General features: G+C 31.4%; 16 protein-coding genes, 1 long non-coding RNA gene and 1 other non-coding gene across 32 annotated transcripts in view; 9 read left to right on the top strand and 9 right to left on the bottom strand.

Moving 5' to 3' along the window:
- Window positions 1-2,808, top strand: part of LOC107929551 (protein PLASTID TRANSCRIPTIONALLY ACTIVE 7) — a 3,263-nt gene extending 455 nt beyond the window's left edge. Inside the window, exons 2-5 of one of the 4 annotated variants that reach the window (XM_016861003.2) lie at window positions 618-754; window positions 850-909; window positions 1,007-1,066; window positions 2,269-2,808. In XM_016861003.2, the coding sequence (XP_016716492.1) occupies window positions 689-754; window positions 850-909; window positions 1,007-1,066; window positions 2,269-2,604 (522 nt within the window). In that variant the 5' untranslated portion in view covers window positions 618-688 and the 3' untranslated portion in view covers window positions 2,605-2,808. Of the gene's footprint in view, window positions 1-605; window positions 755-846; window positions 910-1,006; window positions 1,067-2,268 lie in introns of all 4 variants that reach the window. The other 3 variants (XM_016861002.2, XM_041083652.1, XM_041083651.1) reach the window with 3 other exon arrangements.
- Window positions 2,809-6,430: 3,622 nt separating this feature from the next.
- Window positions 6,431-10,037, top strand: LOC107929471 (protein phosphatase 2C 57). Its single transcript, XM_016860902.2, has 11 exons — window positions 6,431-6,934; window positions 7,047-7,175; window positions 7,315-7,420; window positions 7,868-7,978; window positions 8,192-8,271; window positions 8,387-8,440; window positions 8,642-8,758; window positions 8,883-8,937; window positions 9,068-9,100; window positions 9,207-9,253; window positions 9,760-10,037. The coding sequence occupies exons 1-11, from the start codon at window positions 6,606-6,608 to the stop codon at window positions 9,881-9,883; spliced, it is 1,185 nt and encodes a 394-aa protein (XP_016716391.1). The 5' UTR covers window positions 6,431-6,605; the 3' UTR covers window positions 9,884-10,037.
- Window positions 10,038-11,523: 1,486 nt separating this feature from the next.
- LOC107929530 (importin subunit beta-1) lies at window positions 11,524-18,659 on the bottom strand. Of its 3 annotated transcripts, none has more exons than XM_041083649.1 (5): window positions 18,412-18,659; window positions 15,404-17,824; window positions 12,257-15,321; window positions 12,098-12,159; window positions 11,524-11,937 (listed from the first exon to the last, which is right to left on the bottom strand). In XM_041083649.1, the coding sequence occupies exons 2-3, from the start codon at window positions 17,815-17,817 to the stop codon at window positions 15,123-15,125; spliced, it is 2,613 nt and encodes an 870-aa protein (XP_040939583.1). In that variant the 5' UTR covers window positions 17,818-17,824; window positions 18,412-18,659; the 3' UTR covers window positions 11,524-11,937; window positions 12,098-12,159; window positions 12,257-15,122. The 3 variants fall into 3 exon arrangements, with proteins under 3 accessions (XP_040939583.1, XP_040939582.1, XP_016716460.2); XM_041083648.1 differs by having other exon boundaries at window positions 12,010-12,159; window positions 18,412-18,570; XM_016860971.2 differs by having other exon boundaries at window positions 12,014-12,159; window positions 18,412-18,570.
- A 1,187-nt stretch (window positions 18,660-19,846) lies between these two features.
- LOC107929531 (importin subunit beta-1) lies at window positions 19,847-24,201 on the bottom strand. Of its 2 annotated transcripts, none has more exons than XM_016860973.2 (3): window positions 23,934-24,201; window positions 21,029-23,448; window positions 19,847-20,922 (listed from the first exon to the last, which is right to left on the bottom strand). In XM_016860973.2, the coding sequence occupies exons 2-3, from the start codon at window positions 23,434-23,436 to the stop codon at window positions 20,724-20,726; spliced, it is 2,607 nt and encodes an 868-aa protein (XP_016716462.2). In that variant the 5' UTR covers window positions 23,437-23,448; window positions 23,934-24,201; the 3' UTR covers window positions 19,847-20,723. The 2 variants fall into 2 exon arrangements, with proteins under 2 accessions (XP_016716462.2, XP_016716461.2); XM_016860972.2 differs by having other exon boundaries at window positions 21,029-23,455; window positions 23,934-24,148.
- A 3,522-nt stretch (window positions 24,202-27,723) lies between these two features.
- LOC107918438 (uncharacterized) lies at window positions 27,724-30,325 on the bottom strand. 2 transcript variants are annotated; one of them, XR_005906534.1, is made up of 3 exons: window positions 30,085-30,325; window positions 28,264-29,827; window positions 27,724-28,185 (listed from the first exon to the last, which is right to left on the bottom strand). It is a non-coding gene; the product is annotated as an uncharacterized lncRNA (long non-coding RNA). The 2 variants fall into 2 exon arrangements; XR_005906533.1 differs by having other exon boundaries at window positions 28,264-30,325.
- A 4,936-nt stretch (window positions 30,326-35,261) lies between these two features.
- Window positions 35,262-40,530, bottom strand: LOC107929490 (uncharacterized WD repeat-containing protein C18H10.05). Its single transcript, XM_016860925.2, has 7 exons — window positions 38,708-40,530; window positions 38,527-38,617; window positions 38,278-38,435; window positions 37,145-37,196; window positions 36,761-36,840; window positions 36,571-36,664; window positions 35,262-36,475 (listed from the first exon to the last, which is right to left on the bottom strand). Exons 1-7 carry the CDS (start codon window positions 39,857-39,859, stop codon window positions 35,943-35,945), a joined length of 2,160 nt encoding a protein of 719 aa, XP_016716414.2. The 5' UTR covers window positions 39,860-40,530; the 3' UTR covers window positions 35,262-35,942.
- Window positions 40,531-52,138: 11,608 nt separating this feature from the next.
- LOC107929534 (dof zinc finger protein DOF3.7) lies at window positions 52,139-53,412 on the top strand. Its single transcript, XM_016860975.2, has 2 exons — window positions 52,139-52,339; window positions 52,614-53,412. Exons 1-2 carry the CDS (start codon window positions 52,316-52,318, stop codon window positions 53,244-53,246), a joined length of 657 nt encoding a protein of 218 aa, XP_016716464.1. The 5' UTR covers window positions 52,139-52,315; the 3' UTR covers window positions 53,247-53,412.
- Window positions 53,413-55,356: 1,944 nt separating this feature from the next.
- On the top strand, window positions 55,357-58,075 carry LOC107929496 (pentatricopeptide repeat-containing protein At2g13600). Its single transcript, XM_016860931.2, has one exon. It carries the CDS (start codon window positions 55,516-55,518, stop codon window positions 57,997-57,999), a length of 2,484 nt encoding a protein of 827 aa, XP_016716420.2. The 5' UTR covers window positions 55,357-55,515; the 3' UTR covers window positions 58,000-58,075.
- Window positions 58,076-59,393: 1,318 nt separating this feature from the next.
- LOC107929497 (outer envelope pore protein 37, chloroplastic) lies at window positions 59,394-62,655 on the bottom strand. Its single transcript, XM_016860932.2, has 6 exons — window positions 61,947-62,655; window positions 61,032-61,121; window positions 60,192-60,362; window positions 59,980-60,074; window positions 59,748-59,868; window positions 59,394-59,657 (listed from the first exon to the last, which is right to left on the bottom strand). The coding sequence occupies exons 1-6, from the start codon at window positions 62,367-62,369 to the stop codon at window positions 59,523-59,525; spliced, it is 1,035 nt and encodes a 344-aa protein (XP_016716421.2). The 5' UTR covers window positions 62,370-62,655; the 3' UTR covers window positions 59,394-59,522.
- Window positions 62,656-71,058: 8,403 nt separating this feature from the next.
- On the top strand, window positions 71,059-80,975 carry LOC107929552 (MAG2-interacting protein 2). 3 transcript variants are annotated; one of them, XM_016861006.2, is made up of 13 exons: window positions 71,059-71,322; window positions 71,407-71,455; window positions 71,605-71,778; window positions 72,069-72,270; window positions 72,428-72,648; window positions 72,886-73,891; window positions 74,008-74,759; window positions 74,841-74,984; window positions 75,469-75,557; window positions 75,713-76,072; window positions 76,367-77,603; window positions 77,725-77,990; window positions 78,090-80,975. In XM_016861006.2, exons 1-13 carry the CDS (start codon window positions 71,230-71,232, stop codon window positions 80,709-80,711), a joined length of 7,215 nt encoding a protein of 2,404 aa, XP_016716495.2. In that variant the 5' UTR covers window positions 71,059-71,229; the 3' UTR covers window positions 80,712-80,975. The 3 variants fall into 3 exon arrangements, with proteins under 3 accessions (XP_016716495.2, XP_016716494.2, XP_016716493.2); XM_016861005.2 differs by having other exon boundaries at window positions 72,434-72,648; window positions 74,008-74,984; XM_016861004.2 differs by having other exon boundaries at window positions 74,008-74,984.
- A 1,210-nt stretch (window positions 80,976-82,185) lies between these two features.
- LOC107929582 (molybdate-anion transporter) lies at window positions 82,186-85,968 on the bottom strand. Its single transcript, XM_041083647.1, has 8 exons — window positions 85,543-85,968; window positions 84,576-84,720; window positions 84,307-84,475; window positions 83,641-83,911; window positions 83,207-83,472; window positions 82,903-83,118; window positions 82,689-82,791; window positions 82,186-82,567 (listed from the first exon to the last, which is right to left on the bottom strand). The coding sequence occupies exons 1-8, from the start codon at window positions 85,691-85,693 to the stop codon at window positions 82,506-82,508; spliced, it is 1,383 nt and encodes a 460-aa protein (XP_040939581.1). The 5' UTR covers window positions 85,694-85,968; the 3' UTR covers window positions 82,186-82,505.
- Window positions 85,969-87,088: 1,120 nt separating this feature from the next.
- Window positions 87,089-90,244, bottom strand: LOC107929612 (vacuolar protein sorting-associated protein 26A). The gene is made up of 11 exons (XM_016861099.2): window positions 89,973-90,244; window positions 89,777-89,851; window positions 89,619-89,693; window positions 89,436-89,508; window positions 89,254-89,298; window positions 88,884-88,995; window positions 88,498-88,564; window positions 88,161-88,205; window positions 87,970-88,025; window positions 87,611-87,786; window positions 87,089-87,508 (listed from the first exon to the last, which is right to left on the bottom strand). The coding sequence occupies exons 1-11, from the start codon at window positions 89,973-89,975 to the stop codon at window positions 87,333-87,335; spliced, it is 903 nt and encodes a 300-aa protein (XP_016716588.1). The 5' UTR covers window positions 89,976-90,244; the 3' UTR covers window positions 87,089-87,332.
- Window positions 90,245-93,517: 3,273 nt separating this feature from the next.
- LOC107929613 (cytochrome b5) lies at window positions 93,518-95,616 on the top strand. 3 transcript variants are annotated; one of them, XM_016861100.2, is made up of 4 exons: window positions 93,518-93,668; window positions 93,859-93,955; window positions 94,945-95,011; window positions 95,107-95,616. In XM_016861100.2, exons 2-4 carry the CDS (start codon window positions 93,869-93,871, stop codon window positions 95,355-95,357), a joined length of 405 nt encoding a protein of 134 aa, XP_016716589.1. In that variant the 5' UTR covers window positions 93,518-93,668; window positions 93,859-93,868; the 3' UTR covers window positions 95,358-95,616. The 3 variants fall into 3 exon arrangements, with proteins under 3 accessions (XP_016716589.1, XP_016716590.1, XP_040939580.1); XM_016861101.2 differs by having other exon boundaries at window positions 93,538-93,638; XM_041083646.1 differs by lacking the exon at window positions 93,518-93,668 and having other exon boundaries at window positions 93,743-93,955.
- A 2,039-nt stretch (window positions 95,617-97,655) lies between these two features.
- LOC107929572 (probable 6-phosphogluconolactonase 4, chloroplastic) lies at window positions 97,656-99,817 on the bottom strand. Its single transcript, XM_016861039.2, has 3 exons — window positions 99,195-99,817; window positions 98,970-99,105; window positions 97,656-98,317 (listed from the first exon to the last, which is right to left on the bottom strand). The coding sequence occupies exons 1-3, from the start codon at window positions 99,665-99,667 to the stop codon at window positions 97,853-97,855; spliced, it is 1,074 nt and encodes a 357-aa protein (XP_016716528.1). The 5' UTR covers window positions 99,668-99,817; the 3' UTR covers window positions 97,656-97,852.
- Window positions 99,818-103,715: 3,898 nt separating this feature from the next.
- On the top strand, window positions 103,716-105,705 carry LOC107929499 (ubiquitin-60S ribosomal protein L40). The gene is made up of 5 exons (XM_016860934.2): window positions 103,716-103,944; window positions 104,043-104,129; window positions 104,813-104,915; window positions 105,277-105,343; window positions 105,482-105,705. Exons 1-5 carry the CDS (start codon window positions 103,842-103,844, stop codon window positions 105,506-105,508), a joined length of 387 nt encoding a protein of 128 aa, XP_016716423.2. The 5' UTR covers window positions 103,716-103,841; the 3' UTR covers window positions 105,509-105,705.
- A 972-nt stretch (window positions 105,706-106,677) lies between these two features.
- On the bottom strand, window positions 106,678-106,757 carry TRNAL-UAG (transfer RNA leucine (anticodon UAG)). Its single transcript has one exon. It is a non-coding gene; the product is annotated as a tRNA-Leu (tRNA).
- Window positions 106,758-118,352: 11,595 nt separating this feature from the next.
- Window positions 118,353-119,224, top strand: LOC107929476 (auxin-responsive protein SAUR32). Its single transcript, XM_016860907.2, has one exon. The coding sequence runs from the start codon at window positions 118,746-118,748 to the stop codon at window positions 119,115-119,117; it is 372 nt and encodes a 123-aa protein (XP_016716396.1). The 5' UTR covers window positions 118,353-118,745; the 3' UTR covers window positions 119,118-119,224.
- Window positions 119,225-126,075: 6,851 nt separating this feature from the next.
- The window catches only part of LOC107929567 (uncharacterized), a 6,772-nt gene continuing 5,399 nt past the window's right edge, over window positions 126,076-127,448 (top strand). For all 4 annotated transcript variants that reach the window (XM_041083645.1, XM_016861033.2, XM_016861034.2 and 1 more), the window contains exons 1-3: window positions 126,076-126,602; window positions 127,260-127,310; window positions 127,386-127,448. The exon at window positions 127,386-127,448 is cut by the window's right edge and continues 174 nt beyond it. In XM_041083645.1, the coding sequence (XP_040939579.1) occupies window positions 126,480-126,602; window positions 127,260-127,310; window positions 127,386-127,448 (237 nt within the window). In that variant the 5' untranslated portion in view covers window positions 126,076-126,479. The remainder of the gene's footprint in view (window positions 126,603-127,259; window positions 127,311-127,385) is intronic.

Here is a 127,448-nt window from a genome sequence, read left to right as displayed (position 1 = left end):
CAAATTGTATAATTTAACAGAAAACAATTTTTTTAAAGTCATTATGGCTAATTGCTTTTGCCCTATTCTTCAATTTTCAACCTCTTAAAAGAATGTGAGCGAGTAGAATGAGAGAAAGGTTAAATTAATAAAGAGGGTACAGTTAAAATCCTCAAGAATAAGGGTTAATCATCTATATTTATATTTACCTATACTATTATAAAATCTCTAATTGGATAGATAATATGTTTCAGTTAGAAAAAAAATTTAAAAATGATGAATATTACTACAATATTTTTTCTTTTATACAAGATTGAGAAGAGATGATAAGGACAAAAAACGAATTCTAATATTTTAAAATTTAAAATTTGTTGACATTAATTTAAATTTGTTTAATTATATACTATATTTTTTGAAGTTATAAATTTTAATTTATTAGAAATATCGAATTAAATAATTGATCCAAAGGAGAACTCATACAAAATGCTAGAGCTAAACTCAAATCTGGAATCTGCGTTTTTTATTTTTTAATTTTTTTTTGAGATATCATTGAAGTACAAAATGAAACGGCATGTATATTTGCCGTTTAGAACACTGGGTTCTCACCTATTTATCCACAACTGGAGTCATAAACACAGAATTGAGCTGTCCTACTCCTAAACCATCATAGCTCGAGCTTCAAGCGTTCCAGAGAGTGCAGTGTAAGGCCATGGCCTTTGCTATTTCCAATCCAACTTCCATTGCTTCTTCAGTGTCACCATCGCTACTTAAATCGGTAACAGGTTCACCCATTTTTTCTTTTCCGAATTTGGTCTCACCATTTTCTTTGTAAATTTAAATTAATTTTTTTTGGGGGGATTTTTTTAGCAGACCCAAGCGAGAGCAAGGACTAATTCATGGCGTCTTAACACCCACCATTTAAACTCACAGGTTTTGTATTTCCAAACCCGTATTTTACTTGTACTGTTAAATTACCCGAAAAATAATTTTATTTTATTATATGATAAATAAATATATATATTTTCAGGTTGTTTCCCGGTTAAAAAGTGAGGGCGGTGGTCGCCGTGTTTGGCGCCGGAGAAAATTGGTATATGTTTTTTATTTCCAACTTTCTTTCTTTTCTTGTATATGTGATAAATTTGATAATTTCTAGTACCAATTTGTCGGTAAATTGATATCTTTTTCAAAATAAATAAATAAATGAACAGTTGAAGATTTTTTAAAGAAATGATTAATTGGCTTAAAATTTGGATTAGCTGAGTGAGGATACTGTTTTTTTTTATGTGAATTTATAAGATAAAATTCAATCTTATCAATTTTTTATGCTGGAGACTGATACTGTTTGAGCATTCGTCCTTTTTTTTCAGTAGCAAATATATGAATTAAATTTTTTTTGGTCAAAGTACCTGCTAAGTCCCTCTATTATAGGGACAGGATCAAACTAGTCCCTCAACTATTAAATTTATCCATTTAATCCCTGTAGTTAACATTTACTGTTAAAAAAATGACATGAAAGAATTAAATAAAGTCAAATTGTAACATAGGGCTTGGGAGGGAAAAAGGAAGAAGAATGAAATATGACCCAAAAAAAAAAGAATAAAAGAAAATTTTGATTGGTGGAAAAGTTTGACTTAGTATTTTATAATTGGATTTGATCAACAAATGATGTGCCAAATCAGTGGTTATAGGGTAAAAGTTTACTGTTAAAAAAATGACATGAAAGAATTAAAATGACATGAAAATCATTTTTTTCATTTGCAGTTCAACTCCAAACAAAAAGATTTCATTTGCAAAACAATAAAAAGCTTTCAAAATATTAATTCTGTCAACAATAAATGGAGATTTTTAAATAGTAAATGTTAACTTAGTTGAAATTTGGACTTATTTGATTTTTTTAAATAGTATAGGGACTAAATTGATCCATTTAATAATAAAGGGACCTGCTAGGTATATTTAACGTCTTTTTTCTTATTGTTTTCCTTTCGGTTCCTGATTTCCAGGAAATTTTCGGTATTGTATCGGTGGGATGAAGGGTTCATCTATTAAATCCATAATGATTGCATTTCAGTAAAATCGGGATGAATGCTGTTATGTAATAAGTGTTAGTTCAAGTTTCACATTCTCATATACGGTAGAAATCTTCCTGCATTTAGGATCTTGATCGCATCGAAATGAATTTCGAGCTTTGTCTGTGGTCTTTTTGCCATTGTGATGAAAAATATTATGCTTGAGGGCATTTTTGTTGCAATGTTTTTGATGTTTTTGATCTTCCTTTGTGTTTTTATGCAGGCGAAGAAGGATGAAATGTTGCAGTACAAGTTGGAGAGGATGCCGTTCTTAGAGGAGCAAGTTCGGAAGATAAGGGAAGGAGGGAAACTGTTGACGATGGACATTGAGAGACTGTTGCTATCTGAGGACAATCGTTTTGATTTTGTGAATGATGTAGCGGCTGAGGCCAAAGAATATGTTGAGAATAACCGGGATGAATATGGAGGTTCGAAGAAAGCTATACTTCATGTGCTTAGTAACCGTGTCAATGATTCGGGGTTTTACCGGCCGGATGCTTATGCCGAATCTGACCCTTTCAAGCCTGGACCTACTTTTTTGAAGGAAGAATTTACATAAAAGGTTTTAAAGGTAACATATGTGTTTTAAGACTGTAATAGGTTGAATGCTAGTGTACATGATGATCAAGATTTTCTTCCTTTGAAACATTTCATGTCTAAATGGTTTAATTGGCTAAGTATCAAATTTTAAACTTGAAATCATCACGTGGACAGTTCAGATTTAACATATTTTTTGAAAGAATTAACTCCCAAGTTTTAACGATATTGTCTCTTTTCTAATATGTCAAATTCAAGCTGTTCATACAGTGCACCTGTTGAGTCATGTATTTTCAGAATGTTCCACTCTAGTTAGGTTGATAGGAGGATTTGATTGATATGATGTTGATGTTTTGGGGAATTAGTTAGAATATTTTGAAGGTTGGATCAATATAAAATTTGAATTATTCAGTGCACATGTGATGAAATTTGAATATATTCTACATCAGCTAGGTTTGATAGGAGTTGATTGATATATTATTGATATTATGAGGAATGAGTTAAAATGTTTTGAAGTTTGGTATCAATTTAAAATTCGTGTTTAAAATTTGATGCAAGTATTTTTAATATATTTCAGGTTAATTAGATTGATAGAAGGACTTTATTGATATATTATTGATATTTTGAGGAACGAATTAGAATGTTTTGAAGTTTGAGATCAATTTAAAATTCGAATTATTCAGTGCACGTGTGTTTAAAATTTGATACAAATGTTTTTAATATATTCCATATTAGCTAAGTTGATAGAAAGACTTGATTGATATGATATCTAATATTTTGATGAATTGGTTAGAACGTGCAGTTGTGTTTAAAATTTAATACAAGTGTTTTTAATATATTCTACATCGATTAGATTGACAGAATGACTTGATTGATATTATATTGATATCTTGAAAAATTAATTAGAACATTTCGAAGGTTGGGGACTAATTTAAAATTCGAATTATTCTCTGTATGTGTTTAAAATTTGATGTAAATATTATAAATATATTCCACACCGAATGAATGAATGATTTGATTGATATAATATTGATACTAGACAAAGTATTGTACATGGTGTGAAAGTTTTAAGATAATTTGTAATTTAAGGTAATTTAAGATAAACAAATTAGAAGAATATTAGATTTTGTGACTAAAGTTATGGTCTGATTAATTAAATAATCCGATCTGGACTAGATAATTTTATTATTTTCATATTTATATAACTTATTTTAAATATATCTTTGGTTGACATTTCACTTTTGTGCAGTCAAAAATATTGGTTGACATTTCACTTTTGTGCAGTCAAAAATAAAAGGTTTTAAGCTTTAATTAAATAATAAGCGTTTAAACTATACCTTTTTAATTTATTTAAATATCTAAATTTTTTTGTCGCGTATTAAATTATAATTTCGTAATTATTATGGGTTAAACTATTATCCTCCATTAAAGAAAATCAAAGTCAATTGAAATTAAATTTTGTATCATGTCAATTTCTGATTGGTTGAAGGGAATTTTTCTAATATGGAGATAAGAGTCGAGGTCATAATAATTATAAAATTATAATTTAGGTACTTTAAAAAAAATTAGTTATCAACAAGTGTCCAATGTAATTGTAAGATACATTATATTTTTAAAGAAGAACGCAAATTTTAACTGTGGCGATGGCATTATTAGTAGAGATAACTATGAACCTGAACATGGACGATAAAATAAATATGAATAATACAAAAAAATAATATAGTTTAAAAGCTTATTATTCAATTAAGTCAAAATTTAAATATAATATACACGTCAATTTTTGAGAGGGTTAAACTTTTAATTGTTAATTATAAAAATAGAAGTGCTATATATTAGCGAGCCCACTTTATGTGCTTATGATTTCATGTATCTAAGCTTATGATCAATTTGTGAGTTGAGACACTAGTGAGTTCAAGATCTTGTTAGCTCAAATCATTAAAATAACATAATTAACATAAACAAAATGTTTGCCATCCACATGTCATGTATATTCATTCTCCAAATCCAAATCAACCTACGACGTCAAAGCATTAATAGGTTGACTAACTTACAAAGAGTTTGAAACTAATATGTGAGCAATATGTAATATGTTATGAATTATAAAAGAAAATCTCCACAAAAACTTTGGGTGTGCCGAAAAGGGGTCAAAATACCTTCTTGCCTAACTAGATTTCCAACTCTCGCCTCTTCTCTCTAATATTGTTCCAACATCCTCATTCTAGTCAATTTATCCACAATTTTGGTCAATTTTAAGATGTTCAAAGGTCTTTAGAGTTGTTAAGATAAAGCATTGTAATATTGAGCTTGAAATTACATTTTACGAAAAAAGTGACATTTACTATAAGTCTATCTGACATGAATAACAATAATTGTGAAAGGGATATTTTTCACTCTTTTGCTTTCTTATGATGGTTTAATCGTGATTTGTAACTTGTGCCACTCTTTTGGATTATCTGTCATTTATTATTATTTTATTAAAAATACTATTAAATAAAAATAAAAATTATTAATTCAATTATATAAACTAAAAAAATATAAATTTTATGGAGAAAATATAGAAAATTTTTAGCGTTTTTAGATAAAATTAAAATCACTCTTACATGTAATTAATAATTCAAGAGTCAGACACTTTTTTTAAAATAAAATAGAGCATATATTAAAAATCAAAATAAGGATCGATACAAAGAACAACAATAGGCATCAAATTTCAATAATGCCTTAATACAAATAAGGGAAACCCTACAAATACACAAAAGGTGTTTGAATAATCCTATCGAAAGCCGCTCCCTAATCGAGCCAACTTATCCGCACATTGATTCCTCTCTACTCGTTTTTAAAATAAAATAGAGCATATATTAAAAATCAAAATAAGGATCGATACAAAGAACAACAATAGGCATCAAATTTCAATAATGCCTTAATACAAATAAGGGAAACCCTACAAATACACAAAAGGTGTTTGAATAATCCTATCGAAAGCCGCTCCCTAATCGAGCCAACTTATCCGCACATTGATTCCTCTCTACTCGAGTGAAACTTTGGTAAACTTAAGCAAGAAAGACCTGCAATCATTAACAAGAATGGAAAGCGCAATAATATTAGCATTATCAATCTCAATCAGTTTAATAGAAATTTCAGAATCACTCTCAACATTAATATTTTTAATGCTGAGTGCAATCCATCCTTAATTGCCCATAGCTCCGCTTCAATGCTTGTGATTCAAGGGATATGTTTACATGACCCACTGATCCATTCTCCCTTATGATTCCTTAAAATAACCCTTTCCCCTCCTTTGCCCAAATTTCTGATTGAGGAGCTACCAGTGTTGATTTTGATGGTTCTCACTGCAGGCGGTTTCCAGGAGACTTGAAGGAATATAGGAACAGGTAGAGTTATTCCGGGCGGGGCCGGGTTCATGATGACTGTTACTAGCCAAAGCTTTCCAGAGCCTATTACTCACAAGACGGTGACGGAACAAATGTTCCACTGATTCCAGGTGGCTTTTACCATAATAGGGATAGTCCTCATTTTTCTATGACCCTCGTTAAGGGAAATGTGGGTTAGTTTGCCAGTATCCCTATGCGGTTGATACTTGGAGTTGGGCCTGCCACCATGTGATGGGATTGGATCCTCCAAATCCGGGTCAATATGTCTACAGACTGGAAATGGGTTTGGAAAGCAAGGAGTGAGGCATTGTTCTCTATGCATTAAAGGAAGTAATCCAGCCAATGAAAAGGCCAAAGAAAAATGAAAAAATCATTTTATTATCTGACGTGGCTTAGTATTAACCACAGAATATAGAATACTATCTTAAAGTGCAGTGAGAAAATCCGTAGAAGATTGCAGCCCACGTGGAATACAATCCGTTAATCAGTTAGAGGCTTAATTTCACTCTCTTATCTTCGGCAAACAGTTAACAGAGGAGAGAGTTTCTCTCATCATCCTCTCAAAACCGAAACTCGGGAATTTCAACTCATCTTCCACTTTGACTAGCGGTTCACTTCACTGAGTCAACTAAAAGTTATGGCGTTACCTACTCATCAGTTACAGAGATTCCTTGCAATCGAGTTCAATTTCATCTCCAATCCCAAAATCGCTTACAGGAACCAACTAACCGCAACAACGGCAGTAAGATCTAGTCCAAGAAGCCCCTGCCGTTGCTCCGCGATTGCAATAAACGCTCCTTCTTCGCTAACGGATGTTTCCGGGATCCGTTGGGGGTCGACGAGTGTGCAGGGCAGGCGCGAAGAGATGGAGGATGATTTAGTTATACGATCGGACGGTCTTGATGGATTCTCGTTCGCTGCCGTCTTTGATGGCCACGGCGGCGTAGCTTCCGTCAAGTATCTCAGGTATGGTAATTACATATGCGAATTACTAGTATTATTGGTTTCTTTTTTGCATTTTCTATTGTGATTTTATTAGGAAATACTGATTGATTTGAGATGGTTTTGATTAAAACAGGGATGAGCTGTACAAAGAGTGTGTTACAGCTTTACAAGGTGGAATTTTGTTGAACGAAGGAGATTTCAACGTTATTAAGAAGGGGTTAGCGGAAGCTTTTCAAAATGCTGATAAAAAGTTGCTCAACTGGTGAGTCAAAGATTGAAATATGCTTTGGAACTTACAGATATTGAAAATGGATTTTAGTTTAATTTTGTAGTCTTAATATGATTTTAGATTTTTGTATATTATTGGTTGAAGGATTAGCTGGTGTTTCATTTTGTTGAAGGCTTGAAAAGATTGGAGACGGCGACGATGAATCCGGTTCAACCGCCACAGTCATGTTAATTGGAAATGAAGTGCTCTTCATTTCTCATGTTGGTGATTCTTGTGTGGTATGGATGCCTATTCCTATTTCAGTTTTTGAATTAAAGCTGTTTTTTCACATTAGAATCCTTAACGCTAATAATAGTTCTAAGTTTCCAAAAACATAGTAGCACTTTGGGAATTAGACAGAAAAATCCTTTTTTTTAAAATTTATTTTTGGATAAGTATGAAATAGGAATTATTTCTTGTTTCGCCTTTCGCTCGACATCACTTTGCGCATCAGCACTACTCTGTCCATGCTCCTGTACAACTTAACTCAAGATTTTGAAACCATTTTGAGAACCAGCTAAGGCTTTTGCCTTGTTTTCAGAAATTTTTTGTTTTTCCCTTACTTTTGCTACTGTGCTGAGGATAACCTTCAATAAACTGCTCCGACTCTTGTTCAATAAACCCTTTACTCTTTAAGGGGATTATATCACTTTTTCATTCTTTTTTCAGCTGATACATTGATGCAGGTTTTGTCTTGTGCTGGAAAAGTACAAGTCTTGACTGATTCTCATCGACCCTATGGCAGCAACAAGGCCTCTTTGCAAGAAATTAGAAGAATCAGAGAAGCAGGTGGATGGGTGTGTTTTTTTAAATTATGTTTTTTTTTCTTTTTCTGTTCTTGATGATTTTCTTTTCAGAAGTAGTTATATCATTGATCTTTCTAGCTCAAATGAGAATTATTACTTAAGTTATATTAAAACTTTATCAGAAACTCTAGGGCCTCAAACAAGTTTGTCTTACTCACACTGCTCTGATCATAAACTATTTTCTTCTGTAATGTCCATATATAGATTAGCAATGGTAGGATTTGTGGTGACATAGCTGTATCCCGTGCTTTTGGCGACACTCGATTTAAAACGAAGAAGAACGAGTTCGGTTCTTTCCTTTCTCTCAATTTAAAGTCTTCTTTCATAGTAGTTTCTGTATATTTTCCGTACATTTCAAGCATACGTAATAATGCCAATGGTTTGGGATCATTTGCTCAGAATGCTGAAGAAGGGAGTTGAAGAAAAGAGATGGTCTGAAAAATTTATTTCTCGGTATGTCTTCGATGGATCGTTTGTTTCCTCTTCCCTCTTTTGATATAGGTTCGTCTAGCCTTTGTTTTTGCTTTACAAGTCAGATTTATTAGAGTAACATCTAGCTGAAGTGGTTTTTCTTAATTAGCATAAGTGAGATGACCATTTGATTTATTTCAAACTTACAAGATTGTTTGTTTATCAATGTTTATTTTATTTCAGTGTAGTGTTCAATGATGACTTGGTCATAGCATCTCCAGACACTTTTAAAGTAGCTCTTGGATCAGATGCAGAATTTGTCCTGTTGGCATCTGATGGTTTATGGGATTACATAAACAGGTTTTCTTAGCTATATTTGCTTTTTAACTCTTGCTGTTGCGTATGAAGTCTGCCTTATTAGTATGCTGTAAATTCAGTTTGGAAAGGATGCGACTCTGAGAAACCTATTATTTTCTTCTTTCAGTTCAGACGCAGTTGCTTTTGTTCGAAATCAATTACGAGAACATGGAGATGTTCAGGTGACCTTTACATTAAACCGAACATTACCACAACTAACTATATCATATCCTCTAGTTCTTATCAGATGTTTATAAGCTTGCAGATTCTTACCTCGGTTTAGTTATAATTTTCTCCTTATTCCTGATTCAGGTAGCATGTGATGCACTTGCACAAGCCGCTCTGGTAATCAATTGCAAGAGTTATCTGTATCTTTGAATTCATTTTACTTATACATACGTTTGTGCTGCACCAGTTCCAGTAACCATAGAAATCGTATCATACCATGCAGGATAAAGGCTCAGAAGACAATGTCAGCATTATCATAGCTGATTTCGGGTATGCAGCTTTCCCTACCAGTAATAATTGCTGCTATGCTTTTGTAGAGTTTAAGCTGAGCTGACAGGATAATATTTGGATCAACCTCTACTAGAAAACCAACGATTAGTTTTCTTTTTTCCCTCCTTATTGAATAATTAATGCATAGTTATGATATTAGTCTTTAAACTAACCATTACCAATACTTTCCCTTCTTAAAGTCTTTATTGCAGCCAGTCAGCCACCAGCTAAATTATATGAGCAGTTACTATGAATCAAAATCCTATATAATCTTCAAAACTAGAAAGAACAGTCTGGTCCTTGTCCTTGGTCCTTCATTGCAACATTAGATGGTAGCTTGACGGAAAACAAAATAGGAACTACAAAGAAATTACTATTAAGTGAAAAATGCTGTTGGTCTTGCTGGTTTGGGATTTACATAATATTCTCGTGTATATATGTATATGTATATGAGATCATACTGCCCCTGTTAAGTTTTGTGTTCCCTTGATTTGACCTTTGCACAGGCATACTGAATGGCAGAAATTGCCAGTTGAGCAACAAAATTTTCTGTTTGAATTTGGCCAAGCTATAGCTACAGTAGGGGTCGTGTCACTTGGAATATGGTTGTCATCTCAGGTTTCTTTTTGAATTTTACTTAATCAGTTGTGTATATATATATATATATGAACACGTAGATTTCACAGTAGTCTGCATAATGGAAACTGTATATGATTAGCTAGCACTTTTGGAGAACTTGATGTAGGCAACTTTTAATGATTCAGAGTGTTATTGTTTTCTTTTCTTTTCTCTGCATTTCTTTTTGAAATTTACTATTGAAAATAGCACATAGCGTTACGTATTCGTATGAGAAAATATGATCCTTCATGAATTTTTTTTTTAAAATTAGTATACATATCTACCAGTACCACTCACTTCAAACCCGAGTAATGAAACCACATACTACATTAGATAAAGCTATCGACATCTTTTGCATTTATTACCAATAGATTTTTCCAGCAATCATGTAACAAGATCCAAATTTCAAAAGTGTTTTTTTTAAAAAGAAAATTCGAACTTGATTATTTGATGGTCGACTTGTAAGATCCTAAATCCAATTCTTGATATAAATTACTTAAAATAAAGTTCAAATATACTGGAAAGAAACTGTAGATATGGTGCTGTTGTAAGGATATTGATGATTTAGCATTTTTTTTCCCCATATAATAATCATAATTGGTCATTGTTCTTGCGTGATCAATTCCTTGATTTGTTTGTACTTTGTATAATAATATTTTCAGGATTGGATTAGTTGATAAAATGTTTTGGTTAAAAATAAATTTATGAGAAATTAACATTAATTTTAAAATTAATAATCATATTATCTTTTAAAATTTTTATTTATTTTTATTTATATTTTTCATGTGCAAAAGAATTAATGGCAAATGAATCTTAAGAATATAATAAAGTTCAGTGATCACTTACGTTTTGGATAATCATATTTATTAACAATGAACACAAGTATTCATTATGTATTACTTGAATAATTATAACTTCTTGTTAATAATCAACTAACCTAAATTTTAATAACAATAGATAACTTATCACTTTTAAATAATAAAAACCCTTGATCAGTAACTAAATATTATAACTTTTAATTATTTACCAATGAAATACTATATATTTTAAAAATAATCCAACACAAAATTATATCATAATAATAGCAATGGATGAACAATAAAATTTGATGTTCCAATTTATATCTTTGAGTACTATAACTTATAATAGCTACAAACCCTTTTGGATTTTAACTTAAGGTAAGCTTGTAGCTATAGCAATTTTGAGATCATAAGTTAGAGATATTTTATGTAGATTATAAGTGATTTTTTTTAAAAAAAATTATTTTTAATTTTGTATAGTTAAAATTTATTTTGATTTAATTTCAGATATATTTTAATTATTAATTTAATTATATTTTGTAATTATTATTACTAACTAAATTATTCAAATGTATTATTTATAATTATATATAATTTTACCTATAACCTGTAAAAATACCTTATGGCATATCTATAGATTATTATATTCATGCTGCCATTGTCCTTAATCCATCTTTCTTGGAGAAAATAAAATGTCGTAAAAACAACAATATAGTATATATAGCTATACATTTATATATACATTAGTATATATAGCTATACATTTATATTTACATTCTCAACACCAAGGAAGTAAAAGGAAATAGGCAACAAAAAAGTAATTACACAAACATAAATTTCAACACTAATAGAGAGTTTAACAACATATTTAATTATTACTGAACTATATTACATGCCCAATTACTCATTACCCACAAATGAGTAGTTTTTATTTACTCCCTAAAAAAAACTATTTAATATCACCATAAATAATTTATATATCATGCCTTTCTAATTATTACTCAGATAAGATAGTCCCAACCTCTTAAAAAGGAGTAATACAATTATTTCTACTTATTTCGTAAGTATATAGAGTAGTAATTAGTTGATTTGATTATTTCATATAATAATACAAATATGTTATAAATATCAAGGCTTGCCAGGTTTCTTCCTAGGGTCGTGCTCGTGCTTTTGGTTAGCGCCAGTATCATTATAATCTTGCATTCCACCCAGCATCATCAGCTTCCTCACTGTCCTCATTTGGATCATCATCATCTCCTTCCCACCCTTTATTATAATTAAAATCCTCAACACCATTTCCCCAAATATATATATGTATATATATAATTGAATTTATACCTACATTATCTGCGTTAATTTGCAATGCATATATACCAGCAAAGCAAAGCAAAGCTCAAAGATTAATTGTGGAAGGAATGAGGAATACCCGTTCAACTGAGTATTCTGCAGCTTGCTTCATGCCACCATGAAGCCCTTCTTCAACCATGCCTGACCACAACAACGAAAACAAGTAGTACTCTCTCGTCACTGATTTGGTTAATACATATATATATATGTAAGCTTAGAGTATTAAATAAATAAATACCATGAGAGAAAGGCATGAGGAGGAGCAAAGACACCAGAAGAAAAGTCTTGAACCAAGGAGCTGCTGCCATGGCTGATATTTTAATTAAATGAATATGTGGAATAATGGGCAAGGGAAGCTGTGCTTTTATATTGGTAGTTGAGGTTCAATATGCATATATCTATGTCCATGGTGAGAATATTAGACAGGACAGCAAGCTAAGCTTAAGGTTATTGTATGCAGTTGTGAAGGTGGTGGACTGGGTGCACTGCATATCCACAGTCCTCTCAGACCCCACCCAATAGCAACAGAAAGAATGATGGTGTGCATTCATTCCCCCCACACAATTCCTTCAAAGTCAACTACACTGTTTTTGTCTGCATCATAAAATGGCAAAAGCATTTTGTATCATTTTATACAACACAACACCACAAACACACTGGTTACCCCCCTTTTCCTTTGCATGCCTCAATATATCCCTACCCTTTCCAATTTTAGGGTTAAATGAATCTTCTTGGGATATGTATTTATATAACCCCTTGAAAAGAAAATAAAAAATTATAATTTCTTAGAAAAAAACAGTTAAATCTCTTGTAAAGATATCATTATATTGTATAATTTTTTTATAAAAATTGTTCATCGTTTTTCAGAGGCATAAAAATAACCTTCAATGTATATAGCATTTTCTATTTAAGTATTTAAAACTTCTTTTTATTAAAAATGATAATTAAACTATCGTGTGACGCATTTTAATTAAAGATGTGTAATCAACTTTTTTTAAAAAAATAAGATGAAATTAATAATTTAAATATTAATTTTAATTAAAAAATTGCGGTACGGGTTAATTTTGCATTTAATTTTATTTTGGAAAGTGGAAACCTGCAAATTCCAATTTCATTCCACCTGTGTATCATTAATAAGCAGTGGAGAATAGTGGTTCTAAAAATGAAAATTCCCTTCTTTATATCCGTGGTACCAAACATCACTTTTATTGAGCATAGTGGCTTTAGATCCTCATGTTTGAAATAAAAAACAATTAAAAAAAAAAAGGTTTTCAATATCGCTTTCAATGCAAAGAGGATTAAATTCAAAGGGGAAATTAGTGGCCTAAAGATCAGATGAAATCAAATGAAAAAAAAAATGGGACAGAGAGAGAGAGTTGAAATTTGGCCACTTCATTTTTCTCCATTAACGGGAGCACCACCTTCGGGGTGCATTTTTTCTTCTATATGCATTATATGCTGCATAATGCTATGCAGGTTGAGTGAAGGGTGCCCCCCCCCCCGGTCTCTAAAACCCTTTTTCCAAACAATACCGGTTTTTATGCATAATCTTTTTTCAATTCTTAAATCGGAACAAAAACAAATTCAAACTTATGTTTTCTTGATTATTACAATAACAACCGTATCATGAATATGCTGTGTATGTTTATGATTTACATGTTAAACCCGGATATGCTCGACATTATTTATTAAAGAAAAAAATAAGACACCCCCAAAGACATCACTCTAATTTAAACATTGAAGACAATGTTGAAAAGAACAGTCCTTGCGAATTGTAAAACAGAAATAGAAGAAATCACTAGCCGAACTATTATGCTAAATAAATGCCGACTAAATCTGAGTTCATGCACCAAACTCAGTTGAAAAATCAACAAATTGATCGATGCACGAAATCTTAAATCCATATATCTATAAATGGTAGGGAGTTTTACGGTATGAATGGTTTAAGTACAAGAATAACACTCAAAGTGGCATGTACTATTCATTTTGGATGCTTACCATATATAAAGTTTCCATATATTTGGGTTCCCTCTCTGATTTTTTATCCATCATGCAATAACTAGTTTTTTCATTGCTATTTAGGCCATGAAAGTAACTCATCCGCTGAAAATATAACGAATTGACAAATAAAAAAGCTGAATTCATCTGATTCAATGAATGAAGCAAAAAGGCCAAAGCCTCAATTTCATTAAAACCAATAATAATAATAATATAATAATAAGGCAACACAGAAATAAGTTGCCTCATTAAACTTTGTTTAATGTCATATGCCCAAATTGTGATTATAATAGTATCACTTTTCTCTAAGCAGTGATAACCAAAAATAAATTTATAAAAAAAAAAAAAGAAGAACAAAATGAAAAACAGTTGTATACCCCAAAGAAACGCAAAGACAGAAAAATTCTATGAATGCATGAGATGGAACAATTTTGACTCCCAAACTAAGTAAAACTAACGAATGAAATGAATTCTAATGAATGCAATGCTGAATGTGGTTAATCCTCGACCCGACCCCGAACCAAAATGTATAAATGAAGCAGAGGAGATTTAAATACAAGCCAGCCGGAAGTACTTACTTCATAAATATGCAGATTTGAGCTTCAAAAATAAGGATTGATAGGTGATGGAATAAGGACTGACAATGGTTGATTTACAGCAGTTGAGATTTCTTTAAAGTGCTGCAGCGTTGTTTGAACCAGATGATCGATCATCCATTCCATCAAACTAGATTTACTGGGAGAAAACCACGTTAAAGGAAAAACTGATGCTCGTGTTGACATGTAAGTGTGATACCTGACTCCACTCCTTATGCATGTCCAAATTCATGATCCCCTCCCCCTACTCCGCTCATTCGAGACCAAAAGATATTCTCTTTATGCAGGCGTTCGTTGACTTCTCTGAAATTGTCTGTATCCAGTTCCTTCATGATTAAAAAAAATGGAATCTGACCCCATGATGCTGATGCAAATGTTAGTGACAACATAAAGACTGGTAACTTCTGTTGTCTGACAATGGTGATGACACGACACATGCAACCCAAGACCCTAGACATTCCCAAATGCATGGACTTCGAAAAGAAATAAACATGCTGAATGGCAACACCCTCAAACAGAAATGGCACGACTAATGGCCAACTTGGCCCATTCAGCAGATTCTTTAATCATAAGGTCTTCTGAAGACAAGCATTCATTCAAAAAGTCTTTGCTCGAGACAGATTGCTGTATCATAGAACCAGCATGACTTCCTAATGTATCAGCTAGATCACCAAGGACTCCAATGGCAGTCTTCATCACCACATCATCCCTATAGGAAATACGATACATTAAAATAAGTTGATAACCACAGGTTAGAAAGGCACAGTACTGTAAATTTGAATAGAACTCACATGTCTTTCTCCATGTATATGCCATCCAAAAACTGGAGGATGTGAGGTGCATAAGGAATCAACAGCTGGGTTTTGGGAGAGTTCTTAAACCCTTGAAAAATCCCAGAATATGCCTCCAGGATTCCGTTTCTAAGGGAGTTTGTGTACTCTACCAATTCATCATCACCTGCTATATGGGTAGACAACTCTGCAGCGCTCTGAAGTGCAGACATGGCCCACATTAGATACTTTTCAAAATACTCTCCCACTGCTAATGCAATGTCACCAAAGCATGAAAATATGGGAGGCTTCACAGAGCGATGCAACTGGTTGCTCGACAAATTCTTGAGAAGTTGTGTCATAATACCATCACAGTAAGGCACAATTTTTTCCTCCAGTGCCCTGGAAATATCACCCACAACACCAACCGTCACAGCACAGACCTGGTACTCTTCAAAATTCTGAAGACCCATTTCCAAGTACCTATAAAACTCCGGCATGTATTTTGCAAAATCTGCTCCTGTTGCATAAGCAAGAGCTCCAATAGCAAGCATGGCCTCCTCATGTACGGTAGCACTCCTACAAGCAAAAACCCGAAGGAAAAGTCCCATAATCTGATCTGCATACTGCATGAACACATATTTCGTTGGTTCTGATGCACCAAGCTTTTGAATAATGACTTGTAAACACCCACAAAGAAGGCCTTGCAATTCACTCTGCTTTTCCCTTTCATCGGATGAGAGTTTCTGGCCCTCAAGGGTGTTGTGAAGCTCCATCATGATGACAGGAACCAATTGCAACACCAATGGAGCAGTCTCATCAGTTGAACACCTCACCACTTCATTCAGTGTCTCATAAGCAGCAGTCCTCAGCCGAGATTCACCGGCATCTTCTCTGTGAGTGACAGTCAGAAGGGACTGGACAATTTCCTGGAAAAAGGGAGTTAAAGGAGATGATGGACCCATCTCCTCATAACCTTGAGCAAGAAAATAGAGAGCACCACAGGCCTTCTCAGCAACATTTGGAGTGTCCTTCATGCTCTGTAGCAGAACTGTAATAATCTGTTGGCAATTTGCTTGACTGATGATGGGAGAATCAACAACTGAACCACGAAGAAATTCAAAGATACGTCCCAGGGTCCAGGCTGTTGTGTCTTTGACATGGCTATTGGGGTCCTTTGTCAAAGCACTGAGCATAAAAGTAAGGGCAACATTCACAAGGGGTATTAACTTTTCTGGAGAAGGGCCCTCCAAGATTGAACCAAAGGCATAAGTTGCCGCCTCCCGCTGCCTCCAATCCTGTTTTGAAATATTTTCCTCAATAAATGGCACAACAAGAGGTACTATATCATCTCCAACAGTCCTTGCAACCAGACCAAGACATGTTCCACCAGCCATTGCAATATTCCAAGCGCCTTCATCCTGATCCTGATCCTCCTCCTGCTTCAATAGTGTCTCCAACAGCATAGGAACGAGGGCAGGGAGCGCCTGCTTGATAAAATAAAAGCAAGGAATATCTGAGTCACCAGTGAAATCACCTCCATATTCTTCCAAAATATCTATCTCCTCATCACATATTGAGCTCCAAAACTCAATGGCTTGAAGAGCAACAGGTTCCTCATCTTCCCTCACAGCCTTTGCTGTAATGTTGAAAATATCTTGAATATATGGAGCTAATTTTTCATAATAAGTTGATGAAATGGATACCAAACATTCGAAAGCAGCTTGTCTTATCCTCACTTCTGGGAACAGCGTTGCCTCACAGACAACTCTCATGATATAATCACGCTCCATGTCATTGCTGAAATTTGCTTGCGCAAACCCCAACGCATTGTAAAGTGCTCTGGTTGCAGCAAGCCTCACATCAGTGTTTCCCTCCGATGAACTCATGCCTTGAACTACAGCTGTAAGAATTTTATTTACTTGATCTTGATCGATAACATCAGGGGACACCTCCTCACACAAATATCCAAGCGTCTCCAAAGTGGCTTGCTTAGCTTGAGCTGGTAGCTGATGAACATTTGATAAAAGTGAACCTATTAACTCAGGCCACTGTTTATGTGGCAACTCAATGCCAGCAACCTTTGCAATGACTTGAGATGCAGTTGAACGAGCATCCGATACCGGAGATGTCAAAGTCTTCAGCAAGCATGCCTTAATCTGGCTTTTTGCATTGCCATCCAATGACAACCATCTTTGAACAAGCTCAAACTTCCTGTGTTGTTCCTTGGCATCCAATGCATTCTTAAGTACCAAACCCGCTAATTTACGTGTTTCAACAGGCTTCTCCTCATTTGCCAACTCTCCAGAAAGCGAGACCAAAAAAACAGGAAGGTTTTGCTCCTGAAACTGTTTCAAGCTATCTTCTGCATTTTTTCGCACAGCTCCATCTATTGATTGTGCATTCAGAAGCACCTGTGTAACCTCCATAGCCATAATATTTCTGAAAGCATCAATGATTCAATAAATTAGATAAACAGTAAGTCAGAGGTAAATAAGGTAGATATTCTAAAACCCCATTCCAGAAAAACATAAAAGGTACCAAAAATAAAATAAGGAAACGCATACTGTTACCTTACAATTCATCGAAAAGAGTAAATGACAATAACGAGAATAAAACCAATATGCAGTTAAAAAATAAATGAAATAATCAAATCGATCCAAGAAAACCCTATTGTCATTTCTACTTACCTAGCAGCTGAAATGAACACTTGAATATTAAAGATCAATTGTGCCAATTGGATATTAAAAACTTAAAATCTGAAATGTAACAGATAAAACCAAAGATAAACCTAGATCGAAGTAGATTTAAATTAAATAAAGTCAAACACTTAAAAATTCGATCAGTCAAATCTTGGGAAGGAAATGAAGATAACACTTGAATTAGTATTACAAATAAACAGATAGCGAATCAATGCATTCAATATCAAATATCCAAAATCACTATTAGAAACCCTAATTTCAAATTAACATGAAATTTGTAGAGTGGAGTTTAACAAAATAATCTTAAAATTCAGATGCAAGCTTTACCTTTCACCGATCGGAGAAGAGCGGCTGAATAAGACGCTAATAATTGGAGAGAGAAAACGCAAAAAAGGAAGAACGAGAAGGAGACGCGGATTTGGAGCTGGAATCAATAATTTATACAAACAATATAATTTTTAAATTACTTTTTGAAAAGGAATTAGTTTTTGAATTTATTTTATTTCAAATGTATTACGATAATGTATTTTACTTCCCTAACTATTTTATTAAAATGATAATTTGAGTTTAGGATTATCTTAACATCCCAACCTCTAACTTATATTTAATAATCTACTTCATATCATTTAATAAAATTAGCGGATTGAATTGTAACTCCAATATTTTCTTACAAAAACTGTAAGAGATTTTTTAATAAAAAATTTATATTTTTTTTTTACATTTTTCATATTTATTTTATTGTTCGTATTTAAAGTTTAAGTGTTTATAAATACACTCTTTTATCTTATTTAAAAGTTGGAAAGATTTATAGATAAAATTATACCTTGTATATTACAAATGATATCATTACTATTATGATAAATTGAAAAATATATATTTCAACACGCATAACATCCTCCACTTGAGAGCTAAAGGAATTAGGCATCTTCTAATTATGGTATAGAAAAACAAAAATAAAACTATAGGTGAATAAACATGGATATATATATAAATTTTACCATGGACCCACTTGATAAAAACAAAGAAAAGATTTGCAAAAATAAAAAAATATAATATATTTAAATAGATGGTTAATAACCCTTTCTGGTTCAGCTCTTATCTTTTTTTCATTTATATTTTGTGGTTGGCTTAAACTTTGGTTAATAATTCGTTGTAATACCATTATTAAGACAGATTTTAATAACTATAAAAGGAAAAGTTCTTCCTAAATCTCTACGATTATTTTATTCAAAGTTATCCTATCTTATCCTCTTAGAACATATTTTCATAAACTTCAAATTGATCCTATCCCATTTAAATAGTTATTTTATAGAACTTCTTATTTGGCCTTAATTTTATATATAAATTATTATTATAAAAATGTTAATCGAATCAAAGATATAGGTAATGCAATTGGTAATTTTATCTATAATATTCGGGAATAAAATTTAAAATTACATATAAACTATCACTTTAATTTTGTATAATTTACATTAAATATTGATATGATTCAATATTCACAAATCACTAACATAATTATCATGTAATATTCTATGTTAAGATATTGTATATACAAATAACTATATTTAATCAATATAAAAATAATTTAATGTATTTAGATTTTTAAAAGTATACATTTAAATCACAATCAAAATTTTGTATGTAAAATTGCACTAAATTAAAGACCATGCATCAAATTACATTTTGGATTAAAACTCATGTATAATTTTGATATTTATCCCTTAATCTATAAAATATAATATAATATAATTTATATTGCATATAAAGGGAAAATAAAGGAAATTTATGAATGACTGCATGATATTTGAACAAACTGACTCCAGAATTTAGTAAAATTCAAATCAAAGAACCCAAAAAGAAACGCAAACCAAAAGAACAATGATGGGATGCAGGATGGAATGCTCCCCCCCTCCCCCACAAAAAAAAAATGCAGCATGTGGATAACCACCAAACTCCATTTATATGTACCAAAAAGACCAAACCCCATCAATAAAAAAAAAGAAGCGGTGATGGTTAAATGAAACCCAACTGATGTGTACTTGACAAAATATGTGGCAGAACACTAGGGAACCAAAACTGGGTGAGACAATGGTGAAAAACAGTACATGAGATATGTCTTTGAAGTATTGCCGCACTTGAACCACATCCTCAGCCATTCATCCCAATGGACCTTAAATTGACAAATCACAAGGAGAGTGGTAATACAGCAAGTGACCGAGGTACCTGACTAGCTATTGAATCTGACATGTTACGGTTCCTAATTCCTCCCCCTTTGAACCGTTCGAGTTTGAAAGATTCCCGCTATTTCATGAATGAAATTGGAACCCGACTCCATGATGATGCAAGAGTTAATGACAACGTGAAGAGTAGTGACTTTAGTTGTCTTGACAATCGGGATGACTTGACAAAGGAGATAAAAAGTTTGATTCTCTGAAACCATCCCAATCCACTTCATGAATGACATAAGAATCCGACGCCATGATGATGATGCAAGAGTTAGTGACAACGTGAAGACTAGAAACTTTCAGTTGTCTTGACAATGGCGATGACTTGACACATGCAATCTCAGACCTCGACTTAAACACACCAGGATGCATGGATTTCCGAAAGAAAATAAAAAATGCCAAATGGCAACACCCTCAAACAGAAATGGCACGACTAATAGCCAACTTGGCCCATTGAGCAGATTCTTTAACCAGAAGGTCTTCTGAAGACAAGCATTCATTCAAAAAGTCTTTGCTTGATACAGATTGCTGTATCATAGAACTAGCATGATTTCCTAATGTATCAGCTAGATCACCAAGGACTCCAATGGCAGTCTTCATGACCATATCATCCCTATAGGGAAAAAAAAACATTTAAGTTAATAACCACTCGTTAGAAGACATAGTCATTAGTTAGAGAAAAAGCTTAAAACTGGAGACTTTTATTTAATAGAACTCACATGTCTTTCTCCATGTATATGCCATCCAAAAACTGGAGGATGTGAGGTGCATAGGGAATCAACAGCTGGGTTTTGGGAGAGTTCTTAAACCCTTGGAAAATCCCAGAATATGCCTCCAGGATTCCGTTTCTCAGGGAATTTGTGTACTCTACCAGTTCATCATCACCTGCTATATGGGTGGACAAATCTGCTGCGCTCTGAAGTGCAGACATGGCCCACATTAGGTATTTTTCAAAATACTCTTCCACTGCCAATGCAATGTCACCAAAGCATGAAAATATGGGAGGCTTCACGGAGCGATGCAACTGGTTGCTAGACAAATTCTTGAGAAGTTGTGTCATAATCCCATCACAGTAAGGCACAATTTTTTCCTCCAATGCCCTGGAAATATCACCCACAACACCAACTGTCACAGCACAGACCTGGTACTCCTCAAAATTCTGAAGACCCATCTCCAAGTACCTATAAAACTCCGGCATGTATTTTGCAAAATCTGCTCCTATTGCATAAGCAAGAGCTCCAATAGCAAGCATGGCCTCCTCATGTACGGTAGCACTCCTACAAGCAAAAACCCTAAGGAAAAGTCCCATGATCTGATCTGCATACTGCATGAATGCGTACTTGGTTGTCTCTGATGAACCAAGCTTCTGAATAATGACTTGTAAACAACCACAAAGAAGGCCTTGCAATTCACTCTGTTTTTCTCTTTCATCAGATGAGAGTTTCTGGCTCTCAAGTGTGTTATGAAGTTCCATCATGATGACAGCCACCAATTGCAATACCAATGGAGCTGTCTCAATGGTTGAACACCTCACCACCTCATTCAAAGTTTCATAGGCAGCAGTCCTCAGCCGGGAGTCCCCAACATCTTCTCGGTGAGTGACAGTGAGGAGGGACTGGACAATCTCCTGGAAAAAAGGAGTTAGAGGAGATGATTCACCCTCACCGTCGTAACCTTGAGCAAGAAAATAGAGAGCACCACAGGCTTTCTCAGCAACATTTGGAGTGTCCTTCATACTCTGTAGCAGAACTGTGACTATCTGTTGGCAATTTGCCTGAGTGATGATGGGCAAATCTACAGCCGAACCAAGAAGGAATTCAAAAATACGTCCAAGGGCCCAGGCAGTAGTGTCTTTGACTTGGCTATTGGGGTCCTTTGTCAAAGCACTGAGCATGAAGGTAAGAGCTACATTCACAAGAGGTATTAACTTTTCAGGAGAAGGGCCATCCAAGATTGAACCGAAAGCATAAGTTGCTGCCTCCCGCTGCTTCCACTCTGGTTTCGTTATATTCTCCTCAACAAATAGCACAACAAGAGGGACGATATCATCTCCCACAGTCCGCGCAACCAAACCAAGACATGTTCCCCCAGCCATTGCAATATTCCAAGCCCCTTCATCCTGATCTTGATCTTCTTCCTGCTTTAACAGTGTCTCCAACAGCATAGGAACAAGAGCGGGGAGTGCCTTCTTGATAAAGTAAAAGCAAGGTACATCAGAGTCCCCAGTGAATTCACCTCCATATTCTTCCAAAATATCTATCTCCTCGTCACATATTGAACTCCAGAATTCAATGGCTTGAAGAGCAACAGGTTCTTCATCTTCCCTAACAGCCTTTGATGTGATGTTAAAAATATCTTGGATGTAAGGTGTTAATTTCTCATAGTAAGTTGAAGAAATGGAGACCAAACACTCAAAAGCAGCCTGCCTTATCCTCACTTCAGGGGACAAAGTTGCTTCACAGACAACTCTCATGATATAATCACGCTCCATGTCATTGCTGAAATTCGCTTGAGCAAATCCGAGTGCATTGTAAAGTGCTCTGGTAGCTGCAAGCCTCACATCAATATTTCCTTCAGATGCACTCATACCTTGAACTACAGCCGTAAGTATTTTATTTACTTGATCTTCATCAATAACATCAGGGGAGACCTCCTCACACAAATAGCCAAGCGTCTCCAAAGTGGCTTGCTTAGCATGAGCTGGGATCTGATGAACATTTGATAAAAGGGAACCTATCAATTCTGGCCACTGTTTTTGGGGCAGCTCAATGCCAGCAACCTTTGCAATGACTTGAGATGTAGTTGAACGAGCATCGAATACTGGAGAAGACAAAGTCTGTAATAAGCATGCCTTAATCTGGCTCTTTGCAGTAGCATCCAACAACAACCATCTTTGAACAAGCTCAAATTTTCTGTGCTGCTCCTTAGCATCCAATGCATTTTTAAGTATCAAACCAGCTAATTTACGTGTTTCAATAGGTTTTTCCTCATTTGCCAACTCTCCAGAAAGTGAAAGCAAGAAACCAGGAAGGTTCTGCTCCTGGAACTGTTTCAGGCTTTCTTCAGCATTCTTCCGAACAGTTCCATCTATAGATTGCGCATTGAAAAGCACCTGTGTAACTTCCATCCCCTAATATTTCTGAAAGCTTTAACAATTTACACAAAATTAAATAGCTAAATTCACTATAGTTCCAAAAAAATAAAAAACACATCCAAACAAAAGGGAAACTAACATAAAAGAATAATACCAATATGCAGCTAATAATTCAAAACCCTTTTATCATGTCTACTTACAAACCTAGCAACAGTCGGGAACACTTAATCAATTGTGCTAATTCAACAGTAAAAACTTATTTCGAAATTAGACAAGTAAAATCAAAGCAAGATCACAAACCAAGTCATATTTAAATTAAATAAAATACCGCAGAGAAGTTCGATCATTCAAATCTTTCCAAAGAAAAGCTAATACTGAAGTAGGTAATCAAACAGTACCGTATGACATAAAAAAAGAAACCGGTCAAGTCCTTCAACATCCAATACGCAAAATCAGCATCTAAAACCCTAATTATAAAATAAAGAAAAAGGCACATACACACACTTCACAGCGGAGTTCAATGAAATCACCTTAAAATCACCAAAGTTGATGCTGAATTTAGCTTTCACCGATCAAGCAGGTCAAAAGCAGCTGTGCTTAATAAAAACCCTAGAAATTTGGAGAGGGAAAACAAAGGAAATGAAGAACAAAAAGGGGAATAGAGGCAGAAGCGGATTTGAATCCTGATTCAAGTCCGTAAAAAAATTTATCCAATCCGATTTAACATTTTGTGTTAATTTCAATTGGTTGTACATCCGGGCCCAGTTATAAAGTTGAACGACTGTTTTCTATAGGGACCGGACAATTTGATTATTAAGATTTGCTTTATTAAAATAGTCAACCTACTTAACCCTTAAGATTGCTTTCTAAAAAAACAAAGATAATGATTTGAAAAATTTTAATTCCAGAGAAATTATTTTATTTTATGAATGCTTCTCACCTCATAATAATGATTTCTTTCTAATTATTTAATAATATTTAGTAATTTTTTTATAACATTGATACATAATTTTAAAAGTATTTACCTTGAATTTCAGAATCCAAAACATTGAATCCTAAACATTAACCTTGAATTCTAAACTCAAACCTTGAATCTTGACGTTTAGGATTCAAGGTTTGGAGTTCAGGATAAAAAATTTATCAAAATTATATATCAATAACATAAAAAAATTTATTAAAATATCATTAAATAATTGAAAAAAGGCCATGAATAATATGATAAGAATGATCTATAAAATAATTTCTCTCATGAATAGAACTAATATGTTGCATGTTCTTAATTAATAAAAAATAAAGAAAAATAAATAAAATGTATGACAAATTTTCCTTTGGTTTTACTATATGAAATGACTTGTTTGAATAGAATGTTTTGTTGAAATAAAATCTTTTCAATAATGATTTATATAAAATTCAAATTTAGTCCAAATATTTAAGAATAATATTTTAATTTTATTTCTTTCAACCATTTGTAGATACACATGATCATCTTTTAATCCCACTTCTAAAATTAAAAAATTTCATTAGTATCAAATAATAATCTTATTAGATAATGAAAAATATTTTTTAGGAGCTAAAGGGTATTGATAATGAAACTTTGAAGATATTTCATTGAACCATTGCGAAGGTTTTAAATGCTACTAACCAATAGAATCAATTTATGCTGGTAAATAGTTATAATTTTTAAATGATAATAATGGAAATTTGAATTGATGTTATATATAAGTAAATTGGATCAATGATGAAAATTTAAAATGATATCAAATTATAAATGGTTGTGATTGAATTTCTAAAATATCAATTTTATATTAATTATATTTTTTAAGGCTATTATTAATATGAGCATTAAAAATCAGTTTAAATATGGAGCGAAGAATATTTAAAATGTATAGATTAAATTATAAATATGTGTATCTATCACACGAACGATTTAAATTTAATATGTTAAAAAAAATCTTTTTAACTTAATATTTTTTTAATGTCATTTTCGAACCATTTGTATGATAGATAAAATTTCATTCACGTGTTTAAAAATAAAAACTCAACTCATATCTAGACAAGTCTAAATTTACAAGGTAACTTGTAAAAAAAATACTTTATTGATCTTTGAGAATCCAATTAAAATTTTAGAAAATTTAGACCTCAGTTGTAATAAACAGTAAATTTTATTGCATTGAATTATTGCAATGGCTGATTTAATGGACAATACTGAAATTAATTGCGATAAATACATGTTGAAGTTCATGAACAACTTGGAGAACAATGTTTACAACAAAGATAAGAAAGTTGACAAGTATTATTCCGTCTATCAAAAACTCAGTGAAGCCCTTGAAATTGGAATCCGATACCGTCGACTCATCGACAACCTCTAAAAAACTTTGTGTGGTACTGATGCATTCACATCATATATAGTAACAGAGTGGTGTACACTTCACCTGAGAACCAATTATTAGCACTTCCCAGACCTTTTTCAATAGGTTCCATACCATAGCATTGGCAATCGAATTCCATTTTAACGGCCAAACCCAAAGCTACCTTCGGATTCTCATCGATCTAATTATCGAGGCAAAGGGAAGATGAACTAAAGAAATGGGGCAATCACCAACATCAAGCAATTGAATTACCAAAGTCACTCCATTAACTCAAAACACACACACCCACAAATGGTTAGCAGAACTTCAATGTGAAAGTTAATAAACCAGATATGAACAAAGCTCATAATAAACACAGTTAAAGATTGTAAGAATTTCACCTGATCATATAAAGGTAGAGAAAGTTCCACTTTTTTAACATTGCTTGCTTAAATGAGCATCTCAGAAAAACAGAAGCAAATGCATCATAAAACCAATACATATGGTAAAACATGGGACATTAATACAGACCCATTTTTTTTTTGGGTTTTATGAGTGTGAATATATATATGTATATGCAAATGCAACTGTGATTGGAATACTCATTTGAGCAAGAAACATTACAAAGAGGAATAAAGTGCTTTGCCTAGCTTAAGATACCCCCATGAAACCTAGTTCCCATCGTTATAAATAGAAAATTCCACTATGAAGGGAAAACAATGTTTGTTGGATTCCCAAAATGCCTTTGCTGTCCTAATTGCTAAGCTGCATGTTCAAAGGACAGTTGGGGAAATATGGTTGGGGGTTTGACAGTCAGTTTGAAAGGGTCTAAAATAGAAAGGAACCGTAGTTGCTGAAAGAATGGCAGCTCAAGATTATTATTTATTATACAAGCCCAACAACCAAAAACAAGCCCCCCATCATTGAAGAGGGGAAAGAAAAACAAAACACTCAGAGCACGTTTGGTTCGCTGTATTGGATTAGAGGTGTAATGGAATAGAGGTGTAATAGCAAATCAACTGTCTGGTTGAATGTAATGGAATAGAGGCGTAATAGTAAAACTGTGTTTGGTTGAATGTAATAGAGGTGTAATAGCATAATGGAGAAAACTAAAATGACCAGAATACCCTTAGCATAAATTTGTTTTGGTAAATGATTATTGTTATTGTTATTTAAATTTTAATAAGATTATTTATTATCAAAAATAAATAATTTAATCATATTTAAACATAATTATTATTTAATATATTTTAATTAAAATATATAATTTAATAAAATTCTTAATAATTAGCAGAAATTTGTTTTGGTAAATTATTTTATTTAAATTTTAATAAGATTATTAATATCAATAATAAATAATTTAATCATATTTAAACATAATTATTATTAAATATATTTTAATTAAAATATATAATTTAATAAAATTCTTAATAATTAATATTCTTATATGAATTTACTCAAACCATAATATATGATACTGTAAAATATAAAATAACATAATTATTATTAAATATAATATAATTAAAATATATAATTTAATAAAATTCTTAATAATTAATATTCTTATATGAATTTACTCAAATCATAATATATGATACTATAAAATAAAATTTTAAATAATTAATATTAAATATATTTTAATTTAAATATATGATTTAATAAAATTTAAAATAATTATAACTAATAAATTATATTTTATGAATTTGTATAATTTAAAATAATAATTATTACATATAATTTAATAATAATATAAATTTTCATAAAATTCTTGATAATAAATTTTCTTATTTGAATTTATACAATTTAAAATAATGCCAATGCCAACACTACCACATTTGGGTTCAAATTATATTCATAGTAAGCTCAAACTTTTATTGATGCTAATGCCAACACTACCAAAACCTTTTGGACAATTATTTCGAAGATTTAAACCAACAAAAAGAAAATCAATAAGTAATAAAACCATAGAAAATAAAAGAAAAAATTTGCCTTTGAAGCACATTCAATTGTGCACTTGGTTCTCTTTGATATCTCCATGATTTCTTCATCTTTATTCATAATATCAAACATAGGCAAACAAAACGATAATTGTAACCCCCTACCCCTACCAACATTTTATTGTAAGTATAACTAACACAGGATAACTAGTTGGCCTCTTAAAACAGTCAAAGACCAGACCCCAAACCAAACCAAACTGCTAAACAACAAAGCAGACATCATTAAAAAGACCCCATCCCCAGATTGCATCATTTTCAATTCTTAGAAATGAGGAGCATAGAGCTGGAGAACCTTCTGCTAGGACGGTCTGCTGCTAATATCATCCCACCAAGCACTCACATGCTTCCTGCTGGTTGTCATGTATTAGGGATCACTTCCAGAACCCTGTTTTCCCCTAGCAACATTTGCAAACTCACAAGCTCCAGACAACAAGGGACTGGAGATGTTACCGTTAGCATACTACACGCGTGATTGCAAATTTATGAACATTCAACTACAAAAGTCCAGAACCTACCAAAATTTCTAAGCCAATACCTCAGAATCGATTTGCTGAATATTGGGGAAAATTTGTTTCAGGGTAGCATTGTAGTTAGGAGATTGCGCTTGCAATAAAACAGTACAGTTGATCACATATGAGAAAGGTTAGGAGAGAAGAATGACTACTAGGCCAGTATAGAAGATTGAGAAATGTCAAACGATAATCACCAATTGTGCAAATAACTCTATAGCTAAAATGAATGCAATATGCCAAGGGGAGGATGATGATATAGACTTAACTGAACTTAGCCCAGGAAGGTAGAAAACTACTTTAAATGGATGCCGCTACTTTGGTGATCATATATTTAATCATCTATAGCTAAATTCAGATCATTCATAATTTCAACTATCAAACCATCACATTATGCGCAGATGAAAATGACACAGCTTAATACTAGCTTGAGAAGCTGGTTCATTCATTATTTGCAAATTACTCAGAAGTGGTTCAATAGTTTAGTTTATATATAGATACAAGTCTCCACAGCATAAACAAGAATAATACCTAAAGTTGAAATGCAAATCTTAGCACAAACTCTTGGCCAACAGATCAAGAAAACATTTAACAAAAAAGTACCTGCTTTATTAGGCAAACAAAGACAAGAAAAACACATTGCAATGTTGGAATTGAAAGGAGAAATGAAACAAACATTGAGATTTCGAAAAAGTACTTTACTCCAGAGGTGTCAAGCAAATATACCAAAAAAATATAAGCCAGAAAGTTTAGAAGATAATACTCAAGAGGTTTATATAAAAGTTAACAAGTGGAAAAAAACAGAAGGATTAAAATCATACCTGATGCCCCTACTACTACCTCCCCAATCACAATAGCTTACAATTAGCTTTTTAAGTTGCTAAACTCCTCGCAACTTAGCATTTCAACTACACAAATTCACAATGTAACCTACTAATTACAATGTAACCTACTAATTACAACTTCGACCTACTACAAATACTCAACACCTCCTACAACTTAGCATTTCAACTACACAAATACTCAACACCTCCTACAACTTAGCATTTCAACTACACAAATTCACAATGTAACCTACTAATTACAACTTCGACCTACAAATTTATATTCTACAACAAACAAAAATCCCGCTTCTAATCAACTATCCTTAATGTAACATATAATGAGGAAAAAGAAAACAATATTTCAAAGATTCTATCACAGGAAAAAAAATCAAATCAAAACAGAAAATTTGAACAGCATACATATAAATGGTCTTCTAAAATTGACCAAGAAAAAAGAAAACAACAACATTTTCAAACCCAATAACTTGAACCCAAAATCACCCCCCAAACAATAGTTTGCATGCAAAGAGATTATAAATAACAGCAGAAAAAACATAGATCTAGTAAAAAGAGACTCGAATTAGAAAAAAATTATAAAGAAAGAAAAATAGAACAGAGAAATCAACAGGCAAGAATGCAAATAAAGGGGAAAAAATAATAGGCAAAATATGGGAATTTTACTTGACAAATGAAATCGATTCTCAGAGAAGACGATGAGTGTCTAGACACGAATGAAAAGCATCCAACTTATATGATATTCCCGATTAGAAGTGTTTCGAAATTCGACAAAGATAAATAAAATCAAAATCGATTCTACAGAAAAGAAAAGAAAAGAAAAACAGGGAAAATTTTGAAAGAAGAAGTAGAAATATGGAGAAAAGAAAATGGAGAAAAGAAAAGAAATGTGAGAAGAAAAGAAGCGTACCGTACCAGAAGAAGAAGTAGAAATCTGGAAAGGAAAAAATTGAGAAACGTCGGAAGAGGATGAGGGAAAAGAAATTACCTGTGCAAGGAAGCGTGGGAGAATCGGAGCGTTGAGGACGAGGGCAGAAAACGGAAGAGAAAAAAGGGAAAGACGCGGAATGGGTAATCGGCGCTGAGGGAGCGTAATGCCTATTACCCGCAGTCAATGTAATGGGGGAGTAACTGATTCGGCGCGGAATGAGAAAACAGCGAACCAAACGCTGGAATAGGTCGGTAATGTAATAGGCGCGTAATCGGGGAGTAATGGTATACCTATTACAGCGAACCAAACACGTTGTCAGGTTCACATATCTTGTTCTTTAATAGGTTAAGAACAGTGTTGTGCATGATTTGCTGTAACAAATAGTGTATTCACTTGTGAATGTCAGCATCCTAACCTACTAACTTTTTCCGGATTTTATATTTATAATTTCGTAAATTTAAAATTTAAAATTTAATTTTTAGTTTTTTTTCATATTTCAAAATTTAGTTTTATATGTTGTCATTATTAAAATTATTATTTTAAATTTAAGTTCATTATAACGTCATTTTTTTTAATTACATAATTACCAATTGAGTTTTTTTTTCAAATATAACGGAGACAAATTTAACAAAAAAAAATAATATGACCTGAATTTTAAAATTTGAAAAGTACAATCACTAAATATCTAGCAATAAAAATACTAGGATTAATTTTTAAGTTTGTGAAGAGTATAAGAACTTATGCCACATTTTAACCTTATAATGATGTGAAATTTTGAGGTTGTATTCGTATAACTGTTCAAATATTTACTTTAATATATTTTGATAACTAACTTTTTACCCGTGTGCATGAATTTGGTTGTATGCATTAATTAAAATATATTATATATATTTAAAAATTTTGATATAAAATTTGTATGATTGAGAAAATGAAAATAAAATAAATTTTTAATTATTTCATGTTCTTTTAAATTTTATAACATTCCATTAATAAAATGATTACAAAATTATAATATAATAATATTAAACATAATATTTGATATTAGAATAAATTTTATAAAATTAAAATAAAATATTATAAAAAATATTTTTTATTTAACTTTTCATTTGTATTTTTAAGTCATTTTAAAATAAATATTTTTAAATAATTATTAATTAATATTCATCATAAAAGTTTGCCACAATCTTTTAAGTCTGTTTTTTTTATACACTTTTTAAAGATGAGTTTCGATATATGGTCATTAAAAGTAATTTTAAAATAATTACAAATTTTAAATATTTCATTTTAAAATTAAACATGGAAGAATAAATCAAATAACGTTTATTAAAAGTTTACTTAAATTAAAATATTTTAAAAAATATTTAAAACTGTTTTATGCTTATCTGTAATAATACAAACTAAGTTACTATTAAAAAAACTAATAAACAAATTAAAATTTCATGTAATATGTTTTCAAAAGGAGGTTTTTCAATTGATCCAAATAAAAGTCCTTTTAAAACCAACCAATATTTTTCTATTTTTATTTAAAATAATTTGAAATTGTTGAAATAATTAAATAATAATTAATTAACCATGGGAGCTATAATTTAGAATTTAAAGGAAAGGACTAAATAAAAAAATCAAAATGAGAGACTAAATTAAATTAATTATTAAATATATGTGTAGGAAATAAAAATAATTAAAATTTGGAAAATATTTAATATAAGCAGTTATAAACCTCGTATAAAGGCCATCTTTTATATAATTTATAAATAAATCTACATGTATTACGTATTTACTTTATAATTTTATTGAATAAATAATATTATAAATAAATTTACATATAATAACATTAAAAATTAATACTATGTAGGATAAACATTTAAAATTAAATCTACATAATACGTTTTAAATTTTAAAAAGTTATTAATAATTTTTATTATTTATTTATTTTTCCTCTATTTGCTTTTAAATCACGTTAAAATTGTTTTAACTTAATTAATGAATAACTAAAAATTAAAAATAAATAAATAAAATATTATTGCACTACTTGTCACAATTATAGTGTATTTAGGTTATTGCGTATATATATATGATATGATGAGATGTATTTTAGTGGGTTCGGTTCATGGATCCAATTTACAGTCGAATTCATAAGTTTAATTTAGAGATCTAATTAATAGGTCCCCTTCATAGATTAGGTTCATGGACCCAATTCATAAATTCTATTTATGATTATCAACGTCGGACTTTTTAAGTTATTGAAATTAATATAAAATTAATAATTCTTTAATTTAATCAAACTATATCATCAACTTTTTTATTATTATTGATAATCCAGACTTTAATTATCAACAAAATAGAGCATTTATGCTAGTTTTAGTAATTAATTATAAAGTGAATGTTATCTTAACGAATTATTTTTAAAATAAATTAATTTTGAGATATTAATATCAACAAATGTGTTAATATTATGTTTGAGTAGTGAAGAAGTTGATTGATTCACTTCATTTTGGATAGGGTAGAGGGCCAACAGAATTGATTGTCGAAGTATGGAAAAAAGTGAGTTCTCAATTAGAGAAAGATGAAGAGGAGTCTCTCTCCTTATTCCTTGTGTTTTTATATGGGATAGTGGAATACTTATGGGGCTGTAAGGTCTGGAGGATGTGATCGGTAGACTGTTGATGTGATTTGATGATGTTTGTTTAAGTAGTTATAATAAAAATTATAAAAAAAAATTATTTTATATTTATATATTTGTATACTTACATTTTAAAACATTATTATTTATAAACAATAAAATGAGTCATTGCTTAAGCTTAGTCTTGAAACATTTTTGGAAACAAGCCTCGATCCAATTTATGAACGTTTTTATACGAGTTTCAATTTTATTTTTATTTTTTTATCTTTGTTCTTAATATAGAGATAAAAGATAGATACTTTATCTTCAGAAAGTGACTTAAGTTGCTAATAATAAAAAATTGCCTACTTTATCTTTAAAAAGTGGCTTAATTTGTTAACAATAGAAGTTTAATAAAGTAAATGAAAATTATTTAGTATATTGTTAGTGAAATTTTTAAACTTCATAAATAGAGTTAAAGAGTTAAATAGTGTCTATAAAAGATATATTTTAATGTTTTCAAACTGTTTGTAAAATAAAAAAAATATTATTAATATATCAAATACTCATCTTAAAATAAATTGATAAAACTAAAAGTTATCAATAAATTAAATGATCTTGTAGGAAAAAAATAAATTATCTAAAATATAAATAATCTATGGACCAAACAACCCCGACAAAGCCCACAAGCCTTGACCCATTAGTTAACGTAATTACTAATTAACCCACTTAAAAAAAAAAGAACACTACAATTTAAGGGAAAAATTATAATTAAAAACAGGAAAAGAAGAGAAGGTAACTTGCAGGTGACAAAGTCCGTTGCTTTTACCTTTATAGAGTCAATTGACCGATCGCTTCATCTTCAAGTTTAGGGTTTTGAAATTCAAAAAATACCCCCAGATTTTGATTTTGGGGATTATTATCAACAAAGTTCAATTCAAAATCAAAACAGCTTCTTTCAGATCCTCACTTCACTCCCCCCCCCCCACAAATCAATCAGATAATCCTTAGAATGCAGAACAGTGAAGGCAGCTGTTTATCTTACATGGCGGCGTGGTTGGGAAGCAGCGTAGCCCAAGCTTTCTTCGCGTCTCTCGAGCGTTGCTCTTGCATTAACCTTTCCACCTCCGATGATGCCGATGATTCTGAGGCTCATGATCTCCCTCTCATGTTCACTAATCGTTCCTCCATCTCTCCATCATCAGTCACCTCTATCCCTAACAACAACAACACTCCTTCAAACGACGTCGTTAATCTCCCTGTTTAGGTCATGGATCGCGTATTGTTTCTAGGGTTTCGAATTTTTTGTCTTTAGTTCTTTTTAATACTGTGAATTTTGATGTAAGCTTTTTTCTGGGTTGTTTGACTCTTCTTTTTTTCTTAGTTTGGATGTCCATGAAATTCTCACCGCTAAATAATTTGATCGGAGGAATGTGAATCTCCGATATGTTGTTCGCTAAGATTAGTAAACTCTTACTGAAATTCATTCAAAAGCTTTGCAATTCTGGGTTTTAATTTTTTGTTCATATGGTGGATTAATTGACGCAATCAAAATTCGTACTCTGAAAGAAAGCTCTGGGTTTTTTTTGTTTTGGGCTTTGTTCTTATGAGCTATTAGGGAGATGATTGGCTGACCCAATGCAATGCATTCATTTGGGCTGGGGTTTTTTAAAAATGGATATAAAATAATAATTTCAATAATTGCCAAGTAAATTATTAAACTATATATTTAATTAAAAATGACGATAAAATTACATTAAATATTTAATTTAGTCGGTATAGGAAAACATCACTTGCATCATGATGTGATGGCTTCGATCTAACGTTAACGGCATATGCTTCAACTTTGAAATTAATTGATATTATTATACGATCCTCGGCTGTTTTCTTGTCTCTGGCCTTGGATTCTTGTGTTTTGTCAATGTTATGTAATAACACACTTTGGTTCTTTTGTAATAAGACCATATGCTTCTTCCTTTTTACATTCATCAACAACCATATCTACCACAATTCAGTGATAGAAGGCTACACCTTTTACATACATACATATCAAAATTTGTCAGCTGAATTTGTAATCAATATTTGTAACATATATACATATGAATGTATAGAGTATTCGCTTCAAAAAATTATGAAATGATAATTAATCTGTTTAAAAGTTTTCAGTAATTGAACTATTAGAAAATTTTTATTTTAAGTAATTGAGTTATTAAAATTTTTTTTATCAGTCCGATTAGCGAGCTCCAAACGATGATTTAATGATTAGTACGGTACATTAGTATCCATCAACAAGTAAGAACATACATTAGATCCGAATCGATCTGATGATCAATGCCAAATATTGGAAAAGAAAGCTACTGGGATTTAGATTTATATATTTGTGAAATTCATAACTGCTTTATGAAAAAAAATTAAACTATAGAAGAGAAGGAGAAAGAAAAGTTTTTCAGTTGGTGTAAGTGGTACAAACAGCCATACAATAATGATTTTAACTGCTCAGTGACTTAAATAAAAATTTTCGAAAGATTCAGTAATCATAGTGATTGGTATAGTTTTACCTTTGAAATTTTAATCAATCTTCAGCATTAGCTGAAAATCATAAATAAATAATAAACATATCATGGACATTCAAAACTAAAGTAAAGCTTCTTGATTCTTTGTCAAATGAATGCTACAACATATATACTGACTAAAATACATGTGCGCCTAAATCCAGGCCAGTCTTCAACAAAAGAGAAAAGGGGTAAAAAATGAAATAACTCTACAAGATGTTACTATGAATGTGTTAGCAAAGAATTATCAACCATAACCGCAAGTGTGACCAAACCGGCAGGCATTCAAGCATTACAAGGAAGCACGGAAGCCGGTTCGGTGAAAAATAAAGCCTGGTAAATTCCCGAATCCATGAAAAGGTTTGAATGGCCCCTACCAGGAGGCAGACCTAAAATGGCAGACAAACAAATCAATCATTCAAAGTAGCACCCCCACCATTTTTTATCCCCGGAACGAACTGCAGCCACCACCTCTGATTTCTAATCCAATTTAAGATAAACAAAAGGAAGAGGTTGTTTACATGGTCCTACAGGCTACAGATGCCTGCATTATGCATATAATATATCTCAATTGCCTTTCAACACATGACATGCGTAATCTTTTCCAGGCGAGTAGACAAAAGATTTCTCGAGTAACAAATCAATCATGAAGTTAACCTGGATATTCAGATAAGCTAACCTCAGTCACACACTCGTTCCAAGAAGGATTTTGTTGAAACCGTATAAAACCAGCCACTTGTTGGGACTAAATTCTACTGGTATTTTCACACGGGTACTGGTAAACCGTAATTGAGGAATGATCTGATTCTACCGTCTGATCCTGCTGTCACTATAACAAGACCCCAAACGTGAGAATCAAATGTACTCTGGCAGGAAGTTTTCAGAAACTTGTACTGGGATTTATGGATTGAAGACGGCATTGACAATGGACTGGATGGAGGAAGTGTTTCCTCCGGCCATGTTGCAGATCCCTTAGGTAAAGACTCTGAAGAATATTCATGGCCCATAGAGAAATAAGAAGGTAACGAAAATGGAAGGTCATGGGGTAAATCCTCCAGTGGTACTTCAAACTGCCTATTTTCTGTGTTCCCATATTTCAGGCCACACCAAGGGATCGCGATGGATGCATTAGCAGAGAAGTGTTCACAAGATCTTATATCTTTAGACTGAGAGATACTATTCTTATCCTGATGAACGCAATTCCATATATATACATTAGCATCATCACAAGCTGAAACAATGTGCTTCCCGTCTGCTGTTATTGACGTAAATGTTTGGTTCCCGTTGTTATGTGCACCTGGAAAAAAAAAAAGAGACAGCTTAAGTTGGGGAAAAATACGAGTAAGGCATCAAATTGCACGGTCATGAGTTTAGAGAACAGTGGGAACATACCCTTGTATTTGCCAATCACGTTGGGTCCTTGAAGAATTCTGACTTGTGAATCCGCACAAGTTACCATTACTTTGCTCGGATCTTGAGACAAAAACTGAAATGAATAATACATTATTGACAACTGCACATCTTGGTTTTTAAGATAAGCCTATGGTGATCAAAATTCAAAACCGAGGATGAGAAGAACTACCTGCAAGCCAGTTATCCTTCTGCAGGGCGACTTCTTTTTCCCATTTACGCATATCTGAGCACCCAGTTGCAATTGATTGTCTGAAAAAGCAACATAAAATCGGTTTTCTTACGAATCAGTCAAACTGTAAAAGCTGCTTAATGAAAGAAACATATTTCTAAAGCCTATGCCTAGAAAAACTTTCAGATACTACTTCTAGATCACTTAAACTGAAGCAATTTATATCCCACCCCAGGTAGGCACAAACGAACAAACCCAAGAATAAGGATTTTGAGAAACAGACCAAAAATGCATATGCCTATAGATTGATGTATATGATTCATAAAACTGATGAATATAGGTCAATCCATGAACAAATATGAATCCCTATCAAAGGAAGCATACCTAACATATCGTAAAAGCGGCAACTGCCAGTCATTGAGCCAACAATTCCTCCCTGCATAAATAGAAAAAGAGATTGTTTATCTCGAAGTTCAAAGTGCTCAACTGTGTGTGGTACGAGTCACAAAAGCCCAAATTCTTGAAGGCGAGGCCCAATAAGCAAATTCCCAGCCCAATCAAGAAATTCATCCATACTTAGTTGAAAATCAGGCCAAATTGTCAAAGTGGCCCAAGTTGTAAAGTTTTATTTTTATTTATTTATTTATTTATTTACTTAGTTTAAATTTTTATGTCAATATTCAGTCCAAGAGTCCCAGATAAAATGACCTTTGACCGAATTTCCATATTAAAAAAATTAGGAGTTTTTTTTATTTTAGTTTTCTAATTAGATTAGGACTAGTTATAAGGCCTATTTAAAGGCATGGCTGTCCACCTTGTTAAACACTCATCATTATTATTAAAATTTTAAATTTGTTAAGAGCAGAATTTTCTTTGAGTTTTCTCCAAGATTTCTCTCTTGAGTTTTCGTTAGAAGTTGTTTTAACAATCTTGTGATTGTGGGAGCCATCTTCAACCTTCTTCTTGCCATTGATATTCTTTGGAGGGGAGATTAGAGCCGTTTGAAGGGAGTTGTGAGATCTTTCGAGATTTCAAGGCTTCTTAGGACTTATCTTTTAATTTCTTACTGTCAATTCTTTCTTTATTTCTACTTGTGCTGAATCATTATCTAATCTATTTTCTGTTCTTATTGTGTTTTCAGCCTTTTTCTATCTTAAGGAATCAGCCCAAAAATCCCCAATTTCTAGGGTTTTTCCATACTCTTTTTGGGTGAAATTAGATTGTCGAAATTTGGGAAAAACTATCTTAGTGTTCAATTGGGCAGAATCACAATCTCCTTGAGGGTTTCAAGAACCCTAACACTTATTTCTATTCTCAATTTGATTCTTTGCTGATTTGGGGATTTTATTTCAGATCTGGAAATTCAAAGTTCTAATCTTTTAATTTTTCTGTTTCGTTTCGGATCTGATTGTTTAGGGTTTTCGTAGGAATTTCCCGTGACTTGGCAACTCGATCTTGGTCCGCGCGCAACCCCGTATCAGTGTGATTCTAAACCACTAGAAGAAAATCACGCAAACCTGTCCATCCGGGCGATAACACACCGCAGTAACTATATCTCTTACATCAATCCAGTCAACAACCTGGCAGCCAGAAATTGACCAAATGCGCACTTTTCCATCTATTGAACCACTAATGAAGAAATTGTCATCCACAGGGTTAAACTGAACACAGGTTACTGCATCATAATATAAGAGGAAATTCTTTATCAGAAATCAGAACAAGATCATGCACCAAAATACAACATAAGTTCAATGATAGAAGCGCACCGTAATTACTATGAGAAAATACTTTGAGGCAACCATCACATCCAACTTGCCACATACGAACGGTTTTATCAACCGAGGAAGATAACAGGAACTGAAACATGGAACACAAAACGGAGACATATAAGATGAAAATATATGTTTTCCCTTTCTAGAAACATGTACGTAAATTGGTTCCACTCACATTTTTGTTGGACCAGGAGAGGTCCAAGATCTCACCAGTGTGTCCATGGAACTCATGTAATGGTTTCTCGACTAGCCGGAAAACTTTGGAGGGGAAGATCACACACGCAGATTCAGATGTCTTCCTCGGGCTTCTTATATTGCCTTCTTTTACCTTATCTACAACGAGGGGTTTCACTTCAGAAAGATAATTCACCGTAAAGTATAAACAGGAAGGATCCATCTCTGGGATATCAAGGTCGATGCACATTTGATCCTCCACCACTTGCCATACTCGTACAACGCCATCTTCACCGGCACTAGCTAGGTACCGTCCATCAGGACTGAATTTCATCGTCAAAATTGAACCTTCATGAGCCTGGATAACTTGTCCCTTATAAAGTGCAGAAAGTTCCTTTGTTCTTTTCCTGCATTGATGAACCTTAACTCTCTGAACCTTATTCCCCCAAACTGAATTATCTCTATTACCACTCAATGAATCATCTTCAACCTGTTTATCCAGGAAACGTGTAATCAATTTATTTAACCACCGGTTCTTAGCTTTCTTTGGCATTCTCTCGGTTTTATTCTGCTTCTCCATTTCCCTCTCTGTAACTTGTTGCAATGAGGTCATTGACACACAAGGGATCTCAGAAGTGGAGCTGTTTTCACCATTTACCAACTGATCCACCTTCGTTTCGCAACCTTCAATTCCCTCCCCATCTTGAAGCTTTTCATCAACACCACACTCTTCTCCCCAATCCTCATTTCCTTCCCTACATACAAACTTATCACGCGAACTCGACTCCTCAGACAAATCAAGATTATCATTAGACCAACAAGACATTGAAGACCGGCTCGAAGAGAACTCTTCGGAGCCTCGTGTTCTCAAAACAGCATCACTAGTTTCCATAACCCTGCTAAATTCTCCTTCCAAACTAGGTTCATCTACTGAATTCTTGAACGAAATTCGGTCTAAACTATCTCCCATCCAATCGAAAAACTTAATGCGGCGTTTGTTAACACTTCGAGGGCTACGAATCCATACATCGAAACTACTCTCAGACCAATTATCAAAACCAGAATTTGAATCAGAATGTAAACCAGACATTGTTCCAATGTGTTCATTAGCATCAAAAAATGAACATTCCTCGTCTTCCCTCAAACTATCCATATTATTCTGTTGAGTTCAACCCATGAAAACCCTCAGGTACTAATGAGAATATTTTCTTGTAAACCCTTAACCATTGTACGTCATTCTAAATTCCTACCAAACGAACAAACCCAGAAAATAGAAAATGAAAATAAAAGGCTGAAAATAAAGCTCGGAAAACAAGAAACACAAAACACAAATAACAAGTTTAACAAAAACAAAGACTAAATTAAACAAACAAAACAATTAATAACAATTAACGAAACCCAAGAGATCCAACCTGGATCCCAATCCATACCCATTGCACCTGGTCTTTCCCATTGAATCAAAAAGTAACCCAAATTTTTAATATAGAAATAAGTTTTTATTGTAACAAAAATTAACTCAATTTCTTGCAAAAAAAACAAAAAATAAGGGATCAAACAGTTTTTCTGAACTGAGAGATCGAAACCCAGTAACAGGAAATTGAAGATATCTAATAAACGGGTGAAGAAAAATATATATTAAGAAATTATAGTTACAAAGTGATTAATTAAGCAATGGGGAGATTTTAGTTTATAGAACTGGGTTACAATGGGGATTGGGTTCGTTTTCTATGAGATATTTTTGGAACTGAAGATGGCATAGATGGAAGCATCCATTAACAACAATTTTTGGAGCTTCTCGAACTCACTTTCTCTGGGGAAGCGAAGGGAAACACTAGGGGGAAAAAAAAGGTATATGATATAAAAAATAAAATAATATATACTTTTTTTAAAAAAACTAAATAATAAAGTATGTGATTGAAATTAGTTCATTAATTAAGCGATATCAATTCAATTTTTGGAAAAAAAATCAAATTTTACATACTAAATCTTAATTTGAATGAGACATTTAAACTTATTATATTTTTAATTAAAATATGTCATAATTTTTTATAATTTAAAATTTTTTATTTTTTATTTTAAAATTTAAGTTTAACCGGATAACACTAAAATTAGTTTATTAAATTTAAGTTTATTATAATATTACTTTTTTCAGTTATATGATTATTAAGTTAGTTTTTTTTTTCTAATTTTAAAATTTACAACTGAATTTTAAAATTTGAGAAGTAAAAAATGTAAATTTTTAAAAATCAAAATATAATGACTAAATTTTAATTTTATAAATATTATATAAAATTATTACATATTTTAACCTATTTTTTAAGTGGGGAATTCTCATTTAAATATTTTATGTAATGTTTAAAAAAATATAAATTTTTATATGTAATGCATTGCTTAAAATAGAAATGCATTTCAATTATTTTAAAATCAAATATATTTTCTTAAATCAATTATTTCAATAAATTTATATACGATTAATGGAGAACATGCAAAAGCATTTAAAAAGTTTGAAAAGAAATGAGATGTAGCTGAGTTGGACTACAAATTCGTGTTCATATTAATTTTTTTAATGCAATATTCATAATTTTTTATATTATAATAATCTTAACATTTAATCTTTCTGTCAATAACCTCTCGATTATTATTATTTTAAAAATTTTCTATATTTTAAATTTGAGTATTATTAAAGAAATTTAAAACTATTTTCTTAATATTTGAGGTTATCAAAAATTAATTAAAATTATCTAAAAAATAATCTATTTTTACATAAACAATTTTAGAATTGAGATTGAGTTAAAATAATTTCGGCTAAAAATCTATATGGTGGCCCAACACAGAATCATGCATTATGCATAGCCATTGCTTGTGCTTGTACTGTATATTTTCTTATTGGATCCCATTTTGAAAATTCATGTGCTGTATTCTCAATAATTGAATTTACAAGAAAAAAATAATAATATAACAATTGAAAGTATTGATTTTTCTGATTATTGTGTGTTGTTAGCACAGCATATAATATAAATGAAATTGATTAAATTATAAGATTAGAAGTTAATTCAATCAATTTGGTTATTTTATCTTTTTTTTTTAATTAGCAAAATATGTTAGGACATCTTTAATAGGGTTTGCTAAAATGGAAGGTAGGAGGATAATGCGTTTCAGTACATTTGATTCTATATCTTTTTACATTAATAACAACCCATATCAATCGAGTTAAGAATCAATCGACAACTTAATTTTTAATCAATAAAACATTTCACTCAAGTTGGGTTTGATTAGTGTTGAATTATATATAAGATTATTATTTGAATCTTAAAAAATATATTATTTGATTCATTGAGTCCATTATAATTTTATTTTATATATTTTATATCATAATATTAATTATTTAATAAATATTTTTTATTATAATGTAATTTTATATATTTTCATATACTATACTATTAACAAATTTAAATATTATTTAAATTTTTTTTATACTTTAAAACCACCTCATGTCTAAATAAACATTTTAAAACTACTTTTCCAAAAACACTTTTTTAAAAACATTTTTTTAATGAGAAATTGACTCTTAATTCTACAATTATCTTTTCTCAAAGTTTTCAAAATTGTAATGTGGATCGATTTATATGATCCAATACAAGTAATTTTTTAATTATATATAATTAAATTATACCAAATCGTGAATTAATCGATTTAAATCTTTTCTTTAAATGAATACTTTAACTGATTCTCATTCTAATCTATTCGAAATAGTTGATTATAAGTGGTTTAAAAATGAAAAAAGTTGGGGGGGGGGGGGGGAGAGGAGGAAATCAAAGGACAAGCCAGCCAGTTCTAAGACAAGAAAACAATGATATTATATAAATGGTTCAGTCACAGGTTTCAGGTACTTGTGAAGAATCTACCCCTTCCCATCAAATCTTTATTGTTTCGAACTTATATTTTCTTTTCTTAAAAAAAGAAAAAAACATTTTTGTTTCACCATATCAACATTGGCTACAGAGGAGTCATTATCTACAGTATCTAATCATTGAAAATGTGTAGCACTTATTGTGCTCAACAAATTCATACATATCCTTTTAAAAGAATTAGATCTAAATCTCTATGTGCATTCACGAAGTCCAAAAAAATATGGTGAGAGATAAAAATTAAATTGTATACGTTTATAATAATAATAATATATTTTATTATTATTATTTTAAAATTTTATAAATTATAAAGATTTTAAATTAAAAATTTATCATTTTAAGAGAAGTTATAGTCTTTAGGTCTCTACTAAGCTACGCCATTTATATATATATATTATTTATTTATTTATTTATTGTAATATCAATATAAATTTAAATGCTTGAAAAAACTTTTTTGTTTCAATGATTTGATTGATCATTTAGGTCCATATACAATATTAATGTGTTATTTTAAGCTTCGATAATTAGGGTTTAACTTAACAAAATTTAATACAAACCTATCAGATTTTTTTTTCACATAGAAATGAAATTTAATTGTTAAAACAACTTATCTTGAAAATTATTTATCAATTGAACATGTTTTCAACAATATCATAATGAATGGCTAAAATCATTATTCACGATGACAATTTGACATTTTAATGTGACAGATTTTTTTTATGTTAACTTACTAGAAAAAAAAAAGAATTAGCCATCCTCCATGATGATTTAACTTTTATTTTTAAACTTTTACTATTTATTTTATATTATTTTAATAAATAATTAAAAACATATATTACTTTGATAAATGTTTAAATAAAACCCATAATTCTATAAATAATGCAAACCCAAATTTTACTAGCATTTTTCTATACAAAAAAGTTGCATTATGTTTAAGGAAAGGGTTAAAGTGTTCCAAAGTGCCCTAAAATACAAATAAAAAAAAATTATCACATTGGTTTTTCATATTTTATAAAATTATAAATGATTAATTTATGATTTGACCTTTTAAAAATAATAATTTTTAATTTAATTTTTTTTAAAATTATAAAAATATAAACTAATACAATAATAAAATTATATTTTAACTCTAAAATTATATATAACTTAATTCTAACTCTAAAAATAATTCTTAACTTCGCCTTTACTTGAATTAGCGTATAAATTAGCACTAAACCAATATCATGTTGGTATAAGAATGCATAAATTTAAAAGCATCGAATTTTTTAAATAATACTAGTTAAAAATGAGGATTTCAATGTCCTCACTCCTTTCGTTCCTTAAACAACGTCATGCTTGAACAAAATTCCCCTTTCATTAAGAAATATTTGTTTTTTGTTAAAAAATGGTTAATTAGCCATGATTTTTGCTAAAAGTATTGGAATTTAGAATATTTGTAGGCAAAGTCATTGAGTTGGGATCATTGCTTTGGCGCACATGGTTCCCATAGGTGGCATGGGTTGTGCACATTTATTGGGGAGGGGGGGGGACGGTGGTTGTTAAATCATAAATCTTTTCCAAAAGTTGGTGCACCATCCTACCTCCATCCCGCATATACATGCATTGCATGACTTTGAAAATCAAAATAGTTTTTTTTTCAAAAATATTTTATTAAAAATAAAATTGTATATATTTCTTATTTATTATATATGCACACTTGTGTTCTCGAAATAAATAAATAAATAAGTCCAAGAAATTATGTTTCTCAAGTTTTTATAAAAATATTTTGCATAAAAAAAAACAACTGATAGGTTACTTGTTTCTTAAGCAAGAAATTTCATTGAAAACCACCTATGTGATCCATGCATGCACCATTTGGGATTGTGGTAAAGTTTTTTACTGATTTTTTTTAAGTTGAAATATGTTTTAATTTTGTCGAATGAGTATTAGTTTGATTAGCATAAACATTATTATCAATATAGAAATACGTAAATTCGAGTGCGCTAAAATACATTATCATTCTATTTATGGGTTGGAGATGAAGTAAAAAGATTGCCTATCTATATTTTTTATTAATAAACTTTAAATAAGTAATTATATATTTTTTAATATTAAAGTTAAGTAAAATAATTATTGCAACCATAAAAATTATATTTAATTTATACGAAAGCATGGAAAAATATTGGGCTGTGGAAGTTTCATCTTATAATATTATTCTCGATTTAAATTAATTAAGGAATATATTATTAAGCAGGGAGTTGGCTAAATATAATTTCTCAATAATTTCGATGCTGTTTCCATAAGAATGTAATTTTCTTTTTCCTTTCCACGTACGAATATTTGTAGGTTTTTTTCTTCTTTGGGCTGCTGGAAAGTTCCTCTTACAATAATTATAGACATTAAAAAAGCTGTTAGGTTAAAGGTGAATAATATATATGTGTATATTATGCATATTTGATATCCCCTTCTTAATATATGCATGTATTAATTATTATAAATTTTCTTACCTCAATAATTAAAATATAGATATTTCACGATTAGGTTATAATAATTCATATTCATGATTCTAAAAAAAATTCCATTCATGATTTGTAATTTCGTATATTTCCTTACGTTGAGATTAGAGTTCTTTATGGCGAAGCCATGTGATTCGGTTTGAAAACCTGTTTAAAAAATAAGGGAGTTTTGATAAAAATATAGGCTCAAAAGATAAATTTAGATAAAAAAAATAAGGTTAGATTAGAAAATGGGCTAAGTATCGGGTAAGGTTTTTTTGGCCCGGACTCAATCTGGCCTGAATTTGCAATAAAAGAAACTTTGTTATTTTGATGTTGTTTTCTTAGTGTTTTGTTACCATTTCATTGTTATGTTGCTACTATATTGAATATTGTATAACACTTTGTTTTATTGTTAATTTTGCTATTATTTTAGAGGTATTTGTTTGTTAAGTTACACTTATGTTGTGTTATTTAAATATAAATATTTTTTAATTTATTTTTAATTTGTTAATAAATATTTATTTTAATATTTTTAGTATATTTCATATATTATATATTTTTAAAAAAATATTTTTTTAAAAATAATACTGACAGACTGGGCCATGAATAATTCTAGTTTAGATGAATTAACAAATTCTAATAATATTTAACTTCTTGTTTTGTTGGATTCGGTGAGCATAGTTATTTGTAAACAATGTATATGTAAAATAAATTATATATAGTATATTAATAAGAATATAAGATTGACTGATTACGTGACATAAATAGTTAATTTTTTTTAATTTAAGCTCTCAACATGTTCTTTAGTAATATATTTTAAATGATTTGTTTAAGCTTAAAATAATATTTTATATACTGTCATGGCAGTTGTTGATATGGTTATAATTTTTAATTTTTTAAGGGATAAAATAATATTTAATCAATAAAAATTGATAATTTTTTTCTATTTGATTCTTGATATTTTTGGAGGTCCACTTAATCTTTACGCTTAACAATTTTTTTTTGTTTTCAATTTAGTTTGTGAACTTAATTTCTATTAAGATAATGACGGTATGGCATTTTTAGATTGTGCCATGTTATCACTTGTAAATTTTATTTTATTTTTATAAAATCTAAAAGAAACAAAATAAAGAAATCATAATTTCTTCTTAAGTTAAAAAAGAAAAAAAGAAATTCAAATGAAGATACTGTAGTTTAATATTATGTCACGTCATTATGCCTTAATAAAATTCAAGTTTAATAATTAAATTGAGAAAATCTGTCAAACTCTAAAATTAAATAGATAAAAAAATCAAGGACTAAAATGAAAATATTACCAATTTCAATTAATAAATGTTATTTTGTCCCGAAATTATAATTTACAGTGTTGATATGTATGTTTAAATGGAGTCCATCCAATATCAATATTGAGAGAAGCGTTTGGTATAAAATGAACAAATAAATTACTGCAACTAACTAACAGAGCCATTTAGGGCAGAAAAACTTAAAAATTGAAACTGAAAAAAGGAAAAAAAAATGAAGAAGGGCAGGTAAGGATGAGTGATTTGTGACAGTGATATAGAAATATAGATAAATGTGATGATGGGGCTCATCACCCAGTGTATAGTACTACGGATGCATATTCATAAATATTGGAAAACTAAAATCTATGGCACCAAATACCATAGGAAGAAATTAAAGAAGAAAAAAGAAAAAGACAAAGAAAAAGCTGTCCATTTGAATGTTATGTCATGGCTTCAGACAGTTCCCACCAAACAAGCTGCTGCTGGTGGGGTAGGCCGGTGAATCCACTTCTCTCTCTCTCTCTCTGCATGGATGGTGTTTTTTTTTTCTTTCTTTTATTTTTAATTTAAGTGACTATTGATCATGAGGGGATTTTTTACCTTTCCCTTTGTTCAATGATTTATGGAGTGAAAGCGCTTGGTTAATCCCTATCAAAGAAATGATAGGTAAATTGTCATTAGTATAATTTGAATTCAAACTTTGAAGGATGTCAATGAGCATATTTGCTACCATTTAATCAATGAGAAATTTTTGAAATATCGTTCATCAGGTAATCGATTGATCTCTTAACAATCGAAAGTATTATCCTTTAGAGAGTTTATATTGTTCTGTTTTCAGGATTGTATGCAACTCCATTCAATTATGTAAGACATAACAACAAGAATGGTCTATTCAACCTCAGAATTATACACATCAAACATGGATCAACACCATAGAATTATCAACTCAAGAATAATTAAGCATTCATAATTGAAAACAAATAAACTAAGATTTTATTGCATAAAACTAGAAATCAAGAAATAGAATCCATTCTAGGGTTCATCCACCCTAGGTATTAAGAGAATTAGTTTATAATTGCACAAATGGACAACAAAAATACAATATAACCATTAAAATAAAAGAAATCCATGATAACTCCCTCAAAAATCAGTTTGAACTCTTTAACCTTGATGGCAAATTGCTTGGAAATCGACTTCAATGGTGTTCTTTGGGTAATTTTTTGCTATCCTATTACGGCTGCTTTCCTCCTCTTGTATTCTTTTTTTATACCTTCTCCAAGTGCAAAAAAAAAAACCCTAAAAATCGTCACTTTTAGTTGTCAACGCACACGGTTTTTGAAATCCACACGCCTGTTTGAGTCACATGGCTCTGTGGTCTGCACGTGTGAAACTCTATTGCATTTGTTTAGCTTTCGGACTGCTCAAATGTTCTAATTTTCATCCGTTTTTCACTCTATTGCTCTCAAGTGCTCTATTAAACATCAAAACATGAATATAAAGGATTAGGAGTATACAATTAAAAAGTAGCACCACATAATCACCCAAAAATACACTAAAAAATGAGGCTAAAATATGTTACTTTTGACACTTATCATGTAACTTAAGCAGTACCAACTTCCCCAACAAGTGACCTATATACCATAGATTAGGGGGTCGAACCCCACCAACGGTGAGACGCTCACGAACGGTCAAAGCGCTCTCAACTCTGTGAACTAGGCCTTTAGGATAGCCACACGACACACTAGCTCTGGCAAAGTACGAGAGACGACACGTCTAAGGGACAATCCATTCGGTTGTTGGGAGATTGGTCAATTGCCTGACAAACAACACTTTGAAAACTTCTAAAAAAAGACGACCCCCACAACAACGTATTGCATACACAAACAACTATGTTTTTCATATTTATCTCTGAAATAAAAAGAAAATACTAAGAAATTTTTCTTAAAAAACAAATTCTTCTGTGATATATATAATATCATATTTAAGCTCTTCTTTTCCTTCGATTCCTAGTTGTAATGCAACAACATTATATTTTGTACTTTATGAAAAATAGTACGAATTTCGAATACATCCTCGCCTTTTTCTAGACCTTGCAACACCGAAAGAAAAACTAAGATTTTTTTGGACAATATAGAGTAATTGAATGAAAGTCTAATTATTAAGGTAGTAATTATTTTTTATTATAATTATAAAGAATTGCAATTTCTTATACATGTTTGGTTAACAAAGTGTAATTATATTTAATTCTTTATGTCACGTCTGGTAATACAAGTTATAACTACACATTTACAAAATTTATTTATTTTTAAATATTAACTACTAAAAAAATTAGTATGATAAAAATAATTTCTAAACAAGTAACAAAAATTAAAACCAAATCATCATATATGTTATGTTAGTCTAAAAAAGTAGTCAATAATACGTTTACTAATAATAATAGCAAGAAAAGTAAACATCATATGCAATTTTATCTAATTTTTCTATTGCATATTGGTTGGGTTATTCCCTTTTAATATTTAACATATACTTCTTATCATTATATGCTGGTCATTGACTAAGTTAATCATTATCTGAATTTGAATCCACATCATTAAAATTATCAATATCTCCTTCTCTCACGTACTCTACAAAGTATGGGTTGTCTTTAATTCCCCTTGTGATTGAAGTTATGAAATATGCATCATGTTAATACGATCTAACATTGATTTTTATGGTATACTAAGGTGACTTGTTAATATGATAAATGTTTTTTTAAAACAACAATTGTCTTATTAACCATATTTTGAAGCCTCGAATGTTTGAAATTAAAGAGTTCGGGAGTTGTCTATGATGTTTATGTCTGGCATCATTCTCTCAAATGGTATCATACCCTATAATATAGTGCAAAAAAATATTTTCTATTTATATAATTAGCATCAACCTTATAATATTTAAGTTCATAGTCCAAATAGTTTGTAACTTTAATTATAAAAAACTTATATAAACTTAATTCGGAGAAAAAACTTATGTTAGGTCAAATTCATTTTTATAAAAATAATATAAAATTCATATCATATAATCTTTTAAAAAATATATAATTTTTCAAAACTTTCATAATACTTCTTATAGATAGTATAAATTTTCTATAACTTTAGAAAATTATTTTTTATAATTAAGTTATGAAAAAAAATATAACATTTTTATGAATATAATATATAATATGAATACATAAATAAGTTATGTCCATACTTGATCACAACTTTTTATAAATAAATATATAATAATACTTTTATAACATGTTCAATACAATGTTAATTTTTTTAAAATTTAAATAATATAATTTTAAAAATATATAAAATATTTTTATAATATTTTTAAGATTTTAAATATTCGTACTTATTTATGATTATAATATAATTTTTATAATTTAAAATTTTTTTTATAAAAAATTAAATTTTAATATATTACTTACGTTATTACTCAAAATTTCACCTAATATCTGATAATTAAAAAGTATAATTCGACAACACCTAATAATTACAAGCAATTAAAACAATAAAACATACCTAAGACGTTACCTAGAAGTAGGTAAAAATTTCCCGGTTCACAGCATATTAAAACAACGAAACAGTGAAACAGTGAAGGAGGGACCACCGCCTTTTATTGTGGGGTTTTATCCGATGGCAGCTTAACAACGGTGATGAAAATCGGACCACCTCTCTTGTGGTTGTTCATCTGATTCTAATCTGACGGCGGATACCTCTCCACTCACACTCTTAATGCTTATGTTGTGCTTTCGCTGTACAATTTATTACAAAAGCCTTACATTTTGGACCACCCTACTAGAATAAACAGAAACCCTTTTTTTCTTGTGTTTTTGAAATCTGAACCAATAAGGTGGTCCATAAGTGGTTTAATCAAAACTCATAATGTTTTGAAATCTGTGTTGGTTGAGAGGGAGATACACAGTACTGTCATCATTTGAAACTTTCTCGAAATGTACAGAAATTTCATATTTGACGAGATTTAAAGATTAATATTGTGCGTAATGAAAATACTTCAACATCTACCATCAATACCCAAGTTTCATTGAAATCAACATATTATGAGATAATACAATTTTCAATTATGGCCCATTTTTACATGAACTCTTCAACTTTCCGTTTAAGCCCACGACAGTCACAGAGGCCACATAAAATGGGCTATGAACTTGGACTCCTGAGGGTATTTGAATTTGGACTTTTCTCATGGTCTCGTTTTAATTTATCGAATTTTAATTTATTTAAATTCAGGTAAGCTTTTATACTAGGAGTTAGAATAATATTTTGTTCCTTTTGCTCAAATATGAAAGAGTAATTTGATTTTTCTATTAAAAATTTCATTCATTTCTACTGTTAAAAAATAATCTCTATACTTCAACACGAGGGTCAATTTTCTCTTTAATCTAATGTAGAGAGACTAACTTATTTTTAATGGGACAAAATGTACTCTAACTATTAGTATAAAGGCCTTCATGTTATTTTGACATTCAAGTATATTTAACAAGTCAATAATTCAAACTCAAACTCAAACTATTCAACTCTAAAATGATAATAACTCTAAAATTTCAAACTTATAACTTGAAAATAATTTAAACCCAAAATTTATTTGAGAAAGCCCAGATGGATAGTATCTAAATTTATTCAAATCTAAAACAATCTAACCCACCCAATTTACAATGCTAGTCTCATCACACTATCTGGGCTCGGACTGGATTAAAGCTTCAATGCTAAGTGAATGTGAAATCCACCGGTTTCCTGGGAAAACAAATCTGCTGTAAATTTAATATATGCAATTTATTGAATATATGAGTTTAATTGGATAATGATTTAATAATTGGATTTGAATAAGAATATTAATATATATATATAGGATAAATTATATCCAAGATCGCTGAACTATTAATAAGTTTATGTTTTAGTTTCTTAATTTAAAAAAAGTTGCAAAATGGTTACTAAATTTAAAAAAAAAATTCATTTAAGTCACTAAATTATTTAAAAGTTTTTATTTATGTTATCGGTTGTTAAGTTTTCTTTTCTTAAAAAAAGTTTAGTTTGCTAATTTTAATTGATGATTTGATGACTGGTACGATGGATCAGTACACATTGACTAGTAAAAATAATATACATTAAATCCAAGTCGATTCAATGGTCAGTGTAGGAAATAAAAAAGAAAGCTATTTGGATTTTGGTCGCATATTCGTGACGGTAAAAGTTTTTTTAAATTGTAGAAGATAATCGGCAAAATTTTTGGTTAGTGTAGGTAGTGCGAATAGAGAAGGCCATATAACAGCGATTTTCACAACCCAATTACTTAAATGAAAACTTTCGAGTAGTTCAGACCATTTTATAACTTTTTAAAATTAAGTGACTAAAATGTAAACTTATTAATAATTTAGTGACACTGAGTATAATTTATCCACATTTAAAAACATATAAATGTAATAACTTTTTAAAAGTTTTTTTTTTTGGGAAGAATAATACATTAATAGATGATTGAATTGAATTAATGTCGATTTCAATGAGGAAAGTCGGTCCTATAACTTTTGCTGGGTTCAATGTCAATGATTTTTTTTTATCTATAAAACTTGGAACAAACCGATCATCACTTGTACCTAAACTTGTCCTTTTCCTCTTTCACAATTTAAAAAAGGACCTTCAAAAATCAGGTATATATTCGAAGTTTCCATATTTTTAGACTTTAAGACTGTAGCCATTGTTACTTCTTATGATAATGAGATAACAACACAAAGACGAAATAGTCCCTGTTTCAAATGCCCTCTTTCTTTCATTTTATAGTGGTGGTAGGCCAGCTCTCGAAGTCTTTTTCGTCCTTTTATTTATATAGTTTTTTCTTTTGGCTTTTAAGATCAGCAGGGGATTGCCAAAGGCTAATCAGCTTTTTATTTCTCACTCCTTAATCCATGGAGGCCACTCAGTGGGAAGAGGTAAAGTGAAGGGTCTTCTTTAATTTTTGTTGTTTTTCATATGAATTCATCATTATATATATGGCTTTGGGTTTTGAGTTTTTTTCATTTTCCCCTTTTCTCATGGATAACTAGCTTTAAAGTTTCACCTTTTTGTAGCCATGAGATGATTCTTGTTTGAGTTCAGTTCAGTCCCACTAATATATAGTTGAAATGATAAAAGTTACTATTAATCTATTATTATTATTATGATGATGATGATGATGATGATGATGAAGTACTCATGTATTTCCAGGGAATTGGGGTAACTAAGCCCATGGCCATAGGAGGATACTCAAGATCTTCAGGTAGGGTTCAAAAAGGTAGTGAGGCTAATTTGAACTGTCCAAGGTGCAATTCAACAAACACTAAGTTTTGTTATTATAACAACTACAGCCTTTCTCAGCCAAGATACTTCTGTAAGACTTGTAGAAGGTACTGGACCCATGGTGGTTCCTTAAGGAATGTTCCCGTTGGTGGTGGTTCAAGGAAGAACAAGACATCATCATCAAAGAAGCTTGATGATGATCATTTGATTCATCAAAACCCTAAGATCCATGAAGGTGATCATCATCAAGTCATTAACCTAGCATATCCACCAGTAGTACCAGCTGAGGCTTACAATAGCTCGCAAAGGCTGCCCTTTATGCCGGAGATTGGTGATGCCAACACAGGAATATACTCAAGTGGGTTCCCAGTTCTAGACCCCGGTCTAAAATTTTCTAGTGATGGATTTGGAACTGGTTATGATGAGAATCATCAAGGGGTAGAAGAAAATGGTGAAAGGCTTTTGTTTCCTGTAATGGAGGAATCGAAGCAGGTTCCAATGAACACTATGAACGAATTGGAAGAGGACAAAGAACAGGGAGAATCTACTGGACATTGGTGAAATGAAAACAGCCTACGTTAATATTAACATGGTTAAAGAGGAAGAAGTAGGGTTTTCTTTTTCTTACAAGATCAGTGACACTAATGACAACCTAGTTTGATGTTTGAGTTAGGGCCCAGACTTGTATTCAGATAATCTCTTAATAATAACTCTCAAATTTGAACCACTTTTGCTGCATTTTGATTTTTGGTTATTCGATCATATGTTTTACGAACAGATTAGTGTTTTGGTTGAATTTTTTTGGGTGGTTGCATTGTTAGTCCATATTTTTTCATTTAAAAACATGAATAAAAGATAGTAAATTTGAGTGTATTAATTTTTTATGTATAAATTAGAATTAAGAGAAATTATAGATAATTTTAAATATTGTGTAAAAAAATAAATATGATTATAATATATTATTATTAATTTTGATTCTCATATTTTATTATATAAATATTTTATTTGAAATTGGACCTTTGCGTAAACATTCTGCTTGGAAACTGTGCGGAATAATAATAATAATAATAATAATAATCTCCACCTTAGCAATATTTTTCAAAGATTGTTCTAAAGATTCTATCATTCCTATATATTATAGAATAATATTGTGTACACTTAGAATATTTGTAGACCTTAGGTATTAAAAGATAAAATATATTTATGATATTTTATCTTTTATATGTATTTTATTATTTAAAATTTTGAATAGATTGATGTAATGTATGAATTACATTTCAATTTAATTATGAATTTATCAAAATTTATTATTTATATAAAATAATAAATATTTTATGAGAATATTTTATTTTTTATATAATATCTATACAAATAAAAAAATTAAACAAAAAATATCTTTACATTCACTATTTTTTAACATTATCAATTTAATTAAAACAATATTTAATTTTTTATTATAAACTTATTACATAATTTTTCTCTCATGGTGTGTAATACAGTGTGTTTCTTTTCTTTTTTTAATTCATTGGGATCGATTGGCTTTGTTTTAATGTCATGAAATTGGGAAAGAGATGGGCAACATTTTCAACCATCCCCAAGGAATCAATTTGTCGGCAATAAAATGTAATATCTAATGGCCTCCATAATTTTTTTTTAAATTGTAAATTAATCTAACATTATTAAATTATTAGTAATTTTACATTTTAATTATATAATTTTAAAAAATTACAAAATAATGATTGTATTATTTAAATTTTTTTTATTTAAGTCATTTAACATTTAAAATCACTATTGTATAATATTTTTTTTACTATTCAAAAGCTTTTATTCCCATTTTTTAATAATTTAATTTTTTTTATAAAATAACTTTAAATATCACAAATTTTTGAACCAAAATCAAACAACTTTCAAGTAAAGTAATTCCTGAGTAACAATTTTCTACTCCAATAATAAAGCTAAATCCTAAATTAATTAAGTTATAATTTCAGTATGAATCAACTTATTCTTAGAAAATTATTTAAATGTAAAAATAATTTAATTATTGTTAATCAATATTTATAAACAACACTTTTAAATTACATATTTTTTTAATTTTAAAATTTCATCTTGACTTAAAATAAAATCGTTATATTTGTTAAGTTCAATTTTATTATTTTCAAAATTCTTAAGGGTCAAACACAATATGTACTATCATATATGCTTGTTATTTTTACATGATACTAAAAAAATATTATTTTAGTTAAGGGTTAGTATTTGATACCTTAACAATATATATTTTTTATTCTACAAGTAATTTTAAGAAATTTTCGTATATTTTTTTAATATTTTATTATACTATTATATGATACTTGTCAATTCCTAATTCTACTTGTGGAGTGTAAGTGTACCAAATACTTTTTCTTTAGTTAATGAGTTTAACAATTGCTGTTTGAGATAGAATTGAAATTTAAACTTTAAAAAGTATAAAAATTAAAAATGATTAAATTCACAAACTTATATATAATATGCTATTAATAAAAACAGATTTAATTGCTACATTTAAAGTGATATTAAAATTTAAGAATATAAAAAATATAAAAATTAAAATTATTAAAGCATTTAACCTTTATATTTTCGCTTCGACCATAATTTAGGGCATGGCGTCCCTGTAACAAAACTGACCCATGAATTATCCTTTCTAAGATGAATTGACACCTGACAGTGACAGCGTTATAATTTGGGGCACCTTGTCATTTGTTACTATTACTGCACATGTTAGCAATTTCCCTTGCTTTCCGTTTCAGGTACTTGAGCTGGCTACTGGCCTGCCGCCCACACCCAAAATAATACAATGATTTCTCAAGTGTTGGAATCCATCGCCATCCCACCACCACTGAACCAAAACCTTCCCAAACCTCACTCTCACATGCCCAACACCCTTTCCTTGTTTGATAAACCAGTAAGTTCAAGCAACTATGCTTCAATTCTCGAATCTTGCAATAACCCCAGACTTGGGAAACAGGTCCATGCTCATACTTTTAAAACTGGGTTTTCCGGGCAGGAGTTTGTGGACACCAAGTTGCTCCAAATGTATGGAAGGTTTGGTTGTTTGGGTGATGCGGAATTGTTGTTCGATAAAATGACGCTGAGAAACTTGTATTCTTGGACAGCTATGATTAGCTTGTATGTTGACAACGGGCTTTTTGAAGAAGCTTTTTGTCTGTTCGAGAAATTACAGTTCGACAATGTTTTATTGGATTTTTTCGTGTTTCCCGTTGTGTTAAAAATTTGTAGTGGCCTTGGTAACGTGGAATTAGGAAGACAATTGCATGGGATTTTGATTAAATATCGGTTTGTTTCTAATATTTATGTAGGTAATGCTTTGATTGATATGTATGGTAAATGTGGAAGCTTGGACGATGCTAAGAAGGTGTTGGAGACAATGCCTGAAAAAGATCGTGTGTCATGGAATGCTATTGTTACCGCTTGTGCTATCAATGGAAAGGTGTTCGAAGCATTGGGTTTTTTCGAACCAATGTCTTTGTGCGAAAATTCAAGACCAAATCTTGTTTCTTGGAGTGCAATCATTGGGGGTTTCTCGCAAAATGGATATGATGAAGAAGCCATTGAGATGTTGTTTAGAATGGTCAGAGAAGGCATTGAACCAAACGCACAGACTCTAGCAAGTGTTCTTCCAGCTTTTGCTAGATTACAGAAGCTGATCCTTGGCAAAGAATTTCATGGATATATCACGAGGCATAGGTTCATGTCTAACCCCATTGTTGTCAATGGATTAATTGATGTGTATAGGAAGTGTGGTGATATGACGAGTGCTTTCCAATTGTTTTCAAAGTTCTCACTGAAAAATGTGGTCTCTTGTAATACAATGATTGTTGGGTATTGTGAAAATGGTAATTTCTCCAAGGCCAAGGAGCTATTCGATCAGATGAGGACAATGGCTATCAAGAAACATCTAATTTCATGGAACTCGATGATGTCTGGATATGTAAATAATTCCCTGTTTGATGAAGCTTTGAACTTATTTAAACATGTTCTTACAGAAGATGGGATCGAACCCAATTCTTTCACTCTAGGGAGTGTTCTAACTGCTTGTACGGACACATATTCTTTGAGACTCGGGAAAGAGATACACTCTCAAGCCATTATTAGAGGCCTGCAATATAATACCTTTGTTGGCGGAGCTTTGGTAGAAATGTACTGTAAATGTCAAGACATAATGGCTGCACAAACTGCTTTCAATGAAGTGAGCGAGCGTGATACGTCAACGTGGAATGCTCTGATATCTGGCTATTCCCGCTGCAATCAGATCGAAGACCTTCAGCATCTGCTTACAAAAATGAAAGAAGATGGTTTCGAGCCCAATGTTTATACGTGGAACGGTATCATTGCAGGTCATGTGGAAAATGACCACCATGATAAAGCCATGCAATTGTTCTCTGAAATGCAGATTTCAAATATAAGGCCTGACATTTACACTATTGGAATAGTTTTACCTGCTTGTTCAAGGTCAGCCACCGTCGAGCGGGGAAAGCAGGTTCATGCACATTCAGTTCGATGCGGTTATGATGCTGACGTCTACATAGGGGCAGCCCTTGTGGATATGTATGCCAAATGTGGGAGTATACATCATGCAGTACTAGCATATAATAGAATCTTAGACCCAAATTTGGTGTCCCACAATGCTATGCTAACAGCATATGCCATGCATGGAAACGGGGAGGATGGAATTGCTCTGTTTAGAAGAATGATAACAAATGGCTGTAGGCCAGATCATGTCACTTTCCTTTCAGCTCTTTCTTCATGTGTTCACGTTGGGTCAGTCGAGATGGGCCGGGAATTATTCAATCTGATGCAGCACTATGATGTCAAACCCACTATAAAACACTATACATGCATGATTGATCTGCTTAGTCGAGCTGGTCAGCTTAATGAAGCTTATGAACTAATCAAGAGCGTTCCGGTGGAAGTTGATTCAGTGATGTGGGGTACCTTGCTTAGCGGCTGTGTTATTCATGACAACATCGAGTTGGGAGAAGTCGCAGCCGAGAGACTTATAGCGTTGGAAACAAATAATACCGCGAACTATGTACTCTTGGCAAACTTATATGCTTATGCTGGAAAATGGTCTGATCTAGCAAGAACAAGACAAAAAATTAAAGACATTGGGATGTATAAGATCCCAGGATGTAGTTGGATAGAAGACAGGGATGATGTTCACGTATTTCTTGCATACGATAAGTCTCATAAGAGAACAGAGGAAATCTATGCTACATTGGATAAACTAACCCTCCACATGAAAACAATGGCAATGTAAATGCATGGAACTTTTTTGCATTGGCTTAAATACTCATTTAGCCCCTGGATTTGTCACTTTTTTCTAAGTTGGTACTTATAATTTTTTTTTGTCTCAAATTGGTACCGAATTTTCATTCCGTCAGGACTTTTAATACTTTTTTGTAACGGTGTTAATTTTAGTACATGTTTTTTTAATTAGTGACGGTAATGCTGATGTCATAATTTGATATTTTAATTTTTTTAAAAAAATTATACAAATATATACAAATTTAATTATATAAAAATACATAAAAGTTTTCCATTGTCACCAATACGCATCTTTCTCGCCTGTCGTCTTTCTTCAATGTGATGCCTAAAGAGAGATTGAGTCGAGTTGTTGATTGTAAATGTGAATTCAACGGTGGGGATGAGAGAAGAGAAGAAGAAGATGGTTGTGGCAGTAATGATGATGATGTTGATGATGGTGAGAAAGAGGAGGTTGAAAGGGCGCTTCATTTGGACAGTACGATTCCATCTACTTCCGGCGATTATCTGCGATGGGTTTCATCTAGGGCGTATGATATGCAAAGGCATTTGCAGCAAAGTTTTGATAGCAGCAGTTATGGTGGTAAACAAACTTTAGCCTGTTATCGTTTAGTGGATTGCCTCTGATTGTAGCTTTCTTCCCAATTTTCAGGATGTTTCTTTGTGAATTTTACTTTAGCCAAAGATAGGAATTTATGTATTTATCTCTTTTTAAATCAGATTGATGTTAACAGAATTTTTTTCTCACTGCATCTGTATATTCTATATCCCATTCTATTTATTTAATAATATTTTAATAATTTTATTCATGTTATTAACAAAACATTTTAAATTCGTATATATTTTTATATATTTTTAGTTTTCTAACTTTTCTAATTATTTTAAAAAATTATAATTTCAAAAATTTTATAATTTTTTAAATAATAAGATTTTATTTTTTTTTAAAATGAATTATAACATCATAATAATATCAACATTACCATGTATTATAGTCTAAAAATGTCACGTACCAAACTTAACATCACTGCAATAAATTACCAAAAGACTTCACAAAATAAAAATTCTGAGTGCCAACTTAGAATCATAAGTACTAACTTGAGGGTGAATAACAAATTTAGGGACTAAATGAATATTTAAATCATGTGCACTTGCATTATTCTTTTACAAGTATATAATGAATCACAAATTTAATTATAAGAATTTGTTTAATACATCAAATTTAAACCATTCATGTAATAAGTATATAATGAATATTTAACTAATATCTCATTGCCGATTGAGTCTTGATTAGTATGGGCATTATTGTTAATGTATGAGATTGTCCTTCTATTTATGACTTGAAGAGAGGGCTATAAATACTTTTAAGCATTGTCTCAAAAAGAGGAGATATGATCAAAATATATAATGACGTGATTATATAACAGTTAGCATCATTACCAAGCGTCGTAAAAGGAAAAAAGAAACTATGCAAATATAAAGAGAGAAACGAGACGAGGATGTCGCAGGCACGGGACTACACTACAATATATCCCATCTCTTTTTAACTCGGAACATTAGCGTCGATGACTTAATGTCATCCTGCGGTACCTGTAACATAAACTGGACTTTCATCTTCATCGGGGCTGTCCTTGCCCTGCCGTTTTTGTCTCCAACCTGAAACGAGGATATTTGGAGTTATTTCGAGTAAATAACGAGAGCCTTGCTTTCGAGGATGACAAAGTTCGGCCAATAGAAAGAACTTACCCATATAGAAGCCCAACCGAGACGGACTTCTGAATCATATCCAGCTTTGAGCTTGAAGCTTTTCTTGTATGTGTGCTTGTACACAGCACTCCAGTTGTTCGAATAAAGCTTGTACCAGTAGCTGCGGATAAGTTCGAAAACCGATCATAAAAACACTTCGATAAAACAGACACCACTGCGGAAAGAGCTCGGTATGTCCTGAGCAAAATAGAAGAAATGGCAGCGTTCTAACCTCAGTTTATCAGATGGACTGAGACGCCGCTTGAATGCAAATGATACAGCATTCGACGGTATCGAAATGCTAGGGATAAACGACATTGCTTGATCCTGCAATTCGATAAAAACATCGAAACCATCTAGTAAAAAGAAAACACCCACAAACTCAAAATTTTGCACATAAACAGGAACAGAAGCAGAGCTTTTATAACAATGAGGAATAACCACCTTATATATGTATCTTAATTTCAGTTCTTCATCAACGTAATGAGCGGAACAGACCCCGTTTAAAATTTGACCTCTAAGAATTCCCTTTACCGACAATGTTCTCAGTACATCCGCCTCTTCTCTCTCCTCCAATGTAACTTCACCCATCGGGAATCTAATCGTTGCTCTAGGCTGCAGCGAGAGGAAAGTAACAGAAGGTAATTAGAGGGCAAAAAAGAGAGAGGCTACAACCTTGTTTAAATATATTAAAGCGGAAAAGAAGCGCGGTGGACGGGTGATAATGCATAGGCACGAAAATACAACAGCAATACCAGTAATCAGACACATGTTAAGGCATGCACCTATGTACTGTATCTAAGTGTCAAACAACAAAAGCATCTTATCCTTTCAAGCAGCATACATTTGATCGGACATATGTCTGGTGGACTCGGACGCATTTTTTTGTAAGACTGTAGGCAAAACACACACACACATATACATATACAAAAGTAACAAATCACACATTATTACATATTGTGTCTTACTTCACTTAAGTTAGCTTTTTTCTTTTGTGTTCTTTTGTGCCTTATGCCTCAAGAAACACAAGGATTCTAATGCCTAAGCACAGGTTGCACCTTTGAAAACTATAGTCAGAACCAGGAAAACCGGCTGAACGGGAATTACCTGATACTTTTTCAAACTCTATGTTCAGATAAATATTTGATGGGACTAATATGAATAAGTGCTGTCATCCTATCAGTATAAGAACATTAAGGTATTTAAGTCTCCAATTGTCTAGAACTTAATGCTATAAATGGTTGATTATTACAGGAAGATACTTAGGACAAAAATAGTACTCACCAAACCAGAATATGGAAAAGAAGATGATACTTGGACACCAAAGCCGGGACTGGGAAGGCTTGCATACATAGACACCTCACCTTGTTGTGCCTGAGAAAAATACAAATATTAAAGGGACAACACATGTCGCTTGAAGTAAATATTCAAAATAACAACCGTGATAGCTAGGGGTGTAACTGAGCCGAACCAAACCTGAAAAGTGACAAGCACAAGCTCAACTTGAAACTCAAAGCTCAATACTCGAACTTGAATAAACATTAATTTTTAAGCTAGAGCTTGGGTCAAGACTTAATCAAACTGGATTAAGCTTGCTTATAAATTTTCGTACTTAAGATCGAACTCAAGCTCAATTAAGCTCGTTTGTACTTAAGCTCTTTCTATATAACAAGAGTAAAAATGTAATTTTATAATATAAAAAAATATTAAAACAAAATGTTTAATTAGACTTATAAACCGCTCAAATTTGATTTGATTAATAGCTCAAGTTTAAGTCAATAACTCTCAAATAGCTTGAGAGCAACAATGCCACCTTTAACACCCCTAGTGATAGCATTGACTCCAGAAGCAATAACAATTTTCAGATTCCAAAAAGTACATCATCTAAAAGAAAATGGAGGTTTTTAAGATGAAAATCCAAATGCAAAAGGATGAACAAAATGGTCTTCAAGAATCAATATGAGAGAAAATTTCAGTAAAATCCCCTCATCAATTTCATGAAAACTTGCACCTCCAATGCACAAATCGGGCTGCATCTTATCAAATATTACCAAAAAAACAATCTCTCAAACCTCCCATGCATCTCAATAAAAGAGTAAACAAAAACTATATAATTTTCATTGACAATGCCAACCAACTAACTCAACACCACTAAGTAAATATATATATGTGTTTTTAAACCAAAAAAAAGGGGCAAACCTTGAGATCATGGGCAACATTGAAATTCAACATGGGACCCACGTCAAAAGAGGTCCTAATGAGGGCATTTTGTTCATCAGGATCGTAATGGATTGACAAGTACTTTGACGTTAACATCAACTGCGGTTCCGAGATCTCGCGTTTGCTATCGTTGATGAACGACAATTTGAGACTGGCCAGGTTGTCGAACAGCTTACACGACACCTTGTGAAAGAACACACGGCTGTCACTGTCGAACTCCGAAGTCGCCCTAAGGGAAGGTCTTTCGGATAGAAGAGACAGTAACTTGTCGGAGTAGGTGCGTACTAGAGAAGGTGGCGGTGGTGGTGGAGGTGGTTGTGCCATTGGAGGCGGTGGAGCCGCCGGAGTTGGCGACACCTGTGGGATTAAGAAATTGGGTTTTTGAGAAGATGGTTCCAACATCGCTGGTAGGTAAATCAAAGCAAAATGTATTTGTCTTCAAAGGGCTTTAAAAGTTTGAAGCTTTGGTCTCTTAGATTACAACACTTTTAACAGAGTCCCGAGGAGTTATCCATTGAAGCTATACGCTTTTGCTTTGTTTGAAAGAAAAAAAAAAAGGAAGCCATTGTTGTTATTTGGCGGAAATTTTGATGCGAAAATTTTTGGAAATTACTGGTTTTTATTTTAAACAGAATTCCGCTGATCCCTATTCCTATCTCCGAAATAAAATGAAAATTTTACATTGCATGTTGCTTGCAATAGTTAACTGTCTAATAGACAAAGTCAACCTGACATTTTTCTTGATGTTTTTTCTTATATAAAAACTTAAAATTTTTTATATTAAATTTATTTAATACTTTTAAACATTTTAATTTAATCTTCAAAATTAATCTGAAATGTACTTGATAAGTCTTTTATTATAGAGATCGAATTAAATTAATTATTTTATTATTAAATTAATTAATTTATCCCATAAACTATTGAAAAGAAACAGAAAAGGGTTAAATTTCAAGGGATCTAATATCTATTGTTTAAAATATCTATTGTTTAAAAGATGTAATTAGTTATATTTTTAAAGCTTTTTATGATTTTACAATAAAATATTTTGTTTGAAATTCAACTATAAAACTAAAAAATAATTTTTAAGTTTTTTTAATAATAAATGTTAATTTTATTTCAATTATTTGATTCTTTTTAATAATACAAAAATTAAGCTTGAGTTAAAATGTAAGTTTGTCACCACACTATTTGTGAATATTAAAATTTATCATTATATTTTATTTTGATTAATACTTGTCATTATATTTTATAAATATGATTAAATTTTCCTCACAACGATTATGTGATTGAATTTTATCACTAAACTTTTAATTTTACTAATTTTTTCATTAATTTTAATTTTAATTAGCTTTTACTACTTAATATTAATTTTGATGATTTAAAAATAAATTTTAACAATAAAATTTTATTTTAATAATTAATATTAATTATTTTATAAATATTAAAAATAGTAAATTTTATTTAGAATTTTATTTATTAAAAGAAATACTTGAAAATAAAAATTTTAAAAATATTAAGTTTACTTTTTTATATATAAATATTTTTTTATTAATTTTCAGTGTTATATTAATTTAATAATTTAAGTATTAAATTAAATTATTATTTTATTAAATTTTGTCTTCAATTTATTTTAAATTAAATTTAAATAGTACAATTTAATAAAAATTAAATTTTAGTGATAAAATTCAATAAAAAAATTAAAACGACAAAAATCAATAAAAATTAAAACTACAAAATTCAAGATAAAGTTAAAACATAGTGGTATATCAATTTTTAACCCTAAAGTACAATGGAAAATATTAATCAAAATAAAGTATAGTGATAAATTTTACACATTAACCTATTTAATAGTAAAACTAATTTGGTTCAATCCTTATAATAGATAAAAATGTTAAAGGTTTAAAGTTTGGCAACTCCACTGAACTTAGCGTTGAGCCTCTGCCTTTCCTCTTGAAAGAAACTGTCGGTGTTTTAAGCTCAAATCCTACAATCCACACCCAAACAATGATCACCTTAAATTGTAAGATCAATAAATGTATATTAGAGGTGTGAAGAGGAAAATAATAGCTTATGATAACAAAAGTCTAAAAAATCTATAGTGTGGGAGTGAGTATTTATACCTGATTTTTGACCGCTTAACAGGCTACCCATTGCATGGAAATGCATAATGATTGGTTGGCCCTTTGTCCAAGCTAGGCAAGTATGTAAGGTAATGATTTTGTTGGCCCTGCATCCTCGGCTATGTCAAGTCTTTTTTAGCGAAATTGTCAATCCCTGAGAGCTACAATTTATACCAGATGTTGGTTCTTCATCTGTGACATGTTTTGTCAACTGGTATAACGATAGCCTAACCTTTATTGCATTATATAATGTATTTTCTCCAAAAATTAGTCTAACGAAAATGCCCAAAAAAGAAAAGTTTATGGCAGGCTAAAGTTTCATATTGATTAATTTTGACATGTTTTAACACTTGGTATGTTTTGACTTTTAACTTGTAACAGTTGTTTCATAGGGAGAAAAAATGTCATTGATCTAGTCAGACTTGAGACATACATTAAAAGTACTGCAAAGGATTTTGAAGTTAGATCATGATATTTTTGGATGTGTTATAAGGGATTGATATGCATGGATAAGATTTTCGTTATTCAGTGAAGTAAAAATTATGCACAGATTTTGGCCACTACTTCTAATGTGCATTAAGTTAATCACAACACAGTGCTTAAAAGACAAGTTTCATTTGTAAAAGGAGATATAATCGATCTTAATTTTTATACGCTGAGTTAAAGATCAAACCCTAATTTAATTTCTATTCCATCACATACATAATTTAAGCTACAAACATGTTTAAGAGATCATATATATATATTGATATAATGAAAAGTTGAAGGGTGAGAATGGCGGCATTCGAGGTCGTGCAGAGAGTCGTAAGAGGAGAGGTTGAATGGTGTTGCGGAGAAATTTTGGTAGAGTTTTGGAGTGTACCCATTTCCTGCAAGAGGGGGGTTTGTCCTGGTAAGTGGCTGGGGAGTAGAGATAACCTTTCTAGCTAGGCAGCAATTGGACTTGATGGATTTGGTGACATGATGTGGAAAAGACTTGATGGGCTTCACGTATCGGCCATGTAGGAGAGGGACATGACCTTTTGATTTGGCAAGGCTGGAGAGATGAGTTCCACATGTTTGAGTGCGCAGCAGTTGAGCAGCAAGAGCTATGCTAGGCGAGTTAGGCTGGCAAGCTAGTCCTTGACTAATAGCTGACTTGGTCTCTTCGGACGAGGCTGATTATATATTTGTATATGTATATATATAAATTGAAGCATGAGGAAGTGGAAGAGATCCAAAGATTGTATGGGGACTGGATATATGAAGAAGTTGACTCTCACCTAGAAGATAAAATTCACGAACAGATCAAAGAAATGGATGGTTAAATCCGTACCATGATTTTGCAGTAAATACAGTAAATTTTCTGGAATTCTTTTTTTTAAACCGATAATAATAATAAAAAAGCATACATGAGTGATATTGATTCGGCTCGCCTTGAAATTTTTAATCACAATAAGATGAGCCGAACCAATATCACGTCGTGTCTACTCCTCCCACAAATATATATTCAGAGGTTTTCAGTTCTCAATTCCATGACTTGAACTCAACCGCCTTCCCCTCCTATAAATAGGAGCAGAGCTCAAGGGTTTTTCAGTCCCTTCACTGTTGATGCATGCCTCCTTCAAACCATGGACCATATATATATATATATAAAAGGAAACCATCATAATTGCTATGCATATGGAATTTTTATCATGATTTAAGATTTAGGTATTCCCATTACCATTCAATCGCTTTTTATGGATATTGTTCAATCCTATTATTAGCATATCTTAGCATCCACGCTTTATATATATTTTTATAAGTTAAATAATATTCTTTAGAAAAATATTTGGTATATTATGAGTAAAGTTTAAGAAATTTTTTTCTTAAACCATTTTACAATTTAAGAATGATATTTGGAATTCTAAAGTAATTTTTTTTTAACAATAATAATTTTAGAATTCCAACTTAGTTAAAATAGTTTAAGAAAAGTTTCATTTTATTTTTTCTGACCATTTATTAATTAATTAAAATTATATAATTTACTTTATTTTATAAAAATAATAGTTTTTCTATTATAATAAAAATAGTTAACTTTCTAACGTAAATAAGTTCATGTATTCATTTAAAAAGTACATGACTATAAAAAAGAATGGGCAACAACAAATGTGTGCAAAATGATGCTTTCCATTTTTCAGTATGGTTCTACACTTACATTATTTAGTCATTGATTCGCACGTACATGTGTAGGAATAGTATAAACACTAGTAGCCATTGATGTCGTAAAAATGCACATGTCATGTCATGGCGGACCCACCGTTCATCGAGCCGATCATCACCAACAGTGAAAAACGCATGCGCCATATATCGTTAAAAATATTATTGAGATTTTTTACTTCTTGTTAGATTATATAACAGAAATTTTTATCTAGTTCTATTAATTTTTTTTATCTATTTCTATAGATAAAAATACATGTGTCTCTTACTTAGATTAATTTTTTAATAGTAAAAATTAATAATTTTTTAACAAAAAGATTTATTTATTATTTTGATCTAATGTATAAAAATTAATTTATTTAAATATAATATAATTTTTAATATAAGAATCTTATCCGTTCGTACAAATAATTAAAAAGTTAATTATTTAATATTTTTGAAATGTTACCAATTAATATAATAATATTATATTCACATGATAATATATCCACATGATAATATAGCACGGTTGATTCTCAAAGTCGGAAAGTTAGTTGCATAATTAGAATTTTATATATACAAAAAGAGCTGAAGAAGGTCCCCCCACTTTGTAGCGTTCCAATTTGGTTCGAACGTTCATTGGGTGTTATTGAACGGAAAAGACATAAAGTTACATGGATAGGATAAAATATGTTTAATGTTTTTTATGAACAGCTGCTTGTCTTGGAAACACCGTACTTCCCCTCTGTCTAGGGTTGAGCATCGAATATTATATTACATACAGAGAGAGGAGAATTAGATAGATATAAATTCGTGAACAGCTGTTTTTATAATTAAAACACACATTCCACCATAGCCTCTCACGTGCTTGAATTTTCTTTTGTGTGTATTTTCTTTTTAAGTACCTAAAATAATTCACAATTTAATTTAAATTTCAAATTTATGGAATCTAATTTCGTTATTTAACCAAAAAAAATACTAAATAAGAATAAAGAACTTTTAAGATTTACAAGTTTAAGTAGAAGGAATATATATTTGAATCAAAATCAAGCAGGATTAATATTTAAAATATATATTGAGCAATGAATGTATATGAAAAGCCTTTTTATTATAAAATTTTAATTAAATTAATTATTTTATTATTAAATGGAGTAAATTAGTACTTATACTATTAAAAATAATAAAATAAGGTCAAGTTAAACATTTATTGTTTAAAAAATGAAAAATTATTTTATATAATCCACAAGTGAGTTAAGAGTTTGACAAGTGTATTATAAGGTGCAGTAAAAAAAATGTATTCACATAAATAAATGTAACACTTGTCATACCCTTAACCCATTTGTGGAGTTTAAGAAACTTCACTAGTGATATATGAAATAATTACCCATAAAAAATATCATCTATAGAGTTAATATTTTTGAAATTTTTATTGTTTTGTAAATAGAATCTTTTGTTTGGAACTGAACTGTAATTGAAAAGAATAATTTTCAATACATTTTTTATACAATAAATATTAATTCTATTACAATTTGAACTTATATAATTCTATTTAGTAGTATAAGGATTAAATTAATTGATTCAGTCTCTACAATATAGAGACTTCTCGGATGCTTTAATCTATTTGAATTAAAAATAAAATTGAACCGAAGACAACTCACGCATAATTTAAACAAGTACAACCTAAAATATTAATGTCAAAGCCTTGTTAGCAAACATTTGTGTAAGTTTTCTTATATTGGATGGCGCCTTTCTTTAAAAAAGGAAAAGAAAAATCAGTTTTAGACAATACAAGAAATGGAAGGAAATCTAAACCAAAAAATCCTTTTGTTAAGAGACAAGAATCCTCATCTTCCACAGCCTTTTTTGAGAAATTCAAAGGTTCCTCCTACTCTGATTAGTTGGCTTTCTTAATCTAGCAAAGGTGTCACATTAACGAAAGAACAAAGACAAATTGTGTGTCATGCGAGAGGCTCTTGATAAAAGAAGAAGCATTGATCTAATAAACAATTATTATTTCTTTTCCGGTCATATTATTAGACAATGAAAAGTGAAGAGATATCAAGAATATATAGCAGTCAATTCAGATTACAGGTGTTTCTAAGGGTTACATTCCAAAATAGGTACTTTTTCTAAGCAGTTAAAATATAATTTTATTATTTTAAAGGACTAAACATAATTTTTTTTTTATTTTGAAAGAGTTAAATTGTAATTTTATTGTATATTAACTTAATTTTTTATTATTCATAAATGAATTAAATTAAATTATTTTCATTTTTAGGGTCAAAGCCCTTACTTGCTCCCTTTAAATCACCCCTTAATATTGGTATTACTCATTAGCTTAACTGAAATTATTAAAATTTCATTATTTTAGAAAGTAATAAATAATATTTTAAAGGTGTTTCTACTTTTTTATAAATTTGAAATTTAATTCCTCTACTTTTATTTTCAAAAATTTAGTTCTTTTACTTTTTATATTTTAAAATTCAAGTACAGTTGTTAATGTAACCTTTTTTTTTGTTAAAATTTTTATGAAACATTTTGAACTTTTAAAAAAATACTTTTCTGTAGCCAAGTAAATAAAAGAATGGCCTTGTAATAAACATGTAAAAAAAATTGACGTAGCTGGCAGAATAACCAAACAATCATATATGGTGTGTCACATGTACCTTATGTTAATATATAAAGACTAATTTTTAACAATATTTATGGATGACATTTTTAACAAAAGGATTAAATTACTCTTTGACTTAATATACAATGATTAATTTACTTATTTTTTAATAGAAGAGACAAAATGCAATTCAATACTTAATAAAAATGCCTCCATGGTACTTGATTTATATGCCAATTATTTTATTATAAAATTGTCACCTAATTTTTTACACATATTTTGAGTTTCCCATTATATGTATACATATAAAAGATAATATGATATAATACAATCTATATATACTGATATCACCATTGTAGCTCCTTACGAAGTCAATAGGGAAAGTTGAGGTCGCCGCCGGCTGCGGTTGTCAACCACACCTAGATTGAAAATGTAAAGATTGTATAGCTCGATTTGTTTGGTAAAGGTGGATTTATAAAATCGTAGGGCTTGGAATAGATTCGATTATAGATAAAAAAGTTAGGTAAAAGTTCAGTCAGGCATGTATGCATGGGAACTAATAGTGGGCTGTATCAGTGCGAGGTTAGTGCTAATTCGTGTAAATAATCTGGGTTAAAATAAAAAAAAGGTGGATGAGAAGTGGTCCCTAGTTTTTTTCAGTGTTTCAATACTACGGTTATTAGATTATGTTTGGATATCATATAGTAGTTGGGTAAAAGTATTATCGATGTATTTGTATTAATAGGTAGATCTTGTATTTTGTTTTTTTATTTAAAAAATGAGTATATTAATCTATTCACGTTAAATTAAATAGTAAATTAGTTTTTTTGTTAAAATTTTTATTTATTTCTATTATTAAAAATAGTTTCTATACATTAGCATGAGGTACATATAACACATCACATGTCATTTTTTTGTTATTCTATCAGTCATACTAGTTTCTAACAATAAAAATAGTAAATTTTATTTAAAAAAAGGATTAATTTGCTTTTTTATCCAATGTATATAGATTGATTTGTCTATTTTTTTGAGTAGAGGAAATTAAATACAGCTAAACACCTAATACAAGGGCTTGAATGATATTTTTATCAAGTAGTTGTAAAAAAGTGTAACTACTAAATTTGTAACTATAAGGAATTGTTAGAGCAAGTAATTCTAATTATTTTGATGTGTTTGGTTGGCATTATGTCGTTATATTAAAAAAAGAATATTTTTTAGTATAAGATAAATTTAAGTCTCAACATTTATATATTTTGTCAATTTAATTTTTATTATTTTCGAGTTAAATTTGACCATTAATATTTAATAAAGAGTTAGATTGTTTTTTTAACGAAAATATTAACTGAAACATTAATCTTTTAACGATGTTGGCGTGATAGTACACGTGTACTTTATTCTAATATAATACTATTTGTTATATAGGCCACATCAATAAATAATTTAAAATTTATAAAAATAAAAAATAAAATAAAAGTCATAATTATAATATATATAAATTCAACAAAATTAGTATGAAGTATACTTAGATTACCTTGTTTAAAATTTAACATTTTAGTCAATATTTTAAAAATAATAATTCGACTCTTTTTAAAAGATTAAAGGTCAAATTTAACTCTCTTTAAAAGGCGATGGTCAAATTTAAATAACAAAATAAGTATCAAATCGACAAAAATTATAAACATTAATAGTTGAAATTTTTATTACGCAATGTTTAAAAAAAATTAAAATTCATTATGACTAGTTGTGCCATAATTATATATATATATATATCTTAAAATTCAAATAAAATAAAAAAAAATCAGTAATTTTTATATAGTATCTTTTCAAAAACAATTTTTTATATAATGTTTTAAGGTTAATTTTTACTATATTAAATATAAAATAAATTTTACATTCATAAAAAATTAAATTAATTATAAATTAAATAAAAATATAATTCGAGTTGAATAACTAGTATACAAGCTACTTTTACCCATTTCTTAACAGAGATTCAAATCGTTTTCCATTTTTCGATTTTTCTTCTCAGCTCTAACATGATCTCTTCGATTGAAAACTAAAATCTGGATGGAGCCCATTTACTGTATGCAGCCTAATGAACCCCAAATGGGACAGAAAAAGCTTCTAAAGCCCATTTAGGCTGAAGAGGCCCCTTTTTAGAAGCAGTAATTAAACGACCAGCCAAGATGGGCTGTCTTATTCATAGCATTTTTGTTGTTTTTTCCCTTTTCACGTTATTTTCCCAAGTAATTTGTTCTGCGATTCGTCTTCTTCTTCATCTATATATTTTTTATGTAATAAAGAGAAAAAAAAAAGGTAATTGAATTGAGATCTTGAAGAACAGAGGGACAGTAGCTGGCGCAAGGCACCGGCCATGGAGGAATCTGTTAGAGAAGTGCTATTCGAAGCACGTCATCACGCCTCCCGGCCTTTCACTTCCAATTATCCTCCTCTTCCTCTTCAACAGGTCTCCTCTTTTCCTTTAACTTTATTTTCTTCTTACAAATCAGCTCAGTTTTACAATTTTCTATTTTTTCTTCTCTAAATTCAGTCAAGTGAAGCTGAGAAAGGCGGTTTCTTATCGTTTCTTTCCTCTCGAGGTATACTAGATTTAATTATTTAAACACCTTTTTTCTTTTTTGTGTAATTCAATTGCGATACTGATATGATTAGTAACTATTTTTGTTTTTAGTATAATATATGTAGTTGATAGAATTGTTTAAAAAATTGATTCTTTTGTTGAATGAAGGTGTAAGTCAGCTGAAAGAGAAATTGGTTGGCAATAAGAATCCGAAGAAAATAAAAAAACCAGTGTCATTGATTGTATCCCCTAGAGGTGAGCGTGTCGCTGTGGCTGCTGGAAATCAAGTCACTATATTGCGCAAGGAGGATGATTACCAGGAACCTTTTGGCATTTTTACTAGTAAGATTTGTGTTATCTAATTTATGCTCTATTATTTTTCTGATGAACATATATTTAGATTCTTTTTACTGATAGAAGGATAAAAGGTTCGGGGTGATTTAGATTCATAACAAGAAACTCGTGATGATTACAGGAAAAGAGTTCTTGTTATAAGATTGTACTCATTCCATGTTATAGCTTGGGGCAGAAGAAAATATATTTCTTTTTGGTTAAAGTTAGAATTATAAGCTCTTTATAGAAGCTGTTCCTTGCAGTTTATAATGGTCTCCAACTTGGCTTCCATGCATCAGGTCACAGCATTATTTCGTGTACATGTGGAGCTTGGTCAGAATCTCAAGATATCCTTGGAATCGTTGATCATGCTGATGTAGTGTATTTTATTAAAGCAAATGGTGAAGAGATAACAAGGATTACTACGAGACATCTAAAAGTATCTTCAAAAGTAATAGGTCTGATTGCACCGGATGAGTCTGATGTAAAACAGTCTTTCTTGTAAGTTTTTGTGTTGCTCATGCTAGTTTTATTTCCGGTATGAATTCATATAACAACTTTTGCTTGATCATCAGGTTGCTTGGATTTCTAAATATATTAAAGTACTATAGAAGGTAAAGAATTACTGCATGCATGTATTTAATGGGTTTGTTTTCAGGTGTAGCTTCACCGTTTTGACATCTGATGGAGCTTTTCATCAAATTGAGATCAATCAAGAGCCAAGTGCCTCTATTTTCTCCTCTACAATCAACAGTGGCTTAGCTTTAAAAAAGCAATTCCCTCAGAATGTTTTCTGCTTTGACTATTATCCAGAACTTTCTTTGCTTCTTGTTGTTGGCAGTGCTGGTGGCAACTCCATTACTGCTGATAGGAAATCTGGTATGGTCATATACTTTATTCTCCTTGACCTTAAATGAAAACTCAGATCTTAAATTTGAACTGTCTTTAAACCATTATGTTGCATGTCTCAAATCTTCTAGGCTTTGTTAAAAGTACTAAACTTAATCAAAGAAGCATTTGTATCTGTATGATAGAGGATTGGATGAGCAGATGAACTTTTACCATTATCACCTTTTAGTTTAAGACTTAATAGTTCCTTTTTATCATTCTTTATAGGATCCTGTTATCTTTCTCTTTGGCGTAAAGGTCAGGATTTGGTTTTGGAGCCTGTAGCCTCTACTCAATTTGAGGGCCTTTACGGTGAGCAACGAGGTTATGCAGCTCATCTTGCCTACCCAAAGGTGTTAATCTCACCCCAAGGAAATTATATTGCCACTTTGGATATGAATGGATGTTTGCATATCTTTAAGCTGGATAAAGAAAGCTGTTTGGTTACGAGTTTTGCTTTCAGAGTGAGAACTAATTCTCAAGTGACTGATGAACTGTTAAACGGATGCTCAGAAATTTTAGCTGACATTGTTGATTTTACTTGGTGGTCTGACCACATTCTTACTCTTGGTAAACGAAATGGCTTTGTTACCATGCTTGACATTCTTAGTGGTCTGAAACTAATAGAGAATGAACCTGTATATTCTCAGCCTGTTTTAGAAAGGGTACAGCAGTCTGAAGGATATCTTTTTGTTTTAGAGAGTTTATCATCTGAAAATGAGTTTGATTTATCTACTAGTAATAGAATAACACATGACTTGGATCAAAGAGAGGAAACTTCTGAAAATGGATCCAATCTATCTGACATTTCTAAGTTGCATTGGAGTTTGAGATCTTTCTCAGAAAGATCTGTTCCTGAAATGTATAAGATACTAATTGGTAGTTCCAAGCATCAAGCTGCCTTGGACTTTGCTGATCGTCATGGACTGGATAGGGATGAAGTTCTAAAGTCACAGTGGTTGGGTTCTGGCCAAGGAATAAATGACATACATGCCTTATTGTCAAACATTAAAGATAAAGTTTTTGTGCTTTATGAGTGTGTAAATAAAGTTGGGTCATCAGAAGAAGTAGCAAAGGCTTTACTTGCATTTGGCCTGCAGTTAACTAACGGATACAAATTCTCTGAATCAAACAGCCAAGAATCTGATGAGATTTGGGATTTCCGTATGTCTAGACTTCAGCTGTTGCAATTCCATGACAGGTTGGAAACATTTATTGGGATAAACATGGGCAGGTATGTGCTTTCCAGCTTTTAATAGTTGCACATGCTACTTCTAGTTTTGAACGTATATAGGTTTCCACTTTCTTTTGTTTCTACTGATCGATGGTTTAATGACATGGGGTTTGTAGGTTTCCCGTGCAGGAATACAGCAAGTTCCGTGTTATGCCAATGAATGAAGCAGCCATTGCACTTGCTGAAACGGGGAAAATTGGGGCTTTAAACCTCCTGTTCAAGCGTCATCCTTATTCACTTGTTCGTTTCATGTTAGATATTTTGGCCGCTATTCCTGAAACAATTCCTGTGCAAACATATGCGCAGCTGCTTCCTGGAAAGTCTCCTCCTGCAAGTACTGCTATGAGGGAAGAAGATTGGGTTGAATGTGACAAAATGGTAAGTTTTATTAATAAGTTACCTGAGAACCATGATATTGGGAGTCAAATTAGAACTGAACCTGTTGTCAAGAGATTGCTAGGATCTTTTTGGCCTTCAACAGATGACCTTGCAGTTTGGTATAAGAATAGAGCTAGAGATATTGATTCCTACAGTGGGTTGCTAGACAACTGCCTCTGCTTGATTGACTTTGCTTGCCAGAAGGGTGTCTACGGGTTAAAGCAGTTTCATGAGGACATCTCATACCTGCACCAGCTGGTTTATGCTGATAATGATGGTGAGATAAGTACCAGCATGAGTCTTGTTGCATGGGAACAATTATCTGACTATGAAAAATTTAGAACAATGCTTCAAAGGTGCAAAGAGGAAAATGTTGTTGAATCATTACGGAATAAGGCAATTCCATTTATGCACAAAAGGTCCCATAGTGTTACCTTGGCTACCCAACAGCACACTGCAGATGGCCATTCCGAAGTAGATCATACTAAGGGTGAGTCATTTCTGGTTAGATGGCTAAAAGAGATATCTTTGGCCAATAAATTTGATTTATGCTTGATGGTTATTGAGGAAGGGTGCAGGGAGCTCCGAAGCTGTGGCTTCTTCAAGAATGAGGTTGAAGTTGTAGATTGTGCTCTGCAATGTGTATACTTATTTACAGTTACAGATAGGTGGAGTACCATGTCTGCAATATTATCAAAGCTTCCGCATAAACAAGGTAGTTTCTGCATCAAATGGACCCAACTCGCTCAAAATATTCTACTTTATTACTTCCAATCTGTTTTTCTTTTTGTTGTTAATCATTAATCAGTTTCACATGATTGTACAAAGTGTGAAGGGGCTTGGAATGAATTATGATTTTCATTTCATCTTGGTAGTGTCCTTATATTGTGCACAGACTGGTTACGTCCTACCATGCTGATTATATTAGTGGCATTTAAAAATCTTTTACTTTTTGGAAATAAGGGTATATAAGGTTTAATTTAGGGCTGTAAGTAAGATGGAGAGTTTTGAGTGAATTAAGATTTTGGAAGTCATATGCTCTGGTTTTCTGTCTTTCTCCTCCTTTTCATCCTCCAAGGGCTTGAGTTATTTCCATTTCTCCACCTGGGTCCGTCACTTCTTTGATTCCATACCCTTTATAACTTTAGGCCTCAGTTTTGTCACATTGAGCTCTTATTCTCCATCTATAATTAATTCAGATTCTGAAATATGCATTGGCATCCTTGATCAAAGATGTAAAGTGGCAGAAGGCCATATAGAAGCAGGGAGACTTTTGGCCTTTTACCAGGTTTGTCTTCACTCTTCTATGCTTTTATCATGACAAATGTGAGTGTGAATTTTGTTTCAAATTGTTTCCCTTTTAAGCATCAGTTTGAGTTGTTTATCCTGCAGAGCTCAATGCTATAGGTAGACTAAGTCTATGTTGATGATATTTTTCTACAGGTCCCAAAACCAATGAATTTTTTCTTAGAAGCCCATTTGGATGAAAAAGGTGTAAAACAGATTATTCGCCTCATACTCTCAAAATTTATCCGCCGACAGCCTGGCCGGTCTGATAATGAGTGGGCAAACATGTGGCGTGATATGCTGTGCTTGCAGGAGAAGGCTTTTCCTTTTCTGGACCTTGAATATCTGTTAACGGAGTTCTGCAGAGGACTGTTAAAAGCAGGGAAGTTTTCTCTTGCAAGAAGTTACTTAAGGGGTACGAGTTCAGCATCCTTGGCAACAGAAAAAACAGAAAATCTTGTTATTCAAGCTGCAAGGGAGTATTTCTTCTCAGCTTCAAGTCTATCTTGCTCTGAAGTAAGTTTGGAGTCAGTTCATGATCTTTTATGGCTTAGTTTATATAGGAATAGCTTAATAATCCAAAACTCTGGTATCCTTCTAAAAGATTAATCTCATGTATGATTCCTCTGTTATGATCTTTAAAATCAATCGAATCCCTGTTCAACTGATTGAGCTATTGTGATTCAATGATGACAGCATAAATTCATATTGTGGTTCAATGATGTCAAAAGGAATGAAATATACTGTTTTTTCTTTTTGTTTTTCATTCAGAAAACAAAAAATTGATTGTGTTGCTTTAACTTGTTTCAGATCTGGAAGGCTAAGGAATGTCTGAACTTATTTCCAAGTAGCAGAAATGTTAAAGCAGAGGCTGATATTATTGATGCACTTACTGTTAAACTTCCATACCTTGGAGTGACTCTTCTACCAGTGCAATTTAGGCAAATAAAAGATCCAATGGAAATTATTAAAATGGCAGTCACAAGTCAAGCTGGAGCTTATCTACATGTTGATGAACTAATTGAGGTTGCCAAACTTCTTGGATTGAGCTCCTTGGATGAAATATCAGCCGTGGAGGAAATTATTGCTAGGGAAGCTGCAGTTTCAGGTGATCTGCAGTTGGCCTTCGATCTCTGCCTTGTTCTGGCCAAGAAGGGTCATGGTCTTGTTTGGGATTTATGTGCTGCTCTAGCAAGGGGTCCTCTTGAGAATATGGAAATTAGTTCTCGAAAGCAGCTACTGGGTTTTGCTTTGAGCCATTGTGATGAGGAGTCAATTAGTGAGTTGCTCCTTGCATGGAAAGATTTAGACATGCAAGGGCAGTGTGAGACTTTGATGACGTTGACAGGGACCAATGCTCCAAATTTCTCCATTCAAGGTTCCTCAGTAATCTCACTTCCAGGTTACAGTATTCAAGATATTGTCGACCTGAAAAATTCATCTGAACTGGCTGATGGGTTTAATGGTGCTGATCAAGAAAATCATTTCAGTAGCATTAAAAATACGCTTTCTCTTGTTGCTAAAAATCTGCCTGTTGAAAATGGGACAAATTGGGATCTGATTTTGCAAGAAAATGGAAAGATTTTATCTTTTGCTGCAATACAACTTCCATGGTTGCTTGAATTAACTAGAAAAGAAGATTACAGTAAGAAATTTACTTCTGGCTTGATTCCTGGGAAGCAATATGTAAGTGTAAGAACACAAACTGTGATAACTATTTTGTCCTGGTTGGCGAGGAATGGTTTTGCTCCTAGAGATGATTTGATTGCTTCTCTGGCAAAATCAATTTTAGAACCACCAGCTACTGAAGAGGAAGATGTCATTGGTTGTTCCTTCCTATTAAATCTTGTGGATGCTTTTAGTGGTGTACAAGTAATTGAAGAGCAGCTTAGAACAAGGGAAAACTACCTTGAAACGTGTAGTATTATGAATGTTGGAATGACCTATAGCATATTACATAATACTGGAGTTGATTGTGAAGGTCCTACTCAGAGGAGAGAGCTGCTACTCGGGAAGTTTAGAGAAAAGAATAAGCCACTTAATGCTGGTAATAGACTTAGTTCCTGTAGTTAACTGCTTAAACCAGACCACATAATTTTGCTTGCACTATCCTACATGCACTTTCATGCAATGATGTTGTTCCTTTTTTCTGTTTTACTTGTTTTCAGATGACATAAATAGGATCGATGCAGTACAATCCTCATTTTGGAGGGAATGGAAACTGAAATTAGAAGAGAAAAAGCGTGTCACCGAACATTCTAGATTCTTAGAGCAAATAATTCCTGGGGTTGAAACTACACGTTTTCTGTCTGGTGATGCCAGTTACATTGAGAGTGTCATTTTTTCTCTAATTGAATCTTTGACATTGGAGAAGAAGCACATTTTAAAGGATATTTTGAGAATGGCTGATACCTATGGCCTAAACAGAGCTGAGGTATGTGGCCGTGCATGTATATGTTTCTTAGCTTAAAATGGTAGATTATTAAGGTATGCCCTTCTAAGCCATTAAATGACTTTTTTTTTTCTTTTGCAGGTAATACTCAGGTACATAACTTCAATCCTTATTTCTGAGATCTGGACCAATGATGACATCATGGCTGAGATCTCAGAAATTAAGGGAGAAATACTTGATAATGCTGCTGAAACTATCAAAACTGTATCATTGATCGTATACCCTGCAGTTGATGGTTGTAATAAGCATCGCCTTGCTTACATCTATAACCTCCTCTCTGACTGCTATAAGAAGTTAGAGGAAAGCAAAGAACCTTTACCAATGATACTCTCGGATCAACCACATGCATTATCTTTGGGATTAGTTCATTATTACAAGGTTATTGAGCAAGAATGTAAAAGAATTTCCTTTGTGAAAGACCTAAACTTCAAAAATATTACTGGATTAGGTGGTTTGAATCTGCAGTGTTTCAGTAGTGAAGTCTATGCTCATACCAATGAATTTAGCTTGGAAGCTTTGTCTGAAATGGTAAAGACTCTGGTCATTGTCTACAGGGATTCAGTGCCTGAGGGTCTCATATCATGGCAGGATGTCCGCAAACATTATATACTGCATTTATTGACAAAATTGAATGATAGATTTAGAACAGAGTTTAGCACTAAGAACCCTGAAATTTTTCTGAACATAAGCAGTGAACTTGAGCATATATATGACTTGTGTAGAAAACATATTATACTCTTAGAACCTTCAGAGGCATTGGATATTATGAAGCAATATTTCATTGTAATCTTACCTCCAGATGGTGCGTATGAGAATCTACCTGATAACTCGACATGGCAAGACTGCTTGATCTTCCTTTTGAATTTCTGGATCAGGTTGACCGAAGAAATGCAAGAATTTGCTTCCGCTGAGATTTCTGTAGAGAAAATCAAGTTCCACCCAGGTTGCTTAATGAGTTGTTTAAAGGTTTTCATGAGGTTGGTAATGGAGGACTCTGTTTCTCCTAGTCAGAGCTGGAGCACCATTGTTGACTATGTCAAAAATGGTTTAATCAGTGACCCTTCTAGAGACATTTTCACTTTCTGCAGAGCTATGATATTTTCTGGCTGTGGTTTCGCTTCTATTTCAGAAGTATTTGTTGAAGCACTGCAACACCATGCAAACACTGTAACTGCATCAGCTGAAACTGAGTTCCAGCATCTTTCCCATCTTTATTTGAAAGTGCTAGAACCAATTTTACAGGATTTGGCTAATGGATCTCGGGAACACCAGAAATTATATCAGTTGATATCATCTCTGAGCAATTTAGAGGGTGATTTCAACGAGTTAAAGAAAGTCAGGTGTGCAGTTTGGGAAAGACTTGCCAGATTCTCTGAAGATTTGCTGCTAGCTAGTAATGTTCGAGTTCATGTCTTAGAGCTTTTGCAATTTATCGCTGGTAAAAGTGTGAAGGGTTTATCTTCTGAGCTGCAGCTAAATGTTCATCCATGGGTAGGGTGGGATGAGTCACTATGTGCTAATAACAAGAGCCAAATTACTTCAAATGATGGGTTGCCTGAGCAAATAGATACTTCCAGCAGGTTTACAAGTACTTTAGTTGCCCTGAGATCATCTCAACTTATGACAGCCATTTCTCCTGGCTTTGAAATCACCCCCGATGACCTCTCAAGTGTTGATACGGCAGTTTCTTGCTTCTTAAAATTGTGTGCCGTTGCCAATGCAGATCCTCATCTCGATGTTTTGGTAGTCATTTTGGAAGAGTGGGAAGGGCTTTTCATGATTAAGAAAGAAGAGGAAGCCTCTCCAGAATTATCTAATGCAGAAAATAGCTGGAGCGATGATTGGGATGAAGGATGGGAGAGCTTTCAGGAAATTGAAGCTTTGGAGAGAGAAAAGAAAGGGGATTCGCTTTTGATCCATCCTTTACACGAGTCTTGGACAGAGATTTTCAAGCTCCTTATTAAAGCATCTCGAGTTAAAGATGTCTTAAAGCTGATTGACCAATCCATATTAAAACCCGGTGGAGTATTACTTGATGAAGGCGATGCAAGGAACTTGAATGACATCATACTCGGAATGGATTGTTTCATGGCTTCAAAGATGATGCTTTTACTTCCTTATGAAGGGTTGCAGGTGGAATCTTTGACTGCACTCGGAAACAAGATGAAACAAGGTACTTCTGACATTGCCAACGACCACGAGTTCTTAACGCTAATCCTCTCCTCAGGGATTTTATCAACTGTCATCAACAAATCTTCCTTTGGCACTATTTTCTCCTATGTCTGCTATTTGGTAGGCAATTTCTCTCATCGGTTCCAAGAAGCACAATTGCCAAAGCTTAGAAAGGAAGGAAGCAATGAACATGGAAACACCAAGGGAGACATCTCGTTTCTATTTGCAAGAATCTTGTTCCCCACATTCATATCGGAGCTCGTTAAGGCTGATCAGCTGATTCTAGCAGGATTTATGATCACAAAATTCATGCACACAAATGCTTCATTTAGACTCATCAACATTGCAGAGGCAAGTCTTAGAAGATACTTGGAGGGACAATTCCAGGTACAAGAACACAACAAGGTTGCCCTTGATGAAACGAGTTGTTACGAACCATTGAAGAACACAGTTTCAAGCTTGAGAGACAAGTTAGGGAACTCACTTCAATCTGCTTTGTCACTACTTCCTAAGAATGAAAGCAATGGATAAAGAAAAGCCTGCTTTGAGCGGCTTTTAAGGAAAAATCATGGAGATTTGCGGAGTCATTGTGGAAACTAGCAAAAGACCATGAAAAGTAATGGATATTTGTAATTTTGGATAATGTACACAAAATTTTAGGGGGGTCGTCGACCCAAAGTACCTGAGAGGACAAGTTTTCGTATACTTGTAATCGTCATGGATTGGACGAAGGATCTAATTTATGTGATTTATTGAATCCTTTTTTTTATATATAGAAAATGAATTATTATTGTATCTTGATTGGGTATTTAGTTAAGAATTCTAAATTTTTGTGGTGGCGATAGTCAGTACTTTCATCTGCGTTTAGTTTATGCATTATTAAATTAACGTGCACGAGCATCGTCACTAAGAATAGTTACTACGTTAGATCTAATCTTTTTAATCTTTTCGATTTCTTAATGTCACCAACGTATATCCAGATTATTAAAGAAGTGAAAAATGATAGAGTTGCCGACATAAAGCCCTGCTCTTATAAATACCCCTTTTCCAAGGAAAAAGAAGAATAACTAAACCATTAATACAAATCTCAAACCTCCATCATGTATTTTTAATATTGGTAAAAAAATAAAATTGATAAGAAATAAAAGTCCAAATTTAGATTGAATTTCAATTTTGTTATATATATCACATTAATACAAATTAGAAAAACGTTTAAACTAACAAAATTATTATTTATTATATAACAAAATTGACATTAAATTTTATTTTATTTTATTTTTATATACAATAAAATTTTGGATTCAACATATTCATGTAATATTAATTAATTATTAATGATAGTCAGAATCATATTAATTAATATAATAAATATAAATATATTAGATTAATTATCATGAATAATAATGATTAAATATAACAGGGTTTATCACGTCTAGCCGAGCGAGAATATCTTGTCCGGCTTAAAACTAGACATTGCTTTGAGTGAATCGAGTAAATAGATGGCATTTCTAATGTTCTCTTTCTTTCTACGTGGAATAATTTAGTGCGTATTAGGACTTCGGAAATAAAACCATTTTCACCTACTCATCAAAAGAAGAGAAATTTTAAAAAGGAAAAACTAATTATATCCAAAAAAATCGAATGGAGTTCATTCAATTAATTGAATAAATTATTTAAAATATTAAAAACATTAAAAAATAATTTAATTGATTCAATTGTCGATTCAATTGATTCAGTCGATCTAATTAATCAAGTAAATCAATTCACAATTCAACCGTTCAACTCTTATTCTAGACCAGTACCTTATGATTTTTTATGCAACCAGTCTAACTAGACGGTCCGATTCCAAAAACAGTGATCATATCTTATCAACAATCTTAATCAACTTAAAAATAAAATTAAGTCTTCGATTGACATCATATTCAATTTCTGGACAAAAATTACCCTTACCCTTCATTAAAAAAAATCTAAACCAAGTAACCATTTAGAATTATGGGGCACTATAGAAAAAAAGAACAATATCAAAATTAGAAAGATTTTGAAACTTGGCTTACTATTTTTAATGCTGAACTACTGACAGCCAAAAAAAACAAATCATGAATACTCGATAATGACCTATTATATAACCCATATCTTCTTTATTGGGTAGACCCCTATTTTCTTATACACTTGTGTTTTTACTTCTTTTACCATAAAATCAAAATACAAACCCTCCAATCTGTATCAAGTAGCAATTGCAACTCTAAAAAGGAAATGAGTTATGTTGTTGCTTTCTACCTACCAAGAAAATCCTCGGTGACCCTGTATGTAGCCCAAACATCACTCTCAATCATTTAGTGGCTCTGCCTCAGGGTCCCTTTCTTTCATAGCTGTCCAATTTTCCATCTCTGAAAATAAAATAATAATAACCATCATCAAAATGATTGAAAAGAGAACAGCTTGAAGTGACTTGAAAGATAACACAGGAAAATGAAGGATGTTTGGTGTGATATGATGTCGTCTACATACTTGGCTTGTCTGAAATTGCCATCAATCGTCTTTGCAAGATAGAGGCCACGAAGAGGAAAATCGAGCACATACCGAACATAACAGTGATGGGAAATGCATTAACCTTCACAGCCAAAACAAACATTAGCTGGTTACTTACAGAGTTAAAGCTTTATTGGGTTTGGTCTATGGCACATGATCAAATAAAGCTATTATAGAAAAGCTTCTAACATACGTTGTACAACACGATGCAGACAAAGATGTTGAGAGGAATGCGGAAAAAGTTCATAATGGTGCTCCTAGCTTCCTCTGGGATGTACTGGGATCTCATTTTCATAATGGATGGCCAGAATATCCCTACACATGCCTCAAAAGTACAGAAGCCAAGAAGCTGAAGACAGCCAGCAAATGAGATGCTTCCGCCTTTCTCCTTTGAAGGAGGCACCAAGAACTGTTACAATCCATATAGTTACGAATCACTCAATAGAATAATCTACGGATATATATATAGAGAGAGAGAGAGAGATATTCGAACATACATTAGTTATAATGGGAAGCAGGAGAGAGGCAGAGGAAATCACGAAAACAATCTGCATGTAGCTTTCTACCCTGGGTGATGAGCGAGCCATCAATCGAGATGCAAGGGAGCTTCCCAGCATAGAAGCCAACATGAATGTGGCAAAAATAAAACCGTGAGGGATCTCTTCATCATTGGGGCTCAAAGCAGGAGTCCAAAGGAACACAAAGGTGTACATTGAACCTTCAAACAGAGACTGGATGGCACCCAGCAAAGCAATTTTTTCATCTGAAGTGCACAAAAAATTAGACTAAAGGGAACAAAAAGAAACCTAAGGAAATAATTGTTGCATGATGGAGGATGACTGACAACAAGAAGGCATCAAGAGACAGTACTTGGCCTGCAACTTGTCAATCTGATCAATGTATTGAGTTTATAATAAATATTGAACTCTACCAGAAGCTATAGCTACAGCAGCACCCCTAAACTGGGTGAGCAGGTCCTTATTTTCTGAGGGATCTCCAAAATTTTCAGTCCACGATGATAAAATAATGGCCATTCCAATGGCAAGAAAGCATGCAGCAGCATCAAAAGGAGCCACAGGTCCAAGGGATAGTGAATCAACCAGTAGGTTCCCGAACAACCCAGACAAAATGGCAACAAGACCATTGCCAAGAAATATTGCCTTAGAAAATGTTAGTGACAACCATTGTTGCTCAAAGCCCCTCTGCAAAGATTAGAAGCAGAAATAGAATTGTAAGAACAAGATTAAATTTAAAAGAGGTATCAACATCAGTGATGCAGCCGAGAATGTAGCTAAGCAGAAACAGATGGTTCATGCCTTGACATCTTTGAAAACAATGATGGAAAGTTCAAGAATCGAAGTTTGCATTTTCCTATATACCATTTTCAATACGAGATGTAAGCTAAATATCTTTATCATTGTTTTTTCCCCCCAAAATAGGGCATGGTGGCAAACAACCTGACAGACTAACACACAGCATCCATAATAGTAAGGAAACAAGAATAAAGGGCACAAAATCAAAATCAAACACATATATGCCGTAAGTTTTAAGCTTGACTGATATGCATAAGAGTAAAGAGCACAAAACAATTGCTCACCTTATTATGTTCAGCAACAAGCCAAGACTCAAATGCTGAAAACAGAAGGGAGGTGGCAATACCTCCCAAAACACGACCTATCATCAAAATTTTGTATTGAGGAGAGTGCTTGGTGATGCAACTAAGTATGTAAGTTATGCAGTAAGTAACACATGCCCTCCTTCGGCCCCTGAATAGAACAAAAGATATTTTAGCATTTAAGACAAAACCTTCGACATTCATTCATTGAGTATGACAGGATCACAACAGAAGCCACAGTAAAAGCTTACTGTTTGTCAGCTAGAGATCCAACAATTGTGCCAAACAACATGGAGGATCCAAAACCAGCAATAAAAAGCTGTCCAATCTCCCCTTTTCCAAAGCCATATGTACTGTAAAGATAGTAAACATATGGACCCTGCAGCCAGTCTCCAGCTATTGATACATAAACAACCATTTATCAGAACAGCAAGATAGATATATCACCCAATGACCATGAAAGTTATCTTTCACAATTACCAGATCATACCTCCAGAAGGTTATCATTCAAACATAAGTAGTAATGTGTTTATGATGCATTTGATTAAGATAATTACAGATACGTCATCATAAAAGACTTGTATCAAAAGCTAGATTTACCACAAAATTTGCTACAATTCAAATTCATGACCAATGGCATCTCAGACCATTAAATCTCAAGTAGATACCTAGATTAGAAAGTATCACCCTACATCTATTGCCACAAAACTTATTAAAGAAGTTAACACAACGGTGCTAAACTCAGCAAGAATCATGAGTTCAAGACTTCCACTGTAAGCTCTAACAACAATGGATAGTTTCATCCTCAAAGATTTGGTTGTTTGTTTATCCAAGTAATAGCAACCTATCACCAACACACACAAGATCCAATGTCTCAACCAGAAAACAGAAAGGGACCGAAAATCCACATAACGCTTATTGGAAGTCATTTTATTTACTCTTCCCTTTTACAAGCTGAAACATATGCAGGTTATCCCGTTTTCCATTTCAAAGTGAAACCAAATCACAAAAGAAAAAAATTCAATTGCACTCTAAAAGTGAAAATCTAGGGAATAGGTTGTGGATTCACGCGCGCACACACACAACAAATAAAAACCAGCATTAGATCAGACACATGTTAAGAGTAAAAATAAAAGTGAGATCTAAAGGACAGAAATTAAATCAGATCTGAGTAAATACAAAAAAAAAATAAAAAATGAGGGGGAGTTATATAGTTACCCATCATGAGAGAGTAAACAACGAGGTAATTGTTCTTAAAGGAATTGAAAGCAGGGGAAGTGTTGATTCGATCTTTGCTGTTCTTGCTTAGCTCTAATGCTGCAACCACTGCTCCCAATGCACCGAACACCATGAAATAGAACAGCTCCATTGTTTCTTCTGCCTAATACTACTACTCACGGTCAAATTTTCTCCCCTTTTTTCCTTCTGCGAGAGGACGCAGAGATTTTAATATGAAGTTGTGAAAACGAAAGCCAATGTGTTGGGTTTTTAATCAATGAAAAGAGCTCGCGTTTTGATTTTTACTTTTTAATGGAGAAAAGGAGTGGGTCAATTTGAAGTGTTAACAAGTAATGGGTATATTAGATGTGGGAAAAATGATGGGGGCGAGTAACTGTGGATGAAATGGGAAACAGAATAGGAGTACGCGTTTGGCACAACTTGATAGGAATTTTATATTTTGAATGTTACACGTGGCAGGATCTGGGTTATCCGATATGAATAGTATTAAGAAGAGGAGGTGTCGGTGGCTCAGATGGCGTAGGCATCATTTGTACTTTGACAAAGGCTCCTTTTGGTCGGGAGACTTGCGACGGTGGGAAAGTGAACGAGTTAATAACCAAATCAATGGTCTAATACGTCAAATAATTTGTTTTCGATTTAATTAAAATTTATAAATATTTAAAAAATCATTCAATTGTCAATTTTTAATTCAATATTTTTTATTTTAAGCTGTTTAATTAAAGATTGATTCAATCCCTATATTCAAACCGATATACTAATCAATTTCTAGTTTAACCGATTAGATCAATCTGATTCAAATAGTATTGAAAAAGGCCGCCATCATTAACGTGGTATTTATAGATGTAACAATTATAATTTGAATTTTTATATTCAAATCATTCTAAACTTAAATTTTTAAAAGGTTTAAAATTTTGATCCAATAAACTCAATTTAATTCATACATGAACTCAAAATTAATCCAAACACAAAATAATATAAAGTTCATATAATCCAAATCCCGATAAGTTGATCAAATAACTAAAATAGATCAATGCTTAAAATGATATTAACTCATAACCACCCTAACTTGAACCACTCGAATTCAAAAGAATCTAACATAGAGATTGAATTGAAAATCTTAAAATCCAAATTAGCCCAACCCAAATCAAATCTACTAATCCAATTAACAAATTTGACTAGTCTGCGTACTGGTGTATTTTGGGTGTTTAAGATTTTGTTGTAATGATTTAAATTAAATACATTTTAAAATTATATTTTGTGTCGCAGAATTTTGGGCTTTGTCACGGAAAGAAGTGAGTTTTACTTTGAAGGTTAGAGAGGAAAGGGGAAAAAGAAATCATGCAATTGGTATGTAATTACACATAGAACATGTACTGACAATTCCGAACTATAATGTTCAACGGCAGATTCGAACCCTACAGAGAGGTCCACTAGAGATCAGAAATTGTTGAAGAAAGAACAAGATGTTTTCCTAATGATTTCATTCTTGAACAAAAATCCATTTTTGGCCTACTAATGATCGTATCAAAATGTAACTACACTCGTGTAAATAACTGCATCAATTCCGAGTCAGCTGAAATCTAACAAGCAAAGTATACAAAAGCTGAAATATAGCCCTTCCAAATAAACAACCCTGTCTTCCAGTAATTTTCTTTTTCTTCAAGTTTTAACCCTAAGCTTCGCGGCTTTACAAAAGTACCACAAGTTTAATCACTGTTCTTCTTTACTGGATGGAATGTTAAAGTTTACATGTATGTGATGCTTACTCAGGAATCCTGTAGCCTGTATATCGTAATTTCTTGCTGTTTGAAATATCGACGATCCTCTTCATCGACAAGCACGAGATTCAAGTAATACTTCACACTGAATTTGTTGTTTATGTTGCGATGTGTCGGTGTCAGTTCATATGGGCTGAGAAACAGCCTGATTGGAATTGATTCACCTTCCATACCAAGAACATGATATGAGCATAGTACACAATTTAATAAAACTAAAATTTCAGCCCAAATCAACATCCTTCAAAGAAAACAAGTTATGAACATACCTCTGACAGGAGCACCATCCATCAACTCATATTTAGCTAGTGTCTCAGTCTCAACATGGGTATTTGCTCCTGATCCTGTTGACTCTCGACGCCGTATCTCAAGATCCATATTCTTAATCTTGATCCTCACAAGAAGAAAATATATCTTGCCAATAATAACATCTTTCAGATGATACCTGTGCAAATTGGAGTTCAATGGGTAAGAACTTCAATATATAGTCAAAACTACTTCACAGAAAGTGACTGGAAATTTGGTTCTTATAGTAGTATAAGTTCGAGAACTTAAATCCTATACGAGCACTGACCTAAGCCAACCTATTATTCCAGATTTAAGCAAGATCATTAGATGTTTGACTTACTTGCTTTTATTGTACTCAAATTCAATGTGCAGGCAGTCTTCAATTCCAACTTCCATCTGTAGATCGGATTTGATATTCGTTAAAATTAAATATTATGAATGAAATCAGTGGTGAGCAGCTCATTAGCAAATGGTGAAACGAACAATCTGATGTTCATAATCATAAGAATAAGTTAAAACTGTTGCACACACCTTGATGCTATTGTTGATGGATGGAGGTGGAGAATAATTGCGCACCTGATACACATAAACCAAGCAAAAGATAAGTAGCCAAGACTGCATAACTGATAAATTGTATATAGCTATATAGATTGATGCTGATTTTCGTGTATAAAAGAAGCATATCAGGTATGAGGGGGAAAGCATGACAGACAATTTAAGTTCTGCCGTTAGTGGCACACAATGTATATGCTTATTTGCATAATAGTGTTAGTACATGTGAGAGTAAGGAGCCATAGTATGCTAAGCAAAAAGCGGACGAAATAAAGAAAGCAAAAATTTAAGAGAAAAGGAAGTGGATGCTGCATACCATAAAGTCCTGGTATTCCACTATGCTTCCACCATAATTACGGCTGACTGTCACTTTCAGGACATACCTGAAGAAAGCATAATCAAACTACTATACGATGTGTTGTCACATTATAGCCTCGATTTAACAACCTCATCATCAGACAAACAAAACTAAACCATTTCATAACTTCAAAATAAGCATTTTTCTAGTAACATGTATCGGGATAATTATAATCTTTATTAAGGTAAGTACTCCAAAACAATTATCATGATAAGAAACTGATTAATAATACATGAAAATACATAGCAAACAAACTTTTGGTGATCAGGGAACCACTCTTTTCAAATTGATCAGAAGAAAAACGAACAAAATTCTTCAAAGAGTTTAAGCAGTGGGTAGCATACCTGAGCCGCACATTCACACCACTATAAGTTTCATATGGCATTTCAACCGTAGAAAATTCAAATGGGTAAGTTTTCCTTTCATATATATCCCCAGGAACATCCAACTCACGTACTGCAAATATTACGAATATACAAAAGATTACAAAAACTCAATAGTCTACAAGAACTTATTAAATGCAAAAATATTTTAACAGACTGAAAAAGGATATAAATATCACAAACTGCAAAGCACAAACTGAACTCTTTGAATTTTTATTTTCACCCACATCCATTCCAAATGCAACTAATGGAAATTAATTCCTAAGTTGAAGAATGTTGAAACAATTTCCAGGAAAAGCAAACGACAGTAAGGTCAGACTACAATACTCACCAAGAGAGGTGAAATCATAAAAGTTGCCTCTGTCAAAATACATCTCTGCAAGAATCAAAGTTTGTATAAATTTCATTCAAAAAGAAATAACACTCTCAAATGTTCAACCTCATTCTTTCTACCACATCTGAATGATATTTAAAAATTGGGATCAATACACTGAACAAGGGACAGGGACCGACCTATTTGACCGAGAAGCTCAACTTTAACACCATTATGTTCAATTTTCTTCCCTTGAAGTGGTTCTATGGAGATCTGAAGGCGACAAAGAAATATCTTCAAAATTTGAAGGTTGATAGTAGTACATTTAAAGTTACAAGTACACAGCTCAAATAATATGATCCTCAATCTGTTGAAGTAAATACCTTCCCAGCAATATTTTCTTGACTTTGGAAAAGCGGTACCATAACCATTTGGCCATTTTCCTTTTTCATGGGGACCTAATCACATAACAATAAACCAGATTCCAGCACTATGACTCGTGAAAAATAAATTGAACAATCACAGTGATCTAGAAGCATACCTGCTTGCGAGTTTTAGCATCGGAAAATGTGATCAAGATATTGCATGCCGGCTTGAAAGCTCCAAGCAGGAAATTCTAATTTAACAAAATCAAGAAATTCGAATTGCATTCAAATAAAAGGTATATTAGAGTCTTAACTGCAAAATCCAGTCGAAGTAAAAAAAATTCAAAAAAAAAAAAGAATGTGCGATCTCACCATGCTGTTACGATTTAATTAATCTAAATCGCCAGGAGAATAGACGGAAAAACGATGAGATCAAGTGACAATTGGCAGGTCGAAATCGAGTATCAGCTAAAGATTTTCTTTTTTTTTTTTTGAAAGAGAAAAGGATTGAGATCGGAAATCGCGGCAAGAATTTAAAACCCTAGACCGCAGCGACAAATCCGAGGTTGGCGAGGAAGGGGAACCCCAAACACTTTTTGAGGTTTGACAGTTGGGGATCGGAAAGCAAAGTTTGGTGGCGTCCAGTACTAGTACAAAGTTCGTTGTCGCCTTCGCGAAAAACGGGATAATTTGGGCTGGACAACCACTCGTGGTGGCCCGTGCCAGCTCTTTGATTTGGGACTTCAATTGTCCAATATACATGCTGTATAGGCCCATTAACTTCTCTTGAATTTGAAGAAGCTGGGTTTCAAAGGCCTTTGAAATTTGAATAGAACTTTTCTTTTCTTCCCTTTTCTTTTCCAGATAAATTTCTAAAATTGCTACACACAAACAATGTAACAATTACAAACAATTCTTCCCCCGTTTCTAAATCAGTACAATTTCCTTGATGGAAATAAAATTTTCAGTTTCTGTAACTCACGCTACTTTAAAATGCCTTTGATTTCTCTCTCCATAAGATAAATGAATACATTCCATATTAATTTTAGAATTAAAATAAACAAAGATTTCCTCTTGAGACGATAAGCTACACACTGTATCTCTCGACTCCAACTCATAGTTTCTCTATAAATATGACATGGATGAAAAACACCCTTCTATACATTCTTCGGATACTAAACATATACATAATTAAATAAAATTCATTGCCTACACAATTTTATGTCTGCTCTTGATGGCAAGTATTTTGTCTTTGTGTTTTTATGTTAATCGTGCTATCAAGAATGGATTTTATTTAATAATATATATACTTAGTATGCGAAGAATTAGTGAATTTGGATGTGGCAAAATACACTATTATAATAATTATGGATGGTGTTGTGTAAAATACATATTTTATATTTTTATTTTCTCCCGATATATTTTATAGTGTTATGAATAGATGGTTGACCCCTCCAAGAAAAACCAAAATTTAAGATATATATATATGATAAATTTTGTATTTAATGTTATATTTTTTTTAAAGAATATTCATCTCATCAATGAAGTGTACGTAAATTTTTATATAATTATCACATCAATCGTATTAAAATTTTAACAATTCACTCAAATTTTCGATCTGAAATAAAATAATTTAACTACAATTTAAAAATTTTGAGAATCAATGTGATCAAATAAATAGATATATACCAAAACAATAGAATGAGTAAACATCAAACGTTAAATTTATGATTATTCCTAACAAAAATTTGCTTAGAAAAACAACTCTAATGTGATAAAAATCTCTTTCTTACTCGGTAAAGGGTAATCTTAGGAGTTTGAAGTAAATGCTTGGCGTTACAAATTTCAGAACTTTCTAATTCTTTTTAGTTACAAATTTCAACCTTCACGTCTTGAACCTCGTAAAGCTCAACCTTTTTTCTTATAGAACCAAAAAAAAGGTTCCAACCTTTTTTACACTAAAAGACGAAGTTTCAATGTTACTTCAATTATTTTATCGATTCCCAATTGTTAATATCCTCGGTTTCCCCTAAGTAAATAATATATAGGGTAAACTATATTTATTGTTATTAATAAATTTACGTTTAGGTTATTTAATTTAAAAAATTATAAAATGATTATTAAATTATTTTAAAAAATTTATTTAAATTATTGTACTATTTTAAAAAAATTATTTAATATGCTGGGTTTTGAGATTTTTTTTTAATATCTACCTAATAACCTCTAAGCAACAATTCAATGATTAGTACACTAGATTAGTATCAATTAAGAGTAGAATAATATAACTTAGATCTAAATTGGTCTGATAGTCAATATCAGAGATTAGAGAACAATGTTGTTTGAATTTTGGTTCGTAAGTTTGTGACATTCAAAGCTATTTCATAAAAAAAACTAAATTGTAGAAGAGAAGGAGAAGGAAATTCTTCTATTAGTGCGGGCAATGCGAATAAAGAAGGCCATACAGTAACAACTTTAACAATCTAATAACTTAAATGAAAACTTTCAAAATTGCTCAATGATTATTTGTAACTTTTTGAAGTTAAGTGACCAAAACATAAAGTTACTAATAGTTTAGTGGCATTGAATGTAATTTACCCTAATAAATATAAATCACTTTTTAGGACATGTACTTGGCAACTACTCTCACATTAGAGATTAAATTTTTTTTTATCCAAAATAATCTCTGAACTTAACATTTGTTTTCATATTAATACTTTTTTTTATTCAAATTAAGCATTGATATTTCCTACAAAAGCCTAAAATTCATTTAAGAAACAACCATAAGTTTAACTTATGTGTAGAAATCTTTAAATATGATACCTACTTTCTTCAAATGGACGCCTAACCAAAACCTGGGAATTAAAGTGTTGGTTGGGAATTAGATTAAGGTTGTGTTTTGTAGTGCTTTTTAGAGGTATTTTTAAAGCAAAATGAATACTACAAATATTTTTTCTCAAATGAGAAATTAAAATTTTTAGCTTTTCTCTCCTCTAAAAGTATTTTTAACAGTTTAATTATGTTTTCTTCCTTCAAACACATGGTATTTTCCCCTTCTCTGGTTAATTACTTAAAAAATATTTAAAATTTATTTTTCATATAGTAACATATTAACAACAAATTATAATAAATTATTTTTTATACTCTTATTAAAATATCATAATATTAACTAATTTGAATATTATTTAAATGCTTATTTGTTACTTTATAACAACATGTTTAAAATAGATATTTTATTTCTCAAAAGCATTTGTTGACAGTAATGCTAAACAGTTAAATCTTAAATCAAAATTTTCAAAAATACTTATCGATATCATTTTTTTAAAATATTTTTTTAAAAACACTTCTCAAAAACAATACTAAACTAGCCATAAGCTAAACAACCTAATGTGATCCCGTTACATGAATTCTATAATTAATTAGAATTGCTCTAAATTTTTCCTATTACTTTTAAAATATTAAAAATATAACTTTAATTTTATCACTATTATTTTTTATTAAATTTAGATTTATTAAAACCTTATTTACGTTGATAAAAATGGATTCTCAACTAATCATATCATAGCATAAATGTTAAACTTATGGAATTACATAAACTTAATATTTGATACATGGGAAGTTATTTGATTGTGATGATTTTGTTTTTTTTTTACTTTTAGTTGTAATTATTAAAAATTTAATATAGAATTTAACTGATCAAAATTTAAGTAAAATTCAGTAACAATTTAATTAATTTTACCAACGAATGAAATAAATCAGGACAAACATGAAAACACCACAAAATCTCAGGACTAAATTGAAAAAAAAACTGATAGCCAGAGAAAAACGATAAAAAAGAAAAACTGAAAAATGTATTCCTGAAGAGACAAAACTACCCTCATCGAACTGATTATGATCGAGGATAGTTCCGTAAAGTCAGAAGATTATATGGACGTTTTTTGGCCATCAACTGCTTAAGTAGAAGCGAAGATCCACACTTTCTTTTGAGTTGGCAATTAGCACTGTCCGTTTGACGCAAAAAAAACAAAGACAGTGAGGGACGTAAGCTAAAGCCTTTTCTCCTTTTTCATCGTAAATTCTCTTTCTCTAGTTTTTTATTTTCCTTTTTAAGAACATAGTTGAAGCCTTTTGGACTCTTTATTTTTATAGCTTAACTGGGCTTTACTTTTTTTATACGCTTTTATAGCTTTCTTTTGTGGGTGCTTCAGATCTAATCGGTGGTGGGGTTTTGAAATTTTTGGTGTTTTTCTTTGGTTGGCAGCGTTGAAGGAATGGCTTCAGATCCTAAAGTGCACACTTTCGAGGAGGTTGCCAACCACAACAAAACCAAAGATTGTTGGCTGATTATTTCTGGGAAGGTCAGATCTTGTTCTTTCTTTTATTCGATTAATATTTCTGGTCTTTCTCTGTTGGATTGTTTTAGTTCCTTTGCTTTTATTTAAAAATCATGCTTATTTTGTTTGATTATAGATGATTTTTGAGTTTAGTTCATCTTTCAATTGCAAGTTTCATCTATGTTACTTGGAAGGTGGATTCTACGAGGAATGAAAATTGGAATGTGAAACCTTTTTTTAACTTATATGTATTATTTTTGTGTTTATATGAATACATAATTCTAAATATATAAAATTTGTAAGTTTGTGAATTATTTGTTTTGCTCAATAATTTTATACTAATAAACTATAAGCTAGCGGGAGGATTCCCTGTTCTGGAACTTGCGTACCAGTTCGAAACTGTCTGTATTTGTCATAATGACTATTCTCAAGTTTTTTTTTTCATAATTAGGAGGATATGACATGAAGAAAAAGAGTTTGGATTTTTCCTTCTAATGGAGAGAGAGAGAATTAAAGAGCTATTTATTATATTCATTTTCATGGTAGTCGAAATTTGACTTTTTGCCTTTTTAAGTATTTGGATACTATTAATTAATCTTTTAGTTTTATATATAAGTGTGTGTGTGTGTGTGTGTTCTGCAACAGTTTATGCCATTTATGTGGTTGCTTTTGTCTGATAGATTGAAGTTTTTTCAATTGGCAGAACTCATATTATCTCTGATTAGTTGAATAAAAGGGTAATGATGGGATCTAATCACATAAATATGCAAATGAACCATTCCAGTAGTTCCATCATCTGCTCTCGTCCAACATTACTTATGTTAAAAATAGTAGGGTGCTACCTGTAATTGAATACGGGGAATGAAAATTTTGATTTCTGGTGTTTGTAGGTCAAATTTTCGTTATATATCAAACGTTTCTCCTTTGATGTTTAGTAGTCCATTGAAGTCAAGAATAAGGTATTTGAAGTTAAACTAAACTATTGTTTATGATTGAGATTTCTCTTGATCTAGGTTTATGATGTAACTCCGTTCATGGATGATCATCCCGGAGGTGATGAAGTTTTGCTGTCAGCTACTGGTAAGTTTTTACAATCGATTTTGTATTTGGTGCTTTAAGTAACTAACCTTGAATTCGGTAGTTTGATCATGTTATTTGTCCCCTAATTTTTTCAGGGAAGGATGCCACCAATGATTTTGAAGATGTGGGTCACAGTGATTCAGCAAGAGAAATGATGGAAAAATACTACATTGGTGAGATTGATCCAAAAACTGTCCCAGCAAAGCGCACTTACATTCCACCACAGCAAACGCCTTACAATCCCGATAAGACCCCTGAGTTTGTCATCAAGATCCTACAATTTCTTGTTCCCCTCTTGATCCTGGGTTTGGCTATTGCGGTACGTCACTATACCAAGAAAGAGTAGCTTATTACTATACAGGAGTTTACCTGTTACGAGGGAAGAATCAGTGTGTCTCATCTGTTAGTTGAAATAGCACAGTCATATCTTTTGTTTAATGTCCTTTTAGCATTTGTGTGTCGAACTAAATACCTGTTGATGATATGCTCCATTGTCAAAAGACAATACTATATTTGAGCATCTTTGAGCCCCCATTTAAGTTAGCAGGGAAACCAGAAAATGTTTAATATTGTTGGAATTTAAAAGCAGGAGCATGTTTTTATAATTTTGTGTCCTCTTCCTTTTATACTTGTCAAATGACATTGTGATCCTTTGCAATTTATCAAAACCTATTTATCATCTTAACATTTCCAGCATAAGTCCCTAGTCTTCACCCTGATCTAGATCCCATAGACGGGCAAGCCATCTCTATGTAAGAGCAAAAAGGGCTTGTGGCGTGGCAGGGGCTGACATGATGGATCTCTTATTATGTCTATTGCAATATGGTACATTGATTGGAATTATGGGCTCTGATTATCATAGTATCATTTATAGGATGGAAGGTATCATGCATATGAGCACATCTTCCTATTATGTATACTAAACCATGGAGCAATGGGATGCTAATTTATGGACTAATAGGCAATTTTCACCATTGCCACTGGCTACTTGGCTTTGGCTTGAGAGTAAGAAGTAACAAAATGGCTAAATACTCTGGTGGAATCCTTTTTTATAGCATGTAAAAGCCAAACCTTTCTAAATTGACATTTAAGGGTCAAATCAATGGTCAAATACTCAAGTAAGAGTTTTCCAAATATAGTATATAACATGGTTATAATTTTTCCTCTTCGAAGTTGTGACTTGTTTTATTGTAAGTACATTACATTCACTTAATTTTTACTACGATTCCTTTTTTTTTTAATTTATTTTGTCATTTTGGCATTAATTCTAAAAAAGTTAAATAATTTTAGTTTTGACATTTATACATTTACACAAATTTGAGTAATTTTGTTAATTTATGTAAACTTGGAGGGATAAATTTATTATTATACCAATTAAAATCATGTAAACATTTGGGTAAACTACACGGATGGTCACTTAACTTTCAAAAGTTTTCATTTTAGCCACCTGAATTTTTTATTTTTATATGTAATTTAGGCACCTACATTATTAATTCGATCATTTTGGTCACTCCGTTAAAATTGAAAACCGAAACTTGACATGGAATTATTTTATTATTTCTAAATTTTTTATTTTACACGTGATTTAAATAAAATAAAGAATTATCATCTTAGTCCCCAAACTTTTAATATAAATGAAGTTTAATCCGACCTAAAAAAGAGTTTAACCCTACAAATTGGGGACAAGAGGCAACACCCACCTCTGTTATTTTCTTCATCTTCGAAGTGAACAGTATTAATGGGAGGTTTGACTGTGTATTGGATGAAACCTCAATTATGAATAAAACCCCAAAAGATAAAATCAGAATAATCAATTCTCTTAGCCCAAACTCTCCACACTTATTTGATGGTTCAATCACTTAGGCTATCACCTAAAACCAACATGGTGAAAGCTTGTGAGTTCCCACACGACACAAATTGCTTGAGATTAGGGGCATACAACAAGCATTGCTTAAAGTTTTAAGATAGAAGTTGTGCTTAATTTGTCAAGTAAAGGACCACCGTTAACTGAGATTGAAATGCAGAAGATGCAAAAAATTGAATTTTAGGTATAATAAATTTCTAGGGATTAAAAAAATCATTCAACTTCCAGTTGAAAAAAAGCTGCACTACAGTTATGTCCTTAGATCAACGGTACAGAAGGAAGCAGAATAAAAACGATTCAGCTACAGATTTTCCACAAACCCCTTTTCTTTTCTTAAATTTTAGGGTTAACCTCATCCTTTTAGAAAAGGATTAAGACTAAAATGTTAGTTTTTTATTTTACTAGTTTTTTATTTTACCTAAAGTAAGTGGAAAATCAAAATTTTAAAAATACTTCCACTTTGCAATTTTAATAGGAATGACCAAAATGAAAATGATTACACCATATAAAGTGGTGACTAAAATGCAAACTTTTTTGAATTAATAGTAATTAAATTGCTTTGATTATTTTCAAAAGGACAAATTTGCTCTGAGAATTCTTTTTAACCTTTTTACCGCAAACTACTTTGAATAAGTGAAAAACTCTTGGAAGAGTTCCGTAAAATTTTGACCATTATGTGAACACAACCTTATTCCCTCTAATTTAAGCATTTAGACTAAACTAAATAGTAAAAAACAGAGAGCACATAGTAAGACTACTTTTAACAACTCAAGCCGCAGATGATGCAACCATGAAATACGTTTTATTGAACATAGCATGTTTTCATCATGAGAAAAAGAAGAAAATGGTTGCTAGTCGATAACTATAGCGGAGACGAACTCCGGTAGCACAATCACTGCTCAGACCAGTTAACTCCAATTTAACACACTCAAAGTAAGTCTCGAGTAACAACTCAGATAAGCTATAGGCTTCAAAACTTATAGTTTGGAAGCTGCATCTTTGTCCAAAAACCAAACAAGATCCCCTTCTGGTGAAACCATCTGAACAGGCAGTGGATCGGAATTTTGACTATTTCCCAATGCGGAATGCACCGCACCAGCTTTACCAGCACCACAGATCACAAGTGCAATGTGAGCAGATGAGTTGATAACTGGGAAAGTAAAGGTGATTCTCTCCGGGGGCGGTTTTGGTGAGTCCTTAATGAAGGTAACCCACTTTTCGTTCTCCTTCACCAGAGGATGGCCAGGAAAGAGGGAAGCCACGTGTCCATCCGGTCCCATTCCGAGAAGCATGAGATCAAACTTAGGAAACCCAGTAGCTGTTGAGACACTAAGCACGTTGCTCTTCACCAAGTGCTTGAGACAAGTCTCATAATCATCGGCTGCACCTTCAGCAGACAGTGCATCATTGATGGCGTATACATTACCAGGGAGAATCTGTACCTGTAGGTGAGAAAATAACATGTTTAAGTACTTCTAACTTGTTTGCCTAGGGAAAAATGGTATACTAACATCATCTTAGAACCAGAATTGGCAGAGAACTTGGCTAAGAAAAAAGGAGATAAAAATTTAACAATTTCATATTAACAATTCAAAGACTAAGACCCTTTCTTGTATCTTTTGGATGATTCAAATGAATTAAACAGGCAACCCTGCCATAAAGAAAAGCACAAAGCAACAGCACCTTGCACGGTGAAAGTAGTAGGAGTCAAATTGCATTTTACCCCTTTACTAAAAAAATAAGCAAATTAATGTATTCGTCATTAAAGAGCAAACTGATCTTTCTGCTATGCAGTTCATGTACCTCAACAAGACCATTTTTAATGGTAGAAATGAATGGAACTTTAATAGAAAGAACAGTTTGCTGGACTAATTTCCCCATCTTTTTAGTAGAGGAGGCAAAATGCTATCTGATTTACATGGTAATTTTACCCAACTTGCACAAAGTAGAAACATCTATGATCTATCTTCTCAGAGCCTAACCTTTCTCATATCCACCACATTAGCAAATCAATTTAGTCACAAATAACGCAGAACAGACTATAATTTCTGTGAAAAAATAACAAAGTGGAATCACTATGGTCTTTAATTATACCTTTGATAGGAACCCATCAAAAGCTAGCTTATAGTTACTGTCATCGTGATCCTTAGGAACAACCCTTTCATCCACCCAGAAAACATGCCATGTTGACCAATCAATCGCATCAACATATGGGGGTTCCACTAGTTTCCTGAAAGTTCAATTAATTTGAGAAAAAAACAAGTAGAAATAGAAATGAGATGGTGAAAGTAACTAAGAAAATGAAAGGTAGCTTAAGACCTGAGAGACTTGATGAGGGAGCCGCCAGACAAAACCACGGTGAAACTGCCTTTCTCTTTGGAGAACTTAGCTGCTAGATCGGCGGTGTATTTAGCGAGCGAAACCGAAAGATTCTCCTTGGAATCAATAACTTCGACTTTCCCTTTCCCTTTCTCCATGGTGGTCCCGGACATCGACGCCTTGGCTCTCCAACAGAACTTCCCGGACCCCGAAACGGCTCTAGTCCCAGTCGAGAAAGTGAGGGTCTTCTGAGTAAGGGGCGGCGAGAATAATGAAGGACGGAAAGGAAGACCAGGGGATTTTCCGGACCCCGAAACGGCTCTAGTCCCAGTCGAGAAAGTGAGGGTCTTCTGGGTAAGGGGCGGCGAGAATAATGAAGGATGGAAAGGAAGACAAGGGGATTTTCGTAACGACGGCGATGATAATAGGAGAGTGAGAACTGGAGTGGAGAATTGAAAGGGTGAAGATGCCATTCTGTGATGTGCACTTTTAACTTACAATTGACTGTTTGACAAAGAGCGAGCTTGGACCTGACTGATTGATTAAAGTGGGGTTTGGTTTCGGTCTTGTCGAGGTTTCGGGCAGGAGTTCTTCGGTGAAATGATGAGGTGGCATTACTAATGTGGGGGAGGGGTTAAAATTATTTGGTCAATATTTGTATCATGGTTCAAATATATAATTTCTTACAAGAATTTCAGTTACCAATTTAATCGATTTTTAATATGGATTAAATTAAAATTTATTAAATTTATTAAAATTTAATTTAATGGACTTTTAGTTAATTCAACTAATGTGATATTATTTCCTATATCGATATTTTAATTAATTTTTAATTCAAATAATTTATTCGATTCAATTCTATCTAAATATTATTAATTATTATCAGTAATAAATTCCTTAATTTAAAAAAAATAAAAAAAAAAGTGATTGATAATATCAATTTACAATGACTTTACCAATTACGACGGTAAATATGGATTTGTTGACACATTGCACATATGCCTAAGTATTTACTTTATTGATCCATTGTACATATGCCTCTTGGAATAAAGATTTGCACATATGTCCCTTGGAATAAAGGAAAGGATGAGTATTGAACCGGAATATAAAATCTTTTGGAATACGAATATTTTTATTATAAGTTTTGATTATATTTGTTATTTTTAACACAAAATTTAGAATTATATATAGGCAATAGCTTCTTCCCAACTCATACGTAGGAGTAGAATATGCTTCCACACATTCAAACTTGCGTGTTTCTGTATTGACAATAATATTCATATCAATCGAGCTAAAACTCAATCAACTAAACAATTCATTATTGTTTTTGTATTACATGTACAAGTCCTTTGGAATAGTTAAGATTTTGTTTTTATGCAAATTAAATTGCAATATCACTGTTATTAATTAAGTATTTTAGATTTTCCTTTTAAATAAGTTGGATTAAGAACAAATAAAATCAAGTTAATTTCATCTTATATCTTTAAATTATAGCACATATTTGTATTTTAAATTAATTTAAATTTTTAAAACATTATAAGTTTTAAAATATTTTAATTTAGTTCTTAAAGCTATAAAAATTTGGAGCATATTTAAAACATTTAATTTAAATTAGATTTTGTCACACCCACAATTCAGATAGAAATTGTATATAACAAATTTAAAAAATGGGTATAAGAATAAAAAATGTTTCTGGTTAAAATGATAAAGTTAAAAATGAAAAAAACAAAACACAGTATTTTGAGTTTGAATATCATTTTGTGAAATATTTTGTTCTAGATTTTATATGAAATGATAAAATTACCTTTGCAATAATGTCTATTGATTATTAAAAATGAAGGGCATTTGGTAAATTCATTATTAAGGTTGAAGGTGATACCAACTCAATAAAACTCTTAAAGATCTATTTGAAGAGCATATAGTAATTAAATGAAAGCGCAATTATTACCCTAATAATTACATTCTCTTGTAATTGCAAAGAATCATAATTCCTTTAGGGTGTATAGCTGACAGATTGTAATTCTTCATGTCATATTTGGTAATTTAAATTATAATTACACAATTACATAATTTAAAATTTAAAAAATATTAATTATTATAAATAATTATTAGCATGACAAATGAAATTCTAAACAAGTAACAAAATTTAAAATCAAATTATCATATATATTATGTTAGTCCAAAAAATTAGTTGATAATATTATCATAACTACTGTAAATAACAAGAAAAACAAATATCATATACAAATTTATCTAATTGTTCTAGTGTTTCATATTTGTTGGCACTATCATCAAATGTTAATCATTGGTTGAGTTCATCACCATCGTCATTTGAATTTGTATTATCAAGATCATCAATATATCTTTCTTTCAAATACTTTTCGAAGCATAGATCTTCTCAAATCCACCTATGAATAAAGCTATGAAGTTTGCAACATAATTATTTTTTTTAAGTTACATTAAGGTAGTGCTATTAATATGAGAATTTTTTTTTTCAGAACGACAATTGCCCTCTCAACCACATTTTGAAGTTTTGATTATATCAAATTAAAGAGTTTGCGAGCCATATCCGGTGCTTGTGTCTAACTATATTCTCTCAAATAGTATCATATCCCACGATATGATACAAGAAAACCTTTTGTTCTTACATAATTGACGTCTACCATATAATATTTGGGTTCACAATGCAAATAGTTTGTAACTTTAATAATAAAAATTTATATAAACTTATTTTGGAAAAAGAATTACGATAGATTATAATTTTTTATAATATTTAAATTAAGTAAAATTAATAATATATAACATTTATAAAACAAAAAAAAGTTTTTATAAGGTGTCAAATAGCTTTTATAACACTATTTATAAATAATATACTTTTTCCATAGTTTAATTTTTATTTTTATTTTTTTTACAAATAAGTTATGATAAAAAAATCTATAACACTTTTGTTTTTTTATGAATAAATATATTGTTTTTTAATACATAACATAGGCACATAAATAAGTTGTGTCTATACTTATTGACCGTAACTTTTTTTATAAATAAATATATTAAAACACTTTTAAAACATATAAATTATTTTTTATAATAAAATTTGTAGTCATAACTTTAAAAAAATAGGATTTTTTAACAGTAAAAGTGGATAAAATTTTTAAAAAATGATCAATTTACTATTTGATCTAATGTATAAGGATCAATTTGGCCATTATTTTTGTAGAGGGAATAAAATATAATCCAACTTCTAATACAAAGACATTCATGATATTTTTATCTCATATTTAATTGTTTATGTAAGCATATATATGCATTTACGACTGTTAAAAAAATAATGATGTATGAATGAATTTTTTTTAAAATTATTTTAATTACGTTTCAATGTTTAAAAGTTAAAAACTTTTAAGGTTTGCAGATTTTCCTCCATCAAAATTTTTATTTAATTTTTTGACCATCAAACACTATTTGCTTAGCATTTCCAGATAAATTAGAAAATAAAATATTTCCATAAAACTTTTATTTTTTCCACCATCCATAAGCTTAATAGCTATTTTTATCAACCTTCATCATCCACTCACTACTTGCTCGTGAAATTGAACAGCTCATTCACGATTGCTAAACCCGTGTCCACCCTCACCACTAAAGTTAACCCCTAACATCGTCAATTTTTAATAAAAACAAACCATAATCATACTCTAAACAAAACCCAAATCATTAAGCCGAAGACAAATGTTTCAAATCTATAAAACTCAAATTAACAAAAAAGTAACTCGTTAACAAAAATAGGTAAACAAATTTAACAAATTTCCTAAAAATGTTACAATAACACTAATAAATAAAAGCTATAATTTTTTTTTAAATACATATTTGATTAGAAAGTCCTCTGTAGAAAATACTATGGTGGATACATTCACCCATTAGTTAAGTAAAAGAGTATAAACTTGTTCTATGTTTGGATAACTGAAAATTTTCACTCAATTCCTGCGATTCTTTTGAGGCATTGAACTTACAAAGAAAAAAGAAGAAGATATCAATGGCGATAATGAATATGGGTTGAGTTTTTGAACTCAAGGTCTAGGTTCACAAAGTTTCTGTCAGCATCAAGAAAATCATCGGAGAAAGAGAAAGAAGGAGAGAAAGGGCTTTATTCCGATGTTAAAATGAGAACCAAAAGAAATTTCATCGGCAACAAGATGGTGAAAAGCGGCTATTAAGTTTAAAAAAGAGAGGGTTCTTCATTTTGAGAAGAAATTTGAAAATAAAGAAAAAAAATGTAATAAATTTTTTTTTATTAATTAAGTTCCATGTCATGATTTTCTTTAAAAAATTATATGGAAAATTGAATATTTAAAAACAATTTAAACCAATTTAAATTGCTACGTCATCAATTTCGTTAGTTTTTAACAATTAATGTTAGTCAAAAGATTTATTTAATTAATTTTCTCAATTAAAGGGCTCAATTTAATATAAAAAGGTCTGAAGGACTTAATTTATTTTTTTTAAAAGTTTGGAAATTGAAACTATAAACTTGTAACCAAACAACATCTAAAAGCCCTAAATCCCTAATAAACCCATCTATTTAAATGCCAATAAACGAAAAAGAATTTTTGGATCAAAGAGAGAAACATAAGCGGCATAAGAGTTTTAAGGAAAATGCAGATCTTCGTGAAAACCCTAACTGGGAAGACCATAACCCTAGAGGTTGAATCCAGCGACACTATCGACAATGTTAAGGCTAAGATCCAGGACAAGGAAGGTACACGCTTCTCTTTTTCTTCCGGTTTTTTTTTTTATCGTTCATGTTTTAGGAATGGAATCAGATGGCTTACGTTATCCTCTGTAAAATCTTGCTAGGTATCCCGCCGGACCAGCAGAGGTTGATCTTCGCCGGAAAGCAGCTTGAGGATGGTCGTACACTTGCCGACTACAATATCCAGAAAGGTAAGTAGTACTGAACATAAAATCTGTCTGATTCTCTAGAAAATTCGTCGCAATTTTGGACATAGAATGTTAAAATTTGTTTTTAATTTATATTTGTACGACCTGATCTGTGAATCAAAGCTGTAAACATGCTTAATTTTTGTTTTCTCACTGAGGAAATGCGAGTCGATGGCAAGCAACTAATACTATAGGAACCGTTAGAACCTATTTTAGCTCTCTGTTACCAGAAATCCTAATCTCCTTAGTGATTTTTGAACCCTTACCTATGTTCCGAATTATGGAATACTAGGGATCCAATTCAGTAAAACTAAGGTTCCATTAGGCAATAGTTTATTATAAAATTATTGAGTAAAACAAATAGTTCATGAACTTCTAAATTATCGAGAAAAAGTTTTAGGTTTCAATAAATTGAATTTTGTTCATACTAAAAGAACCGAAGAAGACTACCCTGGCAAATTGCGATTTAGTTTTCATTCCTCGTATTGAACCAATCCATGTTTCCCATCACATTGTTTCAGCTAGCTCCCCTATATATGATAAGAAGAAACAGAATTCATGTTATCCCTGAATCTTTTTTTTTTTTTTTCTTTCTGTACTGAGTCTAGGAGAAGCTCCGTGTTGTTTGATTGAATGCCTGAACATTTTTGTTCTTGTTATCTGAATGTTTGTGTGGAATTGTCTAGAATCAACATTGCATCTGGTTCTGAGGCTTCGTGGTGGCATTATCGAGCCATCTTTGATGGCATTGGCTAGGAAATACAACCAGGACAAGATGATCTGCCGCAAGTATGTCTTCATTTTCCTCATTTGCTTATTTATATGAATGCTCCTTCTAGATACCTTAGTTTGAAATTTGTTTGTAATGAATTGTTCTTTGAGCACTATCAATTTATCTTTTCATATGCATCTGGTTATATATACTCTTCCTTCTACAACTTCATATTGTTGATTCTTGACATAAGCATTTTTTGCCCATATTTTTTAGAGTATACAATATTGTTTATTGTGCCCCAAATCATGTTACACCCTTGGTTAAATCGCTTTCCTTTCCTACTGCTTTAGAAAGCGGGCTTACACATTAGAACTGAAATCTTTCTATTCTCTATGTCCGTACTGAAAGCCGTACCATTGATATCTTTTGTTGTAGGTGCTATGCTCGTCTACACCCACGTGCCGTGAACTGCAGGAAAAAGAAGTGTGGGCATAGCAATCAGGTAAACAATATACGCCAATCCTGTTATTCTGTTAAATATGCGAAGCCCATAAGGCCGTAATTCTTAAGATTTTATCCAGTAACCCTAATCTGTCGTCATGCTAAACATCTAGTTAACACTATTTCTTTTTGTTGACAGCTGAGGCCAAAGAAGAAGATCAAGTAGATTGGATATCTTGATGGAGTTTTAAAGTCATTCAATTTCAGATGTTCTGTTTGGAATTTGAATGGTGTAGTGCTAATAACAGATCTTAATAACCTTTTAAGTTGCCTTTGATTTCTTTAAGCTTGAACCTCTCCTTGTTTTATGTCATTAATTTTGAATTTTATGATATGATATTGGAGTTCTTTATTTATGGTTAATTATCGTTGCGTTTTGCATAGTAGTAGGGGCTGAGAAAAAACAACCTTGAACTCGAAAATGGATTCGAACTAATGCCATTTAGATAGGGTTCTTTTATAAGTTATTGCGGTTAACCGAATCAATTTATATTTTTATTTAATTTATAATTTGTTTATTGTTTTATGATTAAAATTAATTACTTTATATTTTAAATAGTAAAAATAATTTAAAATGTTGTATAATTATTTTTTAAAAATGATATGCAAAGAGTTACTGAGTTTTTTTATTTGATTGAAAATTAAATTTTTTGTAAGAATATTTATGATAAAATTTTATCAAATAATGCTTGAACTCATGAAACAAAGCTTATAATATAGTAAACAGAGGATCAAATAAATTTGAATTATTCATTCTAAACAAATTGAATTTGGTCCGACCGGGATTGAAAGCTTTTTTCAGTCCGAAGTATCCGATTGCTTGTTGCCCCATGCCCATATTATTATTGGAGAACATGCTAAATTCTTTCATGAACAACATTTTCATCAAACGTTATTACATCGACTTAAGAAAATTACTTTCATTTACCGTCGTTGGTGTATTTTTTTCTTAAATCATAATTTTATTATTGCAGGATATTTCTTCAAGCTATTTAAATGGAATCTATGATAAATTTAATTCCCTTATGAAATTCAAAAGAAAATTAATTATTAACATTGGAATAATAAAAAAGTAAAATAAAGAAGGAAAATGTATAGTTTAATTAAGGTTGGTCTCTAATTCCTAGTCCTTTTCATCCACTAAATGGAACCTATGATAATTTTAATTCACTTATGCAATTTAAAAAAACAAAGTATTCATAAAAAAAAAAAGTAAAATGTAAAGTTGCAATAAGTAAGATTGGACTCTAATTCCTCGTCTTTTGCATTACACCAAAAAGCCTCAAGCCCGTTAAGAAGTTGGATTTTAAGCCCACTAAAATTAATAATTAAAACTGACAGCTGTGGGATTTGAACCCACGCCCTTTCGGACCAGAGCCTAAATCTGGCGCCTTAGACCACTCGGCCAAACTGTCACAGCAAGGTTGGACTCTAATTCCGGTCTTCTGTATTAACCAAAAAGCCTCAAGCCCGTTAATAAGTTGGATTTAAGCCCAATAAAATTAATAATTAAAAACTGACAGCTGTGGGATTTGGACCCACGCCCTTTCGAACCAGAGCCTAAATCTGGCGCCTTAGACCACTCGTCCAAACTTTCACGGCTTGCCTATTAATTCATAGAGAAAATATTTATAATAATAAAACCAGTAAAGGATTATTTATGTAATTGTAAGGATATTTTAATTTGTGATACTTTTGTATAATCTTCAAACAAAACAAACTAAAAAATGTAATTTGGGAATCAAACATAAGACCAATGGATTCATATAATAAATTATTTACCACTACACTAATAATCATTTGCTAATATAATTTTTAATGATCATAGGTGTGATAAAATCTATTACATATTAATAATGATTAATTGAGTTAATTCATTTTGGTCACTCCCTTTAAAAACTCAAACAGAAATTTGACATTATATTTTTTTAATACGTGGACCAATCATTGGATGTTACATGGCACAATTACCATTGAATACTGCATTAAACTTGAAAGGACTAAAGTATAATTTACCTAATACTAATTATTAACCAAAATAAAATATTCTACGATCCGTTTAAATTTTTAAAACCGAATGCAGAGAATCTCAGATCTGAAAGACTTTATCGCTGACGTCGTTCCTCTATTTTCCTTCTCGGTGTCTCAGCAGCTGTTGCTTGTTTTTATGCTTGATTTTGTTGCATATACAATTTGTATTTTGGCCATTGTGTGTTCGTGGATGAATTGCTTTGTTTTTGCTACATATAAAGGCAATGGTGGATAAAAGGATCCTATATTCAAGAGAACAGATTTCAAGTTGTAAAACTTCAGCAAAACGAAGTAGCAAGATTTTAGTTTTGTTCCTTTCAAGGAATGGATGGAATATAAAATCAATATTATATTCTGCATATGATTTCCTTAGTCAGAATGGGCATACAATCATTACAGTAAAACTTTTGGTGCCATGAATTATGATAATAATCTTCAATTTTGGATGGTATAAATGTAGTATCTGTGTTAGGGGGTCTGTTGGTCTCTAATGCAGAGGTACTGAATATTTTGGGTTTATTAATGTACCAACAGGAAATGGTAAAGATGGGAGTTTGAAGTAAAAGGTTTTTGCGCCAAATCTGATTTTCAAGTTGTTAATGACGATAGTGTACTTTCTTGCATGATACCATTCTCCTCCGTTTCTTTATGGTGCGAACGGCTGAGCAGAGCGGGGAAGCTGTGGCTGAGTCGACCCTGGAGGAGACAGTGCAACGACTAGGGTGGGTCGGAACCCAAACCCGAGAAAATAATAAAATGCTTTATTTTGGTTAATAATTAGTATAAGGTAAATTATATTTTAGTCTTTTAAAGTTTAAAGTGTACTATGTAACATTCAATGTTTGGTCCATGTGTCAACAAATGTCATATCAGATTTTCATTAGAATTTTTAACAATAGTAGTTAAAATAAATAAACTATGTAACGTAAATGTTTAAATTGTAAATTTTTTATTTTGGGTGTCTACAATAAGAATTTTTATAATTGAGTAACTATTTATGTAGTTTACTTATTTCTTAATGACATTGACAGGACAACTTGTGTGGCAGTGTATCCATATTTAATGTTGACATGATAGTGAAGGCAGAAAATTTTAGGAGACGCTAAAATTAAAATTTAATTTTACGATAGTAAAAATACAATTTCACCATTTGCATAATTTCTATCTTTAAAATTTTAAAGGCCTAAATAGAAAAAAATTCATTTTAGGAGGGTCAAGGCCCCTACCAACCCCGACTACGCCCCTGGACATGATATTATTTGCCATATATGTTACGTCAACAAATAATTTAAAATTCATAAAATATTTAAGAATTAATAATAAATTTAAAAAGTATAAAAAAAACATATATATATTTTTAGAAAAGCATGAAGTCCATATTGATTATCATGTTAAAAAATTTAAAGTTTTAGTTAGTATTTTTATTAAAAAATAATAATTCGATTATCTTTACAAAGTTGATATTTAAATTTGAATATTTTTAAAAAGTCGATAACTAAATTCAAAAATAAAAAAAGACCAAACAAAATATACAAACAATAAAAACTAGATTTCAGATTATACCAAACGAATAAATAAGAACACTGTACAATTAATTATTAATGGAGGATAACTGAGTGTTGCGCTTTCAATGGGGGACATGAAATTTCTATTTTTTCCTAATTGAGTAATGATTACACACTTTAATTCTGTCATTTCCAAAATATTGTCCCACGATACGGATGGATTAATTTAAGATTCGGCAATTATCACATAAATCATGTCAACCAATTTTTAAAAATATTAATTATGGTTTTAGCAGTGTGTTTTATCTTTAGTTAAATCAACCACACAACTTTTGTAAACCTGTTTGTTTTTTTTTAATTATTAAAATTTTAATTTAATTTAATTTTTTATTTCATTTTATAATTAAAAATTCAAAATATTTAAAACAAATCAATATTTTATTTTCACAATATAAATATATAAAAGAAAAATCTCAAAATTATACATTAACTTAGATTTTGTGTGTAATTTAATACATAAATTTTAATTTAGTGGAATTATATACATTAAAAAGAATTAAATACATCAATTTATTTTTATGTTGAATAAATATAATTATTTCTTTATACAATAATATATATAAACATAAAATGACGATATATCAATAATATTATTAATAATTTGTAAGAATTAGATTAAATTAAAATTTCCATGCCAAAATTATTGTTCCTGCATAAAATAACAGAGAGATTCACAAATCGTAATTTCACATGGTAAAACTCGAATATAAGCATTCAAATATTCAAAGCTTCCGTCTTAACTAATAATATCGAGATTTCATTGTAGAATATATTGTTTTTAAATAAGTAAAAAAAAGTATAGTATATAAAATTACAGTTTTCTGAATTTACAAAATAGACAAATTGAAGAAATTCGAATGCATGGAATTCAATTTTGGTTGGTTTTAATGATTTATGATATTATTTCACAAAAAAATATTTACAATATTACTTTTGCCATATTCAAAATTGGAGAGGAAAATAAAATTAAACGTTGAACATCGATGTTATCGTGAACTTAACTTGATTCTTTTTTTCTTTTTTTTTCCTTTTAAAGCCACAACGTTACAGTTGAATTATTTTTCAAAACAAATAGAAACATCAAACCAAGCTTTTCTTACCGTCAAATGAAAAAGCCGTAATGTGCTTTGTTATCTTTTCCTTGGATGTGTGAGAATAAGACAAATTAAAAAAAAAAAATCAAAAGGGCAAAATCATCAAAAAGTCATTTAGATACCCTAAATCCTTACAGGGGAAGCTGAGAAAATCAACAGACAAATAATTACGTTGAGGGCCTAGAAGTTAGAATTTTTATTTTAAAATTGAAATAAAGTTATAAAATTTGAGAAAAAAAGTTTAATATTTTATTAGCTAAAATTTTATTTTATTTCATTTAATCAAAGATCAAAAGAAATGCTAAATTGAATGTTACAGGAAAAGTTAAAGCAGCAGAGGGGGTAAGGCTGTAAACTTATCTATGGGCTGGGCCACCCGAAAAGTGGGAGAGTTTTGAGAAAAAAATAAAACCTCATGTCGAAACCATTTTTATTTTGGAAAACGGGGATCGACTTTAAAACATGGTATGGAGTTCGCCACCAATCCTTTTTATTTAGGTGTGATCGGGTCACCTTGTGATCAATCATTTTAATAAAGCATTTTGGTTTATTAAAACAATATTTTTGGTTTATGAAAGACTAGAAAACGGGTTCGGGAGTCGGTTACGCGCGATGAAGGATTAGCACCCTCGCAACTCCCAAAATCGGTGCCGTATTGATCAATTAACATTCTAATGTTGAAAATTTGGAAAAGATTTTAAAATACAATTCCTTTAAAAACGTTTAGATAGCTTGAATTGGATGTCGAGATTCTCTTAGAAGAAATAAAATATCATGTCCAGCACGATTGGATACAACATTTCAAACCCTCAATACGAGATCATCCCATAATTTCCAAAACTCATACATTTGAAATTTCAAAAAGGATATTTAGCTATTTGGCCAAACGGTAAATCGAAACCCAGCACGATTTGGCACGATTTATCAAACTTTCAAATACGAAATATTGTCTCATTTTAATTTAAGAAAACATGGATGAAATTCCAAAAGAATATTCAGTATTTTAGTCGAATGAAAAATCGAAACCCAACACGATTGGGCACGATTTATCGAACTTTCAAATACGAAATATTGCCTCGCTTTAATTTAAGAGAACATAGATGAAATTTCAAAAGGATATTCTGTATTTTTGTCGAATGAAAAATCGAAACCCAGCACAATTGTGCACGATCTCTCAAACTTCCAAACACGAAAGATTTCCTCATGTTGGGGGGCTCAAGTTAACAATTATAAAAACCGTATCAAAATATACTTGTTCGGTTTGTTCGGAAATAAAAGACAATCGACATTTAGAGAATATGAGAATCATAATCATGATGCATTAACAATAAATACAAACATAATTACTTGCATGAAACAATAATATGTAACTATAATATGAAAACCAAAAATAACACATAATACACAAAACAATATGAAAATTTGGAACCGACATAACACAAAACAATTTAAAACCTATATGAAAAAATTTACAAAGGAATAACACACGCTAGAATTCAAAATACCTCATATGTACATAAAACCGATAATATATAAACGATTATTAAATTATATAATATGCAAGAAGAAATTCGAAATAAATAACATACAACATAATTTCAAATAAAACCAATTAATTTGACTAGCGATATATATGTAAAAATGAAAAAAAATAAGGTAAATAACGTATATACAGAAATACTAATATATGAATGTATTTAAAATAAACAAAATATACAATAAAAAAAAGATTCTTAAAAGAAAGCCAAATTGTACATAAATAAATTTTAAAGAAAATATATATAATAAATCTAAAAGAAAATATTTACATACAATAATATGAAAACGATAATGTATATAGAATAGAGCTAATTTTCATAAATTATATGCATGTAACATATATAAGAGTATATAATATCATAAAAAAATTTTAAACAATATTATATAAAAAGAAATTTTAAAATAATAATTTTATAACTTAAACAAAAATAAAAAAACAATGCAACTTATCAAGGTAATTCAAACTGTATACATAAAAAGAAAATGAATGCCAAATGAATTTAAAGAAATAATGAATGAATTATAAAGAATATAAAAACATGAATTTTAAAGAACTCAATGGAAATAAAAACAAAATTAAAGGGATAATTTGTAGACAAATAGAATTCCTAAAGCGTAAACAAGAACTAGAATAAAATGCGCCCAAATGAGTAAGGATTTAAAATACAAATATTCCAACTCACAAAAGGCAGTATTTAAATGAGGAGCAAATTGAAACGATGCGCAAATCTTTCGAAATAAAAATCGATATTCAATTGCTGTTTTTGTGTTCGTATTTAGTATCTCTTCCCTTTTTCTCCAAAAAAAACTACCCCATTTACAATAGTTTTGAATGGCTTTTATAGCCAAATTTTACAACTGATTGCCTCTTTCTTTTTGCAGGCAAGTGGGGTAATGGAGTTAGTGGGGTGATGGAGTTACTGGTCGGTTTAGTGGGGTGGTTTAGTGGGGTGATGGAGTTACTGGTGGGTTCTAATTGAATGGTTGGTGTTTTGGGCTCTGCTTGTTGGGCCCGGGCAAAATTTGGGCTCTACACCTGAGTCTCAGGTAAGTTTTTTTTTTGGTTAAGGCCCAGCTTGGCATGGTTCAAATTTGCAGAAATTAAAATAATCTACTGCTTTTTTTTTGTCATTTCACTATTATGTTAATATTATTTTGTTGTTATTATTTGAATATTATATAACTCTTATTTTATTGTTGATTTTACTACTATTTTAGAGTTATTTGCTTATTAAGTTGCACCTATGTCAATGTCATTTAAGTAGAAAGGTTTTTTAAAATTTATTTTCAAATTGTTGATAAATATTTATTTTAATGTTTTTAGTGTTTTTATGTATTATACTTAAAAATATATATAATAATATAAAAAATTAATACGAGTAGGCTGGGCCAAGTTTGGATAAAAATTTTAGGCTCACTTTTAAGACCGAGCCTATCAAGCGGACCTAAAATTTTGTGAAACCCGACTCATAGATTGATCTAATAAGTCTCCTGCCTAAGCCCTTGAATATGCACAAACTAAATTCAAAATTAATTCAGATTAAAATTTTAAACCAAAATGAAGTTCTCCTAATATTATTTTACTTATTTACAAAATTCAAATTTAATACTTAAAAATATTTAACTCTTTAATATTTGCCTCAATAACCATTAGTTTCATATTTACCATTTCACAACATTATTTTAGCATTTACATTTGGAAGGAAAACCTTAAAAAACAGGGTGACAAAAGCCCTTAATTACGCCTCACTTTGCTCTTCCTTTGTCATAAAGCGAAAGCCAACCGAGAGTCCCACACACAAGGTCTTTTCCTCTCTTCAATATAGCATACATACGATACATGCATTAATATTCTTGCAATTAACAAAATAATAATATTTTAATTATTTATGGATAAATAAACTTTTTAATCTAACATGTGATTTGACATATAATTATAATTCAAAATAATAATATTTTAAATTTTAATAATAAATCAAAATTCGTTTATAATTTTAAGATTTATTTCAAATTTTTATTATATCGTTGATTAATTTAGTTTGTAAAATTTAAAAATTTCATTAATTTATATATAATTATATATGTGAAATTTTTATTATAGTTCAAAAAAATAATATTTTAAGTTTTTAGTAATAAATCAAAATTTATTATAGTTTGAGATTTATCTCAAATTTATATTATATTATCCGTTAATTTAGTTTGTGAAATTAAAAAAAAAAAAAGCACACTCATATCTGCCTATGATTAAGAAGGGATAAGAACCAAGCGTGCGCCTTTAATTTCGTCCAATCCCAAAAAAAAAGGTGGTCCATTTCTAGTAATTAATAAAATGGAAACTTCAAGGTCTAATAAAATAATTTTCCTTTTTAATGTGATTAACATGACTCCTGCATTTAATTTGGATTGTCACAAGTCCCATGTAAAACGCTATACCACGAGAAATGTTCATTGGCTCGTTTAAAAAATTTCAATGTATAATTTGGCTTTTCTTTTTAATCATTTTCTTTCTTATTTTGTTGGTTGAATTATAGTTTTATTTTTTTATTATTTAAAAGTTTGAGATTTAATCTTTATATTTAAATTTAGTATAATTTTAATCATCATACTTTTTACAATATTATCGATTAATTCAATTTATTAACATCATTAATTATTATGATTTAAAGAGCTAACATGGAATTGTTAATTGGTTTGCAATTTTTTTCCTTCAAACAACTTAATTCATTAAAATATTTCAATGTCAACTAAATTTCTAATGGTATTTAAAAAAAAATCACATCAATATTTAATAAAATATGTTGGGGATTGATCCGTATAAATAACTAGATAATAAATGTAAAGAAGAACAAACACAAATATTTTACGTGGAAAACCCTCTACAAGGAAAAACTACAAGCAAATAAGGCTTCGACTTTTCACTAAATTAGTAAACAAAAGATAGTACAATATCAAGAAAATAAACCAAAATGTACAACATATACATTACCTAAAACCCCGAATATAAAGCTTAAAATCCCTAAGAGTAAATTGGTAAACAAAACCCTTAATCTCATAGGACATCCACAAAATGGGTACAAAATATTGTTCATAATTACCATGAAACTTTCACAAAAACTCATATGAGACTACATCTGGTCGCCTCCAAAGAAAAACCATTTTCTAATTGGCATATCAAAATAGGGATAGAAGGCCCCTTTAAATAGGCTAAGGTTAGAGGTCCAATCATACTAAAATATCCCTAAAATAATCAAAGTCTAAATGAGAGAAGAAGTTCTACTTGAAGTCTAAAACGTGGCTACCAAATAGGAGAATACATCATGTTGTCACAACTTCCCATTAACCTCGTCACGAAGTGCCGGTGCTCCTCGTCCCGATGTCAGGCATGTTTTGTTCCTTCTTCAATTGCTCATCAATTCTTGTCTAAGATGCCTACAACGTGTCCAATAAATACAAGGCACACCCCCACAAAATAGTTAACAATTTTTACAAATTGGACTAACTAATAATATTAAAAAATGAATATTAAATTATATTAAATTTAGCTATTGATATTAGCTTATAAGGCCTTGGCTTAAGATCCTCTATTATAATTATTGTAATTTAAAAAATACATAGATATTAAACCTGGTAAAACAATAGAGGGACTAAAATCATAAATTTTACATATTCTAATGAGGCCACTACCATGATAAAAGGAAAGTGGGAAACTAAATTCAATTTGGTGTAAATGTTTTTTTTTTTTTTTACTTTATCATGAATCAATGATCTGTCACCAGCTTTAATTTGTTTGGCAATAAAGAAATCCTCACTGGGGGCAGCATATTCTTATCTGGAAACATGGAGATGAAAAAAAAAGAGAGCAAAAGTTTGAAAAGAAATTTGAAATTTGCATATAGAAAAGAAGATAGCGGAACTAGTAGTAATTGGAAATACTATTTCTATCGTCCAATGATTGCATGACATTTGGCAACTACAACATTTGCACTTGACTTTTCCATTTTAGTGTATCATTAAATCAAAATTAATCTTAAATTGTCATAAAATTTATTTTTTTATTCATTTAAAATATCGATGTCTCGATTAAATTTTGTTAACGTTTAATTTGTTGTTAATTTGATTTTTTAATTAAAATTTTGTTCAGCCATTTAAAAAAATCAAAATTAACCTTGAAAAAGAGCTAATTTGATGTGTATTTTAATAAAAATATTAATTAAAATATTAAAATTTTAAGATGACAACTCATATAACAATTAACAATTATTTCATACGTTTTTTATTTTTATTTTTATTATTTTTTATTGTTATATATTTATTTATTTTTATTGTTACATATAACATAAATAGTATCATATCAATATAATTAATATTTAATTAAATATTTTTATTAAATAAAAATAATTTAACTTTAAAAAAATAATAATTAAATTAATAAAAAATATAGACATTAAAGATTAAATTTACCATTATATATTTTTTTGTGACATGGGAGAATGATTTATCATGTGAAGAAGAAATGATATTGTTCCAAGATTTTACTTTACAAATACATTATCATGTTTTTATTTTTATAAAAAAAATCATAATTTCTTAGTGAAATCTGGCAGGAGATCTGGGGCTTTGCAAAAAAGGAGGGCAAATTTGGTATATGATAATCTCATCCGCCGCGTTTGCTTTAGGCGTATGCCCACTTAAAGGATTAATTCCACTAAACATCACTACGCTATCATACATATTGTAAATTGGTCCTTGGAAACATTTTATTTGAATCCTTACAGCATCAATATCAATCAATTTATTCCCTCCAGTCTAATTATTAATTCATCCATTAAATGTCGGATCAAATTTGACGTGAAGTGTATTTAAAATATATGTATCAATTTATAAAATATATATATAACGAATGACAAATTTTTAATATGATGTGTTAACAAAATATAATGTCATTAAAATTTAAGAAGACTATTTATTTATTTTTTCGACAAGTTAGATCCAAGTTGTCATGTAAAAGGTACACACATGTTTCAATTTGAATTTATGTGTTCTAAATATACTCAAAGTTTATGGACCAATTTAATCCAAAGAGTAATGTTGTAGGGACATACAGAATAATCTGAATGATAGGATACTTTGATGAAATTAACCCTAACAAATTCACTTTTCCTGAATAAAATTTCCTTCGTCAACTTTTTTTTTTGGGTGACACCACTTTTCCTGAATGGTTGCAACGGAACACTGACGTGTGGGCCGAGATGCCGGCAGTGTCGGTCGCAAATTATAAGACCCACTGTTGCCACTGTGGGAAGCCTTTGCTGCTCGTTGTCCACGTTTCCTCTCCTCTCAGCAACGTCTTTAACTTCCCCTGCCATTCCGCCACACCATATAATTGTCGGTAAAAATACTTAAGAGGTACTTTTATTATAAAGATTTAAGTTAAATTAATTTATTAATTAATTTTTTTACTATTAAATAAATTAATTCAATCTCGATATTATTAAAAAAATAAAGTCAAATTATAATATAATTAATATTTGTTATTTAAAAATAATTTATTTATGGAACTACAAATAAATTTTAAATATAATTCTATTAAATAGAAAATGACATTTTTTAAATAATAAATAAAATTTTTTTACATAATATTTAGAATTACCCATAATCCCTCTCAACCCTTAAGAGAAAAATGCGTTTTAATGTACTTGAACCCACATCTTTCTGCACTGATAATAATACTGATGCCAGTCGATATAAGCCTCAATCGACTTGTTAACTCTGTTAAAGTTTAATTTTTTTACCAGTATAATGGAAGGATTTGTGAAATATATTCACCTATGATTCCTATTAGCTAACCCTTCGCTTAGATAATTATAGAAATAATTTTCAGAATTCTAGGTTCATCCTTAATGAATAAGAAAATTGATATTTTACCCATTAGTCTACACCAATCACCAACCAAACCAAAAAATATATTTTCCACTTAAAATGATCTGATTAGGCGTATTAACTGGGAAATATTTAAGGACGGAAATTTAATCGATGTAGATATTCATAATAATAGTACAATAATAAAAATATATTCAAAGATAATGATTTTATATGGGGAAGGGAGGTTTTGAGTTGACTTCCAAAGAGTACAAATATTGCCAACAATAGTAGCTCTTAAACATGGGGAAAAATATCAAATTGTGATATTAATTCTTATATACCAAGTAAGTTGCAAATTTAGTCCTCGTACTGTAATTTGATATTTTCAGACCTTACACTTTCGTGTTTTATATCTTCAATTCTAACAAAATGCTAGCTGATATTGTAAAATCTAATTTCACAATTTTAATAGTTTATAACTTTATAATTTTTTAAGGAGTCATTTGTGGGTTAAAGTGTAATTTTTTCATTTACTAAATTAAAATATTCTAAAATTTTAAGGACAAAAAGTGAAACTTTTCATTTTAGGGGGCTTAGGCCCCTTCCAACCCCTAGTATCATTATTGATTTTTACAATTATATATCATGTCAGCTTGTTATTTTCACATAATCCATAAAAAAAATGTTGTTTTAGTTAGCGAATTTAAATAGCTATTGTTTGAGTCAAGATTAAAATTTCATAATTCGATAAACATAGTGACTAAAAATAATCAAATCGAAAATATGGACTAAATCAAAAATATACACATAATACAAGGACTAATAATAAAATTCCACCTAGCAAAAATTCCTTCTCGGAAGGAGCCACACGATTGACCTATAAAATTTCTCAACCACGACCATTTCATAAAAAGGCAAAAAATTATCTAGAAAAATTCCTCAGCCTTACACCTATTTTTAAATGACTTTGTGTATAAGCTAAGCAAACCCCCCAAAACCCTCATTCACCATTAATTTCCCTTTTTCTTCAATTTTAAGATTATAAATACCCAAATCTAGTTATCCTCTATCCCTTCACTTTCATTTTTTTTTTCTCTTCTCTTTGTTCATATGTGGGTTATCTCGTTGATTCTCAAATTATCATGAGCAACGTTCCAAGGTCATTAACAGATTCTTCTTTGACTCTCTTTAAACTTGCTATTTCTTCATCTGATCCTTGGCCTTTCCCTCTCGTTTTCTTATAACCTTTTGTTCCTTTGATCCTCTAAAGAAAAGGGTTCGGTAATTTTCTTTTTTTTTCCTTTTAAAAAATATGGGGAGTGGAGATAACAACAAAGGTTCCCATCACCATGTGAATTTTCACCTTCATATACCACACCTTCATGGCTTCCATCATCATGAGAAGAAGGACCTGAAAGATATCCCGAAAGGGTGTTTGGCTATCATGGTAGGTCAAGGTGAAGAGCAACAACGGTTCGTGATTCCGGTGATTTATATTAACCACCCGCTGTTTATGCAGCTGTTGAAGGTAGCCGAGGATGAGTATGGGTTCGATCAGAAAGGACCTATTACCATTCCTTGCCATGTCGAGGAGTTTCGTAATGTTCAAGGGATGATCGATAAAGATCGTCACCATCATAATCATCATCATCATCATCACCATGTTTGGTGTTTTAGGGTTTGAATTATTAAAAGTCATCATGTAAATTTTTTCGATATATAGCTTTTGCTTTTGCTTTTATAATGGGAATCCTGCAAATAATAAATGAATGCAAAAGATCATTCCTCTCACGTAAATTCTTCATTTTGATTTTGCTTTTGCTTTAATTTTCCATTAAGAAAAAGCATATGGAACCACATAAATTTGAGAAAGATATTAAAGGGACTGGGGATTAGGAAGGCTGTAAAGGGTTGTCGTTGGAGCCATTAGATTTGAAAGTGATGGTGGTTGTGGTGGCCCTGTAAATTAATATCGATGAACATCCCGACCCTTCAACCAAATCTTTCTTGATTCTTTCCTAAGAGAAATTAGGTGTGAAGTTGGGATGCGATTTTTTCGACTGTTTAGGATTTTGTAAATTATGGGTTTCCACTTTTGTCTTTTCTCTAATATCTTTGCCTGCCGGCCACTTTGAGAGTTGCTTATTTTGTTTAGTTTTGTTTTAGGGTTAAATCTTTTTTGGGCATGAATTTGGAACTTTTCTTAGAGTGGGGGCTAAATATTTTTTTCTAAGTTAGGCTATGAATTTAGTAATTGTTTAGGGTTAAAATTTTTTTATTCAAGTTAGACTCAAAAGTCGGTAATTATTTTTATATTAGGGTTTAAACTTTATTTTTTAATTTATTCTTCAAAAACTCTTAGTTTAAGCTCTAATGTTTGAACAATAGTCAACTTTAGACTACAAATAGTGATTTAACCCTTTGTTTTAGGATAAAGTGATATTTACTGTCAAATTTTTTTATTTATTTGCTCTTTAAACTTAAATTTTGTTAAGTTATGATATGTTACACTTTGATATTATGTCATATTAAATTTTTAAAAGCTTTCGAAATTTTTTAAAAAAGTATCAAGTGATGATGTGACACTTGGGACTAGATTGGGAAAAGTAGCTAAATCCAGGGCCTAATGTTAATAAAAGAATCAAAGACCAAGAAAGAAAAAGTACCAAATTTAGGGGTTAAATATTATTTTATCCTTTTGTTTTTGCATTTTGGTGGGCAGTGGGCTGAGCTTGCCCCATGAAATTTTAAATCTTTCCTTCAGCTTTTACGAAGTTGGGAGTTTTCTTCAGTTTCATCATGAAATAATAATATCAACAAAGAAACAAAAGGACAATTTTCTATTTGACTTGTCATGTCCATCAAAATTATTTGCTAATATAGATATGTGTATTTTTTATTTGAACAAGTGTGCAAATCATTGGTTCTTTAAAATATATATATATATAAATTGTCAAATTGGGTTTCATAATTGAAATGAAAACAATTTTGCTGTATTGTTGACAAATTCTGATGGGGGAATAATATACAAATGATTCTACGGATTAGATTGGAATTTTAAAATTGAAAAATATAAAAATAATAATTAAAATTTTTTATCTATTACATTTTTCATGTCTTTGCTGGGTTAGGCCCAATATATATTGGATGGGTAGTAAACATTAGGTTTTACATGTTTATAGGTTGAATTATTAGTTTATGTCTTAAAGTTTGTTCAAAATTTAAAAGGATTTGAGTAAAAGAATTAGACTTGAAAATGAATTTGAATAAAAAAATTAGACACATTTAAAATATGAGTCGGGATTGAGCCTTAAATGTTTAAATAAAATCTAAGTAAATAAGTTCAATGTTAAATTTAAGCTGACAATTTAACTCTCAAATTAATGACTAGATAATCAAAGCGACTTGATCGATACTATATTTATAGTTGAAGTATTTAAATAAGTTTTAAAATTTGAGCTTTTGTGGATGTATAGTATAATTTACTCTTAATTAAATAGGAAGTGAACTCTTAAAATTACGAGATTATAAATTTTAGATTTATTTTAATTCAAAATCTGAACTCTATAATAAAAAAAAATGATTCCAATATCCTAATCAAATTTTGAAAGAAAAAAGGAATCAAAATGGGTTAGACTTAAGAGGCTAAGTTCGCATTCAAAAGAAATATTTGACGTGCTCAATCGTTTTACACGCGGTGATGCGTCACTGCATGAAAACAAAGGGGGGTCTCCCAACTAATTCTTCGGTGTTTTTCCATCTCCCCGTTTGACTGTTATTTTCATTAAAATTTGCTGTTACTTTTTTGGCTTTACCAAAATTACGAATTTATCATTTATATTTTAATTTGATTAATTTTAATTTTTTTATCTTTTAAATTTGTTATTTTTAATTTTTATATTTTTTAAATTTTTAAATTTTATAATATATTTATTACTTCGTATTGAAATTTTAAAATTTGAAAAATATAAATATTAAAACTGATCAAATTAAAGTAGGAGGGTTAAATTCATAACTTTTGTAAAATATATGAACTAATAGCATAATTTATTCTTTTTCCTTTCATAATTCTTTTTGTACATAACAGAAACTAACAAAAGAATGCAGAATTAGAAATGAACAACCCCTTCCCATGTGCATCCGCTTGCAATAAGGGTAATAGGCTCGAATGCTGCTCAAACAAATTGTTCACTCTTAACTTTGATTCATGAGCCAAATTCATCAAGTGAACTATAAATTTGTTGGCTTTGTAGAGCGTATGTCTCACATCAACAATCCACCCTTTGTCAATCAAATTCAAGCAATCCTTAATAAGCGTACCTATAGGATGGCAATGTTCATGTGGTCGTCTTAAGAAATTTACTACCAACAACGCATCTAATTCAACGATTAAGTTAGTAATGTGAAGCGATTTTGTAAGACACAAACTAATCTGGACACCCCCACAAATCAGCTTATACACTATCTGTGACACCGATTTTCATAAAAAAAACCACTCATCCAAGTAGCATTTGCGTCCTTCAACAGCCAACCAATCGCTGCCATTCTAGATCCCTACTTAATGCACACATCAGTATTGAGAATATAAGTTCTCGGCGGAGGTTTTGACCATTGAACCCAACGTGACTCGCGAACGAAACTTGGCGCATTCAAATTCATAGCATTTTTAGTATCCACTGCGAAACACTTTGCATAACCGAAAGCAACAGTAGCCAAAGTTGACTGACCTTGAAATACAACTTTATTACAACATTTCCAAGTACTCCATAAGGATGTAATGAAGATAACACCCCAAGGAACGTTAAACGACACCAAATGTGTATCTCTGCAATTCCATTGCAGCCAGTAATGGAACTTCAAGGAAAAGAAGTCCGACTGCCTTAACGATACTCGAAAGGCCAACCACATCTTCGAAACTAAGCATTCCAGAAAAATATGATCAAGAGATTCCATATCAGCACCACACGTGATGCAATAAGCATTATCAACTATCGACTTCCTCGTGCATGTCTAATTCGTATTTAAGCGGTTTAAAACAAGAAGCCAAATAAAAAATCGAAAACGTTCAGGATAAAGGGATGTGCCACACCCACTCCAACCGCATGTTGTTTACAACAATTTATACGTTGATCCGGTAGAATATTTACCATCGCTTTCCAGCCCCCAATAACAGACATCTGCACTATTTTCAAAGATAATTGGAACAGGAACCGCAGAAATTTCAAGCTAAATATATTGGTCGACAACTCCATCGCAATTGATGTCAAATTCCATTGACCATCATCGTCAATACAATCATCTACTTTCACCTCTTCGATCACTAATTGAGTACCCCATTTGATCACATAGGAGAGCTCTACCTACCAACCAGTCATGCCAAAATTTAATATCACGACCACTCCCCACTCTCCATTGACAGCCTTTAGCTAAAATACTGCGAATATTTCAAGAGTCCACGCCAAGTGGACGAAGCATATGCTTTTGGTGCTACTTTCATAAAGGAAGTCTGATGTAAATACTTATATTTAAAAATTTAGCACCACAAAGCCTTACGGTTCGAATGTAGACGCCAACTTGCTTTGGTCAGTAAGGCTAGATTGTTCAATCGAGCTTTCCTCAACCCCAATCCACCAATATTCTTCATCTTACAAACTTGATTCCAATTAACTAAATGATTGTGGGTCAAATCAGTGGATCCATCCCACAAGAAGTTACGATTGAGACGGTCTAATTCCTCACAAATAGAAATCGGAAGAAGAGCAGACTGCATCACATACGACAGAAGTTGTGGATTGGATTAAAACTTTCCTTCCAGTCGAAGAAAGCACTTTACCTTTCCGATCTCCAAGTTTCTTCATAACACAATCCACCAAATACGAGTAGGTATCCTTCGACTCTTGCTTGTGAATAATTTGGACCCCCAAGTAAGTCCATGGTCGAGTATGCGTACTGCCTAATAATGCTGAATCGAATCAAGAAATACTCCAAGAGGCACATGATAGGTTTGTTTTCTATGCACCTTGGAGGTACTAAAATGTATCAAGATTTATGAGGATCATATTGATGGCCGAAAATGAAACGAGAAGTAGTTAAATATGTTGCAAAATGTCTAATTTGTTAGAGAATTAAAGCCGAACTTCAAGTTCCAACGGGTTTACTAACATATTGATTTCTAAGTGAAAATGAGAAAGACTAACTATGGATTTGTTGTAGGTTTCCTACCACTTTGAAGAAGAATGCTACTTAGGTGATAGTTGACAGATTGACAAAATCAACTTATTTATTAGCCGTGCAACTACATGGTGTTCCTGTTTCTATCATTTCGGATTGGGATCTTAGATTCACCTCGAGATTTTGGAAATAATTGCATGAGTCTTTAGGAACTAAACGGAGTTTCAGCACAATTTTCCTTTCGGAGATTAACGAGCAATCCGAACTGATAATGTTCTTAAAGATATGTTTCAAGCTTGCATTATTGACTTTGAAAGCAACTGTGGATACGTCTTGTTGTTGTGGAATTTGTATTAGACTAAATTTGATAAAAAAAATATTGGGTCAAAGTTGATTCAAGAAACCGAAAGTAAAGTCCGTTTAATTAAAAATAGGTTAAAAGCAACATTAAATAAACAAACATTGTATGTAGACTTGAAACAGAAAAATATCGAATATATTGTTGGAGATAAAATATTGGATAAATTATACCGACAGTCACCCAACTTTGGGGTAGCTGAGAAAACAGTCACCTAAGTTCCATTTCAGTAACTCAACTTTTAAAAAGTTACAAAACAGTCCATTTTGCCGTTTTCCGTCACAGACGTCACGGCAAAGTGACATGGCAGGTGATGGGGTCTAACATTTTCTTCTTCCCTAAACCCATTTCTCCCTCCCTCATTCTCTTTCTTCTTCCTTTAAAGAAATCCCTGTAATTTTCTTCTTCCCTAAACCCAACAAATTTCTTCTTACTTTGAAGACAAAACAAACACAATCCGTGTAATTTACCTTTCACTTCTTTTATTTTTGCTTTTCAAATTAAAGTTCTGAGTTTCATTTCTCTTACAATCGCTCCCAAACTCTCTCCAATTGCAGTATACAATACTTGTTGTATACTTGTAAGTTGTAACGAGAAAATAGGCAATTCAAGCTTTTGTAAAGATAAAATTTAATATGGAAATTAGGACTAAAAATCTCAATGAACGGTGCCTGCATTCAAACTTATAGCAGAGAAAAACACAGTGAAGGAAAGGACAAATTTCAAGCTTTTAATGGGAAAATTTTTTAAGTGGCTAGTAAATGACCATCAAGTTCTAATCCGGGGATGCTAATCAAGCAGCCGACAACTTGGCCAAATCTGGAATTGGAAGATCGTCTCACTCGCTTCTGCCAAATTCAACTTAATGCTTTAGGTTCTGCTTTCGTTCTTCATTTTTACTTAAGCTTTCCAACAGAAAAAAAAAAGAAGAAGAAGAGGAGAAGGAGAAGAAGAAGAAGAAGGTTTAATGGTTAATATGCCGTGCACCTAGAACAAAAATTTCCCTCTTTTCAAGCTCAAGTTCTTTGTTTCTCCTCCTTTTTTTAATAACTTTTAATTCAATATTTTTAATATCTTCAAGCCTGTTCTTAACCAAAGCATCTTTAGTAGAGGTTTCAATGGCTATAAATCCGGATAATTATTCTTCAAGCAAAATTATCTGCCCCTTTATCTGGCTACCATTGCTATTTTTCCTCTGCAATTCCTCTATCAACTACTTTGCAATGTCTAGCTGCTTTATTTCCATGTTACCCTGCCTTATAATTTCTTGAAGATCTTTATCTCAGCCTTAAGTGCAGAAATTGTGAAATTGAGCTTGCCAATTTCTGCAGTTTTGCGAGTTAAATCCTTCTGCAAATAAGCAATGCATGACAACTTCTCTTTTAGACTATGCAACTCAAGCAGTTTCGTTTCAAAGGTTAATCTCCTGCTCTCCAACTCCTTAATGGGACTTTGTGAATGCTCTATTTCTGTATTTGAGTTCAAATTCTTTGTGTTAACCACTTCAGTCCCCTCTTCATTTTGCATGTCCTCTTCCTGCAAGAACTTTGTTTTTTCATTAGACTTATGTATAAGAGTGAAAATTATTGAAAGGGATAAGATGAAGTACTGAAAATTAAATAAATGGCGGAGGGAAATGGTGGAGGAAGAAAGTTGGTGATTAATAAGAATAATGAAGCCACTTTACCGACATGGCAAGTTAACTTGCCACATCAGCTGGTTAACTTGACACGTCAGCAGTCCCGTTAACACCTTAACGGTAACTGTTAATCAGTGACTATTTTGTCACTTTTTTATAACGTTAGTGGCTGTTTTGTAACTTTTCAAAAGTTGAGTGATTGAAATGAAACTTAAGTGACTGTTTTGTCAGCTAACCCAAAGTTGAACGATTGTTGATGTAATTTACTCTAAAATATTTTTAAAAGTATTACCGTAGAAGAAATTGTCATTGACCTAGGCGCCCGTTGTCTTTATTCTTGTTCTCGCCGTCGCCATATTAGTGAAAATAATAGATGTATTAAAAAGCGAAGATAGTTTACTTTAGTAGTATTAATGAGTAAAAAGGCCCAAAAGCAATGGGCTTATTTATAAAACTAAAAGCCTTTTAGTCACCTGAAAAAAAAAAAAACGCTTGAGTAGACCAGAACTGGAAAGGCTCAAAGCCTATAAATGGCGGGACGCTTGCCTTAGATCGAAATTTTAAGCACCCTAACCAACCAACCAATCAATCTCTCTCTGGAAATCTCACTATTTTTACACTCTCAAAGATTTATCCAAAAACCCTCCGATCGTTAAAACCCAAACTTCTCCTATTTCTGTTCTCCACCGCTCTCTTTTTTTTTTTGGTCATATATGCTCTCCTTTTTCTTCTAAAATTTTCTATTTTCTAGTGTTTTGTTAATTTTATTTTTTATTGAAAACCCTAGATTTCTTTTTTCTTCTTCTCTTTGGGTCTGCTTTTGTTTTGCAGATAGAGGAATTTGGAGAGTTGTAGCGGTGTGAGACATTCCTGATCCAATGGAGGCCGCGGCCAGTGTCGCCGCCTCGCGGAGCGGTTCGTTGCCGATGCAATCATCGTCGCGGAAAGAGTGGCGTGCCGTTTCCGACAATCATGTGGTTCGGAACCCCGGGGATGATGTGGTAATTTCATCTGGTCATGAAGGTTTCTTCGCTCTGTCTTTTTGTGGTTAATGAGAACAATGTTGAAACGATAACATAATCGTGTTTTGCATATGAAATTCCGAACTGAAAACAATTACCTTGATTAATTTAATATTACTACTTGTGTTTGGTATTCTTCAGTGCTCATAAGCAAAAGCAACATTAGCGTGTATCTATTTATTTATTTTCATTGATCTTTTTGGTCCTTCTAGTTTGTTTACTTCCATACAGTTTTATTACCCAATTATTATTTAGTTCCACTTATTTCACACTTTTGGGTTGGGGTTCTTTGATCGCCATTCATTAACCTACCTTGTGCTCTAAATTGAAACAGTTTGATGCATTTATTAAAATCTTTGGCTCACTTCGATGACAAGTTTGTGGTCAATGGGTTGTTGGAATGATTGGGAATGTGAATTTGGGTTGTTTTAACTGTGTTTAAATATTTATGTAATCCCAAGAACTTAGCGTTTCATATGCTAGAAAGTTTATTAGTTATATTGAAGTGAGGAAATGCTCTTCTGTTAACGGTGGGATTGTCGCTTTGAACTGTGTTAGTGAAAGATTCCTATTTCTGTTATTTTTGAACCAGCGGAGTTCATTATTTGTTTTATTCAGTTTTCTTGCAATGTGTAGGGATTGGACAGATCAAAGTTGGGACAATCTGATGAGGGAACCTTATATGAGGTAAGGCTTTTTGAATTAAGATTAAATTCCATTTTGGACATGATGAAAAAGTGATTTGGTTGAATGCTTATTCAGATGCAACATGGAGGAGAGCCTGCTGATGCTGACTTCTTTCCAATCACGGTGGATGGAAGTCTA

The sequence above is a fragment of the Gossypium hirsutum genome, chromosome A12 (genome assembly GCF_007990345.1).
Source record: "Gossypium hirsutum isolate 1008001.06 chromosome A12, Gossypium_hirsutum_v2.1, whole genome shotgun sequence".
Classification (NCBI taxonomy): domain Eukaryota; kingdom Viridiplantae; phylum Streptophyta; class Magnoliopsida; order Malvales; family Malvaceae; genus Gossypium; species Gossypium hirsutum.
This window is presented reverse-complemented; position numbering and strand designations above follow the sequence as displayed.

Coding starts and splice junctions, on each gene's coding strand:
- LOC107929471 (XM_016860902.2), top strand. CDS start 6,606: ATGGCGTTACCTACTCATCAGTTACAGAGATTCCTTGCAATCGAGTTC. Junction 7,176..7,314: donor GATAAAAAGTTGCTCAACTG/GTGAGTCAAAGA, acceptor ATTTTGTTGAAG/GCTTGAAAAGATTGGAGACG. Junction 9,101..9,206: donor CACTTGCACAAGCCGCTCTG/GTAATCAATTGC, acceptor CATACCATGCAG/GATAAAGGCTCAGAAGACAA.
- LOC107929530 (XM_041083649.1), bottom strand. CDS start 17,817: ATGGCTATGGAGGTTACACAGGTGCTTCTGAATGCACAATCAATAGAT. Junction 15,322..15,403: donor ATATACATGGAGAAAGACAT/GTGAGTTCTATT, acceptor TATTTCCTATAG/GGATGATGTGGTGATGAAGA.
- LOC107929531 (XM_016860973.2), bottom strand. CDS start 23,436: ATGGAAGTTACACAGGTGCTTTTCAATGCGCAATCTATAGATGGAACT. Junction 20,923..21,028: donor ATATACATGGAGAAAGACAT/GTGAGTTCTATT, acceptor TTTTCCCTATAG/GGATGATATGGTCATGAAGA.
- LOC107929490 (XM_016860925.2), bottom strand. CDS start 39,859: ATGGATAGTTTGAGGGAAGACGAGGAATGTTCATTTTTTGATGCTAAT. Junction 38,436..38,526: donor ATTTTCTCATAGTAATTACG/GTGCGCTTCTAT, acceptor ATTATGATGCAG/TAACCTGTGTTCAGTTTAAC. Junction 36,476..36,570: donor CGTGATTGGCAAATACAAGG/GTATGTTCCCAC, acceptor TTTTTTTTCCAG/GTGCACATAACAACGGGAAC.
- LOC107929534 (XM_016860975.2), top strand. CDS start 52,316: ATGGAGGCCACTCAGTGGGAAGAG. Junction 52,340..52,613: donor AGGCCACTCAGTGGGAAGAG/GTAAAGTGAAGG, acceptor ATGTATTTCCAG/GGAATTGGGGTAACTAAGCC.
- LOC107929496 (XM_016860931.2), top strand. CDS start 55,516: ATGATTTCTCAAGTGTTGGAATCCATCGCCATCCCACCACCACTGAAC.
- LOC107929497 (XM_016860932.2), bottom strand. CDS start 62,369: ATGTTGGAACCATCTTCTCAAAAACCCAATTTCTTAATCCCACAGGTG. Junction 61,122..61,946: donor ATGTTGCCCATGATCTCAAG/GTTTGCCCCTTT, acceptor TATTTTTCTCAG/GCACAACAAGGTGAGGTGTC. Junction 59,658..59,747: donor TCGGTTGGGCTTCTATATGG/GTAAGTTCTTTC, acceptor TCCTCGTTTCAG/GTTGGAGACAAAAACGGCAG.
- LOC107929552 (XM_016861004.2), top strand. CDS start 71,230: ATGGAGGAATCTGTTAGAGAAGTGCTATTCGAAGCACGTCATCACGCC. Junction 72,649..72,885: donor TACTGCTGATAGGAAATCTG/GTATGGTCATAT, acceptor CATTCTTTATAG/GATCCTGTTATCTTTCTCTT. Junction 77,604..77,724: donor GAATAAGCCACTTAATGCTG/GTAATAGACTTA, acceptor ACTTGTTTTCAG/ATGACATAAATAGGATCGAT.
- LOC107929582 (XM_041083647.1), bottom strand. CDS start 85,693: ATGGAGCTGTTCTATTTCATGGTGTTCGGTGCATTGGGAGCAGTGGTT. Junction 84,721..85,542: donor TGTTTACTCTCTCATGATGG/GTAACTATATAA, acceptor ATGTATCAATAG/CTGGAGACTGGCTGCAGGGT. Junction 83,473..83,640: donor TGCTGTAGCTATAGCTTCTG/GTAGAGTTCAAT, acceptor TGTGCACTTCAG/ATGAAAAAATTGCTTTGCTG.
- LOC107929612 (XM_016861099.2), bottom strand. Junction 89,509..89,618: donor AAGAAAATATTGCTGGGAAG/GTATTTACTTCA, acceptor TGTCGCCTTCAG/ATCTCCATAGAACCACTTCA. Junction 87,787..87,969: donor TTTGAGTACAATAAAAGCAA/GTAAGTCAAACA, acceptor CAATTTGCACAG/GTATCATCTGAAAGATGTTA.
- LOC107929613 (XM_016861100.2), top strand. CDS start 93,869: ATGGCTTCAGATCCTAAAGTGCACACTTTCGAGGAGGTTGCCAACCAC. Junction 93,956..94,944: donor GGCTGATTATTTCTGGGAAG/GTCAGATCTTGT, acceptor CTCTTGATCTAG/GTTTATGATGTAACTCCGTT. Junction 95,012..95,106: donor AGTTTTGCTGTCAGCTACTG/GTAAGTTTTTAC, acceptor TAATTTTTTCAG/GGAAGGATGCCACCAATGAT.
- LOC107929572 (XM_016861039.2), bottom strand. CDS start 99,667: ATGGCATCTTCACCCTTTCAATTCTCCACTCCAGTTCTCACTCTCCTA. Junction 99,106..99,194: donor TCCCTCATCAAGTCTCTCAG/GTCTTAAGCTAC, acceptor TTGAACTTTCAG/GAAACTAGTGGAACCCCCAT. Junction 98,318..98,969: donor TTGATGGGTTCCTATCAAAG/GTATAATTAAAG, acceptor TCTCACCTACAG/GTACAGATTCTCCCTGGTAA.
- LOC107929499 (XM_016860934.2), top strand. CDS start 103,842: ATGCAGATCTTCGTGAAAACCCTAACTGGGAAGACCATAACCCTAGAG. Junction 103,945..104,042: donor TAAGATCCAGGACAAGGAAG/GTACACGCTTCT, acceptor AAATCTTGCTAG/GTATCCCGCCGGACCAGCAG. Junction 104,130..104,812: donor CGACTACAATATCCAGAAAG/GTAAGTAGTACT, acceptor GGAATTGTCTAG/AATCAACATTGCATCTGGTT.
- LOC107929476 (XM_016860907.2), top strand. CDS start 118,746: ATGGGGAGTGGAGATAACAACAAAGGTTCCCATCACCATGTGAATTTT.